Source organism: Osmerus eperlanus, chromosome 2 (assembly GCF_963692335.1).
Source record: "Osmerus eperlanus chromosome 2, fOsmEpe2.1, whole genome shotgun sequence".
Taxonomy (NCBI): domain Eukaryota; kingdom Metazoa; phylum Chordata; class Actinopteri; order Osmeriformes; family Osmeridae; genus Osmerus; species Osmerus eperlanus.
Window position 1 is genome coordinate 4,380,534 of NC_085019.1, and position 144,179 is coordinate 4,524,712.

Sequence of the window (144,179 nt, forward strand, 5' to 3'; positions counted from 1 at the left end):
TATTTTCTGAAGATATTGAACCAGTTGCTGAGGTCCCCTTAGCAACAGGACGGATTTCATATTTGATATGACAAGGTTAAGCTACGTTTTACAATAGTTGGATATGAATGCAGCAAAAAACACACAATTCTCAAGGTAGGAGGATAGTTATGCTGTCATTACAAACCTGATCATGAAATAATATACCTAGGTCTTACTTGGGCAAAATGTTTACAATTACATGACACAAAACCATTTCTATATGTCTCATTCACACTGTAGAGAGTGCAGCTAGATGTCCACTGTAGTGACGTACGGCCGGGGGATGACCGGTGCGGGCGGCAGCCTGGCTGCAGATGCTTGTCTGTCAAAGTGAAGGAGCTGTTGTGTGAGGGGTTGGCGCAGAGGCTGCAATGCCCTGTCTTATTGCAGCACTCACTCTGAAGCAGTGCTGGACAGAGGCGGGTCGGCCGGATGGCCACAATAGAGCTGATGCACCACTGGGTCTGGCAGGGATGCTATGTCACTCTCACTAATATCTTTATCGTACTGAGGGAAGCCTGCCGCGTTGAGTCCCTCTGGGTCACACTGTTGCAGGGTTGCTTCAGCACCTTGTGGTATAGCTCCATGTCTCAGACATGACATAAACACCCCATTTACACTCAAGGGTTACAGTCCCTGTTACAGGGAGTCAGGTGGCTGAGCGGTGAGGGAGTCGGGCTAGTAATCTGAAGGTTGCCAGTTCGATTCCCAGTCGTGCCGAATGACGTTGTGTCCTTGGGCAAGGCACTTCACCCTACTTGCTTCGGGGAGAATGTCCCTGTACTTACTGTAAGTCGCTCTGGATAAGAGCGTCTGCTAAATGACTAAATGTAAATGTAAGATACAAACACACATACAACATGGATAGTGACAAGGCAAATGTGTGACTGAATTATGAAACACTGGTGCACTAAGCTGGAGTAAGACAATAATGTCACTGCCACATCATGCATTTTGGAATTGTTAGTCTGTTCATAGATGACCCCTTCAACACCCCGTCGACATGCAACGGTTACAGGCACATAGAGCAAGATGCTGAAGCATGTAAAGTCAGAGTTAAATGTTTCTAAACAGCTTTCGACATGGAAGAGAGAGTATTTTAACGTCAGTAAAATGTGTTTTTGAAGAAGTGAGAACACAGACCAATAAGTGGTCTGTCTGGTGTTATTTATTCAAATCCTCCATTTACTGGCTGAGCCTGTTTGGCATTAAGGAGAGCAACAGGGCTAGTTATAATTCAGGGGAGGACATGGTGACTGGCAGTTGGTATAATGGAGCATCTGCTGACACTGAATGCTCCAGATCCATCTTAACATCTGGACTGTGGGATAGTTGCCCACAGAAGCTCTTCCATTGATGGTGCTATGTCAAGGAAATGAGATTCCATCAAGTCAGGGTTGCTTGAAATGTTCAGATAAACAACTTCAATGACATGGGTTGTCATTGTCTAAGCATTAAAGCATTAATCCCATGTAAGAAATGAGGTACATCACCTTAATATTTTCTGATAGTGTTTATGATTTACGAGTGTGACATTGTTGGGATTGTTTGTGACACAGAGTCTTGTTGAAAGCAAGCGTCCATACAGTGCTGAGTAACAGACAATTGCATTTGCCTCTACCGAAGCATGAATAAAATGTGACTGTATGTTTTTTTTTTTTTTTATGTCTCAAGAGCATTGTGGTTTACAAGGATTACAAAAACCCACGTTTCAAGTCTGATGGTTTTTGAGCCAAACATCAACATCCTTCTAAATTTTGGAAAGGTTTCAATCTTTAGTGTCTTTAATACTCTAATAATAATGACGAGTAAAGATAAGAAAGGCTTTGAAAGTGTCATAGTTCACAGACAAAGGTGTGTGAAATAAGATAAAGCCTATACTGATCCAGGAACCTGGTCAAACATGGTGAAACATTTTAATTTTAAATCCCATTCAAAGAAGCAATTAAATGCTTCTTTTGGTTTGATAGTTTAAATGAATAAAACAGAGTTTTATGGACCATAACAAAGAAAGACAGATCTAGTAATTTAGTCATTTTTTTTGTAATTTACCAGATGGGTAGATATGTGAGTAAAATATGCATGCAACCATCAGGTAAGCCTTTGAGGTACCAATAACCAAAGAAATGAGTGGACTAACTCAGAGGAAATCATGGATCAGGCGGAAGGAATCATTTACATAAATACTCTGAGTGGGACTAGGTTCAGACACACAGATCCAAAGCCCTTTATTTGGTGGGAGTACCATTTGCATTAATTCAAATGTGGGTTTTTTTCTGAGTGATACTGTAGACTGTTTGAAAAGTGTTCAGACTGATTCATCCAAGTCAGTAACTTCATAATTGCTCTCATTGTAACTTTATTAATCCTATGAAAATCAATTGGCAAAACTAAAACAGTGTAAAATGTGTTATACTCATCCTATTAACATTTCTTAAATTAAAAAGGTTTTAAGGCAGGCCTGCTAAGACCAAATGGAGCATACAGTTTAATTTACAGTTGGTTAATGGATGTCAATTAAGTAATGCCATGGATCTTTGGTGTTCATTTAACACAGAAAGCCTAAATAGTTACAGTATCTCAGTGAAAGAAAATAGGAGTCAACATTAATGAAACAAGTAGAGGAGAAGTTATTTCACACTTTGCTTGGATTCCCCTTAGAGCGATTCAATGCCTGAGCTCGTGTCATTTCCCAGCATCAATCAACAGGAGTGTTTTTACCCTTCTTTACCTATTTCAAACCCTAAGACAATCAGCAGCGGTTTATGCTCACTCTATTATTTAGTATACATTCTTCTTTTCTTTTCGATGTACCCGTAAAGGCATTTGACTTCCTCAATGTTAGAAGCAGCTCACAGCTGAGAAGATCTGAGCGTGGGTTAACTCAGCCTGCTCTCAGACAGCCAGTCAGGCACATGAAGGCCCAGCGGTGGCTTCCGCAGCCTGGCCAGTGGGACAAACACACCACCTACACTAAAAGCCTTACAAAAGAAATGCTGCTATTCCAACAGCTGTGACATGCAGCCTCTAACCCCACGACTCAAAAATGAACAAGGTTTATTTGTGGCTTAGATGGTAAAAAAGACTGAAACGGCCTGACGTCTGTACTTTCAGGCTCCCTGGTCAGGCTCTGCTGGGCAGCATTGGGGCCATGGTGGGCTCCCGCTGGGGGCAGTGCTCCGTGTCTGTAAATAGTGCCTGCCTCAGATTGATACACTTACAAGGAACAAGCATTGGGGTTATTTTGACAGCGATGCAGAGCATACATAATTAAAATCTGCTAAGTGACTGTGCGCTTGCCTTAGTCATTTTTACCTTCCACTTGTTCCCTCTCCATTAGCTAGGAGGCAAGGGTAGAAAATGGGGTCACGGCTAACTTTCACGCATCCTCTGATAGCTCGGAGGACAATTACACTTTGTGCTGGCTTCAGAGATTTGTATGGCCTCCATTGGTTCATGCTTGATACACATGACAGAGATGTATGGCATGAGACTGGGAGGGATGAGGTTAAACAGAAAAAAGTGTTTGGCATTCGAGGGAAAAGTGCTGGCTTTGCACGTTACTGTAGTTGAACAGACAACCTCCCATAGGTCTAACAGATATAAAGACAAGTGAGCAAGTATACAAGATAGTTGAGGTTTGATTGAAAAACTAATGTATGAGAAAAGTTTCCGATCATTCATCTGTGCAGGGAATGATGTTTCGGTATGAACACCAATCAACACAGTGGAAAATGATGGATTTTTAGATTTAGATTATCTAAATTTGAGAGCAGGCTGCATTTAAATGCAGTATGTGCCGGAAAAAAATACATTACTTTGCAAGCTTGGCCGCTTGCCTGTTAAACCATGGGATCTTCTGACTCCCTGCCAGAGCAGTCGTTTATGCAGTCAACAATCCTCTCACCTGTCTACTCACACACTGGAACCCTTTTCATGCCCGAAAGGGGTGAAGAAGCTGGATTAATTATTTAGACTAGAAACAAAACTGTCTCTTATCATATCTTGAGAAGTGCTATATCATAAATTCCCAGTTATACAAGGAATGATAGCAAAACTTGACGCTGTCACACTTGCCCATATCCATCAAAATAAAGCAATTCAGAGTGATCACATGGTTGTGGTATGCAATCATTCCTTGTCTGATTGGTACCCACTGTACTAGTCATAAGTGTTGGGATAACAGTGAATTCATACTCATTCACATTTGGTTTTACTGTGCCATAAAACATTAATGTGCACTCTCTTTCTTTTTTCATGTAATTATTTTATCCCCACGGGGACGTAGAGAAATATACAAGAATTGAAGTAGAACTACTAGGAGTCAGAAGCCAGCAAAGTTGAAGTTAGAATGATTGTCATGCATATTCATACCATTTTGGCTACATCACCGCAGCCTTCTCTCATCCCTGCGTTGGCATGAGCTCTGGTGGTGTCTCTGACTGCAGGCGCTTTCCGTGAGAGCGCCCACCAGTCTGCATCTGTCTCAGCCTGAGCCTCCCCATGGCACATCCAGGAGAGAGCCCAGCCCAGCAGGCTGCCCACGTCGACGCCGAGCACACAAACAAAGGGACGTTCGCCCACACTGTGTTGTCCAAGTGATTCCCTAGCTCAGAAAACTGTGGAGAAATAAGCAAGCAGATTGAGAGGTGTATAATGGTGTGGGGGTGGACATTGAAAAGCTTGACTCATTTTACTTACTATTTCTTAAAGTTGTTAGGTAGAGCATGATCTCTCATGTCTTGGGAAGTAGATGGGAGAAGTCTGATGCATTCTGTCAAACAAGAATTAAGATATTTTATTCAGATATTTTATTACATGTATTTAGACTTACCCAAAACTCTAGCTTCTGTCACAGCTTAGTTTGACAGATTACTCTGGCTCTGACTACTTCTCTTTCACACACACACATACACACAGAGAAAGATACATCAGACAGTTGTTTTGATAATTATCTTAAGGTACAGCCTCCAACAGAGCTGAAAGTTTAATCAAGATGTGATGCGTCCATTAGCCATAATCTCTAAATTCCTCATGAGCATATTAGCTTGACGTGATAATCACTGTTCATTAAGACATGAATTCATTCATGACGTCCTGTAGGGTTGTAGGTTGTTCTAATATAATTACTTGCACCCCTTGTTTTAGGATCGCAGTTTGAAATGTTAAGATAGGAAAGTTGTTAAGTCCAAACGGAAAATTCAACTTTCTTACAAGTTGTTGAGAACAACATATTTAAGTGTATTGAAATGAATGGACTAACATAATGATACATAATGACCCAATACCATTGGTTTACTTTCTGAACACATTTATGAACTGATGCTACAATGCTTTTTTCCATGTCCCTAAAAGGTCCTACTTATTACAGTTGAAGAGTGTTCTCAGTCAGCAGATAAACACATACTGAGATATTCAGCAGATGTGTGACAACATGCAGTTGAGCATACTACAGTACATGCTACCTAAACATGTAGGGTTTTGTGTTCTAAAACAAACATGCAATGCAAGGTATTGGACTCCTCCCCAGAGAAGGTTTCTCCCCTGGACTTCCTGTCCCCAAAAGAAAATATCTTTGCATTTCATTCAGAGCCACACAGGCAGTCAACACCAAACTCTTCCTGTTTGAAATTGAAATTCCCAAGTTGTACCTGTGAGATACTGTCTGGGTTTGATGTTTAAGAGAGATGTGAGGTGACACAAATGCTCCCACACTCACATCAGAGGCTTCTCAAGGATGCATGAACTTTTCCAAACTGCTCCTTCACATTTCTCGACTTTGGAGTTTTCCTTTAGCAGATTGAATAGGTAATGGTTTGAGTGAGACCCAAATTATTCTGCTACTCTTGTGGTTTTGTATTCATGCGCCCCATGCCCTGCCTTAAAGTGTGATATCATACTTCCAAATTGCAATGACAGAAGGAAGCAATTTGCCATGAAAAGGTATTGAAAATGTAAAAACATCGTTCAGGAGTTTCCTGGTGATATTATTAGAAGCACATTTGTGTTCAGCCAAAGTGTCATTAGAGAATGTGTTACAACATTATCGTATTCTGTTCTCACACTTAAGTGAGCATATCTTGACCTTTTCTTTTCTATGACATTACAAAAAAAATACCTATATGGTATGTATACTTGACAGATGCAGGGAATATAAATGATATTGGCCGGGTTTCCCAGATTCGTTAAGAAGCTCTTAACGCTAAGAGCTTCTTAAGAGCGTTCTAAGAACTCTAGAACGCTCTTAGAACGCTCCTAAGAAGCTCTTAGCGTTAAGAGCTTCTTAACGAATCTGGGAAACCCGGCCATTGTGAGTCAAGATGTGTATACTATAAATATATGACACAAACACAAACTTAAACACTAGTATGACTAAACTAAGGATTTCACATGTAATACAATAAAAAAGTGCAGCAGCTTTTCAAATGCAGAGCTTTTTAGTAAAGGAAACTGTTTTTGTAAGGCATGACCCAGAAATTGATTTTAGTCTGCTCAACCGTTCTTAAAATATTACCCATATAGTAAATGCAATATTTACAACATGGCTTTCAAAGGGCAGAGTGAATTGGCTGCACTGAACTGGTTATGGCAGTATACTCATACCATATTAGACTAAAGGTATTCAAGGTATTTTGTTCTATAAATTAAAGATACAATTGTGCAAAAAGGGCATGGGATAAGGCTGGTTACAGAGTTCCAAACATTCAGTTGAGATTTCAGGGTTTCTGTTAGAACACTTAACCCATTTCAATGCAGGGTGGAAAAAAAGTGCTTCCAAAAGTTCTGCTGACAGAACATTTCTGTTGAGGCTGGCTCCATTGTTTTCCTTACAAAAGCCAGGAAGTGGCAGTTACCATAATGCAACACCATCTTTTTACGGAGTTAGTGCTTTTTATGTTTTATGACGCACACTGCCTCATCCCTGGTTTATGATGATTCAGTCACCTTCTATATGTCTCCTAATAGTTAGACAGAGGGAATTGTTTTAAGGTTGAGGAAGGTTTGTACTACTGGATATGAATCTTTTGTACTTTTTAAGATTAGCTTGAAAAACAGGGGCCTGAGATCTCAAGGCTGTATGTTGAAATGTATGCAAGTACTCAAATAGATTATCATTACTTCAAACACATCATGATCAAAATCAAGATCATGATCAAGATCAAAATGTCACCACACCATGGAGACTTAGGGCATGACCATGACCTGCCATTCTTTGGTCATGCAGCTGTCTAAAGGCTAAAGTTACAGGCATTTACTGTTGTTCATGCCACATCCAGTGTGGTTTGAGGAGATTCTTCGAAGTTTGCAGTGGAGTAGACAGCGCAAATAATGGGTGAACTTGAAAATCTATGTTCGGGTTATGTGAGACGCTGGAGTTCTCATTGGTTGCACACTAATGTATGCAACTGGCTCATCATGTCATACTGTAGTACAGAGCCCTCACCTCTCCGAGACAATGTGCATTCAGGAAGTGCTGTCAACATCCGAGTTGTAAGAGAAATTAGATTTGGGTGTGTGAAAATGCATTTCTGACGTTTGGATAGATCGGGGAGGGGGGCATTACAGTCCTCATAAACCCAATGCTTCCTTTCTGGAATGTTGTTCCTTGGCAAGTGGGCTATCTCCTGGGCCTTTCTGAGTTTGCATGTTCTCCCTATCGCTCTCCTCCCCCTGGTCAGGACATGAGGTGAGCACTTGGTCCTCAATCACGTTGATGTGGATGGTTACTGCTCCTTGTTGCCCTTGGAGGAAGAACAACGATATAGGAAAATGCAGAGAACAATTGTTGACGGTGGAAACTCCCTGCATGTGTGTCATGCTGAGAGAAAAAATGTCTTCTTCAATTTGTGGGAGAAGTTTATTTAATTATTATTACTTATTTAATAAGTTAATTTTTGTTAAATTAAAGAATTCAGTTCTTTCACACAATCCCTGTTTGCAACTTTGGGCACCATATTCATTATAGGAATCAGCCACATTACTAAATTCTTCAGTTGGTTTCATCGACTTCTCGATAAAGTGCATGAGCAAGATTATTTAAATGTTCCCAGAGCATTAGACGGTACCCCAGAGCGTTAGACAAACAGGTGGAAATGCCTGTGGACAAGTATTAGTTAAATGGCACTGCAGAAATGCTCTTTTGGCATGGTTATCTTATCATGATCAACTTAAATTGTCCAGTGCCCTTTAGAACGCACAATGCTCTACTCTTATCGTTAGATGTATTCATATCAAATGCCAGACACAAAGATGTCAGTTGTACATTTGTGGTTAATGTCATGCTGTGTTACAATGTAGTCTCTCCTGGAAGCATGATTAAATCGAAACCTCTTCTGCATTTCATTTGCACAGTAATGTGCAACCCCTGTGCTTTGACATACAAGCTGTGCGTGATATCTAAGGGATTTATCTGCACTTTAGCCTCTGACAAACATTTGCATTGTGAACAATGGCACTGATTAGCATTAGCAACTAAGTGAAGGCCAAAAGAGCATAATATTATATCATCCCCAGATGTAATGGCAATGCAGATTATTGAAGCAACATCTTTGTCCTGCAATTTGCATGTAATGGTGCCCTTGTGGAATTCATGCAAGTAGTTAAATTTGTAATGCATCATCCGTTTTCGATGAGAACTGGAGGTTGATTCAAGGACGTGATCATAAAGACCATGAATGGTTATTATTCTATATTGTACATATAATTGTAAAAACATGACAGATACATTGTTTGATTTAGACAGCAGCTCAAACTGCTGACATACAGACTATCTGACACAGAAGATTCTGCTTATCTGTAACATACAGTAGAGTACAGTATGAAAGATTAATTACTTAAAGTACTGTACATTTTGTCTGTGACTACTGCACCCTTTAATGTGTCTTTCAAATACCATCAATCAAATACAATCTATTTTTCTCTGCACATGCTCCTTACATCTGGCTTTGTGCATTTTGTAGCCTGTGGCAATGGAGAGACGTAATCTGCCCTTCTGAAAGCTGATACTATAAGGCTGAAGTCAGTCAGTAAAGCTGCTAACAGGGAATATTGGGTCTGTCCCTTTAAATGTGTGCATTGCTGATTGCTCCAAACATTTGGAATGCCACGTTCCAACATAGAATGCTGGATGTGCGCTGAATCTCTTTGTCTCTTCTTCCCTTTGTCTTGCACACACACACACACACACTCAAAAACCACACAACATAACCATCACTTGAACCTTGTAGAGTCAGGTGTGTACTGTTTAGTAAAGAAACGCTTCTTGGCTATTTGGAAGAAGAATCCAGTGCGCTGAATGGATTAGCTAGGCCTCCCATATGTGCACACAGAGCCCCAGAGATAGAGGTAGTGTGGAGCGGATCCCACTGAGAGAAGCTCATGTCCTGTCTCTGGCCTGCGGCTCTCATGTGTGAAGAATGCAGCGTATGGAGGCAGTCGACTGGAAAGCCTACAGGGCACTTGAGCATAGATGACACAAAACGTTTGGTTTCACCCCAGACATATGGAGCTGAGTCTTTTTACTTCGTTCTTGACATCGTTGTCTGAGCGGATGATTTCAGTGTTAAAGCATTTGCCGAGCATAAGCCATTGTTAATCGTTCACATCTCCATGAATTGTCTTCTGGTGGCCGTTGCCCTGGAAAACCAAGCTGTTTTTAGTTTCTTTTCTTTTTTTATATGCATCTGGTTAATGTGTGATAGTAAGGTGTGATGTGGTGAGACACATTCAACAGTCAGTCATTTCTGTTATTTACGTACATATATAGTAAACTGTACCTGTGATGCCTTTACTAAAAGAAGTTGCTGGGTATTGTACACTTGTTGTATTTTTCCCTGAATGCTGTTCTACGGAAATTCTACAGAGCCATAGCTAATGTATGCACATCTTAAAAAGACGATTAGAGTAAGCTTTCAAATGGAGCTTAGGCCCCTATATTAGCTGTCAGAGCAGATATAGTTTGCCATATTCTCTATGCTTTTTCAAAGTGTGAAATGTGTTAGTTCCAGTTTGTTACAGAAAAGGTGCTTCAAAACCAGACTTGTGATGCTTGTGAAGATCTATATGATACTATAGGATGTGACTATTAATATGATTCAGATGTGTCTGGAGCCTGGAGCAGCACAATGGTGACCTCTGTGACTTTAGGACTGTCGGTTGGAGATGAATGTGTCCAATTGTTAACCACCCAAAGGCAGAGCAGACCTCCTCGTACTCCTCAATAAAGGGGGTTATATGTGTGTGACTTTTCATTGAATATTTAATCGAGGTCAAGGGCAAACCGCAGTCATTCTGGAACGCAGAGAGAATGACAACAGCTGCTGTTGCCCCGATCAAGATTGTGCCATGATTACAGAGGAAAATGAGTTATCAGACATCCACTAAGACAGTTATTTTTTCATCAGAGTGATGAACCAGTTTTTAGACCTTTGATAGTTTCAATTGTTCCAACAATAGGAGCACTAAGTGCGAGAAAATGAATATCCCAGAATTATTTTTGTGCAGATTCTATCTGACTGTTCTCCATGTGTGAATCTATTTTATTCCTCTCCATTAGAGAGTTTCTCATATGCATTGTGTTTCCTAGCTTCCATCAGTGGTGGAATAGTGTGGAGCAGAGGGTGACATGTTTAAATGAGTTAACAGTGAGTTCAATATTCGAAAGAGAGTGTGTTTTTCATTATTTTTCTGTCAATCTGGTCACTGCAAAGTTATTCTCTATGATGAATAACCATATGGCAAAGGTTCAAAGTACAATGACTATCCATATCAAATACTTATGACAGTTAAAACAGTGCCTATAACACTATAAAACATAATAATTCATTCATATGCAAATTAATGACTTGCATTGTTTGTTCCCTGTGGAACACCCCAGTAGTCTTTTTCTAACAGCCTATGGGTGTTTACCTCCATTATTGTTGATGGCTTGACACGTTCACATAGATAACAGCCTTGATAAAAGTGTAAAAGTGGGCCAGATGGATGTGACAGTTTCAAAATGACATTCCAGAATTTTGATTTGATGGCCAGTGCAATAGGAAAATCTATTCAACCCACAAAGGGAATGTTCAATCATGCAATGAAATGATCAGACCTTATTTGCCATTTAGCATGAAAAGGTATGGTATAATCTTTATTTAACCCTTGTGTTATCTTCGGGTCATTCTGACCCATCAGTCATTGTGACCCACCGTCGTATTGTGACAACTTTACCGCATACAAAAACAAAGTGAAGCATTTCTTTTAACCGTCGGGCTGTCCCAGACCCCCACATTGCGAAGGTTAAAAGAAAATGCTATTTATTCTTTTTTGTATTGGGTAAAATTGGGTAAACACAACAATGGTTCGTTGTGAACCTTTGGGTCATGTGACCCGAAGGCAGCACAAATGTTGAAGATAATTGCTTGGAAAATAACTCATATGAAGGCAATCCAAATTCTGTAATCCAATGAGCAAGCTGAACCACTGACACATATTGTTCACTAAGAGTGTTTCCCACTATGTCATATTTGCTAAGATGGTGAGAAAAAAAAATGATAATGGGGAAGTGTATTTCTGGACGGTCTGCTAAGTTGGTGAAAACAAGGACTCAATTAAATATTAGATATCTATTAATGAGATAACTATCTTAGTTATCTCATTACGTCAATCACAATCATCGTAAATAGTGTTCCAAAAACCCATGACAATTATTAGACAGTTATAATTAGACTGTAAATGTATTTCTAACACCCTCATGTGTTAGAAATACACATTTGATGTCACTGGTAGTCACATCAAATGTGGCTACCTGTGACAATTTTATATACTGCATAGAGTACATCGCATCAGGTAAAAGTCAGTCTATTAAGCTCAATATTGTTCAGTGCATAGGTACCTACTCATCTCCCACAGATAATTAATAAGTAGGACTCGAGTGGCAGAGCTGAAACCCTGCAGTTATGCATGTGCACACGTAATGGCTTCATCAGAGTCCCTCATCTGCATACAATCAAACTGTGCAGTGAGCCATTAAGAGGCAGAGGATGAGGACAAGGAGGAACACTGATGAAGACTGTACCATCTGAACAACCAGGCGGGAAATTAATCACTCAGTCAACCACTTGAAGCGGCTGCCTGTTCAGCCAAAAAACTATTTTTCGTTTTTTTCCACAAAAAACCTTGAGTAAGTCATATCCATATACGTCAGAGAACATTAACAAATTCAGCAGTAAAATTGAGCTTTTGCTGTCACAACTGAAGACATAACATTTCTCTTTGCGGTAAATAGCAAAACATTCTGACTCATTATTTTATGTCAGAAACAGATGGTGTGCCGCCAATTTGGGTGTGAATTTACATTATTAGAAATTGAAATTTGCTTCTGGCTTCTGCACAGAGAACTCTGCTCTGAAACTGCATAGTTCTTTCCTTTTCTCCTTCCATCTGTTATATACAGGAGGAAGTTGTAGGGTGGAGAGAGAAGCAGCCTTAAAAAATAATAATAAAGTTGGTTGGGTGACCTCAAAATGTTTTTACAATACAGGGGGTGGATAAAAGCAGACTCTACTCCAAATGAAAAGCATCCAAGGAATTTGAGATTTGATTGTGTTTGTTCTTCACATGTTGGTTTCACATTGACTCCCAGCTGTTTCAGTCAATCAATAAACTATGCACGTTCCATCATACAGATGAGGTTTTCAGTGTCAATCAAAATAAATATTAAAACTTGATGAATAGTTAATAGACTGGATTCGGTATACCACCAAAATGAGAACCAAATGTGGGTTGCTTATTGTGTTAAATATTAAGTTCAGTAGAATCAACATAATGCAACTTAATGCAAAAAACTGAATGTAAAAGTTTGACCAATTATTACAATGCATGGCATAATTAGTGACATCCTCAATGGCTAAAATAAAATAATTACTCCCCTGACCTTTAACAACCATGATCTTATTATTTGAGCTTTGAAATTCAGAGAACATACTCACTCTTTAGTGGGGGTCAGGAAGGTGAGTATGCCTATGAATAGGAAGGCATTTAAAATGATAAAATTCTGAGGATTTTTTTTTTTTCCTTAAAATGTATTACCATAATTAGCTTTGTCTGATTAGCACTTACTTTCAGTAGCAAAGTATTAAGCATATATTTAAGATACCATTTCAACATGTACACAGAAGAAAAGTGGATTTTATATACTAAATGGCTAACTTACTGAATTAGCATAGCCTTTTTATTTTACTTCCCTGGGAGCCTTTTGGTGTTTTTTATTTTCAGAGACTTGGACTCTATGTAACCCTTCTGGATGAAAAACTATGTAAATAAACACATTCTATTATTGTGTACATCACATACTCATGGAAGTAGACCTTGATTCTGCTTCATACTGTTTGTGCCTCAAGACACAACAGTGGATCACTTGCTCCTGTACTTACTATCACATTCTGATGACACAGAATAGCACAGCAAACACAACAACAGTTAATGACCTCGAGATGCTCCTCGTCTCTGACCACTCCATGGTGAACCCCAACTAACAGGACTACAAAGATGGACACTCCCATGTGTCTGATTCAGCACCAGGTTTCTCTATACTGAAGAGCTCGTCCTTGCAGACAGGGTTTTGCTTTTGCTTTGGCCTTCTTCAGTCATGAACTTGTGATAAAACCAAGGATGAACATTTCTGACTTTGCTCTGTTCTGACTAACCACCAATTGATGGATATTTTGGCCACAGTGGGTCCTGCTCAACTGAACTGCAAGTTGAAATAGTTGATGATCGGTTCCTCTTGAGATTCTCCTTCAATCATTTTTAGAGTATATAAAAGGGCACTCATGAGCTGCAGGAGATGAGGAATTTTGCTGTAGAAGCATTTTTGCATCATTAATCACGGAGGTTCTTGGTTATATAGAGTGTTGTGATGTCATATAAGCGCTTTAATACTATATGATCAAACATTTTACCATAACGTAATGATTTATTCCAAATTATAAATGTATATTATTAACTCACTTTTGCCCTCATGGTAAGGTATGGATTCTGGGGCTTTGGTTTTCAGCCTGAAGAAGAGAGCTTCTACTCTCTAAAACAGACGTCTCAGTGCCTAACACAGGCACAAGAAAAGAAAACATTAAAATCACAAACATTCAATCCACTGATTATTGAGAAGGACATAGACATTAGACAGCTGAATTTGGAGGAACATAATTGAAATAGTACATATCATGAAAAGGAAAACATACAAAAAGACATTTTGCAGGCCTTTGATTCTACTTGGAACTCTTGGCAGAGTTAATTTAATTTCAACCTGTAAGCATTAAATCCCTACTTTGAACCGCATGCTGCTTAGAGATTAGAGGGTGCCTTGGGTATTCCTCAAGTAAGAGAATATTATGAAAAATATTATGTAGTTTTGCCACTGATGATTATGTTCAATGGCAGACAAGAGAGGAGCTAAGCTGGCTTACTGGCCACAGTGATGGACCTTCAAATTCTATTTGGGTAGTAATGTTGGGATTTCCTGCTACTAAAAAATATAAAGTTGAGGCATCCTTATGATTCATTTGAATTTCAAAGTGGAAATGCCCTAGGTTGGTTTAAGTACAACATTGGCAAGCAAAATCAACATTCAGATGTTTGTGGATTTATAAACTGTGACTATGCCTAAGCATTGCAATAGTGTTGTGTAAATACTAAGAATTTGTGCTGTCAATGTTGCTAAGAACAAAAATGTTGACTATTGGGTATAAATGTATTTTACCTATTGTAGATATCAATAATAAAATGTTCACTTTCAACAGTTTATCAGACTTTTGAGGAGCATGACTGGGGCAGTTTTTGTAGCATTTTATGCTTTATTTATTTTGACAGTAACAGCTATAGACAGTCTGACATGCAGGAAATGGCCATGGCTGGAATAGGTCCCAAATCCCTGTGGCAAGACCTTAGCCTGTGGGACACGCTGTACCCTGTGAACCACCGGGGTGCCCCTGTTTGAGAGGTCTGAATCCTAGGCAACCCACTCAGTGGCGAGTGCATGTTGTTAGAAGTACATTAGACCAACTACCTCCAGTGTAAAAGTGTTCTAGCAAAATAATTTTACGACATTTGAAGAGTTTGGGTTGAGGTGGTCATATTCAATTGTTACTCATCCCTTAAAGAATCGTGTCGTGTTTTTAATAAACAAATGCTTCCCTCTGAGTTTGTACTTCAGTGTGGATGAGGAGCACCTTTACTGATGATTTGATTTGGAAATGTATTTTGTCATAGGCTCTTACAGACCAATCAGGGCAAAGTGAATTTGAACATTGTCTGCCACAGCCAACCATATCAACCAAAGTATTTCATACAGTAGCAGCATTGTGGTGGAAATGATCACCTGAAAAGGTTTTTCCATGTGGCTGACATTCACCTCTGTCTGTCATCCTCCCTGGGAACAATACTGTATAGTTTAATTGCTATCTCGGTCTTATTTGTAGAGTTGAGACTAGAGTTAATGGGCATTTTATGCATGCTTAGGCATTTAGACGTCAGTCATCAGGACATTTCGTAGTTATATAGGTATAGCCATGTCAAAGAAGGTTACAAAGGCCTCATCACCTCCATAACCTCTCAAATAAGGTCACACACATGAACACACAAACACATTTTGTTTGGTCATTGGCTGTGAAAACCCCAGACAGATGTGTCCAAATGTCATGGCCAATATCATAACCTGAAACACCTGTGACCATTAATCAACTATCAATAATCTTAACAGAGTCTGGGTCAATAAAGCATTGAACTGTAGCAACAGTGAAGACAGTTGGAGATGATCATCCTAGGTAGAGCATGAGACTAAATCATTGATTAACCTGGGGAACTCATTGTTTCATTAGCACAAACTGACAGCTTATGGAAACCTTCACAGTGTTAATGAAAGCCTGACCAAAGATCAGTGTTGAGGTAGAATAAGAAAAGTGTGGAGAGAAGAAATTATTTAAAAAAAAATAGCTTAGAAACTGAAACACAGCATTAAAGAGAGATAGTCAGTTTAAGCATAATCCACATTTTATCCTGTTTATCCAAGCCATTCAAATATCTCCACTGGCAGTAGAAACTGCTACACCCCTCCTTTTAATAACATGTTACTTCGGGCTTTCAGTGAAGGAATGGTTATGTTGACAACTTAATGTGCCTCCAATAATTCCACTAAATTGTCCTCTTGGATTGCAGCCCAAGACTGAAACCCATTAATGCATGAACTAGATTAAAAATGGGTTTTAACCCTTTGGCATTGCTTCAGGTTATGTAATGGCTAATCATTGTGAGTGCTCGAGAGTCAATATGGGATGCCTTCATTCTTAAAATAACACAAGGGTTCCTGTTCATGGGCCAAAATACAGCAAACAATCTAATATAATGCCTCTATTTTGTTGATTAGCTAGAAACTCTAAACCAACAGGACACACTTGAATTGTCAATTATAGTCCTTCAGTTTCCACAATTTCCTCGTCTGTTTTGATTGAGTTTGACAAAAACTCTTCTGCATACCTTTTCAAGTGCCTGTGTTCTACAAACATGAATATTTCAGCTGTTTCCATATTATTTCATAACTGAATGGGTATGCAATATTTATTGGTAAAGTACATTTCACAATTTGCTATTACTGTCAGTGCAAGAAAGGCATTTAGTCATCCAGTAGTTAGACACAGTCATGTAAACAGTGTAGTCACATGATAATTTCTTACTTGTTAATTTATTCAAATGAACAGCAAAATTTGGTTTGTTTGCTTGTTTGTTGCTCCCTGCAAAATGTTAAGCTGTAGAATGTGAAACTTCAATAATTGTTTATTGAAAAACAATTTCCCTCAATTGTTTTATGATAAATATAGTTCAGTCAAGACAATCACGTATTAGATTTGAGCATTTATTGTTACATGACATGGACATGTAGATTTAACTTTGGCGGAGTGGATGATCTAAAGGAAGCGCTCCCTGCCTCCTCGATGCAACACATCCATACTTGACATATGAGGCAGGGAGCAATAGAGATATAATCCCCCAGGTGGAAAGAACATACAGACAGCATGGGGGAGAAGGGGATGATGGAGGGTGGCAGCAGCACTGATCATACAACAACCGGGGTGAGTGTGTGCGTATCCGCGCGTCTTTTAAAGACGCCTTATCGGCCGTGGCCCAATGGATATGCGCTGCTAACCTGGGTGTGGTAGTGGGCGGAGGAAAGGAAGGTGAAGTAAGACGCCTTACGTCCCCGATGACTGACGCGCGCTGCCCGATTGCCCTGCCTGAACTAGCTGCGCTTATTATTGTTTGTAAATGTATATGCAATCAAATTATAAGAAAGATATCTGAACATCAAAAGCCTGCCCATTCCTGTTTCTGCATATCTCATTGCCCTCCCATGACTCAGACTCTGAAAATAAATTTTTATTGTACAATGTGTATGCCTATTCACTTTAAATAAGTATACTTTCCTCAAAGCCGTATAAGTGTGTTTTTTTCCATTAAGTTGATAGACAAAACATTTTTTTCATGAAGCTGACGTTTAGTAACGCTGCAGCTGTTAATTTCTCATAGGGTCTAAATTACAGACAAACATGACTCAACTGGAGGAGGATGAAAACATAAGGTACAAATCCACCTACGTTGGTTTTGTTGATAATTTCTGTCTGTGTGATATTTCTAAATGTTTACGACATGTTCTAGCATGCATCCACTACCATAGCAACACCATTCTGCACATCCATTTTAACCACATGGGGTTTGTTACCTTCTAACCTGTTGTAACATCAATAGAAGCGAGTTTGGAACACTGTGGAACACCCGACAGAAACGTCTTTTTATATGCCATAATGAAAATAAACTAAAATGTAAGAGGAACTTTAGAACAAAGTACACCATAATCATCAAAACGTATTTTGTTTATTGTTCATCTGGCAAAACCTGACAAGATTCTGCACATTTATTGCACTTGTTTACTTGGAAACTCAGAAATGTTTTATTGATATTTCATATAAAAGCTGATACTTGTCCAATACATTTCTGCCTTAAAGCTATTACATCATTAGACGTTGAGAAGCGACACTAGACCACACCAGTAATTATGTGAGTCTTAGCTCTAAGTATTAGAGCACATCTGTGAGGGATCTGAAAGGGACGATAATAGTCACCACTTTAATAATAGCAGAGGAAGTTCAACATTCCTTCGAAGTTATATCAAATAAGCCGAGGCTTGTAAATGGCTCACTTAGACATGCCAGCACTGAACCCGTGCATTGACTAGGGTACAAGAAATGGAAGGATCTGCTTGATTTAGCAAGTTGAAACTTGTCTTTCTGATTTGTAGTGATAAGAAACGGTATGCTGTAGTATTGGTCTCTTGAGACATTGGTGGGAAAAATAAACCATTCCAAACAGACTGATTTTATTGGGTGAATGGTACAGTAGATGTGAGGGTATGAAGTGTGTATTGCCTAGAAAATATAAGTCCTTTTTCTGAGGGCCTCTCGCATTGCTGTGCAATCCATAGTAGTTCTAGAGCAGATGAGATGTTTGGTTCTGTAGATTACTTTTTGTCAGAGTTTGGGGACCAGCAAGGTATTTGGCATGTATAAAATACTGAGTACCAGGAGTTTGATCTCAATCATAAAAGCCAAACTATTGAAAGAGTTCAAAATATGAGGAAACCTTGATTCAAATGCCATTATGCAAAGTTTGTAAGAGGATAAAAAGACAACACAAATGGCAAGATCAATTCATTTACATTACATTTACATTTAGCAGACGCTCTTATCCAGAGCGACTTACAATTGCCATAGCAATTCAACCTAAAGGCACTTCACAGGCACTTCACAATAGATGGATAATATGAACTTGAGGCGAACCTTTTGACAATAAACTAATGCCAGTATGTTTTTACAGTAACTGAGATTGATATGAACCAAATCAAATATTGCTTCAAATTGTCTTATATGTCTCTTGTGGGTCATTGCATTGTCTCGTAACATTTCAGGTTTGAGGATTTATTTGAAATGTTATAATCTTAATTTATCTATAGCCTTCAATGGAAAACCATTTCATATTCTGTGGTAGGCTTTATAAGAATAATTGAATCACATGAATGCTGTTAAAAATAAAGAGCGAGAAGGATACTACCAAGGGGTAGATAAGAACAGGTGAAGTCAAACATAATGTTCCTGTTCACTGAGCACATTAAACAGACAGATTTATGTTCCCACTGCCAGGGAAGCTCTAGACCACAAGTACACTTGAGAAAACATGGCCTTGAATCTTTCTGGCTTAGGTGGAAATCTTTTCAAAACAGGCTCCAACCAAAGCAAACACTACAGAGGGGCAATGTGGTGGCAAACCCCTCCTCCACCAACTCCATCAGCCCTCAGCCACCCTCCTCCTATTCAGGACATACACTGATGTCCCGATGCCTTTGTGACCGATGACAAGCTCTGCACTCCCCTTCCAAATTGCTGCCTCCACCATAGTTAATTTAGTGGAGCGCTGCAGGAAAATTCAAAATCAGGCTTGCAGGAAGCTTTCTTTGCTGAGTAACACCAATTCAGACAATCCCAATTTAACAGATTGTGCTTTTCGAAGCAGCTCAGGTATGCAAATAATACATTGGTATCAAGAGTTTCAAATTCTGATGCATCCAACTGTACACATTTTAGAATTTTATGAAATGATCCAATTAAATACAATGCTTTTTTTGTTTTGTGTGTCTATGAAACTATGCTTACTGCTCAATAAACATCAAGTAATTTTTTGGGTGCATGGTCAAGATGAAATACTTATTTAAACTGATACTTTCTGAATTACAGTGTAATCTGTAAGACTGGTTTGTGCCATTTCCAATAGCTTTTCCTATAAATGTCTTAATGTTGTCATACTATGGCAATCAACATTTTGGGTGCCTTGAAGGACAAACATCTACAGCCACCATAACTCTCAGCCTTAAATTGTGTATACTGTAGAGAGAGATGTCTGTGATCTTTAATTACCCTCTGGTATCAAGCAAGGTCACTGTGTGTCTTGTTGAAACATACAGCCCTGTGTGTAGGCCATGACTCTCCAATGGCACTGCACATCCCATGGGAGTGGACCACCAACCTTGAGAGGAAATGAGGAAAAAGTCATTCATCTCATGTCCAGGTAAAACATACACAGCCCTTGATTTCAATCAAGTCCAAACCATTGTAAACCACAGACAAGAAAAGCTAGAGCATTAATCATATAATGTCATTTACAGTATAGGGCAGATTCCTTCTTCCTTGTAATACCTCCGGTCACCTAATTTCATTATTGTCAAGAACTCAGGATATTTTCTATAGTTTTAAGCAATACAAGCATACTGTGAAACATGCCAATAATTATTCATCTTGAATGAGCATCTTGAAACTCATCATCATGCATTGAGATGCATATACAATGAATTCAGCGAACAGTGTAAATGAAGTAGGCAGATTAATGTAAAACCAGTCAAAGTGCTCATACTCAGTCAGAGCCATTGCCTCACAATGGCCAAATATGACTATATGACTTGGCAACATAAAAGACAAAGATGTGATGGAGAGGCAATTTAGCACTGCTCTCCATCTTTCTCCATGACCTTTTCCCAGATGTGTGTAATGTATTTGGGAGCCAGGCTCTGCTGTAAATAACGCGGAGGCAGAATTACAGACATGTCACCACACCTGGACTCAGTCTGCACAAAATGCCGCCCAATCATCAAACAGAGAGGGTCAGATTGATGTATGAATTTAACATGGCCTGCCTTCAAAGATGGTGCAGTGTCACTGTAAAATATTGGGCCTATTATGCCCGCAAACAAAAAATGGTGAAATGACCCCAAGGCATTCATCAAGTCATGATGATTGTCAAGATACTGATTATCTGGAATAGCATCCTAATGAGCAATGGTGTTTGGTGTCAAAGTTAATGGGGTTGGGGAATTTACAAATCCTTGATAAATGTGTAGACATATATGATATATATGTCAAGAGTGAGTTTTTTTTTGTCTTTTGTAATAATAGATATCTGTATAAAATGCTGACACACAAGAGTAGTGCCAGAATTCAATCGCGGATTCAATCTTTATGAGGCATCATAAGAATCTTCAAGTAGTGCAAATACATATCATGGGAATGTCTTAGTAGATTTAGGAAATATTTTTCTGAAGCCATACCAATAACAAGCAGTATTGATCACATATATCAACAAAACAGCCACTTTCCAAAAAGCATTCATTTCTCTGGTCCAGTCCCAAAGCTGTCCCCCTGTTTTTCCTCCTCTAAGAATGGAGGGCACAGGAGATGAGAAGCTGCAGCTGTTCCTTCTGAATCTCATTTACCTGGCGCTGTGGCCCTGCTTTGAGACCATATCGGTAATTAATAGCTTTTTCCGTCTTCTAAAGAAACCCCCTCAGCCACTCTCCTACCAGGCGGAGGGAGGGGTGGGACAGACAACAGATTTTTTTTTTTGAGGAAACAACCTGGCTAAGTAGCAACTTTGAGACTACTGAAACATTTAGAAGGGCGTAGGGTCTGATCTGGGCAGAAAATGAGAAGCAGGGATTCTCACAGAAGCTACCCGTTTTGTTTTATTCATTGATTGATTCAAGGTTCCACTCATTTTGGCTAAGCCCCTGAGTCACAGGCTGACATCAAACTCTGAAGAGCACAGACGCCTCACTAATGATCTCTTGATAAAGCACATTCATCACAGTGTGTAATCAGATGCACAACTCACCGAGACATAAGGATGAAACTCAACTCAAACTTGAGCTTGCAATGCTATAGTATGTATTTTAATTTATTTTACTGTATACAACACCCCACCTCAGATATTTTTTATTTACCCCCTTCGTTTACCTCCCTCTGCACTCTTCATTTGTGTTTGCAAATCTTATCTTAATCAGAGATAGTGAATCTAAGTGAAATTAAGTAATCTATTATACGTTGAGAGAATAGAGAGAATAAAACAGGCGATACCATGCTCCACATTCAAAATCTCCTCATTCTCAGCCTCTCCAGGGCTTTCAGAATGTCTCAGCATGTTCAATTAAAAACCAAAAGTCATTAAAAATGTAGCCACCTTGAGACTTCTTAGTAGTGAGCTGCTTTTGGATTCGGCTAGTGTTTCAGAGAATACCTAGGGACACAGATATAGTGCTTCAATTGTCTTCATTTGAAATTAACATTTAGAGGTGCAATAAAGCTAAACAAGCCTGTGAATACTGAGCTTGGGAAAACAGGGCAGGAGATCATAAATTAACAACAATCACGAAGGAGCCACAACAACCAAATTGACTTCAAACAGTGCCATATGGGTCGGTGTTGACAACTGTCAGGACTGGAGGGGCAACATGAATCTAGTGAAAATATTATTACCATACAGCTGTAGAGGGCGGACAAAGAGCTATGATTTGAAAGGCATAGCTTGAAGTTGTGTGGTGGTAAGAACGAGGCTAGACTGTGATCATACTATACCAACACAACTCCAGGCATTCAATAATAAATGAGCATGCAGAAACATCTTACCTTTCTCGACTGCTGTACATTCAAACCAATGACAAAGCTGTCCATGTACAGTATCATGTAATCATTCACAGGTTATTAATGAATCAATATTTAATTATATGAAAGCACTTCAGATAGACTAACTGAAGGTTTATATTAATTGCTCTGAATATTTCAAAGCATGCACGTCAATGTAATTGTTAATAATGCCATGGAGCAATTTTAATTTTAATGAGGTGCTGTATCATAATTCAGCAAGACACTCAGTGGCACAAACTAACAAAGTTCTTTAAATTAATCAGGTATTACAGATACCTCGAAGATTTTAAACAATACCAAAGGGCTTACTGCTTTAGTTTAATTTACATACACATGTCAAGAGGCATTTGAAATAGATTACGGTTAATGAACTCATCAACCAAACTATTTGGAAGGTGTCATGGAAACTCATTAATTTCTTCTTACTCTAAGGGGACTGACACTGATGCCATCTCACAGTAACCATGTTTTCGTAATTGCGAGAGCTCTCACCCTGTAAAATAAACAGAGGCAGCCGTAAACTAAGATAAGAGGTAATAGTGGCCTGTAACAATGATTAACTGCCACACACAAGGCAAAGACTGTGCTCTATTTTGAATAGGAGCAGTAATTTGCATGCAACATGAATATTTGCCAGCAAATTATCATTTGAGCACTGTAACTAACTGTTGGCCTGGTCCTTTGAGGTCAAGATTTGGTGCTTAGAGTGGCTTATTGTTCTGACCTGAGCACGAGAAGCAGAGCAGCTTTAGTCAAGATAATGAGGGGAATCATTACCCTGGTAACAGCGAAGTGAAGTGCAAACTCTGATTACTAGTGACTGATAAGCAGTCACTAATAATAAGACAAAACATACAGTACCTGCATTGGAATAATGTGAATACTGCAACATATCAAACAATTAACATAACTTTAGGATAACATCTTATGGGGTTCAGCAGTGAACTAGAACTTAAAGCCAAGCTAGCACCACTATGAAAATGTCACTTTCCAACTATATGCCGATTCTGTGTGGTCCTATGTCTCTGTTGAGTTTATAAACAGTACAACAGCACCCTCAAAACACTGCATATGGAGGGTAAACTCATCTTTGGAAGTTGGAGACAGGCAATATACAACAACGTCATGCATATGATAAGACTATCCTAAAATGGAATTCACCATCCCTCCTTAACAAATGCCTTCTGCTGCTTTTGTTTGGGATATATATGATCCCATAGTACTAGGGATGAAAGTTACAGAGCCATAGTTGCTCGTGGCACAGTTTTTTTCTGAAACTGAGCTTCAGAGTTCTATGTGCAATACAGCACAGCACTCTAGTGGCCACAAGGGGAATGTGTGTGTGTGTGTGTGTGTGTGTTTCTTTCTATTGCTGTAAAAAACTATGAAGAGAAGCCACACCATTCTTCCCAATATACTTCAGTAAATGACTCCCTGAAGTTATATTCCAGATGCAAGGAAAGCAATTTCAATTAAACACATTGTTCAGCGCTCATGAAGCATTTTGAATCCTCTTTCACAGATAAAGATATCTAAATCACACAATTTTCATGCAGGTTTTCATTCAAAGAAGGAAAGAGCACATAATATCCATTCAAACCCTATCGAAGAGACTTGATGAGCTAGATACACGAAGAGAACAATTTTAAATGTAAATTTCAAATGCTGTGTGGTGATGGGAAGGAAGTGAAGTCTTACAATTAAGAGATAATTACTCACATTTAGGATGACATTTTGACATGTCAAACTGTTATGTTTATGTATGTGTGTCTGTTTACCAGAGTGGGAAAGAGAGCGTAAAGGAGCGGCAGTGAGGGAGAGAGTGAGAGAAAAACAGAGAGAGGAGAGAGAGAGAGAGAGAGAGAGAGAGAGAGAGAGAGAGAGAGAGAGAGAGAGAGAGAGAGAGAGAGAGAGAGAGAGAGAGAGAGAGAGAGAGAGAGAGAGAGAGAGAGAGAGAGAGAGAGAGAGAGAGAGAGAGAGAGAGAGAGAGAGAAGGAAGATGTTTGGACTGGGTATGACATGCCATTAGTACAACACAGTTGTAAAGTTATTGAATTGGTGAGTTCACTATTATGTGGCACACGTTAGGCATATTTACACTTACTAGACACGCTAAGGATTAACTGCACTTCCACTACTGTATATTGTAGATCTATATTGTATTTTATGCTATTTTATTTCCATATCCTACAGACACCCCCTTCACGCCAGGGATCAATAAAGTGCTATAGTTCATTGCATGTTGAGTAAAAGGAATAGACTGGGTCACTTTTCTTACCTGTGATCGACAACTGGTATCATCTAGTAAACGCAATGCATAAACAATGCATCCCTGGCAAATAAAGGTGACAATTAAGTAGCCACTATACTGCCCTAAGTATTGTCACCCATTAATGGAGTCATTTAGTGGATTCCGAACCTCAATCATGCCAATAATTCCTGTATCATTAAACCAACTTTACAACTGCTAAATATTAGAATTTACAGCTAAGAACTGAGGCCATTCACAGTAGGTATAGGTTTATGTAATTATTTAATAATTTATTGTAATCTCCAAGTTACAATAAAATGAGATGTACTTTTAATTAAATTCTGCCAAATAATCAAGCTTATCTTCCCTATCACATAAAGGGTTGAGAAGCCATACAAATGTCTACAAGAACATAAAACAGATATTAAAGAGATAGGGCTTACCACAGCAGGTATTCATGAACAACTTTTGATATGCATGATTGGGGTCTTCTAAGATATTACTTCTCTGCCTTCCCGGAGCAAGTAAAATCCATAATGTAATAAATGGTTTTGCGATGTAACAGGGTAAAGATGGGTTTAAGAGATATAAGCTCGTTTGAAAATAGCTTAATTTCTACTTTACAAAAGGGAAGATATATATTTGTTATATGGGCTCCATTATAGCCTATATTGCTCAATTTAATAGCCTTTCTTAAAATAACTGTCATACAGGTACTGTTTAAGCAGTAACGGGGATAGAAAAAAGGGATTCAGACTGGAAGGCCTGGCACACATCATCAGTCAAATGAAAGGAACCAGCTTGTCCTTCTCACTGCTAGCTTTGTAATTGTTTCCAAGTGGAGCATCAGGCAGATTCGATCTATTTCAGTGAACATGACACACAATGTAAAATGTATAAATACCACACTCAGCGAAAGTGTTCAAGCGAAAGTATGAACATGTGAAAGCCTCACATAGAGTTGATAGGTAGAGAAACTTCCGAACAGCTGATTTCCCGAAAGGCTTTTGAATGAATCAATAGTTAATTTGACCGTCCTTAGTTAGTCTCGTGTCTTGTAAGTGGTTGTTAGTAAACTATAGAAATGTAGGTTAAACTAAGGTCATGTCTCCAGTAGCCTAATGTAGCTTAAACAAACATAAAGATACAAATTCATTGCGAAATAGTATTGTATGAGCGTCTATTTTTAAAGCTCATTCTGCGCAACTGCTGAAGTGTGCGCGGAAGTTGTATGCGGAAGTGGCATGCCTAGACTCCAACCGAGGAATTTGTAAAGTAACGACTGTTGGAGATTATTTAATGTCTGAGTGCATGGTTAGTGTATCCTAGTTTCTACCGATTACCTATTCATGCCACAATATCACCGAGGGAGTGTAATACGGACTTAGTCACAGGAAACAAGATGCTACCGCTAGCTATAGCTAACAAGATGCATTGAGAATGAGCATGCTAGTCTATCTATACTGTATCAAACAAGCCATTTGTGCATGTGCGCTCTGTGGTATTTTTCTAAACAAAGAAAGGTGTCAGTTTTTAAAGAGTTCAAATACGTAACGATTATCAGTAGATAGTTGCCTATCTTGCGCTTATCTTTAGCATGTGTTAAACGTAAATGGAAGTGTAGGCTACAGTACAACATGTATGCCAAGGTAATAAAGTACACGCTTGGGTTTTTTTTCAGAGTGAAAAGTGACAAGAAAAATGACAAGCCTCATCAAATCAAAGCAGACAGAAAAAACGATCAATGGGATTTCCACCCAGGTTGTTTGCACCGAATTCAGCAACTACATATTTGTAGTTCTCACACAGTACGGAAAGATTGGAACGTTAGTATCTGTCACACCTGATTCAAAGTCGAATGACATAAGCAATTCAATGTTCACCACCAAAGTCCTGCTTGGAAAAGATGAGGTAAGGATTTCTTATATGTTTGACAACTGTTAATACATTTTCTGTTGGATTTTTAATACAACAGTGTGGTTTCCTGGTTTGTTTTTGTCATTCTGCAGGCTTTGACACATGTTTGTGCAAAAAACCTGGCAACCTTTGTGGCTCAGGAGGCTGGCAACAGACCTGTTCTATTGGGATTGGCACTCAAGGACTACTCCATTGACTCCATAAAGGACATGAAGGATGTTATAAAAAGTTGTCAAGTCTGGTGACATAGGGAAAATAAAGTTTTTCCTTTAAACCCTAGGGTTATTTTGTATTTTGTTGTATAATGCAGATACATGGTATGGTTAGTAGGCTATGGAAGGACATGACGGCTGTAGAGCATCATGCAATTGTCATTGTTTCAGAGGAATAAAAATGTATGTATTTGTATTTAAGTGTCCACATTGATACAGCATTTATTTGAATGTATGGCATATGCCCCACCACACACACACAAAGACTAATAATAGCCTAATAATAATCAAAATTAATTACATTATCTTTATTTTGTATAGCGTACTGTTCTAAGGTATCATTACATTCTGTAGAATTAAGATTTAGCCTACACCGCTCCTGGTGATCATACAATCAAGTTTTATAGGATTACAGTCAAGCAGAAATCTCATTGACCTCTTAATTCAGTGTCACGCAGAGAATCTGGTGCACGTAGACCTACAAGCAAGGAGGCGGTTACATTACAGCCTACTTATGTCGCTTACCTGCAGTGTCACATGACGTGACATCCATCTACCTCAATGTGTTTACTTGAAATTGATAATGCAGTCTTGGGATACGAGTTCACACATTAAGGACAATGTATCCCTTTTTCATATATTAGTCTGAACATTACTTATGTCGTGTGTGAATATCCAATTGGTAGTGGACTTCGACCTCAAAACAGCGGTATCTACCTGTGCTCTGAACAAGGAAGGAAGTGTTGCATTCTCTCAGGTTCCATCGACCCGTGGCCATTTGTTAATGACAACGCCGACTTTTCACATTGTCAGTCGAATTGAGTTTTAGTTTGAAAAACAAATAATGTCTATTTGATGGTGGCAAGTTCTCAACAGTCACTTTGTCGTGCCATTAAATTGTATTCTTCAAAGTTGAACTTATTCAAAGGACACAATCTGTTTAAGAAGCCAATCTGAGCAAGGTAAGCTGTATATGCTTTTGAAAAACAAAATGTATGAACTTATTTAAGAAAACTCCTAATATGTTGGTAATATAGAACTTAAATGTTCAACAGGTGTGGTGCGCGTAGTGAAGGCTAAGGTAGTGGAAGCCGTGCGCAGCCTCATTCGTATAGCCTTCTGAAACACTAGTTGTAAAGAGCTATTGTTTATCCTAACAGTAAACAGTTGATCCTAACAGACTAATTTCTTTGAGTGTTGACTTGGTGTCCAATGACCCTTAAGACAAAGTTTCTCTGCCATTAACAGTCATTGTAAAATATTATTACACAAATGCAATTATGACATTCTTACTTCACCAAAACAATGTTATGTTTCAGATGAACATCTCTTTGAAGTACATGGATCCAAGTTCCGCAGAAAATGATACAATTGTACATCTAGCAGCACCTATCCTGCCAGACAAGTCAGACATCTCCAACATGACTATTATCCGGACAGGGAATGGATCAATAATAGAAGATCAAATGTTTCTCAACACTACAGCCGCTCAAGTGTTGTCAGGGATATTTGTGTGGTCCGCACTTATGATCACTTGCCATCAGGTAGGCCTCATTCATCTTCAACTTTCAATGTTTTGAATTTGGCTGGCTACTTGCACTCAGAAATCACAGCACACCATGTGGCAAATGGGTTGGGAGCAGCCTTTAAGAAAACTTTACTGTAGTTAAATAAATGCAAATGAGTAATAGGAGCTACGAGGGAAACTCTGGTTCTCTCCACCCTTGCCGGAGGACATGTCAAACAATATCATGATTTTCACTTTAATGCAGTATTGTGTCAGTGTCAGATAATGACCAGACATAAATACTTTATCCTCACTGTTACCTCAACTTTGTGCTACAACTTTGTAGACCAACAGTCACAATAAGGAGTTAAAATATGTCCTTTGTTTAAAAAACAAACAAAATGTACAGGGTGTTGTTGTCTGTTTCTTGTCACTACTAGAGCCATTAATCTGTGGCAAGTGTTGTTTAATACAAGCTCCTCCTTTTAACTATGACTGTAACACAGGGCGTCTCATGCCATTCTAACTGATAAGAGCACAATGCAAACAGAGCAGTAATCGATTAGCAGCAAGCCAGAACATAGGTACAACCAAGCACTGTGATTCCGAGCATATGTTCAAGGTTGTTTTTCTGTTACTGCTATAAGAGAGTCCTTTTTGTTTGAGAGACAATGTCGATAGCTTATCATCAAACTCTGGTTTCATTAACAGTGGAGAGCACTGTTGAATGGCGTGTGATCTTTTATCAGCAAGGAAGTTCATGCGATACAGAGGTCACATTTACAGCATCGCCATAAATGATAGTCCTACTAAAACATGATCCTATCAGCAGAAGATGAATGTGTTGTGTTTTGATGCCATGCAGCAGTGGAGAAGGCTCTCACATTGTGCTGATGAACCGATAAACTTGCCTGCTAAATATGCTTGCCTTCAACCTTCCAAGCCGGATAGACAGAAGGGCTCCAGGGAATCCTTTTGTGTTGGCTTGAGTTCAATATGATTGCATTCAAAAGGTCACATCCCTGTACGAGAATGTCCTCTGTATTGTTCATCGTTGTTTTCCTGAGTACTTCATTATGGAGTTCAAGCCTAAATGTGGCCACTATATTAACTGTGGAGTGGGTCATGTTTGGATGCTTACCACAACTAACTATCTTGAAACCAGGGATGTAACTCAAACCTTTTGGGGACAGCTATCATCTACCTGGCAGGGACACTGAAATCCATGGCAGTACAGTGTTGTAGCTGAACAGAAACAACACTTTCTTTCTCTGCGATACGCAAAACATTTCCATGCATTTCCTGAACTATTTTACATGTCATGAGTCCTAGCAAGCGCTGGCAGATTTAAATAAGATGTGCATATGCATCTAGGGAGAGTGAAATACCCTTCAGAAGAAGGTTTAGTATTCCGCCACTTCGTTTGATTTCCTCCTCAAGTTGTTCTCTGGGGTGGTATCCTTCGGTTCCGTATGTGAACTCTGATATACCTCGACCTTATATGTTCCTTTGCTTCAAGTACTGCAAGAAATGTAGAGCTATAGGGTGAGGGAAGGCACTGATTGTATAAAAAGGTTACATAAATCATCAGACCTTGTGTGATTTGAAATTAGTCAATTAATCACTCAACTCATCAGTATAACCTATAACCCCTGCTTCTACTTTGCTTCTATGTTTTTTTGTGGCACAGTCATCATGGACAGTGACACCACAACATTCTCACAGGCTTGGACACAGATTCATTTTTGGTCGAACATGTACACGTACAGGCTCAGAGCTGTCAGAATGAAGGGGTAACAGAGTTATAACCTAGTACAGCCTGACTTGAGTCAGCTAGGGCCCAACTGGGCCAACGGCTCTGCTGCAGTCTGACTCAAGCCATTACACATGCCACAGCTCTGTCTTACTGTCAAGTCAGCATCATGGAGCCTGGAGGATCACAGCTCTTTCTCAGCCATGCAGATGAAATATAGAACATCCGTCTGCAGCCTGCCACTCTTCACTTCTGAAGAGGACCAAATGCATCATGACCCTGCCCCTCACTGATTCAGTCCTAGAGGCTAGTCTCTAATGGGCTTTTAATCATGGTGCAGGCATCTGTTTGAGTGGGCCAGAACTCCAGTAAACACCAGGATGCTGCTCAAAATTGCTATATTAGATTTATTTTAGTATGGATGTTGCTAGTGTTTTATAGATGGTTGGATAATGAGATTTTACATTCAGTTAGCATTACCTGTCAAACTAGTTAGCGCCCAAGGGAGAGCATTAGACCAAAAGCACATTGACAGAAAAGTGTTAGTGCAGAGTTGATTGTTCTTTGATCAGGAATAAGAATTAAAAACAAATCCCACCAACTGTGTTCTTACCTTATATTCCCAGCTACAGAGAGGTGCTGTGTTTCTCAAAACTTTATGAATAATATATGTTAAAGGTCCCTCTGTTTTAGCCAGCCTGGAGAATGATCTTTATTACTAATCTGTAACTCTGGAGAACGGGTTTGTACATGTTTACCTGTCTGATTCATGGGTATTATATTTCATTTCTTTGTGATGCCATGCTAGATTTACACACACCTGAGGTCATATACCGTTCCCAACGAGCAGCGTTACATCATTCGTATCCTCTTCATCGTGCCAGTCTACGCCTTCGACTCCTGGCTCAGCCTGCTCTTCATCAGCAATGACCAGTACTACGTCTACTTTGACTCCGTTCGAGATTGCTATGAAGGTATGGTAAACATGCACCATCACCCTGACCTCACCCTTCCAGCCTCCCCTCCCCCCGCACAACACCGTTGCCTCAAACCTCTCCTACTCATGATGGGCCGTCTCAGCTGGCATCAGGCATGCAATGGGAGGGGTCCCTCTGGTTCTGTAATGGTGGTTAGTCTGTGAGGGTTTTTTCTGTGAGTTTAGGAAACAAGCAAAGCTGATATCTAGCCCGCACACTCTGATGCCAAAAACGGGAAGAAAAAAAAAAAACTCTATAAAAAAAGTAACTTGTCAAACTTGTTTTTCTCACCTCTCTCTGGTTCTCCATTAGGTGAGAGGACCTATTGTTCAGGGTGTGTTTTGACCCAGCGGGTGTTATTTTCAGACCTTCTACTTTTTTTTTACAAGGAGGGGGTTTTAATCGTGTGTCCTTTTTACATGGCAGGAAGAATACATTTAAGTGAAGATTGCTTCTTTATTCTGGAGTAATATAAAAGAATTGTGTCTTTTAATTCAAACTTAATGGAAATGTTCATCTTTCTAGCTACAAGTCGTCCCCCATTTAATAATTAATGTACCGTCAGATGCTCTTAGAATTTCCTTCTTTTTAATAGTCATTATGTACTGAGGGAATAGGAAAATGCCACAGAACTTTCACAGATGCAGAGGTGAATGTAATTTAAGATGGTGAACTGTAAATCAAGTACATTATTTAAGGAATTCATTTAATATTTAGAAAAAAAGTTATTGGTCGATGACAATTGCTTGCAGCCTCAGACAGTAGGAGAACTCTTAAAGTGACTTTCAGTGCCTAGAGCAAGACATTGACGTGAATCTTGAGTGGACACCACCTGCATTAGCTTTGTCTAAGCCTTCCTGAAATAGCAACAAAAGATAAGATGGGATATCGAGGACAGAAGCTTTAAGCCTATTAGCATTGGGAAGGGAACACAGAATTAATAAAAAATATCTCTGTTCGGCACTTTATGAAAAAAGTTTCAACAATAAGCCTATTGAAATATGTGCACATACTTCTGAAGTCTATGTCCAAGGAATCACGTACTAAACATGATGTTTGAGAGTAATCCTCCCTCTCCATTGCAGCGTTTGTCATTTACAATTTCCTGAGCCTGTCCTTCGAGTATCTTGGGGGAGAGAGTGCAATCATGTCAGAGATCCGAGGGAAGCCCATTCAGTGAGTTCACTCATTCCCATCCTCCTGAAAAAAATTCATGTATTAGTCCTTACCATGGCTTGATACCTTTGTCATCAAACTAGTTATGCAAGTTCCACTAAAAAGTCCCATTCAGACATTTGGTACTTTTCTCTTTGCGCTACAGTTGGCCTAGAAAAGCCCTCAGTCAGGCTTTTAAACTGTTTTGAAAGAAACTGCATTTTCAGCATGAATGTAGACCACCTGAAACATCTGTTACGCTTCCACCTTGTAAATGGGCTGTAGTGAAACAAATGATACCACTAGAAGTAGTGCTTCTTTACAGCAGAAGATTTTGTTCAAGCTCCTCTACCCTTTCTCCTCTCCCAGGTCAAGCTGTCTGTACGGTACCTGCTGTTTGGTTGGAATGAGCTACTCTATTGGCTTTTTAAGATTCTGTAAACAGGTGAGTTAAGTTTCCCTCTCCTCAACATGCTAAACACTTCCCTGTTTGGATGCAAATGCATTCATGTACGTTGAAAGGATTTTAATTTTAAGGAATATCCTATATAGCCTCTTATCTAGGTCTACCCCCTGTGACAAAATGACAGCCGTTATAATTGGCTGTCCACTTTTCTACAAATCACATTCTGTGGTTAGAAAAGAAAACAAAAACAATCTGAGCCAGGTAAAATCAGCTCTGTAATGAACATGGAGAAATAATAGGAGCTGTCAGTTCCGAACTGCCTTCATAGCGTCTTGGGATGCTGCATGGACTCTGAGTCTAACAGTGATGGAAATTGAATCAGAACGGTATGTCTACAAAACAGTGACTAGACGAAGAAAATATATTTTCCCCAGAAATGGAAAGTGATAAACACTTGGTGTGCTTTGACAGTCCTACGTGGGGTGTTTTTAAAGCACAACTTGGCTGTTCCTCTGGCGGCACAGTTCCAAAGTAACAGGAAATATTTTCTGTCTGTGGGAATGGATGTCAAGGCAGATCAATACTTGAGTTTACCCAGAGGAGGATAAATGATTCAATTTTAAAGCACAATTACAAGTTTGAAACTTTATCAGTTCTGTATAAAGACCTATTGGTTTCAGAATTCCTTTAATGGCTGCTTCGCTTCAAGAATAGTCTCGTTTATTTTAATCCTGGAGACAAATCTATCTGAATAACAGCAAACTCTTTTTTTATGCATTGTGTCATCATGTGTGTTCATTTTGCATGTCATCCTGTATTGTTACCCAGGCAACTCTGCAGTTCTGTGTTGTCAAACCCATCATGGCTGTCATCACCATCCTCCTGCAGGCCTTTGGCAAATACCATGACGGAGACTTTAAGTGAGCAGCATTTTTCATTTCATATCATTTCACTTCATCTGACTTGTTCACATTTGACATGTCAGCAGGCAGGAAGCCACACTGGTTCTACTGTAGATGAAAGGCAGACTATGAAACAAAGCAGGTCTAGTCAAGATGTCTGCTAATGTTCATGCCTGATTCTGTTCTTCTCTGCAGTGTGACTGGAGGCTACCTTTACATAACCATTATCTATAACTTCTCTGTCAGCCTGTCGCTCTACGCTCTCTTCCTCTTCTTCTTTGCTACGAGTGACCTGCTGAGGCCTTACGAACCCGTCCTCAAGTTCCTCACTATCAAATCTGTTATCTTTCTGTCCTTCTGGCAAGGTAAGCTCGTACATCAAGGCTTTAATTGAATATAATAATGGCATGGGCATATAACATTTAATATCCAGATAACGGATTGCAACATTCCTGCACTGTACTTTGTGTATGTAAAGATACAAATCCATGTACGAGTTAGCTTCCGGGCTAAGTTAGCTAGCATAATACTCGTAGCATGATGTAAACATTGGAATGTCGTGTAGGTATGGTGCTGGCCATCCTGGAGCGCTGTGGGGTCATCCCCAACGCCCTATTCATCGACGGACAGGAAGTGGGCGCTGGTACGGTGGCAGCAGGCTGGCAGAACTTCACCATCTGTATCGAGATGTTCTTTGCTGCCATAGCCCTGCGCTACGCCTTCACCTGTACGGTGTATCAGGAGAAGAAGAACGAAGTGCCAGGTAACTTGCGGTTCTCCTACACATCTGCTGGGTGGATAACCTGCAACACGAGCTGCTTAAATAAACCTTACCCTTTAGGATTAGGTTGACATGTTCCACAGCAAGCAGTGGTCCCTCAGCCACAGGACAGATAGGACAGTTGATGTACACCTGCTGCATTCACAAATACTCTCTGCTACAGTGCAGGACAACGGGCCATGCATACATTACTATAGACCATATAATGACACATATAGTATACTGTCACACCCCAAGCCAAATTAGGATGATGTTTCTCTGTATGGGAGGTGGAGCTGAAAGTACATGCTTTTAGACTCCACATCCTACATTTCCAGCCTGTCAGGGGGGAATGGCAGGAGAAGAATGGCCAGGGTGAACAGTGTTTTGAACAGTGCATTGAGCCGGGCCTGAGGTCAGCAAAGGGTGCCGCAATCCCCTGGGGATACATCATTACTCATGGCTCATAGGACAGCTGCTAGCACAGCACAGGATTGGAAGATGAAGCCTACAGTGTAGTGTGAATAGCAAAGAGCTAGAGGTAGCCGTCTGACGTCAATACCGTTCACATGAGCCGAAGACAAATGGAGACCAAGAAAGAGCCTTATGCAGAGATATCAATCATTGGTGCTCGCTTTTCCCTTCAATAGCAATCCCGCTGTGGCCTGCAGCTAAAGGAGGTGTTGAGAGAAAGGGAATGTGTAAGTGCTGATAAAGTGTGGAATGTGTCCGTTCTCCATTTCATTTGAGCGGTAAAAGTATCGCTTTCATCTACCTTCAAGATAAAAAAATAAATACGAATACGTTATTCATCATGTTCTGAGTTTTTCCCTCAGTAAGCTCAGAAAAATGTATAATTTGGGTGTTCAGTTAGGGTTAGGTTAATGATCATTTTAATGCAGCTGCTGAAAAGTAATATAGCAATTTTTATTGTGTTTTACAGAAAGTAAAACACAGTAAGGTCTTAGACAAATTGTCATATCAGAAGCAACGGTCAAAATGTGATGATCCGTAATTAAATTGGATGATATTTTCTGAACCTGAATGCCCGTCATTAAAGTATTTTGCCTTCCCATATAGCTGCTGACACTGAGGTCAGGGTTGCTGTATCACTGCTCCCACCCTTGCATCCGTCTAGAAATGTCAGCCTTGTGTGAAGGTGTTTTGTGACTGTAGAGGTCCGAGAGGCTGACATCCCTCCAGGCTGTCCTTTCTCAGACGTCTGCCCGAGTCCGGCCCCTGCGGAACAGGCCAGCTGTGAAGAGAAGCTCAGGGGAGCATGCCTAACCGCATCTCTGACCCAGAAGAACACGTAACCCTCCCTGCTGCCTCTCCAGGGGATCTGTGCAGTACACTACGCACCGCATGCTGACCCTAAAACCTTTTGTGTCTGTTTGCACTGGCCTGCTTGCACCAGGGCACTCTCTGGGATTTGGTGTATGCACCCTGGAAGTGTAGGGCTAAATGCAGCCTGTCTTATAGTTGTGGCTTCTCTGCACTGAGATCATGAAGACTGTTTTCTTGACAACACAGTAAGGAGAGAGAGAACGCATATTCTTCTCCACTTATGCCGTTCCCCTGTCACCTCTGTGTATATACTCATTCATCACCTCCCAGAAGGGGGCTTTCCCGCAAAAAAAAAGAAAGAAAAATCTCTACAAAGATGCATGTCATCACAATATCGTTTTGGATTTTTCTTCTAAATGCACTGAGAATAATGGCCTCGCTGTGTATACATTGAATCTGTTTGCCAACACCGTGCATGTATCGGCGTGATGTTCAATGTGCTGTTCATGTCTTGTTTCGTAGACAACAACGCCCCCATGCAGAGCATCTCTAGCGGCCTCAAGGAGACGATGAACCCTGGAGATATGGTACAGGATGCCATCCACAACTTCTCCCCAGCCTACCAGCAGTATACCCAGCAATCCACACAAGAGGTGGTGCAGCCCAGCCAGAATGGCAAGACAGGCAACGGCAAGGGCTCCAGAAAGTCTGACAAAGTCATGCTGATCACCTCCGACGACGAGTTCTAGGGAGCCGTCTGCCTGCCCAGCGGTGTCCTTGTTTGTTTGTCCGCTTTTCTTCGCCACCCCAGGTAAACACTTGTGCTGCACGTGACTTGAGGTAGAATCTGTGTGCTCGATTTCCATCTTGTTTCATCTGAGTTAGGAAAATGAACTCTTTACTTTTGTCCTGTTTTTATGAATAATACCCAAAGATAGGATCAAGAGGTGGATGAAATGAGGATTTTTAATTGGCTCGTACGATGAGGTGGGGTTTGTCTCTTCCCTGCTAGTTATAATTCCACAGGAGGGCAGCCTGTCTGTTGAACCATATCAGGTATAGCTGTAACTATGCAATTCTTTCCATAAGTTTATTCAGGGGTGTCGTGATCCTGATTCTGTATCAGAGTAGCTGTGAATGAGCTCTCTGGCCACTGAAGTATGTAGTCCTCTCGGATTCATGTCAGTTTCAAAGAAAGGCTGATTAATGTGAGACTTCAGGAGCTAGGGAGCCTAGCAAGCAGGCGATGGCTGGGACTGGCACTTCGGGGACTGTCTCTTGCATTTGCTTGTTTGAAGTATTTGCTCAGCAGTTCTCTGTTGGGTTCCCCAACGAACGGAAGAATTCTTTCAAAGACATGCTGGCTTTGGAGCAAGCACTTCAAACTGTAGACTTTGACGCTTTGAAATCCTTTGTATCTAACATGCAATGGACAAATTGGGGGATAAGCCAAGCTCCCACCAACTGGAGGGTTATGGTATTCTCATTAATTTTCTCAGCATGCGATAGAGTGTATAATTAAGCTGACTCACACAGTGGTTCAACAGCCTTTAAAACAATCCTACATGTATGCAACATCTGCAGTATTGTAAATACTTTCTGTAATACCTTCTTATCTGATGTTCCAGTTTATTTAGGTGGGAAGTTGTACAGAAATTACTTGCATGATTCAATTATATTATTAGCAGCTGTTTAAGTTAACATTTTTGATATTTGTGTAAATGCATGGTATTCCAGTAGTATTGTTTGTGTAATTTCACAAGCCAGATTTATATCGAGCATTGATGGTTTATGATTTGTTAATTCTATTTTTTGTTTCAAGGAAAAAAGAATAGTAATACAGTGTGTACTGTATCTGGTGCGTAGAGGAACATAACCCACTAGTTGTGGGCTCAGATAATGATTGTACTTTTTTTATTAGCTGTTTGGAGACATGGGATCATTTTCTGATGCCCTTGTGTGCCAATGATTGCTGCCTTACAGGGAAAGCAGACAAAGTTGGGAAGTGACCCTTCCGTTGTAGGGTTATTATGAAGCTATGTTGACTGCTAGATTTGTATTTGGTTGCAGATTACATTTTAGTGTGTCCTTTTTCCTTGTGACATTTTGCACTCATGTCAAAATAAACGAATAATTTGATGTATAGCTTTATGATCAAAGAAGCACCTATATAAACTGGAGGGTTCTAGGATTTGTGTGTGAGTCCTATTAGTAGCATTCAGTTTAACAGTATAAGGATTAATGAGAAATATTATTCTTAACTGAATTGTTTTAATAAGACTTATTTAAAAGTACAAAAACAGACACAGCAGACCTATTTACAGGAATAATTTACCTCCTTATTGTCAACGAGAACTGAAATAACATTGTATTTATACATAAGGGTAGTTCATTGAGAAAATATGTAAATATATGAATGTAAATAAAATAATTTAGATGTTGAAAATAAAAACACAGAAAATCAAATAAATACTGAAGTTAAAACAACATACATATGAGCAAATTAACGAGCAGAGTAAAGACGTGAGGAAGGGCAGTGGCTCCAGAGTTTTGGCCATTTGTTTGGCCTCTAGATTGTGTTTTACTAGTCTACAAAACTTAAAATCCCATTCATATTGACAGTCAACATTATAACTTATTCCTTAGATAACTAACCAGAACATGGCAAGAACATGGCAGAAGTTACAAGACATCGGCTGGTAGTATAATAACTAACGTAGGATGCTGGATCAGTTTCACCAACCACCTTACAGGTTCACTCTTAACATGACACGTACAAAGTAACAATTTGGAGCAGCATACTTCATATGTCTTAGAGCTTTAAATATGTTGTTTTAACAGTAAGGGTAAAAAATGTCCTATGTGCGTAAAACTTTAGCTTTTAGAAGTTAAAATATGTAAGGTTTGCTTAAAAAATAGAAACACTAGGGGAAGGATATTTATATAATAATCCTAACTTATCAGTCTATAAGGCCTCTTACAGGGGACAAAAACAAACCTAAAGAAATAAAGTAGTACCCACGTAGTAATTAAAACATCCACCAATTTCTTTATCATTGCATTGTAATGGCCATAAGAAAATTGGCAACAGTCCATGTTAAAAATGTACTGCTGTTACAGTGCCTTGTCCCCTTTAAATAGACATGATTGTAAATTTATAGTCCCAACAAGTAAGATAATGTTTGCTAACACTTACTGGAAATAAAGTTACAGTATGATACATATATGAATTAGCCGCTACTGAATTCTCCATTTTCTGTATATGCAATGGGAGGCTTTTAAAATGGAAAAAATACAAATCAAAATGTAATATCCAATTGATTTGAAACGTGTCACCAAGAATTGATCATGTCCCTCCTTTTCACAACACACAAACTACCACCAGATGTCACCAAACAGCTTGTAAAGGGGCTTATTTTTGTCTAATTCAAGTGTTTTTCTTACCCATTACTGATAGATTACTGACTAACCCGGTGTTATTCTCACGGAAAACCATAATCTGGTCCCAAATTATAAAATTATGATTATAAAAGTCACCAGAACTGATTCATGATATGTAGGCGAAACGTTACCATCCCACTGCAGTATTTATATATACCTTTAAAAGTTATTACAGGATCACACCACTCCCAGGTATTGAATGTCCCAATAATAAAGACACACATATAGAAAATACACACGTGCTATATATCTATATACACACACAAACATATATACATACAGTAAAACTAAATATTATGAGGAAATAACAGGTGAATCAACATACATTGTAAATGGGCTGAAAATACAAAATGAGAATGATAAGAGCACAGCAATGGCCCTGCTTGAAAACTCTGAGGGCCATACAGCAGCAAAGTCACCTCTTAGTGCTCTTTGCAGCTAAGAAACAGGGTAAGAACAGTCATATTCTCTTAAATAAGAGAAAATCCTGACATCCAGAAGCATTCATCCCAAATAAAACTGAAAATGACTAAATTAAAAACGGCAGTTTGTATTTTAAAACTGCCGTTTCAACAAACATAGGTTACATTTGGAGAAAGGAGAGTCACTGGATTTGGTCATGACCGCTCCTTGTGTCTAGACTTTGGGGACAGGATTTTTCTTTTCTAAGAGTCTGTGTCAAAGGTTATGTTCAAGGTATACTGTTTCAGAGTTACCAACACCGGCAGCAGCAATTTCTATTAACCTAATAGAAGGAATGATTTCTAAGGACGGATTCTCTTGTAAAGTTACAAAGGAGGCAGTTGACAGGTTCAGTTTTCCTTCTGTTACACTGAAATGAATATAGAGATTTAAGTCTAAGTCTGTAATATACAGGAAATAAGTGAATTGCATTTCATTAGTCAGGACAGCTCACATTATCACTTGATCCAATATGGATTACCCAACATGAAATGACATGTAGAAGGCGGCTTAGAGTCAAAAGATCATAGGTAAGTGCTTGACATCACAATAGAACATCATAAATGTGCCTTTGTTGGCGAAAGTAATAAACTAGACACACCTTAAGCAATGAAAGGTTTGACCACTAAGATCCACACACCATATTATAAAACCCTCCCCCATTCCTACTGTAACACTAGAATGAGTTGGTATTCCCCTATCAAAAGCTTGAGGTGTCCTTAGATTTCTTTTTCGAAGTTGCATGGGTCCAGGAGCACTGAAAGTGCTTTCTGTTACCTTTATACTGTGCATTGAAAGTTTCACAATAAGTGCTATTTATTAATCAGCAATGTTTGTCAAGTTTTCAATAATGTAATGGACTGACTTTCCCCGTATGGTAGCTTTACTTTCTCCTAACTTTGAGAAGGAAGTTTATGTACTGTATTCAATACATGCATTCTGAATCTTCATAAACAAACCAAAACAAAAGGTTCTTCTGGCCCTGTACATGTGTCATCCAACCTGCCTTGGTCAAAAATTAAATATGAACTAGCTTTATATAAAATCGCAACTGAAAAGGGAAACATCAAAGACTGTGATAAACGAAAATAAAATATTACAGAGATCACTTATAGATCACTTTAAGGCAAATGCTTCAATGGCTCAATTTACACTGAGACATGGTAAATATTGTGCTTTTACATGTAGAAAAAGTGTTTAGATTGGCATTTGTTTGCATAAATAGCTATATTTTACTGTATTACAATGATTATATATTACTTTAATTTCTGATGCAAATCCTAGATACCACAGGCATCAGAGTTGTCTCAGACCAGTGCTGCCATGACTGGATTTATCAAGTACTCAATCTCACTGCCGTAAGAGCTCATCTCTGCTGTCGTTCAGTCATGGAGGGAGGGGTCAACTCTGCCGGTGCTGGGGGGGTTGTAGCACAGTGCAACAGACAATGTTGATTATGTGATAGAAAGAAAGTAATGAATGCAGCATAATGTTATCACACATAGCAAGCCACACCACCTCATTTCCCCGGTCCTTTTACTGAGCTTCCTCTCAGCATGGGGGCGGGGTGGGTTAGGGCTGGGTCAGAACCTGCCAGGACCAGGAAAAGCCCAGTCCTGTCTGCACTAGGAGGGAGTTGAGAAAGGGGCTGGGTTGGAGCCGTGCTTTGTGGGTTAGGGCCGGGTCAGAACCTGCCAGGACCAGGAAAAGCCCAGTCCTGTCTGCACTAGGAGGGAGTTGAGAAAGGGGCTGGGTTGGAGCCGTGCTTTGTAGACTTGACAATGGTGATGACGCTGGTGGTGGCTACCTTGCCAGGGGAGAGGGGTCCTCGGGTGACAGTCCGGGCGAAACACTGCAGGGCCTCGTACTTGGCGCGCAAGGCGTCTAGCTCCAGCCGCATGCTGGCGTTTTCGCGGGCCAGCTTGTCCACCTCCTGCTGCAGCTCTGTCTTTTGTCTCTCCAGCTCCTCCTTCTGGGTGACACGTTTAATGCGACAGCTGGCGGCGTAGCCCCTGTTTTTGAGGGTCCGTCGCCGCTGCTTTAGCCTCACCACATCCTCCTTGGTCAGTCCCCGCAGGTGCTGGTTGAGCTCACGCACTGACATGGCCACCAGTTCTTCGTCACTGGGCACCGTGGCATTCTCGCCTGCCTCCTTCTTAACCTGCAGCACAGACACAAGGAATAAGACACCTACACTGCTGTACAACACACAATACTCTGATAGACCGTTTGCATTAAAGGCAAATTTATTTACTTACCTTTAGTGCTTTGCTTGCTTTAAAAAGAGTCGTCATACCCTGCATGCATACAAAGGACCAGACTCCCACAAAAGTTACACTATAAAAAAAAGAGAAAAACAAATGAGATATTTTACAATTGAATCAACATATTTACTTCAAATAGAAATCCTAAATGGTGTAAAATTGACGTTGAGGACATTAGAGAAGAAAAGAGTCACTTTCCCTCTCCAAAAAACCTACTGAATAAATACCAAAACAACATTCCAGAGTTACGTCACTGTACCATGCTCTGGAAATGTTAAAAACAGTCACCACCAGCAGAGGTCAGTATATTGCGGGGAGATGCTTGGATGAACTCTTGGGCAACCCTGTTTACGTGCTGAGTGAGAAGAGCCGTAACAATGTAGTTCACTGGACCGTAGCAAGAAGGCTAAAATAGAAACAGGTCAGCTCTCCCCACACAGCTTTTGATCTCTCTGCTTAGACACTCTGCTGGGGCTATTTTTATGAAAGCAGTTTTTAGAGAGCCATATCTGTTCACTACAGTGAAATGCATGCCTTTGAGACTGCCCATATGGTCCAAAAAAAGAGACACAGCTGTGAACTGGTGAAAAGACAAACAGTCCCCAAGGCTCCATTTCAGGCCCCATCCACCAGCCTGATTGTGAGTGCACTGCTCTGTACTCGACTGCTGCCATGGAAACGCCCTGCAACTGGGCGTGGGAGTGCAAGTCACATGGTCTGCCAAAGGGTAAACAAGCCTCATTCATAAGCCCGCCATAACCTACACATGGTAGAAATTACAAGAGCCGATCCAGTCTGAACCACTTGGTGAATATAATGAACAAACTGTGTAGTTAGTGCATTACAGGTGCAAACCCAACATGTTTTCACTATGACAATTATTTGCCTCTTACTTCTGAGCACACAAACTATATTGTTTTCTGATATACTGATATAGCCCAGTTCATAAAAATGACCCATCAGCAGTAAAACGTACTCTACTCACAAGCATTAGCTTGCATTTAAGGTTATGCTGAACTTTACAGTCTAGCAGATACGCATGTGGAAAATTCCTGTAGATAGGATGTCACAGAGGCATAGTTTCCCTTACAGTCACAAGTGTATTTTTGCTTAGAGACAATGTACTCGATCAGGTTTAGGCCTGTGTCTGGTTGGTTGGATCTTATTACACTGGGCTTTCCTAAGCTGCTCCATGCCCTTATTTAACTCTGCTGGTTATATTTAGCCCAATGTGCTGACACAAAATTCTGCCAACTAAACAATTTAAGTGAACTGGTGATAAGTGATACCCCATTAACCCTCGTGCTGCCTTCGGGTCACATGACCCAAAGGTTCATAACGAACCATCATTGTGTTTACCCAATTTTACCCAATACAAAAACAAATAAAAATACTTTTCTTTTAACCTTCGCAATGTGGGGGGTCTGAGACAGCCCGACGGTTAAAAGAAAATGCTTCACTTTGTTTTTGTATGCGGTAAAGTTGTCGCAATACGACGGTGGGTCACAATGACTGATGGGTCAGAACGACCCGAGGAGAACACAAGGGTTAAGGGGCAACATATTCTCCAAAGACCATTGGGCTGCACTATCTCCAGCAAGAAACCAGTGGGTGTGGTTGTGTTGGAATATCGGCGCTTTCTAAACGTCCCTAAAATAAACACTGCCTCGTAGCAGGTTCTGATAGCTTTAACTGGAGTTCACTCATGTTTGAGATATCTAAACATATGTTAATGCAGGTACATGCAACCTAACAATAAAGAACGTTGTGTTTTGGTAAACCACGTACAAGAATATTGAGCAGAAAAGAATCGCATAATGCAACGAAAGACAGAAAAATATGAAGAAAGTTGGCTTGCACTATTGCATCACAGGGAAACCCTGGGTATACTCCTTGTAAGGATCACTGCAGTGAGGTGGAAATACAGAGGGGCCACAATTTTCTGAGCTCAGAGGCCACGTTGTTTCCTTGAAATTCTTTCTTAATGTGCTCTCTGGTTTTGGAAATGGTAGTATGATGGACTCTCAAGGTCCATCTGGCTTTCTTCAGTGAGAAAAGGCAGAGCTGGGACAGGTCTCAAGCTCTGTTTTAAAGTTTTCTGTTCCTGGAAGTCACAAACTATTTCATGTTCAGTTATACTTATGAAAAGGTATAACGGTAGTTCTTCAGAACGTATCTGCAACACTGGCACTCCTATAAACATTGTCTAGGAGAAACCATAGAAGGTGGATGAAGTGTGGATAACAGAACCACATTCCTGACTAAACACACACACAGAGAAAGGAAAGGGGCCCCTCTTCTCATTTAGGCAGATAAATGCATTCAGACTATGTACTGGTAATGGAACTCAAGTCTACAGTCCCAGTTGTAAAACCATTGCTCTAAACTACTAAATGTCTGGAATTCAGATGCTTCTCATGTCCCCTACTAGCTCACATGTAATGACTTAAGAGTGATAAAGCATAAAGAGAGAGAGCACTATGGAGTTCATGACTTCTTATACTATGGTATGTGGGGGGAAAAGGCGAGGAAAATAAACTCTTTGTTGGCAAGGAGAGGGATGATTTCATCCTCTTGTTACCTAAGGTTACACAGTACATAACATGAAGGGGTTTCATGCCGTTTTAGGTTTGGGATAACTAAACAGAATGCACATTCATTAGCTATTCAACTATTTTTAAACGCCTGTTATGTGATTTTTACATATAACTGTCAGTTTTTGTTGTCATTGACTCAAATTCAAGCCGGTGCTTCATTTACAACAGGTAATACTTTGGCCCCAACCTTTCACCAAGACGAACAGAATATCAAAGACCTAAGTGCTTGTGTTCCGGTGATATATGGAGTGTTGTCTTGTGCTTGCTGTTTGTTTTCCCTCTCTTTTCTTCTCCATTCGAGTGTGGGCTCAGCAGTGAGCAGGCATGCTGCTCCCCTCCACGCCCCACTTCTATGTTCCTCTGGCAAGATGGAAGCTTCCTTTTCCTAAGATTGTGTCCCCTGATCTCAGGCTGCAGGAGGTATCCCGCTACAGACTGGGACACCCTTAGCTCTCTCTCCAGCACAGCACATTTGGTGGGATATTATGTAAAGGAAATGGAGAGCATAACTGTGCTGTGAGTCATGCTGTTTACTGGTAAAAATGAGGACAGGCAGTAGGGAATCACACCCTCCCGAAACTGACGTTTCCTGGAAAATCCCGTTGTTTCGCAGGGAGGAAGGAAAAGTACAGGGAAACTTGGAAACGTCTGGCATGACTGCAGGAACATTTAGCGGAAAGGGAGGAGAGGTAGCAAGATATCTGAGCGAAGCGACTTTCCAACTTGAGACTCAGGGATTTGAAGGAATGTTAAGAATTTAACATTTAAAAAAGAAAACAAAGACAATCCTGTCCTAATTTCACCTTCCGGAAGCCATGATATAGAACAGAAGGAACAATCATCCATAAGAATACCAGTGCAGTAAGAGCACAATTGATCATGTTTTCCATTTCCTAAGACTGGGTGTGGGATTAGTTTATGCAAGAGACTTGAGATGACATCAGCAAGAAAAATCTTTACACACATTAATCCAACCCTGCCACTCTTAAGTCGATAATATTTTTATTCTGTCTGAGTAACTCTTATTTCGATAATACCACCTCTGATTGAAACAAGACCTTTTTTCTTTCTTACTGTACACCCATTAATACTATAATCACCAAATCAGGAAAAACAAGGAACTTTCCTTTCCAGATGATTCCTCCACACCCCAGACCACAGGGTGGTGTAAGCTCTGGTCTAAGATCCAAGAATTCTTACTGAGAAGCAGGAATGGGCAGAGAGCATATCTCTGTGGGTGGCAAATGTATACCTCATGCGGTGTAAACCTGTTTGAACTGACTTTTGACTCAACATGCAATATGTTTTGTACATGTCTGTCATGTGTTTGAAAAATGCTTATGACTCATATCTTGGGAACAGCGCTTCATAACATCTGTAATGTGAAGCCCAATCCTGAATTTCAAATAAATTCAATAAGGTCCAATTTGTGGGTATAAACACTATTACTTTAGTTTTCCAGTAAAAATGATGTTACACATAATGAAACCATCAATTGTGTTCCTTGAGTCATACCTTCACTAACCACAGCTTTTCATTTTCAAAACACAGAAGAAAAAAAGAAAAAAAACATGCAAGTCCCCTTGTCTATGAACTGAACACATTTCTCTTAATCCCAAACTGACAAATATATTCAGATTATTATTCACTGCATGAACAAAAGGCTGAGAAGGCATATTGTGTCATTATTGGGTAAGTAGATGGAATCTAGCTTCCTTCTCAACTTGACATCATCACATCAGTCACTGAGCCATGAGTTATCCCCATGACAGAGCACTACACACACTCCTCCTGCCTTTCTAAAAGTAGAGATCCAGCACACTTGGATGTAGGAGGTCGTAACCACAGATACCTCATCAATAGTGACTCAGCCAGCCCCTCGGGCGGGGTCCTGGGCCCTTCATGGGAACGTTTATTTTTTTCTAAGTAAGTTTATGAGATTGTCTCATATTTTCCATCTAAATCACTATGCCCTTAAAGGTAAATTGTCCAAGTTGGTCCAGACATATGAAATGTGTAAACTAAATATACTTAGATTTTTTGGTTTTTGTTTTTTACTATGAGGGAGGCACAACATGGCCAAACCTACTCAGCAACAAGCTTTTTTGGAAGGTGACGTTCAAATTATTGCATTCACTGTAGGTCTGGGAGTAGATTCGATTTCATCTTGGACTGTGTTATACTGTGACTGCTAAGTGCTTTTGCTGAGCCAGGGCCACTGCAAGACACTGTACTGTCATATTAAGCGGTTGGGAGAGTTAAACAAAACAACACTGAGTTCATATCAAGTAGGATAATCAAATGTCATGCCATTTACTGTCTGGAGATACTAGCAGAATATACGAATGTACGGCTACGAAAATAAAATAGCTACGAAGGACAATGAAGCTGTCTGATGTTTACAGTTCAGGTGTACAAGAAGACCGTATAAACACATGTCACCGTCTCTCTAGTGGACACAGACTTAACGCGTCAAAGAAAAAACTGCAGAATTGTAGCCTTGTCGTCTAGAGCGGTGCTGTTTTGTCCCTTTGAAGCGGCACTTTTTGCAGCACCTTTTTGAATTATCCTGGTGGTCTATCCTGACATCTTGCCCTTTGTCCTAGAACTCTAAAATATAGACCACGTGTTATTTTGTAAGTAGTCGGATACTATGAAAACATGTAACCTACGTTGAGGGATTGTCAACAATTGGTTATGATATCAGAGTTTTGAAAGTTTATTGCCCAACATAGTTAATATACCTAATGTAGCCTATACATCATAGAAGACAAATTGACGGAGTAGACTATATTATTTGGGAAATTATGATAGTTTAAACCATTAGGCAGATTTTAAAATATAGATTAACATGCACGATTAGGCTACTACAAAATACATTGATAAACTGGCTTTTGGCATAGCATAGTCTTCCCTGGCACGTGTCTAAAATAAATCCTTAATTCTAAATAATCTACAAGATTTACTATTAATTGCTATTTTAAACGTTGTAATGAAACGATCTAAAAACATGTTTTACGTTTGAATTAAGAAATCTCACACGCGTACCCTACAATCTGTCATCGTAACATCAGCAATTTAGATAGGAATGTCGACATATCTTCCCAGGAAAAAAAACTTCCCAGAAAAAAATATTTCCTCACCTTTTGAGCGCGGATATTCTTTCAGGGATGCGTACAACTTTTGAAGTTGCTTTCCGATAGGTTTGAAGTTACTTGTCGCAAATTAGCAAACGTGTCCAGCAGTCGGACTGCAATGTATCCCCCTTCTGAATTAACTACAAAACAACAACAATGTAACAACATTCCACGCTTTGCTTCCGACAGCATTCACGTCACCAATTCCTCGTGACCGCCCCCTCCATTCATGAAAATAACTTTCTGCTGACGTGAGTCAAGTGGGAAACTAGGGGAGGCCAGAAATAGAAATGAGACGCAGCTGGCAAATGCATGCTTTTAGGGAGCTTGCGAAATTAATCTGTAGATTAGAGGCATTCTGCTGATGACGACTATTGGATTTAGGCTGTAAGGAAACAAAATAAAAAATGTTGGTGCTGTGGCTTCACTTGTCCACTCATCCACTAACGCCTTCCAGACACAACGTCTTATATAGGAGTGAACAGCGCAACCTGTCCCCATAGGTCCCTCATGGACAATATTGACATAATAAAAAAAGTATGTAGCCTATAAATGCTTAAAACGATGGCTGTATTTTTTTTTATAAACTCCCGGCTACACTCAACTACACTCAATTCATTTTCTCTTTTAGAACTGCACTTCTCAGAATAATTGAATGAAATACTTTTTCCAAAACAAAATTTTGCGCATGTGTTTAAAAGGTTGTAAAATATTTACATTTTAATTAAATGGAAACAAAGATGTTAAACATAATTAATTACAAAAGGTTACCTTAACAAATCTCCACGCTAACCATCTTTGTATTATTACAATAAAGTATGGTTTCCTTGCTTAGAGTCATTTTTTAAGTATGTCACCCAGATGTTACACGCAAGACAGCAAACCCCAAAAAGTTATTTTTGTTTGTGTGGTGTGGTACAAAGAGAGGTGTGGTAGCCTACAATGAAACTCCCAGAAAATCAATATCATCCTCATAATTTGTGCATATGAATAGCTTTTGAAAAGCTATTCAAGCTTGTAAAACACAACAACCAGACATTGGCTCTTGTATGAATCCACTTACACAGACAGATGAAATCCCCGCTCAATCGAGGCATTCCTCAAGCTCATGATTGAAAGCAGAACACGCACCGCTAAGCTACGGGCAGCACACAGTGCGCATCGCGCGCATATTTGACGTTCTTGAATACAATACGTTGCGGAGGAGGAAGTTCCGCTAAACAATCTTAGCCCTCAAGTTAGCTAGCAAGCTAGCTGTCCAATGCAAAACTAATTTTGATCCCAACCTAAAACATTTAGAAATGAGTTAGCTTGTTTGCTCTACAAATAGATAACTTCACAGCTAAGTATGAACTCCACTTATTTTTACTGCTCAATAAGAGAGCTTTATATGTCGTTTTTTTCTATTCCGCTCTGATTATAGCTATCTCTCTAGCTCGTTTGCTTGTTAACCTAGCCATTCCCATACAAAGAAGCAGGTACAGTACATGATCTAAGTTAAGATGAATCGTCCAAAGCCTACAGCACTAAGGCGTCCCAGTGCCGCAAAACCATCAGGTATGTAGCAAGCAACTGTTAAGTCTAGACATACATTGTATCAACTTTGCTAACAATATAACATGTTTTATTATGCTTTGTGAGACAGTCCCATCGCAGTACTTTTCAGCTGACTTTGGAAAGAGTTAAAAGATGTAGAGCTAGATAAATACTCATTTTCTGTAGTGGATAACTATCAATGATGTTGTTACTCCACCAGGACACCCTCCGCCTGGGGACTTCATAGCACTGGGGTCAAAGAGCCAGGGTGGAGAGTCAAAAGCACCTGCGGTACTTCTGAAGCCATCATCCACCCCCTCTGACCGTAAACGAGAGGCTTCTTCATCGATCCCTTCCTCCTCTGGCCTGTCCAGCCTTGTGAAGCGCCCCAAATTATCCTCTACCCCTCCCGTAAGTGCTCTGGGGCGACTGGCTGACGTGGTTGCAGTGGACAAGAGAGCTATATCACCCTCTATCAAGGAACCCTCAGTGGTGCCATTAGAAGGTAAGACACTTAGATTATTATGTTTGTTAACTGGAAATGGTAGAGGTCCTGACATATTCAACTCTATCTGATGCTCTACGAACACCGTGCCATTCTTGTAGTCCCCCCAGCTGTGCTGTTAGATGAGATTGAAGCAGCAGAATCAGAGGGAAACGATGACCGCATCGAGGGAGTGCTGTGTGGGGCAGTCAAACAACTGAAGATGAACAGAGCCAAGCCTGACATCACACTGTACCTCAGCCTCATGTTTCTGGCTAAGATTAAGCCCAACGTCTTTGCCACGGAAGGCATTATTGAGGTAAGAATTGAGACAAACTATCGGATATAGTTCCATTCAGTTTCACAGGATGTTCATAACAGTTTTTGTGGACAGGCGTTGTGCAGTCTTCTTCGACGAGATGCCTCAATCAACTTCAAAGCCAAAGGTAACAGCCTTGTGTCTGTGCTCGCCTGCAATCTGCTGATGGCTGCCTATGAGGAGGATGAGAACTGGCCAGAGATCTTTGTCAAAGTGAGCATCTTTTGGGTTCGATTTTGTCAGCTTTCTACAATTTAACAATCCAATGAAAACGATCTAAAATCTGTTTAGACTAATTGGAACTTCTTGATGCTGATGATGATTTTCAGGTGTACATAGAGGACTCTCTGGGGGAGAGAATCTGGGTGGACAGTTCCCACTGTAAGAACTTTGTTGACAACATTCAGACTGCCTTTGGCACCAAGATGCCCCCTAAAAGTATGCTGCTGCAGACAGACACTGGCCGCTCTGCAGGGGATCTGAGTGCAGGTAGGAGTGTGTAGGCCAGCTTGTTCATCTAGACATCCTGCCATGGAAGGCTTCAGTGTGAACTGACGTCTACCTTGTTGTGCTCCAGGCAGCAGTCCTCATCCCTCCACCCCAGATGAGGATGATAGCCAGACTGAGTTGCTGATTGCCGAGGAGAAGCTTAGCCCTGAGGACGATGGTCAAGTTATGCCAAGGTATTGTTTCCTGAAGACGTTGGTCTCTTCTGCCTTGTTTGAGGTGATAATCTCTTTAAGAAGCATTTTTTCTTTCATTCTCCTCTTTGCCGTGAAACAGGTATGAGGAGTTGGCTGAGAGCGTGGAGGACTACGTGCTGGACGTCCTGAGGGATCAGTTGAACCGCAGGCAGCCCATGGACAACGTCTCCCGGAACCTTCTGCGTTTGCTCACTGCCACCTGTGGCTATAAGGAGGTGCGGCTCATGGCTGTGCAGAGGCTGGAGATGTGGCTGCAGAACCCAAAGGTGAGAGGTGCAACACAGCCACAAGGCATCCCCATCAACCATCATACATTGTAGTTGGGAATTGCTTTTCTTCAGCACATTTCAATTCCTTGTTTATTTCAGATGTTTGTACGCTCTGTTATTCCACAAAATGTGGAATAACACATGTGTGTTGATGTGTTGTTGTGTTGGCAGTTGACTCGCCCAGCTCAGGACCTCCTCATGTCGCTGTGTATGAACTGCAACTCTCACGGAGCGGATGACATGGAGGTGATCTCTAACCTGATCAAGATCCGCCTCAAACCCAAAGTCCTGCTCAATCACTACATGCTCTGTGTCAGGTGCGTAGACTGTCTTTTCGATCCAGGAATCCTTTCTGAGGAAAAAATTAATTGAAAAAAATACATTAATTCAAACCACCTTGCTGTGCTTGCCTTTGGTTTCCAGAGAGCTTCTGAACGCACACAGAGACAACCTCGGCACAATGGTGAAGCTTGTGATCTTTAACGAGCTGTCCAATGCCAGGAACCCCAACAACATGCAGGTTCTCCACACGGTTCTCCAGCACAGCCCAGAGCAGGCTCCCAAGGTACGAAAATACCCCATGCTGACACCTGGGAATAAACAAGCTCGCCTTATCATGTCTGTGCATTTCTATATCACTTGCCTTCTCTCTGTTCTTGTTTCCCTCCTGGCCCCAGTTTCTTGCCATGGTGTTCCAAGACCTGCTGACTAACAAGGACGATTACCTCCGAGCCTCGCGGGCTTTGCTGAGGGAGATCGTCAAACAGACCAAGCACGAGATCAACTTCCAGTCCTTCTGTCTGGGCCTGATGCAGGAGAGGAAGGAGGCCACCTATGTAGACTTGGAGTTCAAGGTGAGCAACATACAGACTGTTGACTACCAATGCAATCTCACTCTAAATCCAGTCCTGATCCAGTGCCTTACCTACAGCTTTTGAAAGTCGCATTATGTCGTCTGTCCGTCCCACAGGAACGGTTTGTCATCCAGGTGACTGACCTTCTTACAGTGTCCATGATGCTGGGCATCACCGCTCAGGTCAAGGAGGCCGGCGTCGCCTGGGACAAAGGAGAGAAGAAGAGTGCGTGTAAATTGACCTGTCGACCGTCGCTTTACACGTGGAGGTTTATTTTCCCAGCTTTGTTTGAACACCCCAGTTAACACCCCACTTTGTGTCAGATCTCGAGGTGCTGAGGTCCTTCCAGAACCAGATAGCAGCCATCCAGAGGGATGCTGTGTGGTGGCTTCACACGGTCGTGCCCACCATCAGCAAAACGGGTCCCAAGGACTATGTCCACTGGTATGTAATGGGAGTCAGATGGGAGTCAGGTGGCTGAGCGGTGAGGGAATCGGGCTAGTAATCCGAAGGTTGCCAACTGACGTTGTGTCCTTGGGCAAGGCACTTCACCCTACTTGCCTCGGGGGAATGTCCCTGTACTTACTGTAAGTCGCTCTGGATAAGAGCGTCTGCTAAATGACTAAATGTAAATGTAATGGACTATTACATTGACCGTTTGCTAGTTGATGAAACACCGTTGGTATGAAATACTGGTTACATGTCCTTCATGCACTTGTTTTGATCGATCTTCTTTCTTCTCTTATTCTCTTCCCTAGCCTTCACAAGGTGCTTTTCACAGAGCAGCCAGAGACTTACTACAAATGGGACAACTGGCCCCCTGAGAGCGACAGGAAGTGAGCGTTTCAACGACCAGAAAGTTCTGTCTCTTACAAAAAACAGCCGGTGTATCCCTCCCTCTGTTTGTGCCGGTCTTTAATTAGTTTCTTTTTTTTTTTCGCTAGCTTTTTCCTTCGTCTGTGCTCTGAAGTGCCCCTGCTGGAGGACACATTGATGCGTATCCTGGTCATCGGCCTGTCACGCGAACTGCCTCTGGGCCCCGCTGACGCCATGGAGCTGGCCGACCACCTGGTGAAGAGGGCAGCCGGGGTCCAGTCAGATGGTACGTCTTTGACCCGGGCAGGGTCTCGATGCGACCTCCGTATCGCTCAAGCCGCTTGCAGGACGTGACACTGAGTTGACTTGATGTTGTGCTGTAGATCTGGATGTGCTGAAAGTGGAGAGGATCCAGCTCATCGATGCAGTGCTGAACCTGTGCACATATCACCACCCTGAGAACATCCAACTGCCTGCAGGGTATGTCCAGTGCTTCTCTGTGCTTTGTTACTGTCAGGGAAGTCCTGGATTACTACAGCAGCAGAACTAGTAGTTATTCTTCGGAATGTAAACCCAAATTGTTGTTGTAGGTATCAACCTCCAAACCTGGCGATATCTACTCTATATTGGAAGGCGTGGCTTCTACTGCTTGTTGTGGCTGCATTCAATCCTCAGAAGATAGGTATGACTGATAACCTGCAAGTCTTTGTTAAGTCTACACATGCAGGATTACACAATTGTGTTTTGAGTTCTCTTACATTTAGTCATTTAGCAGATGCTCTTATCCAGAGCGACTTACAGTAAGTACAGGGACATTCCCCCCGAGGCAAGTAGGGTGAAGTGCCTTGCCCAAGGACACAACGTCATTTGGCAGAGCCGGGGATCGAACCAGAAACCTTCTGATTACTAGCCCGATTCCCTCACCGCTCAGCCACCTGACTCCCTTAATATCCCTTTGTGTTTCATCAGGCTTGGCAGCTTGGGATGGCTATCCCACACTGAAAATGCTCATGGAAATGGTCATGACCAAGTAAGCATGCCTAAACTCACAAGCCGAAACTCAAAACATCAGTTTATCAACCCAACAAACGTGTTCTCATCCTTTTCTCTGACCCGGACAGTAACTACTCCTACCCTCCCTGCACGGTTGCGGACGAGGAGACCAAGACCGAGATGATCAGCCGGGAGCTGCAGATCTCCCAGAGAGAGAAGCAGGAGATTCTGGCCTTTGAGAGCCACCTGGCAGCAGCTTCCACCAAGCAGACCATCACAGAGAGCAACAGTCTGCTGCTGTGCCAGCTCACCAGTCTGGACCCACAGTAAGAGCCCTGCTGAACTACTTGCATCCTAGCCCCGGCACTCGTTCCTTTTGCGTCTGCATGCTAGGTATCTGGCTTGGTATTTCCTGAACAATCAGTCGGATTTCCCGGGAAAGTGTCTTCGATGTTGACTGGACTTGAAGTGGTGTTGTGACTTGCTGAACACGTATGTGTGTGTGTGTGTGTGTCCAGGGGCCCTCCTCGCAGACCTCCTCCCCAGGTCCAGGAACAGGTGAAGACCCTAAACCAGTCCCTGCGTCTGGGCCACCTGCTTTGTCGCAGCCGCAACCCCGACTTCCTGCTCAACATCATCCAGAGACAGGTTAGTGTGCGGTGGCACCCTCTCTCAGCACTGGCTCACCAAGTCTCCATCCCCCTGGGGTTGGCGTCTAACCGTTCCTCCCTGGTCCTCCTAGGCCTCGTCCCAGTCAATGCCTTGGCTGGCTGACCTGGTGCAGTCCAGTGAAGGGTCCTTGGATGTGCTGCCTGTGCAGTGCCTGTGTGAGTTCCTGCTCCACGATGCTGCGGACGACACCATGCCCATCGAAGACGAGGACGAGGCAGAGAGCAAAGAGCAGAGAGCCAAAAAGCGACAAGTATGAAGGGATATTGTTTCCCCAAGCCAGATCCGTTGCATATTTCGTGTTTTGTCTCGACAAGTCACCAATGGCTGCGTCTGTCCCCTTGCCAGAGGCAGCAGAAACAGAGGCAGCTGCTTGGAAGGCTGCAGGACCTGCTGTTGGGTCCTAAAGCAGATGAGCAGACCACATGTGAGGTGCTGGACTACTTCCTGCGCAGGCTCAGCTCCTCTCAGGTGGCTTCAAGAGTGCTGGCCATGAAGGTATGCTGTCTCACAGTCCAGCGAACCCCACACACATACACTTACACGCCCGCGCAATGCCTATATGGTATGGGGAGCGGCTAACCGTCCGACGTCGCAGGGCCTGTCTCTGGTGCTGACGGAGGGCGGGCTGAAGGATGGAGAGGAGAGGGACCAGCCCATGGAGGAAGACTCGGCCGACGGCGAGCTGTTGCCAGGTTACCAGTGGCTGCTTCAAGACCTCCCCAAACTCCCGCTGTTTGACAGCGTGCGAGGCATGACGTCCACTGCCCTACAGCAGGTCTGTGTTCACTACAACAACTCTCAGTGGTGTATTGCCATGAGGCCAGATAATAAGCATAAGATTACCTTAGGTTATGGTTATATACAACATAAGGCAGATCACGTTTTCAGTCAACCAACCAGTTCTCATCACCCTAAACACTTATTGACTCTATTGTGTTTGATCTTCCCCAGGCCATACACATGGAGACAGACCCTCAGACCATCAGCGCCTACCTCATATACCTATCCCAGCATGCCCCGGTGGAGGAGCAGTCATCTCACAACGACCTGGCGCTGGTAACCCATGACTACGCATGTCCTCAGTCACACGTCCCCCTGTACTTGAGAATGCCTTTATTTAGCAGCCGCTTTTATCTAAAGCAACACATACAGGGGTGGATTTGAACCTGCCAACCTCTTAAAATGTGGTGAAACGTAGCGCTCGTGTCCCGCTCCTGGTGAGACGCTGACTGCTGTGTTGCTGTTGTTGTCGTCGTGTCTCAGGACATAGCGCGGCTGATCGTGGAGCGCTCCACCATCATGAACAGTCTGTTCTCCAAGCACTCCTACAGGCCAGAGTCCCACGCCGTGCTCTCCGCCCTCCTCACCATCTTCTCCACCTACATCCGGAGGATGAGGAAGACCAAGGAGGGGGAGGACCTCTACAGCTGGGTGAGTACCCGCGCCGGCGCGAGGCCCGCGTCGCTACGTTCGTCGTTCAAGTGCCGTGCGTAACGTGTGTCGGTGTTCCCGACTGCCTCAGTCCGAGTCGCAGGACCAGGTGTTTCTGCGCTGGACCACGGGGGAAACGGCCACCATGCACATCCTGGTGGTGCACGCCATGGTCATCTTGCTGACCTTGGGGCCGGCGAAAGGTACGGAGAGTCGGCATCCGAGTGGCACTCTCTCCATCGAGCTAGCGCCGCTACTACAAACATCTGCTGTCAAACTGTGGACGTCGTACTGGAAACGCGCGGTTCTATCGGACGCTGGGGGGCTCACGTGTGGTCTGTGCTTTTGTCCATGTTTTCAGGGGAGAACGAATTCTACAACCTGCTTGACATCTGGTTCCCTGACAAGAAGCCCCTCCCCACGGCCTTCCTGGTGGACACCTCCGAGGAGGCTCTCCTCCTGCCCGATTGGCTGAAGCTGCGGATGATCCGCTCGGAGGTCGCGCGATTGGTCGATGCAGGTGCGAGTCCCACGATCCCGGACGTTGCGGCGTCCGTAAAAAAAAAAAAGGGCCGGTGGGTGACGCGTGGCGATATGAAAAACACGCGCTTGTATGACTGGTCCTCGACCTGTGTGCGTTTCTGTAGCGTTGCAAGACCTGGAGCCCCAGCAGCTGCTGCTGTTCGTCCAGTCGTTCGGCATCCCAGTGTCCAGCATGAGCAAGCTGCTGCAGTACCTGGACCAGGCCGTGTCCCATGACCCGCAGACCCTGGAGCAGAACATAATGGACAAGAGTGAGCCTCTGCTCTACGCTGCCTTCACGTCCCCTCTGCATGGCTACGTTCGGAGGGTGCGGGTGGCTAATAGCTCTGTGTGTCTCCCCGCAGCGTACATGGCCCAGCTGGTTGAGGTGCAGCGTGAAAGAGGTGCCACCGGGGGGCACACTTTCCACACACTGCTCAGCTCCTCCATTCCCGCTCGGAGAGGTTTGTTGGGCCACCCGAAGAACATCATAAACGGGGGGGGGGGGCAGGGGAGAACGAACAACGTTTTTAGTTGCCAGTTAACCAGTGATTGTGTTGTCCACCTCACAGACAGTGCGGAGGTGAGCCGGGCCAAGGTCACCGTGGAGACCCCTCATAGTTCTGTCAAGATGAGAGCAGCCAATCAGATGCCTGCAATTGGTCCGGACGATGACCTCACTGGCATGCTTGCTCAGGTAGGCGCATTTGTCTCAAGTTTCATGAAAACCGTTTTAAACCCTCCTGAAGAGACTCAATATGACCGTTACAGAGACTAGGATTCTCTCTCGTAAACTTTGATAAAAAGCTAATATAAAGATCAAAGCATTTATTTAGTTTTTTTCACCGCATTGACCTTGTAAAGCCCACTGTAATTGATCCTGTCTGCTAACAGAACTGTGTGGTAGGGTAGTGTGGTCTGCAGACCTTCCGTGGAAACTCATCTGTTTCCCCCCTCTCCGCAGATGTTCCCCCTGAAGGTGGACCCCCGCTGGCCCGGCCCGCCGCCTCGCCAGCTCTCCCTGGCGCTGCAGCAGGCCCTGGCACAGGAGCTGATGCGCGCCAGGCAGGGGCAGCCACAGCCGGGCGGTGTGGCTGTCCGTCTCCTGCAGGCTCTCGCTACCCTGCTCAGCTCTGCCCACGCTGGGCCCCTGGTCTTGGCCATGCACCGCAGCCACACCCTCTCCTGCCCGCTGCTGCGCCAGCTTCACCTCTACCAGGTCGGTGCAACCTGGCAGTGCCGGCTTCTACTAGATCTGTCCGGCGACCACCAACTTCAAATACTGATTGGTCGATTCTAGCTTTTTTGGACTTGTTTTTCATTCTCATTGTCTCTCTCTCTCTTTCTCTCTCCTTGTGATCTTTTCCCTCCCCCCCAGCGGCTGGTCACCCAGGACGTGACCTTCTCCTCGCTCTTCTTCAAGGCCATCATCGAGATGCTGACCTGGCTGGAGAACCCATCTGTGGAGGCGGGGCCAATGCAGACCCTGGTCAAGTCCTTCGCTGGACAGTTCTCTCACAAACATCGGCTCAGCGATGGTGGGCACCTCTCGACTCAGTCAGACATCCGGCTACTACCGCTGTCGCTATGGCGTTTTTCCAAATCGCGATAACCGAGTGTCTCTGCTCTGCAGTTCGCACAGGTTTCCTGCACCTGGACAAGGACCTGGCCTACAGACGGGACTCTGAGGTGGCAGTCAGAGCCATCATCGCCTCCCTGAGGGCAGGGGAGAGGTGTAACGCAGAGCCTGAACTCATAGGCAAAGGTAGAGTCAGTGGGTGTTAGGCTATGTGTTATTTGAAAATGTCTGTTCGGTTTGGAAATGAAACCATCACGGCTCTGTGGAAATATGTTATCGCCTTTTTGTTGCCGTGTTGAAAGGCACGGCCGGGTGTTTCGCAATAGCCCCAGACCTGTTTTTAGGACCCCATGTCTGTTTTCTTCTTTTTTCTTCCTTTTGTTTATCTTTGAAGAACGTTCCTTCCTTTAAACTCAACCCAACCATCTCTAGAGTGAGGTCTGGCCATTCTGAGCTTGTTTACGTCCAATGTTCTCAAGTTCCCATCAAGCACGATGAAAGATGTCGTAACAGTCATCTGGTTGTGGCAAAGCTTGTGACTTAGGTTACACAAAAAATGTGATAATGGTAGTCTGTATTTTTGGTGTGTGGGTTTGGCTTTCCTTGGTCCCATGAATCTTTATTTTTCCATTTAAATCACAAGATTTTTCCTTCACCCATCGCACGCCGTCCTTGGTGTTCGTTTTGGAACTGCCAAATATTCCACCGTGTTCCCCGAAATAGCCCCACTACCCCCTCTCGTGATCACTGAGACATGCCGTTTGTTCTGCCAGTCTTACAGGGGCTGCTGGAGGTGAAGTCTCTGTACTTGGAGGAGCTGTTGTCCCTGTTAATGACCGTCGGAACACAAACGGGAACAGCGGGCCCTGTTACCATGGTGATATCTCTGCTCCTCCAGGGGAGCGAGGAGCAGGCCGTGAAAATGGAGGCGGATTCTAGAATGTGAGCAAAGCGCCTCTACGCTCCCCTGGAGACATAGAACTGACATAGATCTGAACATAGACCTGTGATGCACATCAAATTACCTTCTGTTTGTGTAACCTTTTTTTCTAGTATGGATTTTGTCCGTATGGTTCTTTTGAAATGGAGTTTCTCTCTAGAGAATCCTGTAGACACCAGTCATGTGTTTAATGCTGTGTATCTCTTCCTCAGCCGCTCAGAGACAAAGACAGGGTCTTGCTCGGGTCTGCTGGTTGATTGGCTGGAACACCTTGACCCAGAGGTGACCTCAGTGTGTCCAGACCTCCAGCAGAAGCTACTCTTTGCCCTCAACAAGGTAAAGCTCAGCTGTCATTGTTTGCCGCTTGCTTCCTCTGTCGTAACGCTAACCTAATAAGTGTGGCGTTATCATATAACTCCTTTCTTTAAAATTGAGTTGGTCCGGCTCACCGTGCCCCTCTGGGGTGTTCTCTTGCAGGCGAGAGGGACCCCCTCCTACAGGCCTTACCTCCTGGCCCTGCTGACCCACCAGTCCAATTGGACCACTCTCCACCAGTGCATTAGCGCTCTCCTCGGCAAGCCCAAAGACCAGAGGTGGGACATGCAGCTCGCCCCACCGCTCTCTAAGGAAACGTGTTATAGCACAGGGGTGGACTGAATAGCGTTCTAGATGTTTCTAATAGCCCGATGCGTTGTTCTGCCTCAGACTTGACCCCTCCTCAGCCCTGGACTTCCTGTGGGCCTGCAGCCACATTCCTCGTATCTGGCAGGGCCGCGACCAGAAGACTCCCCAGGTATGGCAGGTCGACCACACGGCTCCTCCTGGCCTCAAGTCCCATTTAAACTAACGTAGTATAGTTTATATTTACATTTAGTCATTTAGCAGACGCTCTTATCCAGAGCGACTTACAGTAAGGGACATTCCCCCCGAGGCAAGTAGGGTGAAATGCCTTGCCCAAGGACACAACGTCATTCGGCACGGCCAGGAATCGAACCGGCAACCTTCTGATTAATAGCCCGATTCCCTAACCGCTCAGCCATCTGCTATTAATAGTAAGGAAACCCCATTGCTTCCCCCCAAACTTCCCCCTTTCCCGACACCCCTCCTCCCCCCACCATGCCTGACTGACGGCTGTCCCCGTTCCTCCCCTCGCAGAAGCGGACGGAGAAGTTTGTCCTGCGTCTGAGCCCCGAGGATCTCATCAGCCTGGTGGACCTGATCCTGTCTGAGTCAGAGCTGGACAGCCGTGACTCGCCCCAGGGCCACGGTGCGCTGGACCAGGCTTCCTGCTCCCTCATCCAGGCCCGCCTGCCCCTGCTGCACTCCTGCTGCCAGGACCTGGAGGACGTCAAGAAGGTCTCCCAGTACCTCATCAACTGCTCCAAAAAATGGGGAGACGGGTAAGGAGCAGAGGGGCTGCTCAGAGAACGAGGCTGCTGCTGTTTTGTCCGTTACTACTTCACCCCCTCTTCTTTTCTGTCTGTGTATCTGTCCCCCTCTCTTCTGGATCCCATCACTTCCTAAACCAACGGAGGAAAAATATGTATATTTTTGTCCCATGAAATTCCCCCAAGTGCCCACAGGTCATGGAGTTAAACATAGTTTTTTTCTTCTTCTCTCTTTCCAATTAGCCCACGTATTGAACTTGGTCTTTGGCCTCTAAAAGGAATGTACTGATAAACTCGGGGCATATCACACTAGATTCTCCCACATGGAGCAGATGATTTTTTCAGACTGAACGGTCTCTGTCAAGCACAATGCCGTGGACCGGGGAAAACTCGATAATTAGGTCTATTGGTGTGAAATTAAAACCAGCAGAAGTCGTCTGTGCTGTGATCTCTTTAAAAGCTCAATGTATTATAATGAAGCCAAGAGGATTAAGGCTGAAGCTCTAAACTTGCCTGTGTTGTGAATTCCTGCTTCGACTTAGCTGTCAGAGATCGGGGTGCAACTCTTTGTGGAGGCAAAACCTTCTTTCATGAATATGTCTCTGGTTATTAAACTACTTTAATGAGGAAACTTTGGCCAAGGTCAAGTAAAATTAGCTTCCGAATTACAATATTTTAAGTACAGCTAAGCTGTCTGGTAAAATTGTTGGTAGTAAAAACATTGTTTGCTAAAACCGTCCTACAAAGTGGACGGATTGGCCTTGTGTAGGATAAACATGTACTTGTTGTGTGCATGGGATTCTCGTTACAGCAACCTCTTTTAGGCTCATAGGCAGATAAGCTGGTGTTTACGCCGCGATTACATATCCACTGTTGAAAAGGCAGTGTTGAGTCTTGACTCTCTTGGTCAAGGTCATTCTTCTCTACCGAATACCCTCCAGCCAATACTGGTCAAGTTAAACCTTTTAAATCGGTAGATGGCGCACCATCTAGTACTCCCTCATCCACCGTATAGTGTGCCCCTTCTCCTCCACTGTGACTGAAACGGATAGAGACGAGACTGTGTGTTTCCCCCCCCCCACATCTCCTGTTAAACCTCTTGTGTTGGCAGTGTGATGAGTAAGCGCTGTCAGAACCTCCTGCTCCAGATCTACCTGCACTTCCCTGAGGTCATCCAGCACGTCACCCTGCCCGAAGCCACCCTGAGCAGCGAGGGGGCCGCGGACGGGAGCACCTGCCAGGTACAGCTCCGGTTGGCGCCACGCTCCCCCGGGGGGCGGGGGGGGGGCCCGTTTCATCTTCCAGCCATGCAGTGTTAATGTAGAGAAGGTGATAGACATCCTTACGATGACTGCCTGTTCATTGGCTGCTTTTCAGATGGACATCCTGGTCCATCGCCTGGTCACGCTACTGTCCGATACGGGAGACTCCAAGTCGGCCGAGAACAGCATGTCGGATGCTAACCTATCCTGTAGGAAGCTGGCTGTGTCCCACCCAGTCCTGCTTCTCAGGTGAGGATCGTTCAGGAAACCGGTTCATGTAATCATGAATGTTTGATTGCAATTGGGCGATTGGATTTTGTTTTTCTGTGTGTGACCTTGATGTAACAGAGGTTTAGAGGTCAGCTTGTGTCTCGGTGCAAACTCTTTGTGTGTGCGTGTTTCCAGACACCTGCCCATGGTCGCAGGACTGTTACATGGACGCATCCACCTCAACTTCCAGGAGTTTCGGCAGCAGAACCACCTGGCGTTCTTCCTCAACGTGCTGGCCATCCTCGAGCTGCTGCAGCCGCTGGTGTTCCACAGCGACCACCAGAGGGCGCTGCAGGACTGTCTGCTCTCCTTCATGAAGGTTCTTCAGGTGAGGCACAGCCTGTAAGCTCCATGGTGACGACAAATACACCGAGCTGCCTTCATGGTTTAGGACGGTGTTTATCCGATATTTGGCCAGGCTGTTCAGCTTTTCGGTATGTTTTGCATTGCAGTAGAGGATGCTTACCCGTTATTTGGTTTTCACAAACCAAATAAGAGGCCCAATGTCTTTTGTATTGTTTCATCGACACCATCCATCTTTTTGTTCTGAAATCACAAATTGTATCCTATGTCTCCTTTACAGAATTTCTTGCGAACTCGCTCACCACTGGTCTTCCTCAATAAGTTTGTGCAATTCATCCAGAAGTACATCATCCATAACGGGGCTGCAGCTATCCCCTACCTACAGAAGCACTCTGATATTCTGCAGTAAGTCAAATAGCTAAGAGTAAAAATACATAAATACAAGTTTCTATATAGACATACAAGTAGCAGCATCATTAACAAAGTATTTTTGTGCCCAGCTGAAGTGTGCTAAGTTTTGTGGTTTGTTCCTGTGTGTCCCACCAGGGCTCTCTCCTCAGAGAACCCAGAGCTGGGTCAGCTTAAGTCCCTGCTGGCCGGGCTCACTCTGCCTGTGAAGGCAGGCTCTTCTGAGGTCTCTGAGGAGGACAAAGAGGGTAAGACTAAGCCCCCGAACCAAACCCACAACCTTCCAGTCTCGACGACAACACCTACTCCGTGGTGTTCTTGAAAGATACGATCCTTACACGAAATCATCGATCCTTGACTAGAAATAGACATGTGGACATTTTCACCATTAGCCATGTGAATGGAAATAGGTCATTGGGTAGGTATATTAGTGGTTTGTGACTTATCGCCGATTTATTTTTCTTCTTTAGATGATTCCTCAGCGGGGTCGCTGCCCATGGTCAGTATATCTGCCTCGTCTCCTGTGACTGCCGCTGACATGACCATGTGTCTGAAGAAGATGTCCAGAGGAGAAGCAGTGGAAGGTAGGTAACCTACGGTCACAACAGACGCTTCAACCAATTAAAAAACACGGTTTTGATCACCGTTCCATCACTCGTCTCCTCCTACTTCGCGTTGCAGACATGCTGGAAGTGCTGGCGGAGGTGGACGAGAAGTCCAAGCGGAGCCCTGAGATCATCCAGTACTTTGCTGTAAGTCGCGTGGACACATTTGTATAAAAAAAGACCAAAAAAAAACAGGTTCGTCGTAAGCACAGGCAACGGAACTGTGTGTGTTTAAAATGTCCCGCGTCGTCTCGTCCTCAGAACGACCTCCAGAGACTGATGAGCTCCTCTGAGGAGCTGTGTCGTAACATGGCCTTCAGCCTGGCCCTGCGCTGCATCCAGAACAACCCCCGGTAAGAGCGCCTCAACCCCAGACCGAGCACCTCGCCCTTCACCGTGGTGTTGAGCCCAACAGTGAACTGCATATGTCTTGTCAAGTCTGTTAAGATAGAGGCCACAAAATGTATGTTGTCCTCGAGTAACGTTTGTCTGTTTCGTTGGAATAGCATGGCAGCAGACTTCCTTCCTACCTTCATGTACTGTATGGGCAGCGGGAACTTTGATGTGGTACAGACAGCCTTGAGGAACCTTCCAGAATATGTGCTGCTCTGTCAAGGTGAGCGTTTCTCTCGGACTGCTCGTTCTTTCGACAGTGCTTCTTTACGTGCTCTGGGCTCCTGTCTGTGTGTGTGAACAGATAAAAGACGGAAGTGATCATGGCAGAGTCACATGTTTTTGTGTTTGACGTTGGGTTTTTTTCTCCAGAGCATGCAGACATATTGCTTCACAAGGCTTTCCTGGTGGGGGTCTATGGACAGATTGATACCAGTTCTATGATCTCTGAGTCCATGAAGGTCCTACACATGGATGCAACAACCTAACAACACGGAGACAAATACATTACAAAATACCAAGACTGGAGCTGTTACTGCTACTGCAGTGTAACAACATGTATGCTTTGTCGTATGACTCGTGTTTTACTGCTTGGTACACCATCCCATGCTCTTTTCTTTTAATCAACATTGTAGATGCAAGATATGTGTTGAATTCAGATTGGCCTCGTATGCTTTCATGTGATTAAAAATCTTCAGGTTCTGCTTTCTACTTGTTTCGAAGTTCGGCTAGTAATCACTGTAGTGTATTTTGAATTTAAAAAAAAAATGTCAAAGTGAATTTAGGAAGTGCAAGGCATCCCTAGGAGTTCACACTCTTGCCAATTATCTACACAGAACATGGTGAACCAATTTTGTATGTCAGTAAATTGTATCGAATAAGCTTTCAGAATCCGGTAGACCTAATTATTGTTTTTCATATCAATATTTCACCACATTTTAACAAGAGAAACCGAGAACCTGTTAATAGAACAAGGCTTGTTGCCCTTTCATTTCATTCCAGTCGTTCCTGAGTCCTGATAAAGCTGGGAACAGCTGTCATACGTGTTCTCTCTTTTCACTGAGCTGTAGCAGACAAATTAAAGGCATTCTGCAAATGCTGTGATGGAAACCAATTTGCCATGAAAGTGTGAGTTATTTTGCCCAGTGCCAGTGACTTCATCGGAAAACCTCTTGATGGAGTCAGAGGGGTAGGGGTAATGACATGCAGGCATGCAGGTAACCCAGGGAAGTGTCCTGTCCTATTTATGGGAAATTAACCGAGGCCGTAATTGTTCAATCACTAGACCAAAGGGCCCTTTGAAGGCTGTATGCGGGCAGGCAGTTTGGCCCAGTACTGGAACTGACTTTACTGGTGTTGCATTACATGTGGGGACATGGAGAGGAAGCTCTTGTATTTTGAGAGGAGGGTCCTGTGTCAGGGTGAGGCATGCCCGCACCAGTGGGTCAGGCAAAATGGCTCCATCAGGACTGTCAGGTACTCACCGCGCTGCTCACTCAGGGCTGATGAAAGCGGCCTCCCTCAGTGAGGTCCATGCATCTCCAGTGATCTGCGTCCCACTCTCCTTTTAAGATGTCATAATTGATTTGAAGCTAGGGGAAGAAATTCCTCAAGCGATTTTTTTTTTGCCCACATTGCACACATAGAAATAGATTCCATTCACTGTTCTAGACCTACCTGTCCACGCTGTCCTCCCACTGCTTTTTGGGACGGATGTGTTCATCGCACCTGTAAGGTGTTTTTTAACTCACTGCATCAAGAGTTCAATGTTCTGTTTGTGGTTGTCCGTCAGCCTGCAACAGATGCTTCTAATAGCTGCCTGGGCTCTTGGTGAGGCGCCAGCATGCCATTGGCTGGTGGGCAGTGAGGTGGAACAGAGATGAGTGACAGGGAGCGAAGATGAGCAGGGAGAAGGCGGGGCTGTCATTGAGTTGCCTGATGAGCCACTGACATACTAACAACCTCTGTGGTTATTCATCACGCTAGCCTTACACCCTAATGCAGGTGCCTGTCTCTCAGTGCATTTGAGCTTGATGAGATGTCTCGTGTCGTTTGTCCTCACAGCACGATTGTAGTTTTCTCGTAATCAGTATGCGTGTTGATGAGAATCGGAAAACATTTATCCTGTAGCCGAGATATGTGCTAGTGCATGAAGCGGAGGGTGGGGGTGTCTCACTCAACTCTGGGAGGGGCCCTGATGTGCTGCTACCTGCCCAGGCACACCTGTCTGCTGGGCGTCTTCCTCTCAGTGGCAGCTTCCCCTCAGATCATCTCCCCTTCCTCCACGCATGAGTTGCACTTGGCCGGCGTGGAAAAAAAATGTGGACTGGATCTCGCCTCTCTTTTCCCCGACACTTTGAAGTCTGAAGTGTGATTGCTCTTGGATTGTGGCTGCTTTCCCTTGAAGGTTTTGACATGAAAAGCAGGCTCTGCTCTCAGGTTTATCCTCTGGCCAGTGATCCAGGACTAAACCAATCAGCCTCCTCACTGTGGGATCCTGTTACCAGAGAGAGTGATTCTCCAAGCATAGGGGCTTCCTCAGCTAGGAAACAAACAGCCCTTTGTCTTCTCTATGTCACGAACACATTAAACCCAAGGTGATTCAATTGTGTCAATTGGTACTATGGGATTCAAAGTTGGTGTTGGTTCATGTAAGAAAATACCCCCTGGAAGCAACTAGTGATCAGACGTTCTTCATCTAATTGTTCAGATGTGAAGTGAGATTGTTGACTTTTGTGATTTTGTGAAATTATGAAGAAAAATGAACTCAGTAATTTCAGCTCAGATTAACCCTATCTGATGAGCGTGATGCTATGACATGTCATTAATCGCAGAAGCACAAGTGACAACCCTTAAGCTTTACGTCTATCTCATTAAATATTGATCTTATCAGTGTTCATTTTTATTCCAGACCGCAAATTATACTAGACAGATTTACTTTCCCATGACACTGTAACTAACGATAATCATCCATCTTCACATGACATGTGGCGGAACCTCTGTTTTATGAGCTTAAGTGCCATTCTAATGGATGATTATTAATTATATTGTGCATTGTTCAACCGTCTATGTCATCTAAGGTCCTGTTCGAACACATTCACTCTTTCATGTGATAGACGAAACTGTTTCAAAAGTCCTTCAAGAAAAAATACAACAATTTGACACATGCAAAGTATACCTTTTATACGGTTGTCTATGACCTATACAAGTCATTGCCAATCAAACTGTCTCAAAGGAAGCTCAATCTGAAAAGGCAGTCCACAATGTTTCTTGTCCACTCACTTAAGATTTTTTGTTCTCTTTTTACTTCTTAATCAGATGGATACACGCTTAGACAAGTCCTTTTCAAACTAAAACCACTAATGGAAAATGGGCACATCGTAGGTGGGTTTTCTAAACCCATGGAGTTTCGACCCTTCTGTTAAAGGCTGGCTAATGACACTATGATTGTGGTTTAAGCCTGTTGTGGATTTCAGATTCTGTCATGTGATCCAGGGAACTAGGAATACCTGAGAGGCTCATCTAGGCGGGTGTTAACCACTGCTATTGTTGTCCTAATGCCCCCTTCAATTACCCACAAGCAGCTCATTTGTTCACAAGTCCCTAACCGATGGCTGACACCCCCCCACTGGTTTTTCACCAATTTCTTCCATGATTATCTGGATCAATGGGCATTAGCAGCATCAGGGACAAACCAAACACAGCAGGAGGAGGATCTACTTTTAGACGTGCCAGAAATCCCTCTGTTTACCTGTGTGCCAGGGACCAGAGGAGATGGCTATTCAGTCAGCTACCCTACCACACACAGTGTTTGTTTAGCCACCACTCAAACTAGACACTTTTAATCTATTATGCCTTTTTGTTGGGATTAGCGAAGCCAAGAAATGACAGGGACTGCCAGAAAATAGATGCCCCCTTGTTATACACACACACACACACATGCATAGATACTGCACAGATACTTTCAATGTTTGCATATTGACCTCTTCATTATCTGTGCACAGGCTTATCTTTTGTGTTTGGACAGGTGCAGATGAAAACGCTACAGGTGAGACAGGTTCTTTCTTCATTGGTTTTGTGTGGAACGACTAACCAGTGATTCATTCCGGCCTGGTGTTTGAGCTTGGCTGAAACCAGCTGTCTCAAGCTAAGGTTTTGGTCTGATCAAAGCCGGTTTGACTCACCAGTTAGCAGTGACAATGATGACAGTGCTGTACTTTTGCCGCCGTCTGATCCGAAAAGCAGCTAGACAGATGTGTTGTCAAGCAATATGTATTTCCGTATTAATTGACACACCTGTGTTACAGTCACATAGAGGGTGCTCATGATGAACCATCAGAGATCCTTCAACACTCAACCACAGCTGGGTCCCTTGAGAAAGGTGTGGATTACGTTTCTTATGAATTTTCACAAGTATTGTCTATGTGTGTCTAGAAGTAAAGACTCTGTTAATCACATTTGTACATCAAAAACGATGTATGAGGTTTTCACTGTATATGTGTTACTATAACAGAGTGTGATCTCCACAGATTGTTGAAATACAGGTATATATGACCATTATGGGTGTAAACATTTATTAGGAACTTTTCTATGATTGGCCCAGTGTCTACTGGCATGATCACAAATAATCAAATGACACTTCAGAACTAGATTAATGATTTTCTTGTGGCTGCAATAAAGTATCATCTTTCTAAGGTTATCGGAAACAAACAACAGCAGTTATTTATCCAAGTGATATTGAATACACCCCAAATTCCAGTAGAGGCTTATCTGTGAAAGTTAACTCTTTTCAAAGCCCAGACGTTTCCTGACCCACAACCATTGTCAGTGAACTCTGTTCCCAGTTGAGCTCTAAGAAGCAATCTATTTGTACAGGTGATCTCATCTCAGATTGGAGACAATCAGGCAAATTCTCAGTAATCATGTTGTCTTAATTTGGGCACAAACAGTCTTTAATCTAGAAAGAAGAAACATGAATACCAACTACTTTCTTTGAAATATTTGTGTTTGCATATTTGTTCTATATGTGGACCATGGCTTCATTACCAGCACTTGCAACAAGATGGGTACAATAAGAGAAAAAAAGTCTGAAACTAATTTATGTTCAGTAAATGAGCTTGCGAATTTATGTCAATTTGGCAGTATAATTTGCATGAACGTGTTTACTATGCAGATGAAGGGTTTGCCGTTGTGTGCCTGATCTACAACTATCCATTTTCATTGATTCATGTCCATTTTAAAAGTAATTAGTTCATATCATACTTGACAAGTACTTAAGACAGTAAGACAGGCAAACATATGTAACATTTGTATCTCTACGTGATTTACTGAATGTTCTAGGTGTCTGTGTGAACAGTTTTTATCTTTTATTTTTTCCACACCTCGATGTCTAATCCATCACACTGATTGCAATTTCAGAAGCTAAAAGGTGTCTTAACTTGTCCTAGGTAAACATTAGGCACACAACATGTCCAAGATAAGCAGAGCACATTAAGAGGGGAGGGGTATAGTATAAGTAGTTGGCAGAACATTCTTGGGAGTTGGGATTAAGTGTGATTGAGGACATTGTGGATAGTGGTTTAATGAATGTTAGTTTGTTTCTAAAATAGCAATCAACCACAAGATTAATTTCCATTCAACTTTTTTTATATTGTGAGTCAAACTAAAATGCGGCTCTAAATGACCTGTGTACCAATCACAATCCAGAAAATGATGATAAAAAATATAGAACAAGCTATACAAAACGTTTACATTCCTCATCAACATCATGTGCCATCAATCAACGTTGTGAAACGGTCTAGGCCGGATTCCTGAGACTCAGTGTGTTTCTGAAGCCCTGCCCTGTCTCTTCAACATTGAGTCATGTGACAGAGGAAGGAGGGGAAAGGTAGCAGAGATCCACTCTAGGCTAAGGTGAGACTCAGCCACTACTGAGTCCAGTCCTCACTTACCTCTTCGCACACCCCCTGCATCTCATCTGAGCTGCTGGTTATTCAACTCCAGAGTCTCACACAACCTGGATTAGCTGTCATTTTAAAGCTTAACTAGAGCATCTCGGCTCCTTTTTGTCTTTGACTCCGAACCTTCTGAGGTGTTTCACCATTCCATCAGCATCATCACTATGATGCAACTTCATCACTTGACTTTATTTTGAGGCAGAATCACCTCCAGAGGGGTTCGTTCAGGAGTTGTGTGAAGAGCTCCTGAGATCTTCATAGTTTCGGAGCCCAGTTGTAGAATTCACTTTTGATTTGACCGGATTGAATTGTGTGGACTCCTCAAAGAGCTGGGATATGTTTGGCCCTGGACAATTGGTGTCAACTCTCCTACCTGCAGTTTTTCACTCCTCTGCAGCTCAATTCTTCCCTGCCTTCCCCACTAGATTGGGCTCCCCTCCTCAGATCCTGTTCCCAGGGCCCCTGATTAGCTACGAGTCCCTGAGGAGTTACCTACAGCCGGAGCCATGCAAGGAGGCTCTGCTTCTGGCTACACAAGCAGCAAGGATGTGCCACCTTACAGAGACCATGGGTAAGCTCTACCTCTAAGAATGTTGGTTACTGCAAGGCTGAGTGTATGGGAACCAACGTCATTACATTTTGTGGATGTAATTTTTGTCACAATGTGCTTTGAATTTGAAAAATGTAATTGTTTTTAGTGAACTCCATTCTGCAAGACATTCGTTGAGCACCATCTGATGGCCATGCAAATATTTAGATTGGCTAACAGCTTGCAACTAACAATCAATTATCAAGCAAGCACAGTTAAAATGGAACTAATGAACGCTGCGCTAATTATCCAATCTAGAGCCATTAGTTCCTTGTCACCCGTTGGCAATTGTGTAATTGTTGGTTGTGCTATGCTTTCCAGATGAACAGAGGCCAGTGAAGCAGCGTCGTGCTCGAGCCAACTACAGCAGCTGGCAGCTGGAGGAGCTGGAGAAGGCCTTTGAGACCACCCACTACCCTGATGTGTTCATGAGGGAAGCCCTGGCCCTGAGACTGGACCTCATAGAGGCCAGAGTACAGGTGAAATCCTCCTGACACACTCCATCCATTTAGGAACGCAGATGGAACATCATAAAGAATGTGGACTCGCATTCAGCACTAGGAACACACTGTACACACTGCTTGATTTCATCTCTCTTGCACTAAAACTGCATTTATTTAATTTGTCCACAGGTGTGGTTTCAAAACCGCCGAGCTAAGATGCGGAGGCAGCTAAAACTGCAATGTCAGCTGGGAGAGCCGTTTTCTAAGAAGGACAATGAAGAGGTAGAAGACAAGTCCAACCAGATCTCCCAGGAGCCAGAGAGCTCTGACAGCGAGCCCAGAAGGAAGGAGAAAGGCAGCTACCCCTGGACTGAAGTCCCCAGTGCTGTGGTGATCCTGCCTGCCCACAGACTTGCCCAGGAATGGGAGGGCATGGAGGGGCCCAGTCCGGAAGTGTTCCGCTCCTGCAGCATTGCTAAGCTGCGGGCAAAGGCCAGAGAGCATGAGGCTGAGATCCACAGCACTGTGGCCAAGTCAGGCGGGGAGAGACAAACACATACACGGGACACTGATGACAGAGAGAGTGACTGATCTGCATGACCCCAAACACGATTCTAATTATGAGCCACTGTCTGGGTGTCAGAATGTAAGTTAATCACATTTTTAGCCTGTGTATAAGGTGATTTAGAATGCGCAGCTGGTGCTGAAACCACAAAAGTGCCTTTATCACAGCAAATTTCAAAGTGTAAATCTAATCCCAGGAGTGTTTATGTTACTCGCTGTATGTTTTTCTAGGTCCACTCTCACGAGATGGACCCATGAGCGCTGGTGTTAAATGAACACCAGCGCGAGTGAGTTTCCTGTACAGACATTAATTCCTGATTACACTTTCATAGGCATTTGTTTTTCATGTGGCCATCTCTTTACCTGGTGTCTAAAAGCTCTTGTGATAGCCAAAGGATCAAGGTAAAACTGAAAGAGGAAACGCTCTGATGAATTCTCAATGATCTCACCGATGACAAGGCCATCTGTGAGCTATCCTGTTACGGTTGCTATGGACGGAGGAGCAGGATGTCTGCATGCCGCCACAAGCCCTCAAAGGAAACAATGGAAATGGACTGAGAAATGGCTGCACTCTGTGACAAGGACACTCTATAGACAACACAGCAGACACATGCTGTTGTTGTTTTCCTGTAAGAGATGAACTCCTAAACAAACTGAAATGTACTACTGTTTTTTTGGGCGATTAACATTGTTGGGATTTACATCATGTCTATGCAATCTTTAGTTAGACAGCGAAACGGTTTAACAGAGTCCGCATGTTGGGATTATCTCTCACATTATTTGGGGAAATTAAAAGAGTAGCTTTCCAGAGACAGCACATCCTTGTAAATCTGTTTTTTTTACGGCCAAGCTCATGTCCAACAGCCAGGTCGAGTGGAGTGGAGAATGTGATATAACCCACATGTCAGGGTCATTTGAAAATCAGTCAGCAAGTACATATGCACAAAAACAGCAGCTTGCTTCGTACTATAATGGAATAGAGTATTAGTAGTTGGAGAGGTCAAAACCAATCCAGACAAATACATTTCCATAGCCTTACTGTGCACCCCTTTGACAATGAGAATGCCTTTTTCCCTAACTGTATCATAACAATCTTCAGACCACAGAATTGTTTGTGCTTCCCAGTATTACTTTATACTCAACAGCTATACTGTAGCTTCCACTTTAATATTGATTAGATGAAAATGTATTGTATTGCTAAACAAATGTTTTGTTTGTAGAGTTATGCATTTGGGGATAATGGGATGATTACATAATTCTGCACCAAATAAATGTTTTATGTTTCCTTGTGCCATCTCTTCAGTTGATGGTCAGCTTCTCTCTGGTCCCAATCAAATTTCAGACGCTTAAGTTTTTCTCCAGTACAGCACTAATTAGAGACTGCCTCAAGTCACAGACTGTTTGATAAGATAGTTGGCTTTGGGTCAAATTTTAAACCACCTTTTAAAATGGGTCAGTCTATCTAGAACATACCCAAAGTAGGTTAGTGGTAACAGTGTCTTCAACCATTGTACAACCTTCAGTAGATCCTATTCATAAATTACCATTATTTAAATTGATTTACACACACACTAATGCATGTTACAAAACAACATCCAAGCTTTGTGCTTTGTTTGCATAGTAGTGTTGCCTGTCACTGTTTCACTTTGGCCATTAAACTTTGCTGTCATGACAAAATCTTTATCCCACACATATTACCTAGCATTGTCTGATCTTTGCTCATATTTCTAAAATATTTGAGTGCAATCACAGCACATTTATACCATTAAAAAAAAATCCTATATCACTGGTGGAGTAAAATAATGGGCGTTCAAGTTCGTGAACTCCAAACCCCACCCCCTCGCGTGAGGATATAAGACCTTTTCAGGTGCCACATTAGTATCTGACTGCTGTAGTTGACAGATGGACGAACAACTTTAAGTGGTCTGTTTTTAAACAATATCGTCAAGGCTAAGAGAAACACCAACTTAATTATCCTCCTCGTGATTCAAACTAGAATATAGTACCTCAAAGCGGGCTTCGCAGTTCAGGGTTCTAACTTTGCTACTGTCCTCGTGTTACTTCACTGACCAAACAAAACACGTTCGGAAGGATGGCCGCTATCAAAGCACTCGAACAGTGGTGCAAAATCCAATGTGAGGGGTACCGAGATGTTGCTATAACCAACATGACAACTTCATTCAAAAATGGAATGGCGTTCTGTGCACTTTTACACAAATTCCGACCGGATCTCATGTAAGAATGGTGTTGACAATTATATTTTTTACAAAAATACTGTTTGGCTTAGATATTCAACCTCCTTAATAGAAACGATAGAGCAATTTTGCACAGTAATTTGTTTGCTGAAATTGAAAGTGCACCTGAAATCAATTTATTTCTTAGCCTGTAGTATGCAATGGACAGTATCACGAGTATATTCGAGTATACATTTATAAATGTGTTTTTCATTTCATGAGTTGGCAATTTACATGCTGAATATATTATCAAATAGTATGGCTAATATTCCACGTTGAACAATGGTGGCGGGAATCCCCCACTCAGCATCCTTTATGGTGATGATGTCATGGCCACACAGTCTATGTATAAATATAATAAGCAGAGTTAAATATCAAATAGGGAGTCAAATAACATAATACTGAAGCAGTATTGTTATTTAATTAACCAGCTTTTAGTAATATTTTTTTAAACATAATTATGAATGTTGCCTTTATTTCTCAAAAACCCATAAATATGCATTTGTAGTCATGAGAACCTGTTTTCCTAATTCCAGAGACTTTGATTCCCTCAGTAAGGATGATGTTTTCGAGAACAACAACTTGGTAAGTTGATGAGGCAGCATTTATTTTACCAACCACGGAGAAGAACATTGTATTTGAGCAGGAAGTTAGATGCCAAACTATTTAACAGGATCTTGTTGAACTAGATGGCCACATTACCAGGAAGCTAGTTGGTTTATGTCTAAACTGATTACATTGTTTATATGCCCACAGCCCTCTGCAGCTGTAAGTATTCTATTCGTTGGTGACTTGGCCAATATGATGAACTGAAAATAGCTGTAGGGAGTTGGTTATTCTGGTGCTTAGAACACATCTTGAGGGATCCTGCGTGTATGACTGCAAACTGTCGCTGTATTATATACATTAGCCACTGTACTTTATAGCCATTTTTACATATACAGCAATTGACCAACATGGTGATGAAGGCTTTGGTTTCTGTTTTATGTTAACAATGCTGTGGCGGTGTTTGTACCAGAGCCATTTTTGAATGCATTAAAACTCACAAGGCAGAACAGAATGTGGTCTAAATTCAGATGACACAAAGGTAACACTTGCTGTTTCCTGACAAAAACATGACAACCAACAGTTGCATGTCACATAAGAGTTGCCTTGGTTAATGTTTAACATCTCTTTAACTCTTCTATAATTGAAATATTCATGAGGAGCATGTTTACTAGACCGGCACAGTTGACCCTATTTTTACAGTTACCCCCTCCATTTCCTTTAAGCAAGGATGCGTGCAATGAATGACAGAACCAGAATGACTCACACAGAGCATCTGGTCCATTATTTTAGGGTAATTTTTTCCCCCAATTTCCACAGTTTGAGGATAAATCGACTCAGTGTGCTATAGATCTTCTTGATAGTTGTGCGTCTCCCCCTCAGTGTCCCCTAAGAACCTGAGCTCAGGAGAGGCTCTCCAGAGTATTTATTATGAATGAGGTGTACTATCATCCCAGGCTACTTGATCCCAACAATAAAGGTTCATTTACAAACATTGGATAGTAAAGTGACACTTCCAAGTACGATTGTGTCAGGTATTGTGTTGGTATTTTTAAGACAACAACTGGACCTTTGTTTAAAGTACATATTAGATTGGTTTCCCTCTTGAGCAATTGGATGATCACATGTTAATGGAGGAAGACATGGTTATGTACAGCTCCTGTTCTGCCTCTGAGGTAATCTCACACATGCACAACACCTCCTTTATATTTTATGAACTTGTGTTCCCCAGTCTGTCATGTGTCCTGTTTCTCAGAGACTTTTTATCATTAGAGAGCCTTGTGTTGCTTTTTTCTTCTCCTTTACATCGCTGGTCTCTTCCTTTTTTAGTTTAGACAGAGGAAGAACAGGCCTATCTCACCGATGCATATTTGGTTTGACCTCCTTTTCCTTTGCTGTGACATTGGTGGATTTGCCTTTTCTGCCAAGCTGTCCTGTAGATTTTAATGAGCACATCCAGGTTGATCCTAAACAATGCCCCGTTATCCTCCTGCCTCCGTCCTCTCTCCAGGCCCGAGTGTGCACAGGATGTGTGCTATTTATTATTCAGCCCCTGTTCAGACTTTCCCAGCATTGGGCCACAGTACGCTGCTTGCTGGACATTCTCTATTTATAGTAGCTACTTTTGTTCTAGCTTGTTCACTGTGAAATAGGGTAGCTGTTTTGCATATAAAAAAACCCAGATACATATTTGTATTCACAGCCATCAAGAAAAGTGATTAGCCAAATATCTTTCGTTCGAAAGTAAAGGCCTAGTCAGAAATATTGTTCTGTGTTACTCGCATTTCCCCCATCTTAATTATTGTTAGATCTATATGGGTTCAGAATCGCTCAAAATCGGTTCTGTTCAAATCTTTATTTCCTCACCAGGCCTTCCAGATTGCAGAAGATCAGTTGGGGATCCCTGCGCTGCTGGATGCAGAGGACATGGTTGCCCTGAGGATCCCAGACAGGCTGAGTATCCTCACATACGTGTCCCAGTACCACAACTACTTCCGCGGACGATCCCCCAGTGAGACATAACATTTAGGTTCTATTCATTTAGCTGGTTCTTTTTATCCGAATGGACGGATTCATTTGGGCTAGTTCTATTCAACGACAAACTTAACCAAGCAGAGTTATTCTTTAAATCTGTTAACCGTGTCTGCTTTCCCAGCCGGGGGTGTAGGTGGGGTGAAGAGGCCAGCAGAGGGCTCAAAGGAGGAGCCGTCTGAAAAGAAGAATATCCCTGTGGTCGCCAAATCCTTTGTGTCTAAAACGGCCATAGAGAACCGTCCACCTCCCAGTCTCAACGCTGAAACCTCGCCAGAGTTACCTAGGACGGCTGATAAGGTTGGTTATTATTGTTTGGTTTTAATCTCGATGCTGTCTAAGACATACTCACAGTATATGCAGGTTTGCGAATCTATTTGGTTCAATCGGTTTGTTTTTGCATGTACATGTAACAGAATACATACTCCTCTTCTGTTTCTCATCCCTTCACAGAAGACAGTTCTGGTTGAGAACTCTAATAAGACAGGCACTCTCAATAGCAAGTGTGTTGCGTGCAAGAGCCATGTCCACTTGGTCCAAAGGCATTTTGTTGAAGGGAAGCTGTATCACCGCAGCTGCTTCAAGTAAGTCCAAACCACCTTGATCAAATGGCAGTGCTAATGTCAATAAATTGTGTTAAAGCTGCATGTTAAACCTTCAAACCAGGTGCAGTGAATGCTCAAACATCCTTCTCACTGGGGCCTATAAAGTGGGGAAAGAGCCAGGCAGCTTCATATGTAATGCCCACCAGAGCACCCAGATCGTCAGTGAGCCTCCTGTGGCTGGGATCAGAACCGGGCCTGCCGGCTCTGTAGAGCGGCCCACAACGGACATCAGCACAGCCCGCCCTGCCCCACGCCACTCCTCTGTGCTGTCCTCCACTCAGGCTTTTGTTCCGAAGCCGGTGGATACCAGCCCAGCTCCCCAGCCCTGGACTGCCTCAGCCCAGAGGACCCAGGCAGCCCGACAGAAGTTCTTCCAGTCTGCTGCCCCGGAAGCCCCCCCTATCGGGACCAAGCTGCCATTCTCCAGAGACGTCCCTGCAGGGGAGAGGGTGTCCATGAGTCCTAAGGAGCAGAACAGCAGGACAACCTCAATGGTTGGCAGGAAACTGTCAGAGGATAACCGCAACAATAATAACTCGTGCCCGTTTGTCGTCAGATCATCTCAAAGGAGGTGAGGAACAGAAGTTCAGTAGAACTTTAATGACACTAGCTACCACTGCTGAGTATCTTAACAGTTCAGCTTGATCTATATCACTTGTCTGATGTAGATTCTGAAATCTTTGATAACTTTAATAACAGTTGTTTCCTTAGGTTTGGAGAGGAGCCATACTCGGCTGACAGACTGGCTAAATGTAGCCAAGACACAGCAGGACAGCAAGCGACCCAGCCAGTTAATAACTACACCCACAACAAGGAAACACTTTGGCAAAAATCCATCAACAAAGCAAGCTCCGGACCAACAGCTATATCTGTGAACACCAAAGGCAAGATCTCTCAAATTCCAGTTACTTTTTTTTTTCCTTTCCGTTACTAATTTTATTAAATGATTATCTGTCCGTACAGAGGCCCCTATTGACTGGCGGTCCAACCTCAGGTCTGTTAAGAATGGACCAGAAATGCAGTAAGTAATCACTGGCAGTTTTTCCATTAACCCAGTCACTTTAGACCACGCAAGGGGAAGCGGGCTCAGTCACCTGGGTGTAAAGTGCCTGATATATTTGGTCCAAAGAGCTGACAGGTGGGCTTCTCATATTCACTCTGCAGCAGACCGATTCATCCCACGTCGCCCATCTCTGTAATTGTTGACTGGCTCAGAGTGCAGCCGCTAGCCCTCTCTCCCATCTACTCAAGCCCCAGGGAATACTACGCCTGACATTAGCCCTAGTGCCTTGTTAGATAGTTACTGAGTTCCCCTGATGAGCCCTCCAGTCATTCCCACTTCCATCATTTCAGTGTCATGAGAGGTGAGGTTTTGTGTTCTATTGATGTCTGTACTTCTTTCTTAAATGTAAAATGATATTATTCAGAAGAGATCCATTTACTTACTGTGGTTGAGGTTTATTCCTTATTAATTTAAAATTATTACCGTCCAGGATCCCATGCTCTTCTGAAGGTCAGTCAATCAGCCTTAAGAAACCTAAGTCTGAAGTCCCCTCCACTACTGTTACCAACAAGGCCGTAAAGCCTCCCTCTCGCCTGCCACCCACGGCCCCCACCAGCTCTCCTCCGGCTGTGCCTGCTGGTTACTCAGCTCCCTCTTCCCAGCTGCTTCAACAAGGCTCTGGAGGACCAGGTAAGACCTTTGCAAAACCATAAGTTGAACGTCGTTTACATTTCTTATTGTCATCAAAATGTTATTGTTGTTCAAATCCTCGCTTTTCAGGTACTACAAATGGCAACTATCCAACTACCAGCTCCTCTTTCTGTTCCCCCATGGGCTCTCCTCCCCTTGTCCCTGTCTGGCACAGACCTCCCTCCTCTCGGCAGCCTCAGCACCGTGGAGGAGAATCAGGTAATGCCAAGACCTCCAACTGTATTTTGTTATCTATTTCTGTGGGAAAGTCTGTATTTACCATATTTGGAGTTAATCATATTAATTGACATTGTCAGGTGAAAAGAATGGGAGCTTGTCACCTACTCAATCCCCCTCCTGTTTGCCAACTATGCAGTCCATCGGCTCTCCTCCAACCAATTACAGAAGACTCCTTACCACCTCTGGTTAGACTGAGCTTTGAGTTTTATCACAAATCCCAGATGCCTTAATCATTATGTGGATGAATTTAAATTGTACTATTTTATGAGTAATGGATTAATTTAAAATAAAACATGGCAACAGTCTTATGAGACAATGACGCCTCAAAACAGCCATAGAAGGTCTTATTAATCCTGTTTTACCGACCTCTTAGGTTCTAAAAATGGAAAGCGTTTGTCACTCACAAACGCCTCCGGGTCTGAAATGAGGTCACCCTTAGTAAGTTTAATTTCTCATGCGTAAACAGTCCCTCCTAAATGTTCATGTTTTCTTTCGTTTTGGATGTACGTCAGTTATAGGATTCAAACTTTTGTCACTCATTCCTGTGTTTTTGTTCAGAGCCAAAATCATCACATTCCCATGGATGACATTGTGAAGGAGCTGAATGGGATTGAGGACAGTTTGAGTGATCTGGAGAGGGAGGGAGTGGAGATGGAGAAGAATCTCCGCACCTGTGAGGAAGGTACTTAGGATATTTTCCTTCACCAACCTTTCCTTACCTACTGTAATGCACACAAATACACCCACTGTGAGATTGTTTCGTATATGGGTTTTCCCAGAAACCAGTTGAACACCTTTTTGAGGATGTACCCGACTATCAAGGACTCAAGTGTCAAATGCATCTGCACACTGTTATGGCCCCAAATGTCTATACGTGCACTTACTACTGAATCATTTAACACTCATTCTACAGAAGTCAATTTCCAAATGAACTTTTAAATTGAACATCGTGTTGAAGTCATACTTATCGGCCCTCCAATTTCAGCAGTCACGTTCCTCCTCTACTCCAGTGAGTGTGTCTTGGTGTACAGTTGTTCACGATGAGGCTGCTCTCCCACTGGGCCTGTATGGGACGCACACACAACCACTGCCTTGAGGGGAGAGGAGGGCCAGCCCACAGCTTCCATCTCCAGTAGCTATAAGCAAAAGAAGCATGTTGTACCCACAGGGAAGCCTCCTGCCTTATACTCCTCCTCTCTGGAATTGGAGAGGTGGGGGTGGTACGAAAGGAGTGGTGTGGAGCCCACATCCCCTGAGACAGGCTACAGAGTAGGAGTAAGGAGGCCTGATTGCTCTGCTCAAGGTCACCGCGGTTGGGGCACAGTAATATCCTGCAGTCCACAGCTGCCCTTCCTTGTCCAAACCTCACACCTGTCTTGCTGATAGTAGGCAGTGGAAGTTAATGGGACCCTCTCAGTCCCTGGCCAGACTAGTCTGCACCGTAATCTAATGAATATGTGGTGGTTGTTCGTGAACAGGCCTTAGGCAGAAATAAATGATTGTGTTGAACTGGGACATTGTAATGCATTGTGTTCCAACTCAACACAGTGATGCTATTTTGGAAATGTGGTAGTTGGCATAGGATACAAGTGTTTTTCATGCATGTTTGGGGCTCAATCAGCATCTCTTTTCAGAGGGTAACGGGGACATCTTGATGGATCCTTTGATGGTCGACTGGTTCAACTTAATCCGAAAGAAGCAGATGTATATTAGGAGGGAGTCAGAGCTTGTGTACATGTAAGTCCTTCTCTTGTTTACTGTAAAGTATACTCCAAATGTCGATTCATCACACAACCTACCCGTAACTTGGGGGGATGGTGACAGCTAAGTGGAAGAGCGTGTGGATTAAAGTGTTGCTAAATGATTTGATTAAAACGCGTTGTTTTGCAGAGTAAAGACCCAGGATCTGGAGGAGCAGCAGCCAGGGGTGGAGCTGGAGCTTCGGAGGCTGTTAGAGAAACCAGGTTAGAGGCTCCAGGTTTTGTCCAAGGGGGAGGCCCTTCTATACAAGGATAATAATAAGCTTTATGTATATTGCACCTTTTTTAAATAAGAAATGCACCTGAAAGGGCTTCACAATAGAGAAATTAAATTCCCAGTGCTTTTCAAAATGATTAAGTTATAGAATGCCATAAAATTGAAATGAAGTTAAGAAACGGAATGTAAAATACAAAGACATAAAAATGAACATTTACAAATTCACTACTCACTTCTTCGCTTGTACAACTGAGATCGGCAGTTGGGTACAGTGGCTCCCCTGTCTGACAGATATCTGGGTGTTCCTGGCAGATCATTTGAAGTCCAGAGAGGAGTGCTGGCAGGAGCGTAGGCTGATGGAGAGACTGGTGGACATTGTGAATGGAAGAAATGCCATCGTGGAGGGGCTAGACAAGGACAGGCGGAGGTAGGGTGCATTTATATCTTGATGACTGAAGCCCTGTTGCATTTGGAGGGAAATGACGTGTGCTGTAGATTTGGTAGTCTGGATGGTCACAATGGAAGGAAGTATTAACGTAATCATTCATATCAGGTGCTACATTCTGGAATATTGTCTAATCAAAAAAAAAAATATATATATATATATACAATTTTAGGGAAGAAGAGGAGGATCAGCAATTGAATGAAATGATGCAGAGTCTTGGTGAGTGTATATACTTGCCACAAACGGATGTTTCATGTAGCAGATTTAGTACCTAAATTAATATGTCCACATTTGTTTGTGGTTGACAGGAGTTAGGAAATCAAAAAACAAGAGGAAGTCTTCAGTTTCTAAGTTGTTCAGACGAAGAAGTAAAAAGACAGCCACGGAGTGATCATTAGGGGAAGAGTGTTCACTGTAGGATCTACAACACAAGTATGTTTATGTCCTGTGTTTGTAACGTTTTAAACACCTGTATTTATGAAAGTGCACTGGGTGTAGTGGAACTTGTACTGTATCACGTGTCAATGGTGGGAAAACATATTGGTAAAGCACAGGATGCTGAGTTTTTAATATTGTTAAACATCTGAGCACATTTGTCAACATTAGTTTAATGATGTATATCACTTTGGTGTTTTGTGTTCAATGTTCGATTACGTTTAAGCTTCAGAATCACTTTTGTTTGATGTTTCAGTTGAATTATTCATAGTTGAGGCACTGGAATTGACTGATGGGTTCTTCCACATTTATCATCTGTTTTTGTTCCTTTTTGAGTCACATTTCATCAGATGTTAAATTGTATTATACACTTTTGTGGTTCTTTACTATTTCTCACACATGTTACTTAGGTTTAGTCAGTTTATTCCAAAGTTGGTTTTGTCCAAGGAATGCGTCTTTGCTTTGATTTATGAATATCTATTTAATTATTTCAAATTTAAATTCTGATACTTGTGAATCCTTTGTTCTTACCTACTATATTTAAGTTTTTGATTTTGACTCCTTCTAAATGGATGTTTGACCCCCCCAAAAAACTGTTGATCTTCTGTTAAATGGTTTTATCTGCACATTTAATTTAAAAACAGAATATAGTAAGCGGCATCCAGTGGCACTAACTGCGATGTTAAACCAGACTGTAAGTTAACGCTCATGCTGTAGGTGGCAGCGTGGGCTTAGTGTCCAAAAACCTGACAATCCAATTTGCCATAGTACAGACAGTTAATTAATTTGCTAATTTTATAAATGCAGCAAAATGTTCTAGTCTGCTGATGCAATAATGTTATATGAAAGCGGATTATGTAGAGCAATAGCTTATGGCTATGCAAGGCTTATAAACTATAGGTTGTATTGAGCTATTTATCTAAACTTTTTTTATCTTAACACCTGGTTTAATTAAACATGGGTATAACAATGTATCTACGATAGTTTTTTTTTAACCTGTTTCATTATTGCTCTTTTAAAATGTATGACACGCATAGTCACACATGAACAAATGTCTGTTTGTGAGAATTTCAGGCAAATCAAGTGACGTTTTCAAGTAGATGGAATGTTGAACGAATGTCTGTACAGTGTGTATTTATTGTGTTTTTAAATTAAATTACTTTTTGAAGTTTTAATAAATTATTTTAACAAGGCTTTGGATGTTCCATATACAGTATTCTTGTTTTTAGTTTCAGTTAAAAATGATCTGCTTGCACGTTGTTAGAATGTTCTAGCTAATGTAGTACACAGCAAAAAAAAATGTTTTAACTACGCATGACCTGTATCTCATTCTCACTTTCTCCCTGTTCAGAAAGTACACTGGACCTGCGGTGTTGGACTTCCTTCTTACACTCTCAAAACCCAGCAATGATGATACACAGAACTAAGCCCATTTTTATGTGGGTTTTAGGAAAAGCATCAAGATCATTTCCACACGTCAATATATTGCAGCTACTTAGAAACTGCATATCACCAATTTAAGATGCATGAAATTGTGATCATGAACTTGGAACACCATCTTTCTAGCTGAGTAGAGCTGAGGATGATACTGCTGCAAAATGTCATGCGTGATGTGGGTGACAGTCAAGACTGAATACGTGTGATATTAGAGTTAATTAAAGCTTTGCGCCCCATCTACTGCGAATGCTTGCGCTTCTGCAATTAAGAATCACAGGCGAGGGCTTAGTGTCAGGGGGGTGTCTAATACATGGTTTTAACAGGAATGGGACCTGATTTGCCAAGCTCCTAGCGACAAGCATTAACAACAGCCTGAAATTAGAGGGACATTAATATTCATAAGTAAAACAATTCATCCTGTGAATGTGATGAAATGAAGTCCTCGGAGGTGAGCTCTCATGTCCACATTCCCATCGTCCATCAAAATATGCCATTACCCACTTCATCTTTATAGAAGGGATGCAGGATTGTACAGCCTTTCCCAGCATTTAGCTATTTAAATGTCCTTTTCCTAAGATTAGTCGGAACATTCTGAAATCGTTCACACAGTAGATCTTGTAAAATAAATATCAATATATATATATTTTTTTTTTTTATAAATTGCCTTTATTGATTTTTTGTTTTGTCATCAAGTACATAACTGCATGAGTAGGTCCATTTGATATCATTCTCCAAATATTAACTTTTGGTTTAAACTTTCCACTGTGTGTGTGTGTGTCATCTCATTTACAGTGCCAGTCTCTGCCACTAGCCTGTAATTATGATCCTCGAGGTAATTTTATCAGGCTCATTAGCTCTGATGAGTAAACGAGAAGCGTGCCACTAATTTATTGGCCATCCAGGCTGGAGACTTAATTCTCATCAGAGAGATCATAATATTTGTACAGAGACAGACATACACTCAGAGTTAGTAGGCAATAATATGACGCTGAAAGGGGAGACTTTTGTTAAATCACACAATTATTACACTCTTAATAGTGGACTAACTTCTAATAATTGAGTGTGCTAAAATTATCTGTTTGAGCACAGTAATGTGATAAAATGCGACCACCATCACATCACATTCATTTGATATGGGATTTAAGCATTATTGTTCCGGTGTGAGAATGCCATTATACATTGGGACACTGTTTTAAACTAGATTCTAATTGAACAACTCTGAAAATAGAAAGGCATTGCTTTGCTCTGTGCTTCATTTTTTTTCTTTTCACTTTTCTGTATCAGAGAATGTTTTGAGAGAGCGGCATAAATATGCTCACAATTTCAGAGTGTAGAAATTTGCATTGAGGGGAAATTATGCATGCTGGCTACTGGAAATGAAATGTATAAAGTGCATGACTGGTAGACTTGACAAGTGCAGCTTTCATCCATCTCAAATGAATAATTTTCACTTCCCTTAAACATCCCTAATCCAACCATGTTATCAGCAGGCATGCAGGATTCCGCCTGACTTTCTACTCAACGGCACAGCAACTTTTAACTTAGCTGAGGTTCTGCAGTGCAGTTGCTTACCACATGGTCTTAGAGACTCTCACTCTTATCCTTTCCTGCTGGTTTTGTAGATCAGTAAAATTCTTTCACAACACAATATATACATAAAATAAGTCTTAAAAGATGGCAGAATGTCTCACTCTACCCTCCCTCTGCACTGGCTCTGTGGATAACTTACAGCATTGTATTTCACCTCCTATTCACATGGGCAGACAACCCAGAGGATGGTACAGTATCCACAGAAACCTATTCTGCCATGTGCTTGCTGGCCTACATGTGGACAAAAACGTTGGCATTCTGAGCCTCAGATTTGTTCAAAAGAAAGGCAGAATGTGATATTGATGTTCAACTGCACTATGCTTCTTCAGACCAAGCCATTTATTTTTTGTGATATGTGGGTTACTGGTCAAAATCCTACATTACTGTTAGTTTTTTATCATAGGGAAAAAGCAAACCACACATGTAAAGTACAATTATAGGCTACAATAAAGATGGCTCCCATTGTATTATGTACCGTAAATTATGCAGTATTAATACAGTATGTGTTTAGTATGATGATAAACAATTAAGTGGGTAATTGTTGTTTACACTGTATAAGCCCTGAGATACCCTCTAATGGGAAGGGTTGTCTGTTGCTGTCTACATTTTCAGTATCCAGTTTCACACAGCTCCCAGTTTGAGATAAGAATATTAACCTCATCAATTTCAGGTAACTTTCAACGCTTTAACATCTTGTCTTAAAGACCTACGTGTTAGCAGGAGTCTCAGCCCTGGCATTTAGTGACATTTTAAGCCTTTTAACAGAATCCAGACAGGGATTTGCACGTTCCTTAAAAGGAAAATAATTTCTATCCTCCTTTTTTGGAAAAATGTGGATAGAAGGATTAAATTCAACAGATATTTCTATGTAGTGGAAGTAAAACAATGTTCACCATACTGCTAATAATTTACTTCCCTATGTAGCAGATAAAGGTACGTCTTATTTATGTTTTCTCACTTTTTAACGTTTGTAAGGTCAGAGGTCGTCATACTGGCACTGCGCTTCTGTGTGTACACCTCTAAACCCTATGATATGATATCACCTGTTACCTTCGGCACACTTCCAGGCTGAACCTACAAGATCCACTGACCCCTCTGAATCCCTGCGAGTGTCACCAGCCCAAGCCTTTCTTCCATCCAAAAATGGTATGACACATTTTTCTGTCATAAGGGTTTGCTACATTGTAACTCAGCTTTTGAATGACAGTTAAGAACACAAAAGCGCCTCTTGACTGTGGCATGGAGTGTGGAGTGTGTCTGTGTTTGCCTATGTGTGTGATGGCTGCTGTGTAGTGGAGACTGGCTCTGTTCTCTCTGTGGGCAGACTGCTTTGATGCTCTGCCTCTCTTATCTCATGCCTGGCAAGGTTAATGAAGTGGTGGCGCTTTTGGAAGAAGTAGAAATGGGATGAGTAGCAAAGACCAGAAGAAGCTTGGAGATGAAACGTCCGACTCTGAGCGTCTGTAAGTGGCAATTTTGGTGAATTACATAGACAATAAGAGGGAGGTTGTCATCCTCTTAAACACAACAGTAGTGCATATCAGGAATGGTTGATTGCATCTCTTAAAGCCTAGTTCATCTGAAATTACATTAGCATTTAGGCCTCGGATGTAATATGATCTGTCACACATCTCCTTTTAAACATGTTTATGTTGCCTTCCATCGTTTAGCAAAAGGGTTTGGCATTCTTACTTATATCAGTGTTGTTGATCACAGTTTTGTGTTTCAATGCTCTGAGTAACTGAGTTGTTTTCAGTTTCAGACTGCCCCTATCTCTTGACCTACTTGTCTAGAGACGCATTTGACCAGTTTCAATAGGACATTCTCAAGAGCAATTGGAGGCCTATTATCTTTTCCAGGTGCAGCAGGTCTCACTTAAGTGAAAGAGATGGCTCATTTCATTTGTGAAAAAGTCTCTTGGAGCTTGGCTATTGGGCAAAGCTTAAACAAAGGGCAGGAATTGCACTCTAATATGAATATAATAACAGGTGATGTACTGCTAATGCTTCTTGGCCCTAAGCGTTTTGTTTTTTTAATATTTCAATACCCTTTGCATCTAAAACAGCTAATGGGTAAACAGGAATGAATCAGAGAAATGAAACAGGTCTACATGCCAATGAATTAGCATATAGATGAGTTCATCTTATACAAATAGTGCCCTTTTGCCCAATACTCTTTGCACTGAAGAAAATATCACATATGTAAAGTGTTGGGAGAAAATGTAAATTAATCCATTTCAATCATCATTCAATCTAATATGAACTTTTCCTAATTTATTCTACATTGCTCCAGTGTTCGAAATGATTGAGAACACAGACAAATTATTATCTGACCAAGTTTAATTGTTTTTAGTTTATATAGTAACACAGAGACACAGAGGGCAAGAAATTGTCTTGGATAACAAATAATGTCTTGGATCCTGAACATTGTACGTAATAAACATGGGTGCAGTGTAGTGAAGTGTTCAATGTCTTCCTTTCAATGTGTCCATATTTAATTCAATTACACACAATGCATCTACAAACTGCACAAGGAGGTAAGGGGTAACCTGTTGGGCCTGTAACCAGACCTAAACCCTTACACACAAACCTGCTCTAACTACACAAGTGGAAAGCATTAAACACCAACACTATTGGAAAACCAAGAGTTCTGATACTATGATTTGTAATTTCAGAAAGCTGTTTTCTCTGTCAAAGTATAAGTAACTTCAGGTTTTCCCAGTACAAATTGTGAATTTCTTGCTCAGTAAGGCATTTATACATCGAAGTTAACTGTGTTGTTTTATACAGGTGAAAGCCATATTTCAAAGACCCTTAAAAGTTGGATAAGGCATTTTGCATAATTTCAAATAATCAATAAAGTGCCTATTTTTTACATAAAATAAACGTCTGAATGGAGCATCGTTGACCATGTGTTTTGTGTTTGACACCCTTTTAATTGTAATGCCATAAATAAACACAGTCTCCCTGAATTAGAGCAAGAGTATTTGTTTCATAGCTCTTGTTAATATGCTAAAAGAAGCTTATCGAATTGGGTCAGCTAATTAAGCAATTAGCTTATTTCAGCTCTGTAGTGAGGCTGTGCTAATCTACGGCATTGTAGGCTCAGATATGCCAAAATGGAGTGGCACGGCTCTCTCTGTAGGGCTGTACTCCTCTTCCCGCTCTTATCCCCTCACTCGTAGGATCGGGTTTGAAGTCATCCTTCTCCTCAAAGTAGCTGCCGAGAAGGAGACCCCTCTGTGTTCGCTAATGCTCACATTTCCCATGCAAATCCCTGGAATTGAATAGGTTGTTTATTGTCTGGTTCATATACTAGACATTTCTGTAGTGTTGTTGAAGTGTTTGCTCTCTGCATCTGTAGTTGTGTTAACACACATGAAATCCCAGGCAAATTTGAGTTTGATAGCCTTAAAGCCAAGATGAATGTCTATGGCTTTCGTGAAGGCATCCGTATGGCTTCCTACCAGACATCTGACGATGGCATACTTAGGCTGACTTTGGAGCTCTGAGATGAACCATGTTGCCAGTCATTATAAAATGACTTTCATTCTACATGGGTGCAGTGCATTATCTTTGTCAATTCCGATAGGGACAATGTTTTTTTTCAACAACGCATTGGTACGCCATATATGTACCTGTACTCCAGTTAAGGTGAGTGTACATTATGTGTACAGTCATGTTGGCTCATGGTGGATAAACGTTTTGCTTGATATTACACTGGATCATCCGTAGTCGTAGTGAAACAGTAATATGATATGCTGCATATCTTGTAATGTATTGTTAGGGAGTTTGAGCATCATCTACAAAATAATGGAGACACGTAGGTGCAGAAATCCACTTGATGTCTTCTTAGAGCTCTGCAGTTTGAATTCAGCCACTCGTGCAGTCTCCTACCCTCGGACACGTTGTTCATTAAGCTCATGCATATCATCAGACGTTCCTGTGCTCATTCCATCAGGCAGATATGGAGGGGAGAAAACGATGGGAATGATGGATATTCAAACAACCGTTCTCATCTGCAAAGGTCATTAAAACCTGGCATACATTAGAAAATCTGCTAATTATGAAATGGCTTAACTCTATATTCAGTGGGATTATGCCTACTCAGTCGGAGTATGTTGATCCTCTCCCTTAGCCATCGCACGACAGTTGATGCATGGGACTTGTGGCTCTGAACTAATGCTCTCAATGCTTGTCGGTCATCTCCTCTGACTACAGAGAGAAACAAGGTCTAGAGATGAATTAGTGCATCGCAAGTCTGCCGTCCGAATTTTGCAGAGGAGATAACCAAGTAACGCCTCACAGGAGCATTTCCTGAAAATGTGTGTTCTGTTGTCCATTGCTTTCATGTATCGCTTTCTTTACACTGAAATGGTTGCTTCAAGCTCAATTGTCCAGTTGCTGGGAACCCTTGACTGGGCTGAGGGCTACGGTTTCACCAGCGAGTCTGTGGCCAGTTGTTTAAGAAAAGGTTAGACATGGAGTCACCAGCTCCTGAAGAAGCCTTTTACATAATGTAGGTCATTGCTCTTAGGTGACATTTATCACATGCTGTGCCATAATCTCCTATTTGAATATGAAAAAGCCTTTACCACACAAGCATGGTAATGCCTAAAATATGATCCACTTACTAGTAAATGCAGAACCGAATAATATATGACTGAGTCCTCCACGACTCGAAAGCATTGATTTGACATGGCAAAGCACCCCAGGCTCTGGTGGATAGAGCACTCTTAAACACTTGACTTAAAAAGTCTTGTGGCTATGAAGAGCATTAAGGTATTTGACACTCTCAGACTGTCTGCATCCGAAGCATGGTTGTTATAAGCATGATATCAGGCCTGGGGCTTTGTGAGTTTTCATTGTACTGTATGCTTTCTCTGACATTTTATTGAGGAACATAACATCATCTTAAAGATATGGAAGGACTTTTTCTTATTGATAAAGTGGACTGACGTCTTCCTCAAAGTTTGCAAAAGCATTTCCTTACAGGGAACCATTGATGCTTGTGAACCAATGTCCTAGTCAGCCCTAAAAATATAATCACAGGAACCTAAAAAGCCAGCTACTTCAGATCATGTAGCTACTATAAAAAGCAAATAAACAGATGGTCACACAACTTCCTAAAATAGCCTCTGTGCCATAGATATTTTGAGATGTAAAATCATTCTGAAGTTGGTCTATTTAATAATCCATTTGCCAATTAAGACAGGCAGATGAGCTCAGGTCTATAAAAGGTTAATAAGCCTCAGCTGCAGTGTGGTTATCCTGGGTAAATGTCACTTAGATGTGGGCCACTGTGGGTCAAGATCTCCCCCCCAGATCTAAATTTAATCACATAGCCGTTGTCTGGCCCTGTCCTCACCCTCATTAGTCCTTGGCTTGTGCAAGAGTGTGATCTGCCCTGCTTCAGCCCTGGCACTCCCCCCTCTGGCCCCTGCTCTGGGCACGTGACCATCCGCCATCCAAACAGCTGAAGAGAAGTCGAGCTCAAAGCCACCCACAGCATCATGTAGAACTGTTGTTACAGTAAGTACAGGCATTCACTCTGCTGCTGTCCAAATATGCTAAAATGATAGATGTGGTTCTGATGACTACAACATCACTAAAGGGATATATTGTTCAGGTTTATATTGCATTTCCAATCGCAAACAACTTAGTGCGATGCTCTATGTGACTTTGTGTGTGTGTGTGTGTGTGTGTGGGGGGGGGGGTTAAGGTGAGGGAAGAATCAGGGGAACCACTGTGACTAAATGCATGCACCATCACGTGGGTGAGCTGTCACCTTGTGGCTCTCAGCGCCACCTGCCAGGTCCACCCCACAGAATGGCAGAGTTGCCAGTGATCCAAGCAGTCATCGTGTCTTAATTATCTCCTCTGAGTTTAATTAACTGCCTCATCCATCGGCCAAAATGCTGCCTTGAAATGTCCCAAACAATTTGCAACTGAGGCAGAATGGATCATTGTCAGATCACTTTATTGGTTGGTTTCTCTGACATTTAGAGGACAAGAATGGGTATGCCATTAGAATAATGGTTTGGTAAACAGCTATTGAAAAGTACAAACTACACCAAAATGACCTAAGGCAGTGCAGTTGCATATGATTAGAGTTTATGTATTGCCATATTGTTTGAGAGAAGACTTGGGGGAGAATGCTTGACACATGCACTACGTGTGTTTGTATTTCCCTCCTTTTTCTCAGTTGAAAATATGTTTTGGTGCAAACTGTCCATATGGACTGGAATATGGAATTATTTAATTTTGAATAATAATATGAATTATACACAAAGTGGGTAATCATTCTCATGCCCTACAGAAATAATTACCATAATTCTGATAAATAAGTAGATGGCAGAATGTGTGAATTGAGGTAGATTTATCTTAATTAATATCTTGAACCTACTTGGAGAAAGGTAAATGGCTCCACCGGGGCCAGAGATGTGCCACTGTCTCTGTGTTTATGTGTGCAGATCTTTCTCATGGCCTGCCATGTAGTGGTAGCCTGAGGATATTAAGCTGCTCTCCAGGTATACATCAAACTTAGGCAGGCTGCTGATAACATACATACACACACACGCACACACACACACACACACACACACACACACACACACACACGCACACACACACACACACACACACACACACACACACCCACACACACACACAGACACACACAGACACACACACCCACACACACAGACACACACACACACACACACACACAAACACCTCCCGTGTCCAATCAATCATAGAGGTTCCACTCTGCAGCAGAAACCCACAATACTACACATAGTCCTGTTATTTTAATTATCACAAATAAGTTGTCTACGTTTATTTCTAAATATCATTTAAAACTGTAGAGGGGTGTTTGTGGGCATGCTGACATTCTCTGATGCATTTTTTATGAGCATCTTTGTAAGCTTCGATCTCTGTTTGTTTTCCGTCTAAAATAAAGTGTGGATTTCTTTTACTCATCACAAATGAAGCCAATTAAAATGTTAATCATTACAAGTAGAAAAGGGACAAAGGAATCCAAATAAATTGATGTATTGACGTTTTTTAATTAATTCATTCGGGTTCCGACTGTGTTGCATAATTATGCTTAAGTGTTTAATTACATATTTTGATGGGATCCTCAATTACTCTGGCTTAATAAAATATCATTAGCCTGTCTCCCAGGTTCTAAGCTGTAGAGACATATATTAGTCTATCTATTTAAATAAAATATTAGATTACAGACTGGCTGTGATATTTGGCAGGTATCCAGCCCTCAATCTACAGTAAATCTCTGTTAACCTGGAAGCCGATCCTCACATCAAAGTTTGACATAGCAGCTAACAAACAATGTAAAATTTACATATTAATTAGTAGCGGGCAATCAGCAGCAGTGATGAATTCAAATGAGTGGCCCTTCTCTGTAAGTTCCAGTCCTCGTCAGTCTGCCCTCACAGTGCCGCCATGCGGGGAACTCACTCCACAGAACTAAAATAAATTACCCAGACCCATAGGGCACCTAGAGCCTGGCATGATCGTTTTTTTTTGTTTTTTTACTCAGTGTGAGTGAATAGTTTGTATCCTTTTACCACCCGCAGTCCTACAAATCGTTTGGCAGTATGTCGTGACATCAACCAGAATTTGCAAACCGCAGATTGAAAAAAAAAAGCAACTGAGCATCCAGAACTCCAACATTTACACAAATTAATTTCAACTAGGAATTGTAATGTATTTGGCAATGCAGGGCAAGAGCTACCACAGAGCAGCTGTTACACAATTATTAGCTCGTGGAAACTCTCTAAAGGTTATTGTATAAGAGTGATTTGACATACTCACAGCTATGTTTCTCACAGCATGGGTGTGCACAACGTGTTTCGCCTTAGTTTCTTCAGGCCTTTACTACCATGGCATGTTTTATTTTTTATAAAATGTTTTACATCTTCTACCACAAGAACAAGAATCCTTGGCAATGGCTCAGGGGCAAAACCCTATAATTAGAAGGAAGCTCAATTGGTTAGCAGGTAATTTACCTTAAGGGGATAAGTCTAATTATTGTCTTTGAAAACCTAATTTAGCGTCTAACACTTCAGGTGTCTTTTCCCCTCTCTTTAGCAAAGGGAAAGGTATCCTGGAGCATTCTAGGGGCTGAGCCATCCCCCTGTGTCTCACATCTCTTGTGGTTTGTGTTTACATGAATGATTTCTAAAGAGGAACTATGAGCCATGTCACAGGAACAGGTGACAACAGAGCATGGCGTTGTCTCCTTTTGTTTCTCTCTGCAGGTGCATGGGCGTTTCCGAAAGAAGGCTCGGCTCTCAGCCCCTGCGTTAAATGTTCCTAGCAGGTGAACCTGTTCCTGACAGATGGTGTTTGTGAGTGACACTTGTTCCCAGCAGAGGTGGGCCCAGGGAAACGATCACAGAGAAGTCTCTGCTGAGTAGCCCAACCAACCTGATGGCACATGCTCTGTTGTGGTCTACACCTGCTGAAGGATGGCGTTTACACCACCGTCCCTGGGCTCCACCTCCAAGTGGGGTGTTAATCACAGCTCACTGCTCGCTCACACACTTTTAAAACCAGTAAATAACTGGAAACACAACAGCAGGGGATCCATCACTTGGACTTATTGCCATGGGATCATCTTTTGCTTAAAGGTGTATGCTACCACTCACACTACTGTTTGTTCTGGAATATGAAACTGTAAAACACTGAAACCGACCTTGCTAAAGAAAATGTTAATAACGGTAATCGACAATGCTGTGCTGTGCAAGATTTCACAACCTCTTAATGGTCTGACGTTACAGAAATAGATGTGTGGTGTATCTTGATAGCATACTTTGGCTGTTGTGTTTTCTGTCAAGCTATACTGTAGAGCCGTGGACATACTGTGATGTATGCAGCTCTCTCTGGCCCCTCCACACCATTGATAATGAGTGTCGACCACCGTTAAAAGGGTAGGCTAGAGGTCAGTCACAGTTCCACTGCTAAAATATGTAGAGAGAGTCAATAGTCTGGAATTGGCCCGTCCAACTGGAATATAGTGATCTGCTAACACTGAGATGGTCACCCAAGTCACTCAAGTCATTGCCAATTCAGATGGCTGAGACCGAGAGTAAGGCAGTCTGATCTGGCGAGCTGTCTGTGATTCACAGGGCTTCCAGCTGGAGCAGAGATCCCCAGTGAAGCACAAGATGGAACCCTCTCTATCTTGGCACTTCTTGGCTGGCTCAATCCCCTGCAGGCCATTAGGGACAAAATATGTTTTGTTTTTCAATTTTTTTCTTTCTGGAAGAAAAATACAGTCTGTCTTCATGCTATAACAGCCATTACTTAATTGTGGCGGATTTTCCGAGCAGAGTGTTGCTTTAATTAAGCAGCTAATTGCAATGTAGCTCTTGATTAGCTTTGGGGGATGGGAATGTTCAGACAGGCTAATATGTTGTGCACACTTCAGAATCATTTACAGAAATTGAAGCTAATTTCGCTCTCTGTGTCTATTGCTGCATTAATTTAATTTGGGTTGCTTTTAGCTCATTAACACTTCTAATTAATACGTTGACATCACTATTAAGATGTCTTTGAAATTGGCGTCTCCTGATAATCAGGATGGAAGAGGCTGACGGATGGAGAGAGGAGCTGGCTAGGGAAGGGAGAAAACTCCTTCAGACTGAAGGAGGGGAAGATACTGTCCCTCGTTCATGCACCACCCGTAGTGTATCATGGAGGACACTAATAGGGTTTTGTGGAAGTCTGGTAAATTGGAAATGAAAGGAATGCTGATTGTTTTAAATGGATATAGGCTGTATGTGTGTGTGTGTGTGTGGGGGGGGGTTAGTGCTGTGTGTGTGCGTGTGTGTGTGTGTGTCTGTCGCTCAAGAAGGGGTGAAGGGGGTAGAGGGGCATCAGGGCCAGATGCCGTACACAGCTGAAGATCACGCCTGACTAACTATGTATTTGGGTTTGTCACTTTAATGAGCAGAATTTAGTGGCTATGGGTTAGTAATCCCCAGTGTGAAGCCCCATCACACTGCCATCATTTTCACCAACTTTCAGCACATAAAAAATCTACATGAGCTGTTACTCATCTGTTAATTTCTAAGTTCACTGGATGTTATCCGCCCCTTTTCCTTTTAATTAATGTGAGGCGAGTGGGATCCGAATGGATTTATACCATTATTATGTTTAATATGTAATTTTACAACGGGATTCCATTTCATCAAGTGGAATAAACCAAAAGGATGAAAATAGTCTGTTGAATGTCGTAATAATGGGATTGAGCAGTCAAAACTCTGGATCGTACCATGCTGTCACCTCTTGACCACAGTGTCTCAAAATAATAGGCAAGGCAATAGCATCATCATTGACTCTCTCTCACATCAGCATTGATGGAAAAAGGATTCCATTTCATGGCAGTCTAATCAATAGTAAACCTTGTTTTCTCGTGAAGTGCTTTGTTTCCTGGTGTATTCTTCAGGATGGGACACACTGTGGGAAAGCCTTCTGTTTAGCACTTCATTAAAAACTCCCTCTAATAGGAGCCACTGGGGAGATGATCCTTGCGTCATGTGTAAAAGCTATCAACATCTGCATCAATTAACCCCCTCCTCCTCAGGGGCCCATTAGAAAGAGGAACACCCTTTAAAACTGCATATGGTTCAGATTAAGCTTGCGATGGAAGAAGGCCGATAGATTACCTTATTTGCTTCACTTATAGATTTTATTAAGGTTTTAATTTGTTAATGCTTATAGTCAGAAATGCACAGAAGCTGTGTGTGATACAAGAACACACACACTAAACTGATATCACACAATAAATTTAACAAAAATATAAAAAACTGATGCGTGATAAAGCAATCCCCCCAAAAATGCATACTTGCATACATGTGAACATAATATATCTCAAAAGGCTCTTCTCCAGAGTCTGTTTAAGATCCCTCGTTACTCTGCTCACTAAGGAGATCCAAGACAGGTCCAATTAAAGAATCTTTACAAGAAACTGCTGGCTAGAGCCCTGTTATCACAACTGGCAAGAGAAGCACTTACGCTTAGGAGCTCTTACAAATCAAACAGTGCGACCAAACACCGTGATGTTATTGGTATTGTAAAAACTGTACTATAGGGCCATGTTTCCTAAAGCTCCATAAGAAGCTTCCTTAAGAATTCGTTATATTGTTTATTTATAATATTAATATATATATAATATACAATATAATTATATAATAAATGGGCTTCCAATAAGCAGTTCATAATGTGTCACACAATGCAGAATTAGTTTCTAAGAGTTAAGATTATTCATTGGACAAAAGAATTGTTACCTAGACAGGTATATTTCAAAGCATCATCATTTAACAAATGAAAATAATGAAGCATTGCTATAATAATTTGTGGCTTGGTACAGTGGTTTACAATTTGAATGACATCTTTTATAATCTGACATCTTTCATACAACAATCCGATAATGTTTAGAACAAAGGCACATTTAGATTTTCGTTTATTCTTCCTACAATATATATTGCATGTGACTCATATTGATACAAAAGATATACATATAAAAACCATGTCCACCATAAGACACGTTGCTACATTTTCAAATAAATCTGAAAATGTGGTGTTGGTGTTGTTTATGCTTGATTTTTGGATACAACTTTAAAAGTAAAAACAAGCTAAGCTTCATAGCCACATGCCATATCTCATCTGAGGCATCAGCCAGTGGGGTTCATCCTTCAGTAACCAATGACAACTGAACTAGGATGCATTTAACAAACCCCAAACCAAATCAAGAGTCATAAAATCACTCATTTTGGTTAATGAGCATATTAACAGCAGCAGTAGTGTTTAAGCAAAAACAAGAACAACAACATTAATAATTGCAACTCTCTAGTGCTTGGCTGGTGTAAGCTTTTAATAATTAACAAGTCTTTGTCTTATCCCCTAGAGGCAAGACTCCTATTATCCAACTAAGTTACAAACGGGTAATTACGTTGCCACCAAATGGTCAAAACAGTCGCCTCCGAGCATCTTTTGGTCCAAACCTTAAACCTAATTTCAATCAGTCAAGCTTACACACCACACACGCCTCAGTTACAGCGAAGACATGGCATTTCTACTTATTTATTTCCAATTTTTTATTCTCATTAGAGGATTACTCCTCTTACCTCCTGTGTTTACATATTAAAGCTAATCCAATTGAGTCAACAAGGGCACTTAGTACAGGCTAAGAACTGAGTCTGGGGGACTTAAAATGGAAGGGAGTGGTTATTAATTTACTTCTTCAGATTTTAGGTTTCCAGGGAAAATTGTTCTAACATCTGTTTTGACAAATCAAGCATTGAGAACATTTTGTCAGTGGAAGACTGAGCTCTGCTGCTGTGTGGGTAATAATGTTGACACAGCTCCACAACCTACCTGCAGAGGGAGCCCCTGTTTCTGGGTCTGTTCAGAAGAGACATCCACTTGTCTGGCTACACATGTACAAGCTATAAAGATCCAGCACATGGGGGTGAGAAATACAGCCCAAACTGTCACTCATTGCACACAATACTAGCCACAGGTTATGACAGTGTTTACAATAGAAAATATTCACAAATTGTAGTGTGCATATTGATTTAAGAGCAGTGGATTCTATGTAATGAGGATGTTGATCCCCTGACTCCGCCCCAACCCCGTCTCCTCACCATCACCCTTATGACATCAGTCATGATCTTTGACCTGAGGGGCACACCCTTTCAGATAAAACTAATTAGGGTTGATCGTTTGTGACTGTTAAATCACAAGACACCAATAATAGGTGGTTTAAATGTAAGATTACGGTATAATTTGGCACGAGCCTGCTAGTAATGCGAGGAAAATGACAAAAATAAAAACAGCTTCACTGTGTTTTGGTATTCAGTTGTACTGTGTGTGAGGGTTAAGCCCCTCTCACACTACTCTTGTTGACACTGTACACCCTCTTTTTTTCAAAGCACATTGAGATTTACATCAGTTCACTCCTTGTTCCTCTCACAGTATCTACTGTAACAGGTTCTGAGGTAGATGCTTCTCAAAACCTGCTGTAGTGAATTAATACATCTCCTACTTGATTAGCTCATTAGACAACCTGTATTTGATTAGCTGAACCGTTTATCTTCCCCTAATTAGTCATAGATCAATAAAGCAATTGATTTTGCAGCATGCCTAGAGCAGTAGGGTGGTCAGACCATAAAAAATACAATTCCACCATTAGATACAGAGAGGCATGACTCCTCGAATTTCCCCATAGACGTTGCTTGTCTGACAATACACTCTGACATTGTATGCTCCGAATATTCTTGAGCATCTCTGTGGTGAGCGGTAGGGGTGTGATTTACGAGAGCAAACACACAGTATCACACAGTTCCATCTGTGTGTAATCAACAGAGCTTGATAAACAAAACTGCAGTTTAATCATAAATCTATGGTGGCTTAAAGGAGGAGGAAATACAGGAGTCCACATCTTCAGTGCAAACAGGGTGACATGTTGTGTTTTGTCAGAGGTTTTTTCCAGGAAGATTTATCATTAATCATTAGTCACTCCTCCAGGGCTAGGCTGATGGCGGCTAATTAAGTAGTGGCTGGTGTCAGGGATGCTGGGAGACCATGTTATCATAGCCGGGGAGCCAGAACAGAAGATAGACACACACAGCAGTACCTGATGCCCAGTCTTCATCCACATGCTTCTAAATACCACCCATTCACCTGGTACTGAACTGTATGCGTTTTCAGGAGTAGTTTTCCATTAACAGGGGCAGGGGTAGAGCTGCTTGGATTGTGCGACTCCCCTCCTTCAGTATGTCTTTCTTCATGAAATTTTGTATGGTATCATTACATTTAGTCATTTAGCAGACGCTCTTATCCAGAGCGACTTACAGTAAGTACAGGGACATTCACCCCGAGGCAAGTAGGGTGAAGTGCCTTGCCCAAGGACACAACGTCATTTGGCACGGCCGGGAATCGAACTGGCAACCTTCAGATTACTAGCCCGATTCCCTAACCGCTCAGCCACCTGACTCCCATGTATCAGAAAGGGGAACAAGCAGGAAGCATGTTGCAATGTTTTTTGTACTGAAAGACTTGAAAGCAACATTTAGGAGACACTGGAGGGCAACATTTAGGAGGTCATTGGAGATATTGTAGTTGAAAAGAAATGGCTTTGACTAGTATTGTAAAGGCAAAATTAATGTACAATATTATATTAATAAGTTTAATAAAGGGAGGCTTTTGCATTTATGCATTGTTGGAGTGTCCATAAACATAATTGTATGTTGGTGCGGAGACAGGAGACTGATATTGGTGAATGAAAGCCTTTATGAGTGGTAGAACCAGCACAGTAAAGTAACACCCATTGAAACCTCATTTACACCTTTAGGCAGTTCATTAATGTTAGAATCACACCAATACAGTCTCTCTTCACCTCGGGGCACCGCCTCTATTCATCAGGATACACCCCAGAATTCCTAATTTTCACTAGCATTAGTTACCAATAGTGATGACCTGAACTCTTGTGAGATTGAAAATAACCACAATAGTGATTGTATTTTAAACAAATGACTGCTCTAAACCACCATGGGGAACAAATATGGCTGTCTTTTAGGGTTTTTTAGTAAAGGAGCTTAATAAAGTACCTGCTCTATAATCACGAGGCAATGTCTCAACAACAAATATTTTGTTACAATCCCATTTGCAATTCAAGATTTTGTGAGCAGTTAAAAATGCACGGAATGACACTAATTGACCTCAGTGACTTATCTTCCGACAACATGAAGAGACCTCAGGAGGATGGAGAAACAAAAGGAGACAAGGCCAGATTTCTTACAGCCTGTAGTAAATGCAGTTCTCCCATCCTCCAGCAGATGACCAATGTCCCTCATTCCCCTGTGGACCGTTCTGTCTGGGGTCTCCCTGAATTTCCCTTTCTTTTCATCACTCTCTGATGTCCAGCTGCTCCTGTCAACACCTTCTTACAGCAGGCAATTCATCGCAACACACTGGCAGCTGAGACCCCTGTGATGAACTTCAATCTGCCGTTCGCAGAGGGGGCTGCACCCTGAGTTCGGCTAATCAAGGGAAACACCCCTTTAGAGAGAGGGGGGCACAAAGACAGATTGAGCCCAAGTTACCCCCTAATTATCCTCGCACTGCCCCTCCGCTGCAAGCTGGTGCATCTGAACCCGGTAAGCAAAGTAACAGACACTACCCGTGATTACTTTCTGATCTGCTTAACATTGAACAACAATAACAAGCCGTGTACGTCTAATACGCTCATAAACTATTACGTTTTTCGGCCAAAGATTTTAGCAGGAGGCATTTGTTATGCTTCCTACGTACACAGAGCAAATGTCTCTTGCCGCGGGTTTCGATTATTTCCAAGTTGGTCGAAAACACTCCCTGGGGGTAAGTTCTCAGGGCTTTCTGAATTTTATTAAAGCCTCTCTACAGCTGATTACCTGGAGTGAGGTGCACAGGTTGACGCATTTTAGGAGTGGAGTGGAGGCCTGACAGGGTCATGTTTAACATGTCCACAGGCAATCAATTCACCTTAACCCCTCCTGGTACTTCAGCCCTCTCCACCTAAGCTGTCCTTAATAACCAGGCAATGGTGAATTACTGATAAGGCGTTGGGGTCTCTGACCTATATATCCTCCCCTCTATATATTGGAAAAATCCATCCCTGAAAGAAATGTACCTTTTAAATTGATAGAAATGGTGAAATTAAACAATCAGACACATAAAAGGCTGCAGAATTACAGTGTGCCTCATGTGTTTAATATATAAGTAAAAATAGAAATTGGGTGAAAAATGTTCTATTTCAGATTATGTTCAAGAAACCATATAGTCTCAAAATCATTTTGATTTCTGAAACATTGAATTACTGTTATGTACAGAGTACAGATAGGTATAGGTAGATTTTTCACTGGCCTACAATAGCAGTGAGTCTATTAAAATAAAATAAAAGCTCTATGCATTATAAAAGTATTGGTCTAGAAAATGATGGTAAAAAGACCCGATCTTCATCCCCTACAGTTCATTTAGGGATCTGTTTTAGCTCAGGTATTTTGACCTGGAATGTTCTATACTATAGCTCAGTTGTAAGAACGCATTTTCCTTAAATGTCACTGACCCCTATGTAGGTTTTTACTTAACAAGCATACAGAGGGTTCTACATTTGCCCCCTTTTGACAGTGACTAATTGCCCTAAGGATGCAAGCTGCTTGTTAGGCCAAAGGAAGATTCACTTGCTTTTCACCCTAGCCAGATTCATTATTTCTTTTTTTCAATTCACTGCACCTTATCTCAGGAAGGTTATGAAAACGAGATTCAAAGACCATCAGAATCAGGCTCATTTTCTGTTTTAACTCCTAAATATGCACTGACTTATGTGTGATTTAGCCAAGCTAGTCTACAGGTATAGGCTTATATCTTGAGAGTATTTTACACAGTGGATAACAATGTAGATTGAACATACTTTTAAAGGAACAATGAAATGAATGCTGAGTAACACATTAAAAGTCAAGCCACATTTGACAATGCTCTAAATTACTTACCATCCCCTTTATATTCAGTAAAGTGTTTATAGGATCTATGCTCTGCATCTTTGCATTACTCTGACCACATTGGGTCTACAGTAGCACTATGGAGTGGTATGCTGTACTGATTATACTTTTATCTTATTCTACTGTGCTGTTTCAGCTGGCTGCTCCAGGCTTTTCTGAATGGGGCTCTTCACAGAGGTACCTGTGCAGCTGTCAGGGTCATGGCTGTTTAGACAATTAGGAGTGTGAGACAGGGGGGTTAGTGAATCATTGAGAACATCAATCTGCTCGGAAGTTAAGCTCTCACATTACCACACTGCTGTTTTGGTATTTATGCCCACTGTTTACCCAGAGCACACAGAGGGGTCCACCAGTCAATGTAGAGCGGAGCACATTATCTTCACTAATACTCACGTAGGTGGTGGTGCCTCTAAGTGAAGTCCCACTAATAATAAAAGTTGTTGTTTTGGTCAAAGACAGAGATTGTTGGATTAAGCTATTCTGTACATACCCATGGTGACGGACATTTACAGTTTTTCCAGAGCAACCTACTGTAGATGTAAGACTGTATCGTTCCTTGGACTTCAAAATCCCACTGTCCTGTCCCTCCACTTCCTCTATCTTGACTGCATTCCCAGGACCTCGGCTGCTCCTTGCTCTCTCTACCTTCCACAAGCCACGCAGCTCTGCGCTTGTCCCTGGAAAGGTTTCAACGTTTAAATTTGAAAATGATTTGTCCTGCCCTCTTAATAATAGATGAGAGAGCAGAGTCAGGGTCCCTTCAATAAACTCCCTCCTCGCTTTAATTAGTGAACAAAAACGCCCGGCCTGCTGAGGACTCTGGCTTTGGCTCTGTGTTGGTAATTAAAACTGAAACCACCAAAAGGAGAGGAGAGGAGAAGGCTCTATTTTTAACGGGCAGGCTGTTTGGTGCTGAGTGCCCGTATAAGGTTCTGCAATAAAGAGTGATAATGAAGGTGTGAGACCTCTGGGGGCCGGCTGGGCGCTCGCTACAATGGCTGCTCTCACACCAGACTGAAATACAGAGAGCAATTAGAGGAGGCAGTGCATATACTGGCCACCAGAGATTAGTTAACACCTCAGGAGCGCTGCTTCAGGACAGGCACATGCTTGTTTTCTCTCCTCCGCTTTTTGCTTTTGAAATATAACACACCAATTCCTTAATCATGAGATTTGATTCATTTACTTGTCTTTTAAGATAAACTACGTTTAAGATAGATTGGTCATAGGCAGTGCAGGTAGAAGATATAAAAAAAAAAACTCATTATTTGTTTTAAGATCTTTTCCTGTTGGACAGATTTTAAGCATACACGAATCTCTCTTTGACTTGAAAGCTGTTCCTGCATATGTGGGTTTAAACTCCATGACTAGCTGTGGCTGAGCTGGAGGAACCTTAAACCCAAGAACCAATCAAGAGGACATTGTTAATGGAGGCCACATATAAGCCGTTAAGCCAGTATATGCATAATGTTATTTAATTGGAGTCATAAAAAGCCAATTAACCCCGCCCCCATCTCCTTCTCTCTCTTTCACTCTCACACACTCTCCTTCTTAAACGTGCACAAACATGGTCACTATACAGACAGTTCTGTGTAGCTTTGTGAAAGGTGAGATATTGTGTGTTGTTGTGCAAATAATCTGCCAATTATCTTTCAAGAATTTCCATCTGATGTGATTTGGTTTTGGAGAAATACATAAGATATAGGAATGCAGTTCTACACAGTTATATTTATATTTCTTTTATATATTTGTATTATATTTGTTTTGTGAGGAGGTACATTGTGTAAAACAGTATATGGTACAGTAGGTGGCTTTAAAACACATAGATCTTATGATTCATGTGTCCCTATTTCAAAACTACCCAAGGGCAATGATTTTTTGCTACTACACCAAAGCCTAATGTATCCAGTGACATGACCCTAACCTATCCCAAACCTAACCACAAGGAGTTGGATCTTAATAGCCTTTTTTTACTTCACACTATGCCTCAAATAGAAAAAGGAACATTTCCCCATTTGCTTTGTGTGTAATATGTATTGCTCTTCTATATGGAAAACTACAAATTAGAAATCCATTTAAATGAGAAATATTTAAATAGTCAAAAAGTTCAAAATGGAAGCGTTGCTGCAGGCAGTCAGATCAGAAACTATTGTGTTTAAAACCAAATTATTAAGACCTCTGACCATATCAATACCTCTGGTATAAATCTATAATTGGCATAGTCAAGAATATAGCATCCCATTTAGCTATTCACAGAGCAAAAAGGAATAAGGACCTCCATGTGATCGCTCTCTTCCTACCTCTTCATTCTCTGAATAAAAGGATTTTGACAATATATTTGCTCTCAGGAAAATAGCAACTGCGGGCCTCAATATTGGATCTGTCAGATTCAGGCCATTTAAATTTCAATGCCAGTAAAGTGGAGGAAGCAGACACTGTTAAATATGATGCTTGAATGAAAATCTAAACCCTCCAATACCTCTAAGCAATGTACCTCAATGAGATGAATTAAGTGTAAATGGCTCATTCTCTGTGTGAGTGTCTTCCAATTTAAAATCTCATTATTCATATAAGATCCAGAACAAGGTGACTCTTAGGAAAGATCGAATAAGTGAAGATAATCTTACCGGACAGTATTATGCAAATATGAAATGTATTGAATCAACTAAGAGGAGAATGGGGAATCAAATAAGATAATAAAGTAGAGTTAGGCTGAAAAACACCACCAATAGGGTTTGCTCACTGTCTCAGCTCAACGCTGTTTGGCAGAGCTTGAGAAGTTACAAAGTCTATTAAGTCAAAGAGTGTTGTCATTCAGTGAGCATTCTCTTTGGTATCTTGTGCAAAGTATTAACCGTCTGAAAGTATTAACCATGTGGCACTGCGTGTCAACCAATAACTCATTTACACTGAACCATAGAATATCTGTAGCAAGAAATATTATTATCAGACAAGTAAAATATCTAAATTCTTATTTTCAAATTACTGAACACTAATCATGCCTTAAAGAGCATCGTAATCTATACTTTCATTGGGGATAATACCCTACATTCTTTCAATGTATAAGGTTAGTTAGATTATTCTAAAATGATTCAAATGATTGTCAAAGAGAGACTGAATGGTCACCAATGACTGTTTTGTTCCAGGTTCCAGACAGGGATTGATTACAGGGCTTCTCCTGTTCAGGCCTGTGCAGGTCTGTTCTAGTTCATCCATAATGCATGACATAAATAATGTAGCATTCATTACAGAGAAAATATGAACTTTTGCTATGGTTTGTGTTGCAGACAGACTGAATATAAAGCTACTACACCGAGTGCTGTAATTTCATCTTGACCCCAAGGGTAACCCCAGATGACAAATGCAATCATACAATTATGTAATAACCTTGGCAGACGAAGGAACAGATGAAGGAACTCTGACAAGGCCATGCATGTTATTAAGAGGGCAATACATTGTATTTATTAACCTACAAGATTAACCTTGTCTAGTAACCATACGTCAGGTCTCTGATTTGTTTACTTATTTACATTATTACCAAATGCCAAGAGCCTGAAAGCATTGCTTTGTTTATTAGGTCAATAGTATTGTAATCAACAAGATGATTGTCCTCAGTTCTCACATTGGGGTCTCATCATTTGTTTAAGTTTTTATAATTTTCTCACGACATGGAGAAAAGTTCTACAGCAACCGTACGTTTCACTTTTTAGAGCTGAAATAATTTATTGCAGAGTGAAGTCTCAAGAGAGAATTTTTTTTTTTCTAGAATGGATTTACAAGATTTATAGCATGGACAGCTGTATGTCAACTGCTCTGAGCTACTGAGCTACTGTAGGCCCCTCATCACTCCACATTAGAACCCCTTTGAACATAAGTATACTTCACTTTGAGATGGTGACATGCCGTGTGAATCTCTGGATGGGAAATTATACACATTTGGGCACAACCGCTTGGAATTAGTGGTAGATGAAGGGGGTACGCTACAAAGAAGATCCCTAAGAATCAAACTGTATTCATCACATTTCATGGCTTGAACTAATTTCTCAGCCCCCAAAAAAGAAAAGTGCACTTAGTTAGCATATACTCTGACTGCTAATGTCAATGTTTTACCTGATAAACTAGTGTTCTTCCCTCACTTATGTCAGCACATATGGTGAAATGTTCCTCTGCCACCAAACTAAATAATGCGGCCTGTCTTTCACCATAGCCTTTTCAATTCTTGTTATTGGAGAAGTTGGATCAAATTGTAAAAAGCCCTGTTAGAGAACATTGCATTTCTACCATTTGGATGGAAAGCAGAACAATTGATTATCCGGGGCTGTCAGAACATTGGCACAGATGGACCCAAATCCACAGTCAGCAGCAGATATTAGGCCGTGAAGAATCTCTCCTTCCTCTTTCTCCTCTCTCTTCCAGGTAGAGCAGATCAGAGTGGATCACAGCAGGAAATGCTGGATCAGTGGCACCGTGACCTTACACCGTGGATCTCTGGCCAGTCAGGTTGCAGATTTCTTAACAAACGTAAACTAGTAGGTTTAGTAGGAATTTTGGGTTTAGACATTCGCTTTGACTCTCCTCTTTACTGAATCAAGAAGTCTTAAACCAGACAAAGTGGAATTATCAGCTAAATATTTGTGGTCATACATTTGAGATTGCTGTTCACATAGCTTTTTAAAGTCAGCAATCCATGTCATGGTTTTAGAGTGGTTTTAGCTTTTGAGCCCAACCTCTTCTGACCATCCTGTTTGATTTGGCGCTATATTAATCATTTCTGTCAATAAGAAGCGTGGTGAATGCAAATATCCAGGGTCGCCATCAATAAGTGACCATGAAACCAGTGCAAATTAACCTCTAAATGTCATGGGATCACCCAATACCATATCCATTATCCACTTAAAGGTAGAAAATGATCATATTACTTTGTTGCTTCACAGAAAAGATCAACCAAAAGCCTGTCAAACAAAGTCTACTAAAAATCCAATGCAGTTTTGTAGGTTTGTTTGAAAAGCTGACGTAGTGTTGGCCTGAAAATACCCATTTTATAATACTTAAACGCTATACAGAAGGTGAGAAAAAAACCTTCAAATGCCACCCAAAACACTGTTTTACTGTTTTTACCTTCAGCAATGTATGCTACTAGGGAAAATTAATTCACAGTCTATGACCTTCTGCTCTAATTATTACCTTGTATTCATGAAAATACCTGCCTGCCTCTACACAGAAGTGTGTACTTTCAGAGAATGCCCAGGAAATCCATTAGAGTAAAAGGGATTGAGGTGCAAGCTAATCTTTCTCTGCAAATGTTTAATGCAACAAAGCATTTTACTATTAACCTCCAGTGTAATTTAATGGTAAACAATGGTAGTGCTATTCTAATAGGGTGCCCTAATAATGGTCTCTAAAAGAACACAACTCACTTTTACAATGTCAATGGTGTGACCACAATAGAGACATACTGACACAGTGACCCTGTGTCCATTAGATGTAAAACATATTTGAATGGTTATTTTGCAGCAGTGCTTTAAAACCGCTGGTGCATTTGTTATGTTTCAGCTGTTCCCTCAGTGGTGTCTGACCACAAATGATGAAGACAACAGAGAAGAGACAGCTCTGAGTCTTGATCTGTGTGTCAGCCATGACAGGTCAGTCCTCCAACCCATTGAAATGTTTATAATAAATCCTATAAACCAAGCTAACATAGAGTCCATGTCATTGCTATCATTTCCAATGCCAATATCAACAGAAATGTCAACAGTGAAGGGCTGCTAGCACCCTGTGTCAGATAATCACAGTAGTAGGTGTGAGGATGTTATGATTGAATTTGAATAGCTCTCCTGAATCCCTCACAGGGTATCAAACATGTCCATGATAGGTTGCTACAGTATGCTGTTTTCACATAATAAGATTATAATTTTCAACTTGTTCCAAAACAAATCTGACTTCAAGTCTGATCAAAGGCTCACACACTGTAGCTCAAGCTGATGCTTTAAGACACATATTTCTTGGAACACATCTAATACAAATCTTTATTCCTATGTTTATTACTGCATGACATTTAAAAACAACCCGCTATATATCCAGTCTGAATATTAATGCATGACTTCAGAATACACATCACCTCACAATGTGAATGTATGATATGCACTTTGAAATTATTTTTGAGTAACAAATTATGAGACATTTGGCATTTGTTTGCAGAGAAGATGAGAGCTGTGGCATTATTACATTTCTTTGAATAAATTAACCTGGGAACCTTTTCAATTGATCCAAAGATCTTCAATAGAGCACACACTGAGTTCCAGGTATACTGTGTTTCACGGATTTGGTAAGGATTTTCTTGGGTTTGTGCTTCTGTGTATTATCAACATCTCCACAATATCTATATCAATATCAAATTTTACAGGAAGTTTGGCTGTATGAAGTTCTTGTACTTGTTGCTCTCAGAACCATACTGTTTCATCTGTTATTTGGTCACATCTAGTAATTCTAGTGAGAATATAGACATCCTTGTACAAGAACTATGTTGTCTCTTTCAAAGGATTGTATTATTCTTCAGAGTCGACTTTGAGTTGCTCTCTATGATAATTCTGCAGTATGTAAAATATGTGGACATGTACATTGCATCTTGCCAAGCAGCAGTGTGCTACTGACTTCATACCATTTGTATTGTGTTTTAGACTCTACATCTTTAGTGGTGTGTTTTCATATTAGAAATTAGAAACCCTGCATGTCTACATCAGTGATCAATTTAATTAATGAAAATATTGTTAGTTTTTTTGTTTTTACGATTGTTGCTGTTCTGCAGTATTATTGTATTATTATTTACGTTGTCCGTTGTTTTATTTCAGCTATTTGGGTGTTTTTTCAATCTTACCCATACACCTTTTTTACGCTTAAACCTTCACTATTTTGTGCAAAGACTAACTATCTAAACTAAACTAGCTGAAATGTATAACATTTCCATGGTCCATCCTTGAAGAGTTACTTTACCCTGGTTAGTGTATGCCAAATAGAGCTTGGAGAAGACTCAACATGCAGACCTAATGACAAACTGATACTGCACAAATCGGCCTCCTAAAACACCCTTGTTAACATTTTAAACCTACAGAGTCATGAAAGGATATGCCTGGGAATTTTGCACTCACATTCCCCTAAATCATACACTCTTGATTTGCAATTCCAAATCTAGAACATAAATAGGGCTTCATGGATACAGCATGAAACCAACTAAAAAACCTTGAATAGATTTTGAATTTTAAAAGCAAGATCAAATGAAAATCACACAAAGGCACTAGCAAGTGGAATTGAAAGTGTGATACAGAAGAGGGGGGTGAGGATGAAAACAGGATTAGACTCCACAGGCCTGGTTCCCACAGATTGCTTGAAATGGGGAACAGATTTAAAGCAGGTACTGCATGTTGACAGGTTCAGTTTTGCACAGGCCTTTCCCTTCCCTTTTTCAGCATGTCTTACACATTTAACTACACCCATGTCAAAACCAGTTTACATGTAATCAAAAGAAGCAGAACATGTTCAAATCGGGTAAGCCATTGAAAAGGAAACTTGGCTGTTTTGACAGTGCAAGTCTTTGTCTTTTTTGACATTGAACTGTGAGTTGGTGACAGCTAAGCATATGATATGTACTGTAGATAACTGTATATCATTATCTGAGGACAATGCTATTCCATGGTATGATGGTCATGAAGATTGTAGTGACATTGTTACTGATGGTTACTGATAGAGATGCATGTTCTGTTGTCATTCTAAGCAGACATACAGTAGCTACTCAACACTAACTGCGCTTAAATGATGGTATTACCTTGAAGTTTATATATCAATCACATGTCTGAGCATTTCCCTGTATGTCAGCATGTTGTGCAGATTAAAGAGTTTCATATTTAATGGGATAAGGAGGGACATGAGCTTCTATCCAATCTTGGGCCAATTGAGTGTTTTTAATGCAATTTGTCGACTCCCTCTGCTACTGGGATTTGTTCCATACTGTTAGATGGAGAGTCAATTACACAGTAGGTCTGAGGTGTATTTTGGTTGAGGAATTGCTCATCTGGCAATATAGCTACTTAGTAAGTATTTAATATATGTTAGCTTGGACTGATGAAAATAAACTGACTAAGAGGTTTCCGGTTCCTCCAGTAAACTCAGTAATGAAAAAGAAATCAGATTTAAACTACGTAAACTATACCTTGATTTCAAAACGTGTGATTCCCTTCTTGTTATACCAGTGCCATATTGAAAATAAAGTAGAGATACTAAGCATCACAGACCCAACATCTCCAGAATGATGGCTACATCCAATGTACTCACCCTTGTCTATCTTAATATTGGCACCCCTCTGTGTAGAACTGATTGACTTCAACTGCCTTCACTCTGCAATACAATAATGATTAAAAAAATGTCCCTTATGATTAATTATGGACCTGAAGCATTGCAAATGACTTACCAGATAATGTTCACAAATATCCTCCCTCAAGGGCTACTACTACTGTTACTAATTTCATATTCTTTCCAAATATTATTCAATCCACCTGCTGGGTAAGATCCATTTTTTCGTTTTGTGATCATACATAATTTAGTCCTTGGCCACATCTAATAAATGATGTTGACATATGCTCTAGGAGGGAGCATAGCCTGAAAGTGTTAGCTGATACGGTTCTTTGCATTCTTACTGGCTCCAATTTTGTCCTATCAGTACGATAGTGTGGCTCTGCTCACATAGTCCTCTAGACCTTAAGATGTTCTGGGGCTTGTGCTTAGTGAAAGTACAGCAATAACAATTTTTTGCCTATAGTTTGTCTTTCAAGGTGCTTTAGATGGTACCAGGTGACATTTATATTCAATCACACACTATTGATTAAATTCCAACTCTATTCCACTGATACAATAACATTGAACACGTTTCCACTTGGTCCCCCGTATTGCTTAAATACTCAAATCTTGGTTTCCATTTTTTTATTCTTATCCTTACAAAGGCGGTGCAATTACTTTACATTAACTGTTATTTGGTGACCCACCACATGATAAGTAACACAGAGAAAAAGCATTTTCTCATCTCTGCAATGGCTCTCTAGACGCTCAGGGCTGGCTATTTGAATAGCCTCTAACACTGCAAAGGAGACGATCAATTCAATCAATTCTCTTCTACCAATTGTTTGTTATTTTTTCTGCTGACCACACCTCCAGGATTAATATTTGATTAGCCTTTAGGAGAAGTGGAAAGTACTTATTAACCTTATTTGTCAATCTGTCACTGCCTGTGTGGACTGGGTCTAGCTGCAGGGAATATGGGGGCCAGTGGAGCCAGAGGGGACTACAGGAAGGGGGGCTATAGAGAAGGGGGGCTATAGAGAAGGGGGGCTATAGAGAATGGGGGCTATAGAGAAGGGGGGCTATAGAGAAGGGGGGGCTATAGAGAAGGGGGGCTATAGAGAAGGGGGGCTATAGAGAAGGGGGGCTATAGAGAAGGGGGGCTATAGAGAAGGGGGGGCTATAGAGAAGGGGGGCTATAGAGAAGGGGGGCTATAGAGAGGGGGGATATAGAGAAGGGGGGCTATAGAGAAGGGGGGCTATAGAGAAGGGGGGCTATAGAGAAGGGGGGCTATAGAGAAGGGGGGCTATAGAGAGGGGGGGCTATAGAGAAGGGGGGCTATATAGAAGGGGGGCTATAGAGAGGGGGGATATAGGGAGTGGGGCTACAGGGAGGGAGAGCTAGAGGGAGGGGGGCTGGAGGTAGGAAGGCCTAGAGGGAGGGCTGTAGGCAATCACACATCCTCTGATGTCTGCTCTGCTCTGGACACTTCATCATAATTAGCCCTTTGGCCAGTGTATTCTCTGACACTGATTATTGCACTTTGAGTAAACCTGTTTATTAAGGTGATGTTATCCTACAATGATTGTAAGAACTCATGCCATCGCTTCATGTAACCGTATGGACAAATGTTTTAAAAAAATGCTTCGCTACCCAATGCTGTATTATTTGCCTGGGTTGGGTTTGTGGTAAATAACCGTGCTCCTTCTTCTTGGTTTATAAATGAAATGGTCTTTATTGCAATTCAGGTCACTTTCATTAACTTGCTTAACGAATATGTTTCCTAGCAGTTTGATAAGTAAACTTCTACACTGTAAGCAGACAATTTTTCATTAGGCATTTTAATTAAGTCGTCTACACAGGATTGAAATTGACTGTTTGTATAATTGTTCATTATACATCTTGTTTTCTACAATAGGGAAATTAAAAATGTCCTAAATGGATGAATTTGAGGCATGATTAGTCTTTTTCATCCCAAATGTATAATTGCCAACTACTGGGGTTGACTGTTGGAGCAAACGGAAATTGACACTGACTATATCAACATGTTTACACCACAAAATTATTAATTAGTTAGAAAACAATGAATTGCTCATTTTACTGTCATAATCAAGTGTGGAGATTCGTTTGGAAAGATTGAGAGTAAATTGTCCATAATGTGGACAAAGGTTTTTAAATTATTGTACACATTTTCAACCATAAAAGTTGGTCTTGCCAAACTGTATTAAAGATTGCAGAACTGTGTACGTGTGTAAGTGGCGAGTGGTAAGAGCGTTTGAAAGTCTGTTTGTCTTCTAAAAGCAATAGTTGCATCATGGCTAACATATTAAACTCTAGGATGTGAGTTTAGCATGACTATGCTGTGGTTTAAGCCAGCAGTGGGCTTGTTGTGTCTATGGTGATAACCCCCCTGGATGCTCACCAGAGGCCTCCCAGATCCATCTCCTCATCCTTGTGTTATCTGTGATCATACACCCCTGTGCTATCAAGCTCAGTCAAAGACTCAAACCCATCCCACGGTTAGAAGTGTTAATTACAGATCCTTTGATGTGATAGAACATAGCCCTGTAGAGATTGATTACTCTTTGAGCTAAGTTGTCTACCAATTACTTAGACAATTAGCCAACTAATTAAAATACTTACCCGGTGCATTGGAAAGGGAAGAGGAGCGCTGCTGTGAGAAGCTCCCTTGATATATGAGCTGCCAGGGATTCTCAGAGAGCCGCAGCCCAGGAGGTGTAGACTTACATCGTTGTACTTGAAAAAGATACATTATGACCTAGCAAACTGGGATAATGAAAATCTTGGCTCAACTCCGTAAAGTGGGTAGGTGGCAGGCCATATTGTGTTATTTTCCTGAGCTGGGCTGAAGAACCTACTCAGTAGACTAGGTATTGACAATTATCTGAGGACAGTGGCAGGTGCATCTGAAAAGCATCAAAATGTAAAAAAAAAAATCTGCTTCTGGTATCCTAAACCATGTTATAATTTACTGTGTCTGTTATAGATGACTCTACACACTCACATTTGAAAAGGATGAGAAGTTTTAATGTGCCCAACAACTGACTGCGGCTTGTCACACTTATTATTGTGTCCCTTTTTCACCAGCTGGGCGGCTCCATTATTCTCCCTCCTTTGTGATGCTAATGGTGTGTTATCTTTGCAAGGGACGAATAAGCAAGGGACAATGGGGGTGTAGACATGCAGTCAAATTTATGCAGCCATGATTGTTTTTGATGATGTAGATAATAATGTAACCCCAGAGAGTTCGGAGTTAGGGAAAAATTACAAAAGACCATTGAAACCTCTGATCTTGAACTAGTATCTCTAAAAATAATATAACCAATGCCAAAATGTTTGCTTACTGATGGCTTCAAGGAAAAATAATTGTAGCAATAATATACACGCATATTAACAAATAAATAGCGGACCACACCTTCAGTGCACTGCTCTTTTCACAACTGATTCAGGCTATAAACAATTCAAGTATTTTCTGTGTCATGGAAAACAGTGAAATTGTCATAGAAGGTAAAAGGTTTTTTCCCCTATGTAAATAAAAGACATGATCATCATCCTGTTCATATATACACGTATCATCTTTGTTTATGTGACAAAGTATCTTTTTTTACGTCTCATATCAGTATTTCATATTCCTTACTGACTTGACAGTGTCAAACCAATAATATCTGATTGAAGTTGCCAGGGCAGGTTGAATCGAAAGGCCCCCTGTGATTAGGGGGGTGGGTTGTGAAATCTAAACGATCAAACTCTCAAGCTTCATCCTCTAATCACAGATGATATAAAACAATCTAAGCACCACTTAACCTGTGCAGGCTTACTGTTTTGGCTTGGCAAGCCCTGTCTCCATTAATCAATCAGATTCAGACCTTGACAAGAACTGCGATGCAAATGCATGCTAATGCTAAATGTACCATTTCCCTGTTTATTTTTGCTCTCCTGTGTGTCTTTCCTGTGATAGACAGTACTTGTAGAGATGAAGGTCTGATCACATCAACGGCAAAATGTGCTAAATTGACTTGAACACTTGATTGTTAAGGACCCCATATTGTGACAATAGATTTGTTTCTAAATGCATTTCATCCTACACATTATAATATTGTATATACATACATTCCACAACTGTATCTCTAAACATCCTCAGTCTTCATAGCATGTATCGCCACGTTACATTTTATCACAAAGAATTGGTTTATGATTACTTAAATCATTGTATAGGGTTCATTGCATTTTGCTTTGTTTTCATAACTATATTAAACCTTAAATGGGTCCTGTATCTAATGACCCCATACAGAAGCAGGTAGATGTTTCTGCTGCCTCGCATACCTGAGTCTACAGGGCTGTTCCCGGTGAAGCTGACCATGTAATGTCCATCCCTGCTGCCGTGGCTATACAGCATGGGAGCAGGACCAAATGACTGTTCCCACCCCGAGGGCCTGGCTGCTCTGCTTCTGTGAGGAACATAAACTACTGCAAAATATCTCATTGTCTATGGTTCCTTAGTTCCCCGGTTCTACCTCTTGTTGTCAGATGTTATTTTGTCCTTATGAGGGGCAGAAGGTTTTCAGTGTCAGTAATGGGTGATTAATGACTCGGTGTGACTCCCTCCTGCTGCAAAGTACACACTCAGTCTAGACTAAGATCACCCCCAAACCTCCTCCCCGTTATGGAAGCATCCATGTCTAAACAACTTTCAAAAATGAGCCTCCTTTGACCTTTGTCCTCTTGAACTCGGAAGACATTTGTTCTTTGAACTGAAAAGTAATTGAATTTCAGTGGAGTCAATGAAGTCGGTTCAAACATCGATGAACCATATCCAAACCTTTCAATTCACGTGAATCTACCCCATTGTAGTCTTGTATCTTTTACATTCCATTGATGCGCCATTTGTCGGAAACTCTTCTTTAGGGGGACAAGAATGTTGTTGTGTTAGAAGTCCCTCTTTATTGCAGCTGAAGGTCATGAATAGACATGTCATTTCCGATTTCTCTCCTAATCTGTGCTCATTTGCAGTGGTTGTAGAACGGTGGGGTTATTATCAGAGAAAGGCTGTGCTTGAGGAGGTGTCAGAGGAACACCAGCACAGTGATTTATAGTGTGGAGAAAAGCAGACACACCTGATTCATGGTTGACAGTGACGCTTCAAACGGTCCCTTAAATCTGCTTTTATTTTGAGCAAAGTCCAGAGGAGAGGCTCTTGAATAATGAAAGCAGGGCTTCTTTCATATGAAGCACATTACAAAACAGCAACAAAATAATGAATACATTGGGTGCTAGGATGCATCTCAGGGACTCCTATTTCCTTTCGGGAAGAAAACCTCTGTCTTCCCTGACCTTTACTATCAGAGACTATTCTTATTTCCCAATTCCCACCGAGTGGCAGAAGCTACCAGGCTCTGCTGGGGACTATGTGACTCAAATTATATCATTTGTCCAATTTGCTATTGTTTCATTCATGTCAGGATAATTTGCTTTGGGTTTCTCTGTAATGTCTTGGGTTTTGACAATGCCTCCTGAGAGACTAGCTATACAGTGTGTGCCCCAGATAGCCTGTTTATCAAGTGCCTTGCGTTCTGTCAAGTTGACTTTCCAACCATGATGCACAGATGAAACGTACAGCTTCATTTCACCAGAGGTCTCTGGAGGAATAAGATGGTGACCACGGCAGCAGCCTGTTTACCTGGGGTTCTAATTGGGTCAGAGTTGTTTCAGCAGGAAGAGAGTCTCACAGACGATAAAGACAGAGCTGTAGTCATTACTCAACAGCTATAATGACAGGTTCAGCTCTCCCTTAGCAGTCATCTCTCTCCTGATTAATCTCATTATCCCTCCTAACAGTTGGACAGATAGGCCAACAGATTAAACATATGTTATCTCTAGCTACAGCTCACTGTACTGAAGGCACACTTGAACCTCGTACACTGAAAGCACTTTCACAACATTTTCATAATCATTGATATTTATCTTGGTATAGGACTGCATATCGAGATTAAAATCAGTGATGTTCACTGTTTGCTGTCCAGATGGATTCCATGTGTGAAATAAAGATGTTAATACCTAGTCTAAGACCCTCAGATCTTTAAGTACTCATAAACCCTATAATATCATATGACCTATTGGTAGTTTTATCCAAGTATTTGATTGAATTGAATTTGTCTGCACTACTACTGAATGAAAATAGTCACGATTGTGACATTTGACATATTATTTTGAGCCTGCTGTGTGCCTCCGTAAACATCCACAAGGCTCAGTGTATTTTACCACCAGTGTGGTATATATATATATATATATATATATATGACTATGTACAGTTTATGTTCAGAGACTGGACAATATCAATCATGATTAAATTGCTTTGGGTAAATTGATTTCCTATAAGTGTATATTATCTGGCTTGTCCTGTGAGAAGTTCGAAGCTTAACAATCGGCGTCAGATTTTGACAACTGGTGGCAGTGCGCTCATTAATCACCTTGTGAACTCAGTCATTTTCTCCCTCCTGGGTTCACTAGGCACATGAGTAATAGACAGCAGCCACAAAACGCCGATGACTCCTTGACAGCTCCGTCTGGCTCCTCAAAACCATACGGCATCTTTTCCTGTGATGGCTGTGGCCAACGCAGAGCCGGGGAGATCTTCGTTTTCTCCTGCTCTGTCATTAATAATGATGAGGTGTTGAAACATCATCTCCTCCTTCATCTTTAGCAGCCAGGGTGTCATGCTTCTCCAATTAATTGCTTGTGTTCCAAATGTATCTCTGCACATTATCTTGTTCTATCTTTTGATTGCGTGTGCTTAATCCTTATCGTAATTGGCTGTGTTGCATGCTGCCACTGGGCCAGTCGTGTCTCATACCAAATTAAGCTTAAAATTGTTTTGCTGTGCTTTTTGCTTTTGATGCAGCTCATTTTAGCCAGGAATTTGATATAATAGAAAACCAATTATATGGTCCCATACTGAATAATCAGAATTTAAAAAAATAAGTCTCAAATTTTTGGGCACCATGATCTTCTGTTCTTATCTCATTTCCTGATGAAAGTCTAGATGATCAGATCTTGATATGGTGTCCACACAGTTTATGGTGTCATAAGTCTTTACCCGACACCGTACACAAAGGAGAAAGAGGAGTAATGGTGCTTATCATAACCATGCATGGCCTGCATGGGTAATGGGGCACCAGTTCTATTACTGCTTGGCTTGTCACTGCATTGTTCTCATCACAATGGGAGGAAAAGCAGTTTGTGTATAAAAGGCATTCACAAGGCAATGTGACACCTCTAACCATGTTAATAAACAGCACAGAGGATCCATCATGTCTATCATTTCAGTCAATAGTCTTGGCCCCATTCTTGATGCTTAAATCTCTTCGGTATGAAAAAGATGTATTCCGATTGGCAATAAACCTGTTATTTTAAACCAGAGACGCTTGGCCCTCCGAAGAATTTTTTCCATACGGTATATGCATTTTAGATTGAATGCATTGTCAAAAATTGGCATGTCCTGTGTACATTTCTAATGTCCAAAACATTTTAAAGCCATGTTTTTGCCTGGTACACCACTGCCTTTACATAGGTGGGGGTTCAGGGGTTGACACAAAATGGTTAAATAACACCCTCAGTGTCCTAGCCTCTCCCATGCTGTTTGGGAAACAGAAACATACTGGTAGCTCAGCTAGCATCTGTTTTACTAACTCCACACATCTTGTTTTCATGTGCAAGGTCTTAGGTATGCCGTTAAGAGTGCAATTTTTATGGTGTGTATGTGTTCTCATTGATCTTGAGTGAATTATCTCTTTAAAGCCGAAGAGTTCTGTGACTTAACACCAACAGAGTGATTTTCAAGATCTGGCTGTCAAGCTCTGCTGAGACCATTTTAGGCCTTATTGAAAGGTAGCAGCTACCTCCTGAAGTCTCTACTGAGGCATAATGGCAGACATTGTTTGCCTTGTTAATTAAATTTCGTCTCCACAGCAAATGAGGTCATATGCTGCCATGGGTGTAATGTCTCTCTCATGTACAACAAAGGGAACACTGCAAGCTCAGGAATCCTCCAGCTGAAACAATCAACCATAGATATATTTGTTTGTCAGTAGATCTATATTTTTCTGAACCATCACCACAGAGAAATTGGTACTGCTTGTGCTTTTATTGCTTCAATTTTACAGACAGTTGGGATTCATGTCTGTCTCTACAGCTTGTAGGGAGACACCCGCAATAACATAAGGGGTCCATTATTCTGAAGCTATACAGGATGAAAATATTTGCTCTTAACTCACCTCACCACGATGGTGGTAAAATTGTAACTGTGCACCATTTAAACTGTCCTCCATCATGATTCATGTCATATTGACTTACTTACAGAGTCTCTTCGGTGACTGTGCCTCATATTGGCAGAATCATTTCTGAGGTATAAATAAGAACAGACATTTGATATGGTATAACCTTTTTTAATTTAGTGTGATCTCCAATGACATTTGTTTGTTGTAAAACAAGTCAATTGATATGTTGGTATAGGTCAGCTAGCCAACAGACTCCATGGTCACATGCAGGGTTTAGAGAGGACAGTGCTTATTGTCAGACTTATTTCCACTGTTGCAGTCCATCTTACCTAAATGCCATAAATCATAGCCTTTTGAACTGAAAAAGAAGCAGTCTGTATTTTTCCTCTAAGCTGAACAGCTCACTTAACTTATCTGTAGCCTGCCTCTCTATTCAAGTGAAGTAAAAGCACCAGCCCAATTAAATAGACAGGGAAAATTTCCATTACGATATCCATTTTCCTATTTCTTTAGTCACCTCTTTGCTTTTGTAAAGAAACATTCATGCTGAAATGAAATCAAAGGTTTGCATAGAACTGCTGTCAACCTTTCATATAAATTCAGTTTCCTGTCTTATGTAGATATGACAGTAAAACTTTCTGAGTTGTTCTGTGTGCCCCTGCTAAAATGTTTAATTGCTTTGGAATTTAGCATGACAAATAATATGGAAGACCAAAAGCTAACTGTAGTAAATAATATAAAACTCTGTGCTCAAAATTTAAAAACAAAACAATTTCTTCAAAGAGTTCATTGGCAAACTTAAAGATAATAAGATATGAACCTTTACTGTTACACTCCCCTTTCGGTGTATGAAAACAATACCATCAATATCCTAAGTAATTATTATAAGTAAGTGTTATATATTTAAATTAGTTATTGGTATATTTTCATATGTTCATATTGATATTGGAAATTCTAATATGGTGCGCAAGCCTTATTATAAAACCCAATTCAATACTACCTCAGTCTATTGTGGATTTCAGGTCAGTCCAAGAGTCGAAAATGAATAAAGTTCTATATATGAGCATATGTAAATGCATAACAAACATCATAAATTGCATAGAACATTAGAAGTTGTTCTGTGTAGCCTGTGTGTAACATTTTGGTCACCATTTTCAATATCTTTATCCATGCATATGAACAACAGCACACATGCATAAGCCAGTCTAGTGAAGCACACCAGCTCAATGTGTTCTCTCCAGGTGATTGGTATGAGTTCCCCACTATGGTTAAGGCTTCAGTCAGCCTGACACTAAGGACCGTGAGGATGAAAGTGGCTGATAGGAAATCTCTATTAAATTTGCATTAACACATTGTGTAAATCTGCTGATGATTGCCTCACAGAGACCCCATGGTTCAGCATGCCATCTCCGGCTCCTGTACACTGGCCAGATGGCCACTTCAGAATGAGATTGACACAGCGTTTCAAACTGATTTCATGCTAACTCTCAGGAGAGGGAGACAGATCGTCTGCCCTGTTGGGAATCGGGATTACAAAATAGCCAATTAAAAAGGAAAGTGGTGAAATCTTGGCCTGATAAGGTGAAGATTAAATCGGTTATAGTTTATTAGGCAAAATTAGTTATTAGAGTCCATCCCTCTCCAAACAGATTTCCATTACCAGCCTGACTCTTTTTATCTCCACTCTTTGTATCTGATAGTGGGCCACTGTAATTATGAATCCTCCAAACAGCAATCATGACACCAATTGGACTGCATTTCTTCGTACGTTTCATTTATTCATCTTGATGGCTTTCAAAGACTAGACTTCTTGAAATATTCCCTTAAAGGCAAAATTATGAGAATACTGAACAGATTGTTTTAAAAATGGCAATGACCTCCCACAAAATACGTTTTAAATCAAGATGAAAACAGATCAGGGTATGCTAAATGAGTCATTTCTCTTAACATATCACACAACATTTCAGAGATTGCAATTATTTGTGTTAAACCAAAACAATCATGTTGTGGTCTGTTCTTGTTTTGTTGCATTCACCACCAGCCTGCGCTCTGCCATGTGGTATTCACTCCTAGTCAGGCAACAGCAGATGTGAGGGCTAAGGCTTGGACAGGACCAGGCAGTCTCTGGTGTGCAGATCCAGCCTCACTGTCCCACCTCCTCTATGTCCCTGGGTGACTGGTGCCACTCTGCTATGGAGGCATCTGTGCAGCACCTGTGGACAGATCAGCACTCCTCCTGCTCCCAGACATCATCTGTCTACCCAGCAGCAGAGCCTGTGCCCTGGGTGTCCCCCACTGCCTCTCCCCCAGGTCAGCCAGGTTCATGAGAAAGACCCCACTCTGCTCTTCTCACCTTGCTTCACCAGCCCACCTTCCTAACATTAAAGAGCTCCTCAGCTGGTCTGAGGATGATCCGCTGCCTGGGACATCCTGTGACCCTGATGCTGCCCTGCCCACCCTACCAAAACATCGTCAATCTCACACCAAACCCCCAGCCCCACAGCCCTGGGGCAGTAAAACACAACAGGCAGTTTACTACCCCACCCCCCTTTTTCCCACCAAACCCAAAGCCTGTACCTGTAGGTTTTCTTAGATCCTTTCATTCTTTTTTAAGGATCTTGAAAGGAATACAGAATCAGATTGAATATATCTTGCCATTTGTAGGGCTGCCATTTGTATTCATGAAATCAAAACATTTACCTCTGAGGTGAGCATCTACTATGTATCATGCCTATAGTGAATGCTCAAGTGTTGATAACATGAAGTAATAATCATGGATTCCATTTCCATATCACCTTTCATCAGAGAATCCTAAAGCCCTTCACTTTGTCTGGAGATAATCAATCCCTCACCAATAGACAGCGAATACACAGCAGTAATATAGAGATGGGGAATTATTAATATGGAAGGATTGCAATGGAAATGGATTTAGCACCTACATGTAAATGCTACCACAGCTCCTTTAATTGTAATCCTAAACTCAAGATGCCTTGCATTTTAGATGTCATACAAATGAAGAGATTAGATTTAAAGCTTTGGAGCGCTGTGCAAAATCTAAATGCAAACATATTAGCAGCCCATCAATTAAAAACACACAACTCATAGCAGGATGCTGTTTGAGACATTTCCAGACCATTGGCTGTATTTTCTTTCACCAGTGTGATTTTTGGCATATATTGCAAAATATTTATATGTCATTTCAACAAATCAACAAAACGGGCCAAATTAGATCTGGCATTGTGTCATTGCATCATTTATGATTTCATGGCATATGTGATACTGCGACCCAAGGTCTTCTTTATATGCGGGCTCACGTGTCATACATAGCAAATAAGGGGGGAGGATTTCAGCTGTTTGGAGCAGAAGCCCATTCATGGTGATCAGACTTCGTGGCAAAGAGGAAGGGATATTGGGGGCCCCTTTTTGATTTGATTAGAAAACAGAATTAGATGAAAGTCTTGATCTCAGAGGACACTTAGCAACGCTTCTGGCAAATTGACAGGCATAATGCTGTTTGATTTGCAACCGAAACTGCAGCTGACCAATGTTGAATATATTTCCAAAACAGATTGTTTCAAGTTATTAGGGAGCAGATGATACCTCACCAGCTGATAAGAAAAAAACTATGAAATGAGAAAAAGCTGGTTGTATCTGCATGGCACACTGACTGCTGATTGGTCTGTGGACAGGCATGGACTACTGGTACATTAACATACACTCTTAAAATAGTCATTGGCTGTTGCTTTATAAAGTTTACATATGAAGCATCCTACAGTTAGAGAAAAGAATCGTCATGACTCGGGGTTCCGTGGATGTACGTTTTGAGCTATTAACAAGACAAGATCAATGTTACAAATGTCTGTTTTTATTGTGGGTAATTTTATTTAATGTAAAAATTGAATGTCTGTAATCGGTTTGATGCTTTTCATACATGCATTAAAGTACAGGTTGTTGGTAAAAAATGTTTTGTGTAGTGAGTATAGTGGCCAGTATATTACCAGATGAACACAACATTGACATGAACAATAAAGATTCAATAAACATCCCATTTATTTAGCCCATACATTTAAAATATTTTTTTAAGGATTTTCATGAACACCATATCAGCTAGATGTGAAGAGTCTAGAGTTAATAGCCCATGCTGTGCACATTGGCCTTTTGATGAAGAACTGCAGTTCCCCACACAATTACAGGTCACGTTTACCATCCTGTGCCCTGCACACAAATTTGTTTTCACATGGTGTGTTCTGCTCTGAGTAGCTGTCAGGGTCTTCTGTATTCATCCGTGGCTGACAATCATACTTTATTGAGAATGGAAAAGTGACGGCTAATTGATTTTACAGTGATACCGATGGAGAGACAATGAATGTGCCATCAATTCAATCCGCTATTTAATGGTTCCAATTTAGCTCTGTAAACGCTCACTAAACTAATTTCTCTGGGTGCACCAATCTGAAAAGCTATCACATATCTAATCTCCTCCTATATATTCATCAGGAAAAGGGAATTTAGCCAATTCCAAGGTGTGGAGATGATCTGTTAGTGCAGTGTAAATGTTTAGAACGCCGCAATCGAGTTCATTTATAAGGATATGAAAAGTTTTATTGGCAGGGTCAGTGGAGTGGAACTGTTGGATAATAGGCAGTTACCCAGAAGTGTTTGAAAGCTATGAAGCATAGAGATGTAGGGAATAAAATGGCGGGACATACCCTAATCGGAAGCTAAACTGAAATTCTGAAACAGCACGGCTGTTAGATTCCCACTGATAAAAGGTTCAGTGGCACAGGCCATTGCTATTCAACCATCTATTTATTTTCCTCTGTGTAAGCTCTTCAATTTTGGCCAAAACTGGGGAGTGGTGAGCCGCATATGCCAATGCGGTGTGAGATGGTGATGGGGATGCAATGGGCTCTGCTTTTCCATCAGAACGTCTTCCAAACCCAATCATCATCGGATATGACTTGGACTTCACAAAGAGAATAGGATGATAATATGGCTATTCTCTCAATAAAGGAAAAAATCCACTGTAGCCTTTTAGAGATGAGATCATTTCATTCACAACACAATTTGGTGCCTATCAGTATGACCCCAATACTTATTTTCCCTCACTTTGTCATTCCCGCTATCTCTTTTTCTCTGTGGTCCACACAGCCCAGCACACACATAACATCCTCTAAGGCCTTGTCCTGTTTTCAAAAATGCTACTTTTGGTCCTCATAACAGGTACTGGATATCAGGTCAAATGGTCAAACTCTTAGTTATGGAAGGAGCTTTATAGTCCTTTTCTTACAGAAAAACCTGCTGCCTCCACAGTTCAGATTTTCTGTCTTGCATGCTGTGAAATATTGTAACCTGGACATATTTCAGCAGGGACTACCCAGATCCTATCCTATCACTATGGAGAGGCCTCTGCCTCAATCCCCTGGAGTGTGGTGCTGTGAGGTTTAGCTGAAGTCATTCCCACCCGCTGTTGTTTGTTTGCTGCAGGTTGGACTCACTAGGCTGGTGTTTACCCACTCATTTAGCCTATTTGAGACGTAATGTGCATCAGTGTACATACATAGATGGATACAGGTAGGCTGAATTGGTGTTCTCGTTTATCCAAATGAAGCCCTGAGATTGTTTACTCTGACAGATGAGACTAACAGATGAAATTGTGGTAAAAAAAATACAAAATAATACAAAATGAAACAAAACCGTGATAACGTTTCTCTTCATCATAAACGTTAATAGAGTGGGAAAGACACTTTGAGTCATGTCTCAGTGGATGCACATTGGGCTGTTAATGTTGGCAATTAGCCTGGTAGAGAGTATTCCAGAGTGTCAGAAAGACAGGGGTGTGAGAGATGCTGGTGTCAGAGCTTGGTGATTAGCCTACAGTGATATTCCTTGAGGGGACTGTAGTTCTATGCTCATGCATGCTCCCGTGAGGCAAAGATGTAAATATACTGGATAAACTTCTGTTGTTACCATGGGGACAACTCTTCCAACTATATAAACCTTATCAAGTTTCCTACACCTTGCTAAAATATTATTTTTTTATACACAATCTATTTTAAATATGAATTATAAAATAACTTTTTCTCATATGTACTGTATTAGAGGACCATAATTATACATCCCTTTCCTGCGGCAACATGTTAGAGTAGGTTTTTTTTACTTCAGAATATCTTATCTATATTTTTAAGTGTTGGAAAAATGTGTGTTAATAAGATATAGATTACATCCGTACAGAAATATCGTTAGCTCTCTGAGTGTTTCTGGTTCAATTTGTTCTACAGTATCAATATAATCCAGCAAAACATCTTGTGGGATGGTTTAGTAATTTCGGTGAGGTGCAAAATAATTTCTTTATTCATAAATTGAAATTGGAAGTTAATAGGCTCTTCCTTCTTTTCTAGGGACATGATTAAAATAGCCATTATGAGATCAGCTCTTAGGTTTCTATGTTGTGGATTACTTTTATCTCGTCTGCCTGATAAATTATGGAACTCTGCTCTCAATATAATGAGGTAATTGCTTAAAATAAATTCATTGTTCCATTCTTTTCAGTCCTACCCAAGTAACATAACTCTCATAGCTTTGATCCCAACCTTCTTCTCTCTTTTTTGTAAAGAATGTACTTATTTAAAACTGCAGATGTATACTTTTTCCATCACTTTTTTTCCAACATCAGATGTGTTTTCCTTCTGGGATGGTTGAATACTCTGTTGTTTGCACAACCTGGTTTGCACAGGTTTAAGTGAGCTAATATAATTTGGCAAGAGGCCTATGTTGATGAGAGTGATGGCACTAGAGCTGAATCATAGCACTTTTGTGGCCAAACAAGGATGCTGCGACAGAGACAGAAAATATGTTAATCCCTGACAAACAAGCATCTTTGGCTGAGAGTGCTTTTGTGTTTGTGGTTGTGGAGCAGTAAGAGGAGCCAGAGTTAAACAGAGGCCTGGGTGGCCAGGGGAGCCCAGCTCAGCACAGATAAGGGCGATCATGCTGAAAATGACTCCTAGGTAAGACCCCTATCTCTGGATACCCAGCTAGAACAAGCCTTATCAACCCTGGTCCTGATCTGGATCTTAAAGACCAAACTGCATGAATTCCCCCAGCAGAGAGAGAAGGATGTGGATGCTTTACTGCATTTGAAATTGTAGGCTTACCAGTGCCCTGATGGACTCTGGGATTGGCAACAGTGGTCACTCAGGTCTGACAAATATTGTTTCTTTATTTATTTATTTATTGGTCATTCCACCTCTTTCTGAGAGATTTGGCTCAAAATGTTTTCTTCAGTTTGCCAAGGGAGATCAAGTAGAATTACTTGGAACGCAGATTCACGAAATATAGGACACACTGTACAGTAGCAACTCTCTGAGAGACCATATAGCAACACCAATGTCTGTGAAACAGCTTTGCTTTGAAACTGTGATCTACTGGGGTTAAAATTGAACAAATTCTTTGGAGAGGCAGTTGATGAGAATCTTTTGCATTTCTTTCTATCTTTCTGGATGACTTTGTACTCCTCCCCCTCTAAAGCACATGGCCCAGGTCCTTCTATTGTTCAGTGCTTAAATGCACAAACCTTATTCTTAAGTTTTATTTCAATAGTAAAGAAGAGATAAGAATGTTTCTGGGAATCAAAAGTATTCCCTTTCAAAATCACATAACCCAAGTACCAGCACACAAGACTCCGGATTAAAAGAGTCAGATTAAAAAACTCAATTTAATTAGAGTGGACGGATAGATCCACCACATGAAAGGGCAATAACTAAAGTCCCACTTACGAGATATCTTGTGGCCCACTGAGGTCTATACACTCCAGGTAAAATTGAAGATGTAATCAGTCCAAAGGAAGAAAATACTGCTCAGACTGCTTTGCTAGGAAGTGGGACCCATTGTGGCTCATGATGTGCCTTGCTCTCCATTCATAAGATTTAGCCTTGTAGCCTAAATGTAAAACAATTATAGGGCAGAGGAGTCACTGTGTCACATGTGATTCACAATATCAATTTCATGCTTTCGTTAACTGTTTGGCAAGTGCTCCCTCATTTTACATCTGCTAACGGATTGGAGGGCGACATGTCGACTCGCAAGACAATTTAATGGTGTGACAGTTAACCGTCGAGTTTAGTGTAGACAGGATCCTCCTAGCAGCCTCTGTCTGTCATGGCCCAATATTTATTTGTTTGCTGCATCGCCATGCACAAATAAAATGTCACATCTCATTTACACTTCTTGCCCTTTGTAATGCAAAAATGCTGTTTCTATCAGGGCTATGGGGAGTAGTGCTGCTGATTAAGGCCTCTTGAAGAGAAGCCAGATAATAACTGGTGTGGATGTTTATAGCATCCCATCCCACATTATCTGCCCTGTCAGGTTGACTTATTTCACCAGTAAACACGTGTGTGTTTGTCTCTCTGAATTGACAGCAAGAAATCAGTTCCTAATTTGAACCCTTTTCTATGAATGTTTGTTGTCAAGGAAAATGTAAATATGAAGACTCACAGTTCAGGAAATGGCTATACTGAGGAAAATGACCAAAACCCAAAGTAGACTTTGAAGGCAAATCTACAGTAATGTTTTTGTGTGAACTATAACAGTCCTCATGTAAAATAATGCTGCCTTAATCTAAACATGTTCTTTCATACTGAATCCTTCCAGATTCAGTCCATACGGATGTTTCATTTCCTCATTTTAGCAAAGATGTTGGAGGGGAAAAGCTTGGTCTTTATAGCTTTGTCCTGTATATTCATTTATACAGGATGGGTCATTGCGCAACACTGAGGTGAAAACTCAGGTTTTGGCAGTGGACCTAGTGGGGCTCGCAGTTGGACCTTAAGAGGACCTAGACAAAGGAAGCTGCTGATCTAGATGTACCGCAGCGGGATGAGGGCATGCTATGGTGCTCTCAAGAAAGCAACAAGATGCTCCCTTCGTCCTTAGAGGCACAGGGTTTTGAAAATAAACATGCCGCAGTGCCAAAGCCATTTCATATTCTGAAAAGCGGCAGTCCACTAATCTATGAATGGGGAGCCCAGGAGCCCCAGTGACAAATGTTATCTCAGCGTGGCATAGAGGGTTCAAATCCATTCAGGCCCCCACTCACAGGCCACTGTTAAGATTATGTCACCATAATCCCTAAGCAGGCGTTTTGTTGCCTAGATGGGCAGGTGATTCTATGTGTGAGCAAAACAGCACCGCAAGGGCAGCAAGGAGGAATTGTTATTTATTCTTGGCATGGCAACAGAGGTTTGGACAGTCAACGTGTTGTCATATTCCATGTACACATTTGGGTTTTGGGAGATGTAATTCCAAAGGCAAGAAAACTACTGTAGAGGATGGATTATGTCTTCATATCAGGAGCAGAACACGACCCACCTTTTTATATTAGGTTGAGGGTGAGCTGGGCAGGAAGCAGGGCATACTGTATCCTGTACATATATTTAAGTGTGCTGGTTGAAGTGTGTTTGCTTTCATATAGAAAGTCAGGTGGCTGAGCGGTGAGGGAATCGGGCTAGTAATCCGAAGGTTGCCAGTTCGATTCCCTTTCATGCCAACTGACGTTGTGTTCTTGGGCAAGGCACTTCACCCTACTTGCCTCTGGGAATGTCCCCATACTTACTGTAAGTCGCTCTGGATAAGAGCGTCTGCTAAATGTAAATATATTATTGGTTTCCTACAGTTTGAGCTACGGATTGCTATAAAAATTCTGGATTCCATGCTTCTCTTGTAAATAATACTATGATCTCCTCACCATTCGATACTAGGCATGGTGGAGTCAGCTAAGTTTCAAATCAGAACTTTGAAAACATGTGAGACCTACCAAGGCGTTTCTACAGCTGCTGATTCATTCACTCACCTTTTCTCATTCTCATTCATCTCATTCTCCCCATCTATCAATTTTTTCCTTTGATTTACTGTACATCAGTCGTTCCTCTACTGTATTTTAGCTACAGTATGCTTGATGGTGCACTCACACTGCATCTCCCTCTCAATGGTACTCTCACTACATACACACCTCTACATCTTAATCACAACCGTTATTTACCTATTCAATTGTAAATTGTCTTAGTATTCCATGAGAATTTCGACTTTCGTTTTGTAGCTATTTGTACTCTCTACAGTATTCTTCCACCTCTATTCATCCAACCTTTCTATTGATTTAATATCAATTAAAATGTCAACTAATACTTCCCTGACTATTTTGCTCCAATAAAGCTATCTAAACTACAGTGAACATTTTGACTGCTATTGACCTGATGTCCCCTTTTTAGTCGGTAAAAGGTCTCACAACTCTTATTTCCCTGTTGATCTAGACTGACATTTATAGGTAGTGTAATACTGTGCACAGTTCAACCTATTTCAGTAAACAAACAAATGAAGGTATAGTAGGAAGGATAGGTCAGTGCACGCATTACTTTCCAGTCCCAGAGGAAGCACAACTTTTTCTGAGTGGGCTATTTTAATTGATTCTTATAGAACCAAAAGATTGATCACTTAAGAGCCGTGGGTCTTAAGCGAGAGACTTAAAGCCCACCAACCCTGGGTCTTCACACCATTATGAGCAATGAGGTACTAGTTTTAGAGCACCTGTGCAGCCATATGAGGGCCATAAAAACAGCAATATCATCAATGACCCATTCAAGGAGGTTGATTGTACCACCTTGATTTGATTTAATTGAGTTTGTATCGGTTTTAATTTAAATGGTGATGCAGCCTTGGATGAGGTCATTTACAGGGTTGTGATTCGATGCAAAGTAATTGAAGTTCTTTCATTGGTGGAGGTTTGGGGAATTAATCGTTGGACGCTCAAGGACACAGAGCCAAGACGTCAAGAAATTAGACAGGATTAATTGAAAATCTTAATTACTTTCTAAGGGCATAAACATCTCAATATCAATTAAAACGTGTATCCACTGCACTTAGAGGATATGAGGAGCAACGGTAATTAGATACAGAGACTGACAGGCTTGCTCAGAGGTTTTCAATATAAATCCTTCCATCGAACTACTATGATTTAAGTGCATAAATAATGCATGCAAAGCTTTACTTTCAGACCACTCGAGTGTTTTTACCTGTGATGTATAAATGTTCAGTCACTAATTCAAAGTTGACCAAAGTTGAAGGTTAGACTAAATAAACCAGAGCCACATTTTGCTTATAATTTAAGTTTCTTAAATTATAGAGTGCATATTAAGCAGAGTTATATGACTGGGCCCAACAGGGAAATAATATCCTCCAGCCGCTTCGCTAGCGCTGTGCGCTTGAGTGAGCAGATAAAAGCAGGGTAAAAATGGCCAGTGGATGAGGAAATGTTTTGGAGGTGTAACAGTGATTGTTATTCAAGGGACACCCTCCTACCAATGCTGGTAGTCTGGCCTTGAGGCCTGTCTGTCATCTTTCTGGATTTCACACCTTTTTTTTTCATGTGTGGTTATTCATTTATTTATATTTTTTTCGAATACCAATGTATCTTTTGGGACTTTTCAAGGCCTTTTGTTTCACTGTGTATTGGTAGAATTCCTCCTTCTCCTAACAGAGCTGGCCTTTCTCTGTCAGCGGAGAGAGGGGACCAGTCATGAACCATTTAACCAGAGGAAGCGGAAGGGCTCCTTTAAACCTGTATTTCTGGACCAATCTGGGCAGTGTATTCGAATTGCAGAGTAACAAATGGACAGTGGAAGGGGTTTGTAATGGTGATTAGAGTCTGAAATTGGTTCAGATTTACAGTGTCAGTCAGAGATGGAGGGAGAGGAATAAGCAGTCTAAGCGGTCTAATGGATCCATCAGCTTGCTTCGGCTGCTCAGTGGGCCGAGTGGGGTCACCAGCCATCCGCAGGCGCCACAAAAGCACTTCAATTTTGTTAGGAAATGTATCAATTTAACTGACTCGAGCGGCACACTGGAAACCTAATGAATCTGGACTCAATTTTCCACCACACTGCCTCTGTGAACTGGAGGAAACAATGTTGGTGGTGAAGGGGTGAGACGAGGCCATCGTGATTGGCTGGCTGTAGCTTCCCAGCCTTTGCCACGACCAGTTGAGGAAACAGTGGCAGGCCTCCGTTTATCTAGCGATAGTTGCTACACCAACCACTGTCACTCATCTAACAATGATGTCATTAAAGGTAAATTGGCTTCTATTTCAGCGGGATGATAATGCTAATTGAGTGGCAAAACATAATACCAGGAGCTGTTGTGGGCTGTTAAGGGGAGGAGGGGGACAGATTAAATGGCCATACAATAGTGGGCGTCAGGCATGGCAGATGTTGCTTTGTGCTGAGGACTGCATTGACATATCTCTTGCTTGTCAGGCCTGGGCTTTAGGAGAGACTTACAGGACATTGGACCAGATGGTCTCATACAGAGTCCGAATAAACCAGTTAAACAGCGGCCCAGTTAAAGGACAACTCAGTCACAAGAAATGTGCTAGCTGGTAAATAAAAGGAGCAGGACTGTCTTATCGATCCAACTGCCACACGCCCGCTCTGACTGCAGGCTAATGAAGGGGCCCCAGTCAAGAAGCTAGGCGTCATGTTTATTTAGAGGCCAGTCTCTGATTACTGGTGACCCCCTCCACCCCCAAACCCCATCTGAGAAGCATGGCTTGTACTGAAGATGTTTAGGAAAGAGAAAACTGTGGGGGATGTTCTTATCCAAATAGAGGTCAACAAATCCAGTTAAATACCTTGATTCTTTTCAAAGAGGTTAATGGCAGGGTTGGTGCTTTGATGCGTCAACATTGCACAAGACCAATTTCCTCATTGAACAGCATGCTCATTGAAACAGCAGTTATGTTCGATAGTTTGGGTTGTAACCGACACTCAGGCAAAATTTAAATGAGTCGTTTTAAACGGCCATTGTGGAACAACAACCCAATGCTGCCTGGTTTAGCTGAGTATGAACACATATGTAGCGAGGGATACATGCACTCATTTAGACAGCTCACTGTGTTGCTTGCTGTCAGCTTGCCATGGAGTTGAGAGGCTGTCCCTCCACTTGACCTCACCATTATAGTGAGCACTGATCTCATTTGGCAAGGCAGGCTGGAGCAGCCCTCAATGTCTGACATGTCTTTGCAGCAAATCCTCCTCTATGCAGAGCTAATAGGGAAGATGGAATAAAAGTGAATTTCTAATGGTAATCGCAGGGCATCAGATCTAAGGGTGAGGAATGTAGTTCCTCTCTCATTCATTTTGATGGATGATAAAGTCAATTTCAAGACACTGCAATAATCCATGGTAATTGCATCATAGAAATATATTAGTGCTTGCTAAATTCAGCAGCATGGTGAGGCCTTTATAGGGAAAGAAACTCAATAGGGTCCAAGTCTCTGTGTTACTATTCACAAGATTCAAGATTCTGCTGCTTAGGAATTGAGTTCAAGTTTTTCTATTAAAATATGTTAATTTCTAATCCCTGACTCCCCTCCACACTATTCATTTCCATCAAACAGGATGATAATATGGGCATTAGATTCAAATATGCTGTCTGATTGGGATGCTCCCATGTTTGTTGTCATAAAGACAGATGAACAAAGCCCTTTTACGACCTTGTCGACATATTTAGAATGTGTTGCAAAAAAACATGATTTAACTATGGATTCACTTGGGTTGACTTACGATGTCTTTTGGGTGAGGCTACATATATTGCGTGAAAAAGATAACTGGTAAATATCTTGTTATTTAGACTAGATGACTTGTTTAGACTTGTTATTTAGTGTCTAGATAGAAGGCAAACACCACTCATGATCTTACCAAACCTAAGATTGGTGGGTAATAGCTTGACATTTCATTGTCTGGTCTGTTTTAGCTCAATCAGAGTCGGAATAGAGCTTTGTTATTTTCACTGAAACAAACATAAACAAGCAGGTAGATTTGTGCTGAAAGCCTTAGGTAGAAGAAGTTAGAGATGCTATTTGACAGGTTCACAGTGACTATTTTATTTTGTCTCTCCTCTCCGTCCCCTAGGTGTTTGACTGTGAGACATTTAATCGAGGGACTAGCGGTTTCATATCAGTAACAAAAATCAAATAATGCAAGATGATTTACTCCCCCTAGCAACCGGGGAGCATACTCTTAGCAACCAGCCGAGCCCCAGGCCTCGGTGTAATCAGCTTGAAAATATTTCAATTATTGTGTTGATTTTAGTGGATTTGAGAGGCGGCCGGTGTGCGCCTTAGCACATTCAGCCCATGACCTGCAGAGGAAGACATTGATTTAAACAGGTGTCAGAAAGGAAAAGTAGAGGCAATTTAAATGGGAATAGGATGGCAAAGTCATTGAGCATTGTTCAGTGCATGTGTGACATCCACCCGATGCTGCCAAATCAATGCAGCTCAACTGAACTAAAAAATCTACCTTGAGGAATCATCCATCTGCCATGGACCACTGGAGCAGGGGGATTGCTTCCACTTTCCCTTATGTGTTAGTCTCTAGCTCGGCTTTATACAGGGAAACATCAGACTCTTAAGCACAATAAACTGTCTGTGACTAAAAATGTCTCGCTCAATGACAGCTTCAGCTTCACTACTTTACCATTTACTCGGCTTCAGAGCCACTATTTACAGTTTGAAACATGCAAAGCAATATGGCAGCTGAGGTGTTATTATCTTAATTACATCAGGCAGTTGTGTTTTTGAAAGAGCTATACTTGTCATGTTGTTTTAGCCCTCCTGGGTTTTCAAACAACCTCAAAGGATTGCAGCCAGCCAGTAGAAGCCAATGCAACATTTGGAATCAATATAAATAACATATATATTTATGTGTGTGTGTGTGTGTGTGTGTGTGTGTATATATATATATATTATTTTTTTAAAGATCTTGTCAGGCCCATATTGCCTGCAGTGGCCCCCATTCATCTTTATTAGGAAAATATTACACTACACCATCCTTCATCAAATTTGCAGGGTTACATTTGGCATGCAAATTGATTCCTTTCACTTTTCCACAATTTTAGCAAAGCTAATTTTATGATAGTGAGAATAAGCTGTAATTAACACAGAATACTTTCTGTGGTAGGCCTTGGTACCCTAAAACACATTTCTCCACTCCCTGCGTTTTTCAATCTCCAGCCGTGATTCTATCACATTGGAAGGCTTATCTTAAGTGAGCAGTAATGACAGCTCCTACTTGCTCACTCCACAGTATTTTGCTTATGTGCATTCGAAGGTACTGTATGAGATATGCCAGGTTTTAACTAGGCTATTAAGTTAATATATTCAAGTTTACAGTGTTAGTGATCACAAGTGTAAAGAAGTTGAACAAATTATCAAATGATATTTTCCACATATGTATTACATTGTTCTTTACCCCCCCCCCCCCCAGTATAATCTAATACAGGAAATAAAAAGTGATGAAAATGATGAAATCTGAAATGTTAAGTCTATTTTTTCTTTTGCAAGCTATGAAGTTATAAGACCAAATGGCAATGTTAGAGACCCGCCACATGAAGCCTTTGGGAGGGTTTCAGCGATAGCAATTAAATGTGTTGTACTGCCTTGAGATCACACGGAATACAGTTGCTTTATCAAAGTGCCCACTGTTATGCTGAGTGGGCTTCACTTGTGTAGGTGTCGTTTGTATTCCAGTATCGAGTGGGTGCTTTTATTGGATGGTCAAATATGATTTCTCTTCTTTCTCTTCATTTGTAGATTCACGGTGTATAAATGGTGATTTATTGAGATTCTTAACATGAATTCACGATCACCTGATTTCTTCAATACTTTTCCACTTCCTTTTGACTTCTTACCGTTGGTATAAATGCACAATAATTGAAACTAATTCCATGTAGGACATTAATAAAATATGTCCACCATTTTTAACAAACGTATTATGATATTGTTTTGGCTCCTTAGATATGGTGACTTGTATTTCTTTAATTACTTTCTTCATTACGTATATTACTAATAGTGCAGGGTTTAGTCTAGCTAACTTCGTATAGTTAGCTAGCTTGTGAAAATATATATTTTATAGCAGATCATAGTTAATGTCCATTTGTATCAAAAAAAGCCATCCAAAATGTCATGTTGGAGAGGTGCTAATGTGTGTGATCACACATTAATCGTCTGACAAGATCTCACATTCCACAGTGAGTCCATTATGGTTTCCACTGAAGTGAGGTCTAAGTGTCAGGTGTCATAATTTAATTGTGTTGTTTTCTATTTCTCTGCAGTACTTAAGGGACCAGAGTGAAGGATTATCTATTGCATAAACTCTGTCTGCGCTTTCCCCCACTCTGTATCGCTCTTTATTCTTTCTGTTTTATAATTGGGGACACAGGGGGTTCACATCACATTTCACTTTAATCTTGACCTTAGAAGATTAACTGCTGATATAGATAAGAATCTCACCAAAGAAATTCCATGAACAATTTCTCCTACTTTTATTCTGTTCATTACTATAAATGTGCCTTTGTAATTATAGTTTGCTCATTGGCATCTACGACAATGCAGACTTTGGTGATACTACAACAAGCATATAGGATGTTCCCCAATGCAACCATTTAAACACATACATATTCTGGGGGAAATGTCATCTAATAGGAGGACTCAGTGGCTCACTAAACTTGAGCCATGTGGAGAAACCGCAGAAGCTAGATTGGAGATAGGAACAGGGTAAGACCAATGGCATTGTCCACTCACTGGAACTTTCTTCATCTTAGATGAAGATAATACCATGATCCAGTATTGTGGGAAATACCATGTTCAAATATTGTATAAAAACAAACAACTTTCAGCACCTTTCAGACCTCAAAAACAGTCAATTAATACATATTTGTTGTCAATTCTGTATTTGATCTATTGTCAGTTGAGTTGGAGTCATTATCTGTGTTTGTTTGTTGATCAAACACTGTCGGCCCAGAGAATAGGTGACAAATTATCAGAAGTCTTCTCGCTCTCTGCCTGTTCCACCAGTATTACCAAGGATTACAGTACCTCCTGGACAGAGACTGGCCCCAAGATAGCAAACACATGGGATTACTGAGTCAGTCTTACTGCTGCCCTGACCAGCCTAAACTAACCCTGGTGCATGACACAACAAAAAGAATGAGGAGCACCAACACAGTTGCATATTTAGTCATAATGCCTGTCATTCATTGGAGAGTTAGTTTGGCTTGTAAATTGGCAGATGGTGCCTCTTTGAATACAAACTATAGCAATATGATTATATTCATGTTTTCACAGCTGAATGTACATTAAACGTCGAACCATTATCTGCTTTACATAATCATTTCATTGCTTTTCAGGTACTTGGCTGCTGGAGAGAGCCTCAGTTTGTTCACTGGAGACATGGCCTGTACATATATCAGGTTTGAAAAGCAATTGATGGTAGTTTAATTATTTCTTCTGAGCCTAAATCGTTTATTTTGAACAGCTTGACTTCCCATCGATAGCAGGGAAATTAATGTTATGTCTTAAAATGTCCCTTCCTCAGGTTCTCCTCAAACTGTCAATAACGTGTTTGGTGGGAAAGCGATCCTCAGTCATCTCCGTGCTGTTGATGGATATGGTCACACCTTTAAGAGGTAAACTGCATTGATTATGTCCCACTATCACCTCTAATTTTCTTCCAGTCTTTGCACAATGAGATCCTTTATGACTAATCACACCCACTTACTGGACTGGTACAAGGCTTTCTTATTTTAAGAAGTGTGCCTCGAGCTCTCAGACAGACCGTGTCAGTATTGAAGTGTTTCTCTGCTGTCAGATCTCCCCACTTCCTTTGCTCTAATGTGATCGATCGGGCTAGCGTCAGAGCCATAACATGCTCCTCTACAGGACACTTTGATAGTGACATTTCAGGCCCAGTTAGACCCTATTTCCCCAGGGCCATTAAATGAAAAACTGGGCTTCAAGTGGATCCCTGTGTCTGGTGCACCCCCGAGCTTCCAGGCGCATTAATGACAGAAATTGTACATGTCAGTACAACCAGGGAGTCCAAGGATTAAATAATGTGCATGTTATAGATGAAATCTGAGGTCCTGGCCTTGAAGTGTTAAGAACATTTTTAATACCACTTAAATAACAAAAGGAGAGAGCAAGGAGTTGGTGATTTTGTTACAACAAGAAATGCTAAGATCTTCACGCTAATCATTTTAATTGCAACTAGAAATGCCCATGAGCAACAACTCCAGTAGGCTAATCTGGGATCTATAATACTGCCTCCTATAAGGTTAGGATTGTGAAGGATACAATTCCTTCAAGGTCATTTTCTCTGAATAAGTAAATATTGATGATTACCTATATATGAAAAAATGTGCTCATGAAGAAATATAATAGGAGAAATGCACCCCTTATTATAATCTTGTAATGTTCCTGTTTTCAACGGGCTTCTCTATCTCCCTAATGGAAAGAAAGAGGCAAGTATACTGAATATATTTTAGACAAACGTTTTTCCACTTGTCAAGGTCAAATAGTTAGGAAAAGCATATACTATATGTGTTATTGTGAATACCAGTAATACATAGACTGTACTACCTCAGGAAAGGTCTTTGTTAAGGTCTTCTGGGTGATGATATTTGAGACTCATTTCTGTTGGAAAATGGGAAGGCCACCTAATTGTGTGATCATGTGTGATCCCTTCAGGACATAAAATAGACGTTTATGCAGCTGAAATCATAACAATTATCTGTGTGGTTAGGGCACCCCATGGCAATTTGTTTCATGGTCTTATACTGTCTGTTTGACCCGATCAATAAAAGTTATTTTTCAAATATTTCAACCAATCAGTCCTAATACCTAGCAGCGTCTGACCAATATCATGGTTTGGATAAAGGACAGGTTGAGATGTAATTTTTTTACAGTGTGGTAGTTATTTAGATGTAACTGAGATGGTTAAGAGGAGGTAACCCTGTCTTGCTTGTAAGCAGCTAATGAGGATGTCCTCTTGGTCTAATGGTTAATGGTTTGGCTTGGCGTGCAAACTTTCCTTTATAGTTCTAAACCAGTTTTATAATGTTTTAAATCTAAACACTGGACATAAATATGCATTGTATCACCTCTTAAATTGATCTTTCACGCTCCTGTTGTCTTTGAGAAATCTTTGACTTGGTCTTCTGAAATAATTAGCAGAAATCGTTATGGTAGTCATACATTGCAATTATGGTGAAATGCTTGCTGGAGAATGTGAAAATAAACACGTTCTGTATATTACTGTAAAGTGTTAGAATTCAAAACTTTTAGAACATTAATTTATTACAATATCTTTATAAGAACCAGTCTGTGGCCTTTCTGTCATCAGTTGCCAAAGACTATGAGATCACATTGTTTGCATGTGTGTATTAAAGATATCACCCAAACACGTAATGTACATACCTTTCAACACACAAGTATAAGAGGAAGTTTAACACTGAACAGAGCTAACAGATGGTCGAGACAAGAGTTAGTTTGTCTTGTTTGAGGCACAAATGGAGCTGACATCCACAAATAGATTTGGACAGTGTTGCTTTAACATCTGAGGACACTGTTTAACTCATCCCATCTCAGGAAGTTTTCACACTTCACGCTTCATTAACCTCCAGGGCACAGATTCCCTGGGAAGCCGGGAAAAGAAAGTGCCAGTTTACACCATCTCTCTTTATATGAATCACTACCAAGTGTAAGTCCTCATTGTGGCATATCAACACAGGTGAAAAGCATGTGGTGCGGAAACTCAGTCTCTTGAGCTTCATGTTACCGTATATTTCACTATTTTTACTCGGGAAATAGGGGAAGCTCTCCAGACTGTACGGAATCTGAACTGCATTAAACTATGTAATCCTATAAGCAATCAACTTGGTGGTCTTAATTGATTTCATTGCTATCTATCAGTTATAACATTGTGCGTGCAGTCTAAAATATTTTTGTGGATTTGAAAATTGCATTGTTAGCATATTCAAAAGAAAATACTATATATGAGGGAATGGCAGTATCTTTAACTCATGATCCGTGTGTAGAATACAATGGAAGATCCACCTATGGGTTGAAATTGGTTGATTTTGGATAAGTGGTACAAACCTTTGTGAGGAAGACCCCTCATTAGTTATTTGGCCCAAATTCACAACTTTATTAAATGAAAAAGAATAATGAAACACTTTTCACTAGGTGATAATTAGCCAAGAAGAGCAAGGCTGCAGTCACAGGCTGTTAGATAGCCTATTTAATAACCATAGTGACCAAGGGAGTTGGTGTTAATTTCAGGGTCATGTTTAGGATGTTGATTTATTCTAGGTCAAAATAATCGACAACAAAGGCCTCATATCTAAACACTATTGGCTCTGAGGGCAAGTATCCTATGTTGTCGGCTGAACCCAGATGGACAGCTCAGGCCGTGTGTTCTACAATCCATCCTAAAAGCATTTTTCTTAAGTTGTTAAATAACTAGGTCTTGTTTCTTTATTCTGTCAGATCGGCTACTAATTATTTTTATTTAGTCAGTGTAAGAGAACGATGGCTAAGAACTATACAAGACTCATTCAGACTCATGTAAACACTGGCACTTGGATTTCTTCGTCATATGGCACTTGACATTTGGCTTATATCCTGCTGCAACTCAGTCATGCTTTTTAGGATTACTTACATTTCATGCTTATTAATGCACTGGTGGACCTAATCTCTCTTATCTTGGTGGTGCAAACGTGGGATATAATTATGATAGGCCTGTGCATTGTTTTACGCTCAATTCCTAAATTGATTTTAAGTCACTTGGATTCTTTGCCAAAGTTTTTCCACAATATAGGGTGTGTAATTACCCTGTGATATTTCTACCAAACGTGCAGTTATTTGATTTGTATGTCTTGTTTTTATTTTTTTCACTGTTTGTTGTTAAACTTCACAGTCTTCACAAGTCATGTGACAGTTCTTGTATGATATGCTTAATCATAAATCCACATTTGCTGCTGGCCCTGAAATACAACCCCACAGTTATAGACAGCTAAATAATCCATATGAGTAGGTTCAATATAGTTTGGGTGCATGTGGACAATGAAAGATGTTGTAGCGTATAGTGGCTGGCTGTAGTGACATGCTGTTATTTTAAAATAAATGTGAGACAGACACCAGGGGTAACGTCATGGAAACCGGTAATGACTAAGGTCATCCCGTTGTTGTTTTGTTAGTGCACTTGTCTCACAGAAAATTCTGAAATTGCTGAAGAACTCAACGCTGAGGCACATGGAACGTTGCAAATGAGGCTTAAGATATCACGCCCATAATTAATTGCGCAAATTTGTTTCTATTAAATAAAAGTAACACGTATTGCAAAACCTAATTAGCATTAATTAAGCTTGATATCCTAATTTGGAAAATGTGTCGTTGAAAACAAGCGTTTTCGGAGAGCCTTTTCTACTCAGATGGTGAATACGAGCTTGCTGCCTTTGGGCAGCTTTTCCCTCCTTTGAGAGTTGAAAATGAGAAATGGAAATGGAATATCAGGAGGTGCTAAATTAGCTGCCTGATCTGCACTTATTGCTGCATATACGCCCCTATTACTTTGCCAATCTGTGCCTCTCTTTTAGCATTCTAGGCATGGAGACGCGTCGAGATAGCAGATTTATCAAATGGGAAAATGAATGCATGATGATCAGTTAAATTGAAAATCAGCGCCTGCATGACAGCCCGACCTGACACCTCCGTAATTAGAAAGAAAAATGATGGCGTCCGATGCATAATAGAGCAAAAACAATTTACACTCTCCCATAATGATCCAGCGTTCAAATTGAAAATTTCTCCGGGTTGAAATTGAATTCATAAAGTATGATTCATGGAGGACACATCTCCTGGAGGCTGCCTGGGCACATCGATTGATAGTTGGTCTTGAATCATACAGCGCGCAGCTCTCAGGCAAAAAAAGCTTAACTACTTAAGCAAATCGCTAATTTCACCTTTAGGCCACCACTGTGCAGCCAGCGATACTCTTATTCAGTCCTCTAATGAATAATACATGAACACCCCATAAACTGAAAATAAGAGTCGGTTTAAATCAACATTGGGATATACTGAAGGACACCTTCATCCTCCTTTCGAAATGGCTATTCTTAAATTATATGAACACCAGAAGTGGTTTAACTGACCAGTCACGACAAGACAATATTTTGTCCTTTTTGTACTTTTTCTTTGAAAATTTGGATTAGGTTACAATTTATTCATTCTTCCCTTATCCACATTATTGGCATACTCCTACCCCCCACCCAATAAGTCATTGCTTTTTCAGAGCAAACAACAGTCATTGGTTCAGAATTATGTAAATATTTAGAAAGGGACACTGGCTCAGAAATTAATTTGCTCCGGCTCAGACGTAAATCTGCCCCACTGATTATTTTCAATTTATTTGCAAATCAAGACCCAACGAGAATAGGAGGGTTTGAGGATATTTAACAAGGATAAAAAGACAACTACACCATACTGCAAATAATGATTTTTATATTTAATATAGCTTTGTTTTCGTGACATTTACTGGCAGTTAAACTGGGGTGCCATGTCAACGTTCTTCTTTTCTTACCTCAACGTTAGGTCTGGTCAAGTCAACATTGCTAATATTGCCGTGGCGCAGATGTCCCAGGGCCTGCACAGCATCCCTGGGGACCGCCAGCCCTATTAGAACAAATGTGTTCTGCTATTGTAAATAGGCACGTTTTCTTCGCCCGTCCTATTACAGCCGACGCATGATCAATAGGCTGATAACACACAAACATCAATGTAAGCGACAGAACAATGAGGGATATCATTGAACATCTATCTTAATATAGCCCGCTACAAGGGCCATGACAAAGTGAAAAGCTCATGAAAATTCCGCCCCACGAATTCCCATCTCCTATCCAATATGCACAAACACACTCCCAGCTGCCGGGGCTATTATTTTCCTATTTCAATTTGACACCCCAGCCTTTCATGCTAATTCTATTATTCTTGGAAGTTTATGTGATTTCATATCACTAGAAATCGGTAATGTATTATAACCCTTTGGGCTAAAATAAACTGAATCCCTGCAGTAGCCACCGGGAAAATAATTACTTTCATATCAAAACTCTGCAGGAGTCGAGCGGGTCCTTTCGCCTCCGGCTCGTAACCTCATTTCAGTGGGGCTTATAGATGAATAAATTTGTTAAGGCAATACACAAAGTAACATGAGATTTCTTAAGACAGCGCTTCCTATACCCACTGTATGTGCTATTTAAGGTCTCACACGGTTTGGGTTTCTTGTATACAATCGATTTATTTATGAAAACCTTACATATATAAATATTATAATACTTTTTACAGCTTTTGAGGATTTTTGTGGTTTTGATGTCTTTACAGTTTGTTACACAGGGGGCTACTACAAGGCCTAGCCTACAACACACAAACACGCACGCTCGCACACAAGCACACACTCTCGCAAACAAACACACTGTTATATGACACGCCATCAGAATATCATCTGTAAAATGAGAGTTTAAATGCAAAGTTGTTACATTATAAAGCTTTGGACTAATGAAATATTTTCATTTGATTCTAGGTCTAGATTATTCCATATTGACATCTTTAGAGTCTGTCTTTGTTTCTTGTGGACAGCTGGTTGACTTTGAACTTTCTGTGATGTCTTTTACTAACTGCTCTTTTTTGTCTGATTGCAGAGACTTTAAATCAACATGGTTTGGACCCTCATCTTGGAAATATGTATCATTGCAATTGGCTGTGGACTGACTACAGTTACCACTAGAAAACGTCTGGCCTGGGCTGGTCTGTGACGAGCTAGTCTTGTTTCCATTGACCTGCACTTTGATTGATAATTCGTTGCTTTGTGGGCTGTTCGATTCTACATTGTTCTTATATCCAGCCTCGGACGTTTGGTCTCCGTGTGCAGAATTGTCTGTATCTGGGCCTGGCGCCGCTGCCTTCAAAGCAGTTTGAGGAACAATGAATCCAAGCGGCTGTGTGATGGGATACAGTAAGAAATGTCCTTTTCCAATCAAAGGCCGCGAGGAGGGTAAGGCAGAAAATCCATCGACGTTCGGTTTGCGCCTTGGTCTGGAGTCAGACAGAAGGCTTTCTACACTAAAGGGGTTAAGTTTCTGAAGTGTAGATGCTCGGCCGTTTGCGCAAAAGCTTGATGGTTGACTGCAGTCAGACGAGTCCAGCTCGCATCCACCAGTGTCTTGGTTTGAGTGTCTTTGGTTCTGGATTGTGTGTGGAGTTTGGTCACAGCTCGATTGGGTTTGGTTTCGGCCTGCAGAGTCACACTGTACAGTTTGCTCACTGTCCGTCACTTGTGACACTCCGCTGTCACTGTCAGATCCACAAGGAGTGTGAAACAGGTCCCCGTTTAGAAGTTTGTTCTGGGACCTTAACAGCCTTCGTTCCTGCTTCCTCTTCTTTTTCTCTAGCCTGTCAAGTTCTCTCCTGGCGATTTCCTCCGCGTCCATAGGTTCTCCACTGCATGTCGTTGGGTGGGAATTATGAGCAGGTCGTCCTGGTCCTTTTTTTGTGTTTTCTTTTTTCCTCCATTTGGCTCTGCGATTTTGGAACCATACCTGCAGAAAAGTCAATACGGTTAAACATGCCATAACGATTACCACTTGCTTTCTAAAAATAGAAATAGGCAAGGCTACTAAAGTAAAGCCAATATTTTGAAAAATAATAATAATTCAATAACCTACGCAAAAAGTGTCTTAGGTTAGGTAAAACCTTTGCCTAGAATTTATTGTTGTAAATATGACTACGTTTATTCAAAAAATGTGGCAGATTTCAATGTAGGCTATGTGATTTGTTTGGCTAAAGTAGGCTAGCCTATACGAATCCTTGCATCAGATTGAAAAATAAATATTGTCAAAGATATCAAAGGTCTGTGATAAAACTGCTACAAGCTCAATTTCACAGAAGGAAAATGTGTGTTTTATTATAACGTAGGCTATATGCCACAAGGGGACTATGAGTTATGACTCTAATAAGTGTTGAGAATATGGCAGGCCCTTTTAGCCCATGTCAATTTGCTCGAACCAAAATAATGGCCCCACATATACTTTTATTACCTAAAAAAAATCACCTTCGATTGCCATCGTCATGTGAATACGAAAATTATTTTGTTAGGGGTGCCGTTTTAAAATAGATCAAAGTGCTATGGTGCTCGGGGTTTAGGCTACCACCCTCCACTATACGAGCAGTGATTGACGAGGATTTTATACTGAAGTTTGTTTTGGTAGGAAATGTACTAATAGTGGGCCTATACAATGTTAAACAGACACGGCTTTGTTTTGTGTGCATATGACCTGCCTGTGACTTCACATAGCCTACAACATCAACCCAACATCAAAAAATACAAATAGTGAAAATGATGTATATTACCTGCACCCTCGATTCTATTAAATCCAATCTCAGAGCCAGTGCCTCCCTCATGAAAACGTCTGGATAGTGACTCTCATTAAAAGCCTTTTCTAATTCTTCCAGTTGCCAACCAGTGAAATTTGTGCGAGTTCGTCGTCTCTTACAACCGGGACTATCTTTGTCTGGGTCTCCAGAGTCTAGCATAAAAAGAGAGTAAAAAAATGGAGAGCATGTGTAAGATACAGACCAGAAAATAAAATATGAAGCATAGTATATTCAATAGGCTTTGTTGAACACTTTCTTTTTTAATTGTATAATGTTTATCTTAGCATAGCCTATTACACATACGCTACAGTATTACAATATAGTAGCCGTTTATGATAACAAAGCTCATCATGTTATATTCAATAGACAAGTAAGATATATAGACCATATTGCCTAAGGATTAGGATACGTTTTGATGTCTGATCTATTTTCTCACTGTCACAACACAGGGTGTTGGACTATTGCCTAACGTTTTCAGTTTATCTAGCGTGCATTGAAATACCTATCTTTGTCTCCTGATTTGAATGGCTTTAGAGAGAAAACATGTTGGTGAAACGGTCGTTCTTTGTTTTCAGGTGGATCAACATCCAACATTTAGTCAAGTATTGCAATACGTTTTGCTTACCTGACAGTTTGTACTGGTGGTTATCTCCATTCATGCCGCAGCCAGAAGACAAGAGAGGGTTAGAATTAACCACTGAAGCTGTGCAGGAACCATTAAGTAATCCGTCTATTGAAAAAGGAACTGCGGCCGCAGATTGAAGTTGATGACCGGCTAATTCGTAAACGTGATGGTGGCTTAGATGGTACGGAAAGCCCACCATCCCACCAAGAGAGCCTCCAAACTGGGCATGAGGTGGATCCAGTATCCTGCTGTCCATCATCTCCCAGGCAAAAGGAAACGACGTCTGGAGGCTGGTGATGTGAATTTAAAAAGCATGCAGTGAGTGTGGCCAGCGAGGAGGGGACATGATGTGAGGGGAAGGATGAGCTGTACTTTATCAACATGAACCTTCCAATAATTAGCCTAGGCTTTGGGAATTTGAGACCAATGAGAAACGGTAATCGACAATGACGTCAGAGACGTAGTCTGCAAACGCTTTCCATATCGATTGCTAATTAAACCTGACATCCACCTCAATAAACAATATCAGAGCTGTCACAACAAGACAGGAGGGCTTTGATAAGAACTACATAACAACTACACGGGGGACCACCATGAGGGAGTGATCAGATGGAAATCCGGAAAAAAGCTTGAGCGTCGGGATCGTGTTTGCTAACGGATGCGCTCCGTCCTGGACGAGGAATGCTTACATTGTGGTCGACGATGAGAGTATGATGTTTAAAATGGTTGTACAAATAGCTCAAACAGCTGAGGAACTGACCCTTTCACCAAGCTATAGCCTAAATTGGTTATGTTAAATGAATTGCGTCAACACTGATGCATGTTGTGGTTTTGTTGATTATAGGCTGTAAATGTGCATCTTCAAGCAAACTGTGGTGTAAATTAGCTATCATAAACTAGCCAAATTGAA

The 144,179-nt window shown here is 41.3% G+C and overlaps 7 protein-coding genes across 9 annotated transcripts; 5 read left to right on the plus strand and 2 right to left on the minus strand.

Annotated features, from left to right (window-relative positions):
* The first annotated feature begins 26,007 nt into the window (after nucleotides 1–26,007).
* Nucleotides 26,008–27,153, plus strand: psmg3 (proteasome (prosome, macropain) assembly chaperone 3). Of its 2 annotated transcripts, none has more exons than XM_062482797.1 (3): nucleotides 26,008–26,142; nucleotides 26,510–26,739; nucleotides 26,838–27,153. In XM_062482797.1, the coding sequence occupies exons 2-3, from the start codon at nucleotides 26,530–26,532 to the stop codon at nucleotides 26,988–26,990; spliced, it is 363 nt and encodes a 120-aa protein (XP_062338781.1). In that variant the 5' UTR covers nucleotides 26,008–26,142; nucleotides 26,510–26,529; the 3' UTR covers nucleotides 26,991–27,153. The 2 variants fall into 2 exon arrangements, with proteins under 2 accessions (XP_062338781.1, XP_062338790.1); XM_062482806.1 differs by having other exon boundaries at nucleotides 26,036–26,103.
* A 336-nt stretch (nucleotides 27,154–27,489) lies between these two features.
* tmem184a (transmembrane protein 184a) lies at nucleotides 27,490–37,849 on the plus strand. The gene is made up of 9 exons (XM_062447532.1): nucleotides 27,490–27,919; nucleotides 28,277–28,501; nucleotides 31,026–31,191; nucleotides 32,280–32,370; nucleotides 32,719–32,794; nucleotides 33,584–33,675; nucleotides 33,853–34,022; nucleotides 34,223–34,420; nucleotides 36,227–37,849. Exons 2-9 carry the CDS (start codon nucleotides 28,277–28,279, stop codon nucleotides 36,451–36,453), a joined length of 1,245 nt encoding a protein of 414 aa, XP_062303516.1. The 5' UTR covers nucleotides 27,490–27,919; the 3' UTR covers nucleotides 36,454–37,849.
* Nucleotides 37,850–38,543: 694 nt separating this feature from the next.
* On the minus strand, nucleotides 38,544–47,765 carry mafk (v-maf avian musculoaponeurotic fibrosarcoma oncogene homolog K). The gene is made up of 3 exons (XM_062447546.1): nucleotides 47,612–47,765; nucleotides 41,866–41,944; nucleotides 38,544–41,768 (listed from the first exon to the last, which is right to left on the minus strand). The coding sequence occupies exons 2-3, from the start codon at nucleotides 41,908–41,910 to the stop codon at nucleotides 41,334–41,336; spliced, it is 480 nt and encodes a 159-aa protein (XP_062303530.1). The 5' UTR covers nucleotides 41,911–41,944; nucleotides 47,612–47,765; the 3' UTR covers nucleotides 38,544–41,333.
* A 1,034-nt stretch (nucleotides 47,766–48,799) lies between these two features.
* ints1 (integrator complex subunit 1) lies at nucleotides 48,800–64,467 on the plus strand. 2 transcript variants are annotated; one of them, XM_062447558.1, is made up of 47 exons: nucleotides 48,800–49,162; nucleotides 49,362–49,646; nucleotides 49,748–49,944; nucleotides 50,020–50,157; nucleotides 50,274–50,433; nucleotides 50,522–50,627; nucleotides 50,728–50,914; nucleotides 51,089–51,234; nucleotides 51,341–51,482; nucleotides 51,595–51,771; nucleotides 51,888–52,002; nucleotides 52,095–52,215; nucleotides 52,530–52,607; nucleotides 52,716–52,873; nucleotides 52,971–53,067; nucleotides 53,178–53,269; nucleotides 53,557–53,617; nucleotides 53,709–53,906; nucleotides 54,099–54,228; nucleotides 54,323–54,502; nucleotides 54,598–54,747; nucleotides 54,848–55,027; nucleotides 55,204–55,308; nucleotides 55,516–55,683; nucleotides 55,775–55,886; nucleotides 56,045–56,203; nucleotides 56,331–56,477; nucleotides 56,571–56,669; nucleotides 56,778–56,902; nucleotides 57,170–57,424; nucleotides 57,584–57,743; nucleotides 57,839–57,970; nucleotides 58,558–58,726; nucleotides 58,937–59,060; nucleotides 59,202–59,317; nucleotides 59,430–59,517; nucleotides 59,880–60,124; nucleotides 61,224–61,353; nucleotides 61,490–61,623; nucleotides 61,780–61,972; nucleotides 62,228–62,352; nucleotides 62,494–62,603; nucleotides 62,826–62,939; nucleotides 63,037–63,107; nucleotides 63,222–63,313; nucleotides 63,467–63,576; nucleotides 63,726–64,467. In XM_062447558.1, the coding sequence occupies exons 1-47, from the start codon at nucleotides 49,108–49,110 to the stop codon at nucleotides 63,839–63,841; spliced, it is 6,552 nt and encodes a 2,183-aa protein (XP_062303542.1). In that variant the 5' UTR covers nucleotides 48,800–49,107; the 3' UTR covers nucleotides 63,842–64,467. The 2 variants fall into 2 exon arrangements, with proteins under 2 accessions (XP_062303542.1, XP_062303550.1); XM_062447566.1 differs by having other exon boundaries at nucleotides 51,888–51,996.
* A 5,179-nt stretch (nucleotides 64,468–69,646) lies between these two features.
* On the plus strand, nucleotides 69,647–72,023 carry si:dkey-43p13.5 (paired mesoderm homeobox protein 2). Its single transcript, XM_062482817.1, has 3 exons — nucleotides 69,647–69,881; nucleotides 70,221–70,378; nucleotides 70,532–72,023. The coding sequence occupies exons 1-3, from the start codon at nucleotides 69,647–69,649 to the stop codon at nucleotides 70,931–70,933; spliced, it is 795 nt and encodes a 264-aa protein (XP_062338801.1). The 3' UTR covers nucleotides 70,934–72,023.
* A 712-nt stretch (nucleotides 72,024–72,735) lies between these two features.
* Nucleotides 72,736–81,541, plus strand: micall2a (mical-like 2a). The gene is made up of 18 exons (XM_062447575.1): nucleotides 72,736–73,141; nucleotides 73,677–73,725; nucleotides 75,556–75,697; nucleotides 75,842–76,017; nucleotides 76,171–76,301; nucleotides 76,384–76,893; nucleotides 77,034–77,206; nucleotides 77,286–77,343; nucleotides 77,816–78,015; nucleotides 78,106–78,234; nucleotides 78,333–78,440; nucleotides 78,629–78,693; nucleotides 78,814–78,937; nucleotides 79,890–79,992; nucleotides 80,146–80,219; nucleotides 80,545–80,659; nucleotides 80,850–80,896; nucleotides 80,986–81,541. Exons 1-18 carry the CDS (start codon nucleotides 72,999–73,001, stop codon nucleotides 81,066–81,068), a joined length of 2,430 nt encoding a protein of 809 aa, XP_062303559.1. The 5' UTR covers nucleotides 72,736–72,998; the 3' UTR covers nucleotides 81,069–81,541.
* A 59,009-nt stretch (nucleotides 81,542–140,550) lies between these two features.
* Nucleotides 140,551–143,633, minus strand: uncx (UNC homeobox). Its single transcript, XM_062482830.1, has 3 exons — nucleotides 143,270–143,633; nucleotides 142,621–142,796; nucleotides 140,551–141,809 (listed from the first exon to the last, which is right to left on the minus strand). Exons 1-3 carry the CDS (start codon nucleotides 143,526–143,528, stop codon nucleotides 140,802–140,804), a joined length of 1,443 nt encoding a protein of 480 aa, XP_062338814.1. The 5' UTR covers nucleotides 143,529–143,633; the 3' UTR covers nucleotides 140,551–140,801.
* Nucleotides 143,634–144,179: the final 546 nt, after the last annotated feature.

Excerpts from the sequence above, each read along its gene's own strand:
- psmg3 (XM_062482797.1), top strand. The coding sequence starts at position 26,530 with ATGACAAGCCTCATCAAATCAAAGCAGACAGAAAAAACGATCAATGGG. Across the intron at positions 26,740-26,837 it reads TCCTGCTTGGAAAAGATGAG|GCTTTGACACATGTTTGTGC; the intron begins GTAAGGATTTCT and ends GTCATTCTGCAG.
- tmem184a (XM_062447532.1), top strand. The coding sequence starts at position 28,277 with ATGAACATCTCTTTGAAGTACATGGATCCAAGTTCCGCAGAAAATGAT. Across the intron at positions 31,192-32,279 it reads CGTTCGAGATTGCTATGAAG|CGTTTGTCATTTACAATTTC; the intron begins GTATGGTAAACA and ends TCTCCATTGCAG. Across the intron at positions 32,371-32,718 it reads ATCCGAGGGAAGCCCATTCA|GTCAAGCTGTCTGTACGGTA; the intron begins GTGAGTTCACTC and ends CTCCTCTCCCAG.
- mafk (XM_062447546.1), bottom strand. The coding sequence starts at position 41,910 with ATGCAGGGTATGACGACTCTTTTTAAAGCAAGCAAAGCACTAAAG. Across the intron at positions 41,769-41,865 it reads AAGCAAGCAAAGCACTAAAG|GTTAAGAAGGAGGCAGGCGA; the intron begins GTAAGTAAATAA and ends TCTGTGCTGCAG.
- ints1 (XM_062447558.1), top strand. The coding sequence starts at position 49,108 with ATGAATCGTCCAAAGCCTACAGCACTAAGGCGTCCCAGTGCCGCAAAA. Across the intron at positions 50,158-50,273 it reads GGCCAGAGATCTTTGTCAAA|GTGTACATAGAGGACTCTCT; the intron begins GTGAGCATCTTT and ends GATGATTTTCAG. Across the intron at positions 56,903-57,169 it reads TCACTGGCATGCTTGCTCAG|ATGTTCCCCCTGAAGGTGGA; the intron begins GTAGGCGCATTT and ends CCCTCTCCGCAG.
- si:dkey-43p13.5 (XM_062482817.1), top strand. The coding sequence starts at position 69,647 with ATGTTTGGCCCTGGACAATTGGTGTCAACTCTCCTACCTGCAGTTTTT. Across the intron at positions 69,882-70,220 it reads CCACCTTACAGAGACCATGG|ATGAACAGAGGCCAGTGAAG; the intron begins GTAAGCTCTACC and ends TATGCTTTCCAG. Across the intron at positions 70,379-70,531 it reads TCATAGAGGCCAGAGTACAG|GTGTGGTTTCAAAACCGCCG; the intron begins GTGAAATCCTCC and ends ATTTGTCCACAG.
- micall2a (XM_062447575.1), top strand. The coding sequence starts at position 72,999 with ATGGCCGCTATCAAAGCACTCGAACAGTGGTGCAAAATCCAATGTGAG. Across the intron at positions 73,726-75,555 it reads TTTTCGAGAACAACAACTTG|GCCTTCCAGATTGCAGAAGA; the intron begins GTAAGTTGATGA and ends TTTCCTCACCAG. Across the intron at positions 80,897-80,985 it reads TGAAATGATGCAGAGTCTTG|GAGTTAGGAAATCAAAAAAC; the intron begins GTGAGTGTATAT and ends TGTGGTTGACAG.
- uncx (XM_062482830.1), bottom strand. The coding sequence starts at position 143,528 with ATGATGGACAGCAGGATACTGGATCCACCTCATGCCCAGTTTGGAGGC. Across the intron at positions 142,797-143,269 it reads CCACCAGTACAAACTGTCAG|ACTCTGGAGACCCAGACAAA; the intron begins GTAAGCAAAACG and ends TTTTTATGCTAG. Across the intron at positions 141,810-142,620 it reads TAATAGAATCGAGGGTGCAG|GTATGGTTCCAAAATCGCAG; the intron begins GTAATATACATC and ends ACTTTTCTGCAG.